Source organism: Sorex fumeus, unplaced genomic scaffold (genome assembly GCF_029834395.1).
Source record: "Sorex fumeus unplaced genomic scaffold, SorFum_2.1 ptg000047l, whole genome shotgun sequence".
In the NCBI taxonomy this organism is placed as follows: Eukaryota; Metazoa; Chordata; class Mammalia; order Eulipotyphla; family Soricidae; genus Sorex; species Sorex fumeus.
In genome coordinates, this window is record NW_026606104.1 from 45,182,909 (window position 1) to 45,324,909 (window position 142,001).

At 51.3% G+C, this 142,001-nt stretch overlaps 1 protein-coding gene across 5 annotated transcripts; it reads left to right on the plus strand.

Moving 5' to 3' along the window:
- The first annotated feature begins 3,461 nt into the window (after window positions 1-3,461).
- On the plus strand, window positions 3,462-80,731 carry PTPRU (protein tyrosine phosphatase receptor type U). Of its 5 annotated transcripts, none has more exons than XM_056123506.1 (32): window positions 3,462-3,619; window positions 16,739-16,870; window positions 20,380-20,651; window positions 21,151-21,232; window positions 21,318-21,433; window positions 21,814-21,988; window positions 22,518-22,811; window positions 32,463-32,771; window positions 43,017-43,126; window positions 43,380-43,581; window positions 43,906-44,008; window positions 45,022-45,295; window positions 46,147-46,183; window positions 46,859-46,997; window positions 50,134-50,163; window positions 52,312-52,469; window positions 61,066-61,256; window positions 62,016-62,091; window positions 62,371-62,447; window positions 64,042-64,059; window positions 68,524-68,560; window positions 69,041-69,138; window positions 69,217-69,333; window positions 69,876-70,030; window positions 70,820-70,955; window positions 72,102-72,251; window positions 73,531-73,704; window positions 75,563-75,703; window positions 77,701-77,826; window positions 77,899-78,056; window positions 79,387-79,522; window positions 79,641-80,731. In XM_056123506.1, the coding sequence occupies exons 1-32, from the start codon at window positions 3,547-3,549 to the stop codon at window positions 79,701-79,703; spliced, it is 4,359 nt and encodes a 1,452-aa protein (XP_055979481.1). In that variant the 5' UTR covers window positions 3,462-3,546; the 3' UTR covers window positions 79,704-80,731. The 5 variants fall into 5 exon arrangements, with proteins under 5 accessions (XP_055979481.1, XP_055979482.1, XP_055979483.1 ...); XM_056123507.1 differs by having other exon boundaries at window positions 77,905-78,056; XM_056123508.1 differs by having other exon boundaries at window positions 69,041-69,129.
- Window positions 80,732-142,001: the final 61,270 nt, after the last annotated feature.

Genomic DNA, 142,001 nt, shown 5'->3' on the forward strand with positions numbered 1-142,001 from the left:
GCTCCATTCGCTCTCAACGGAACGACCATCTCCGAATGCAACAGTTATGTGTACTTAGGTCGAGAAGTCAACATGACAAATGATCTGGCACCTGAGTTGCACAGGAGGAAGAGAGTGGCTTGGGACGCCTTCAAGAAATAGCTAAGAGGACAAAGAACTTCCGGCTCTGGGCACATCTCTTTGATTCCACTGGTCTTCCTGCATTAACATACGACTCAGAGACCTGGGCCCTATGAAAACAGGATGAGAACGCTATTCGGGTCTCCCAGAGAGGAATAGAAAGAGCTATGGTTGGAGTATCACACTTCACTCAAATGAGAGAAAGAATTCAGAATTCCGACTTTCGTCGACGATCGATAATCAGGGACGCTGTCTCATTTGCCAGGGCGTCGAAAATCAGATGGACTGGATACCTCATGAGATTTGGAGATGACCACTGGACGAGAGCCATTACCAACTGGATTCCACAGGATGTCAAAAGATCACGTGGCCGACCACCTATGAGATGGTCAGACTTCTTCATCAAGACCCTGAATGATCGGTTTGAGGCTCTTTGTGTTCCTAGAATGAGCAGACGCCATTGGGCAACACTCGCACGCGACAGAGATGAATGGAGACGTTACTGGTGCCTGCTTGAGCAAATCGATGAGTAACAGGATGTCAAGTGATCAAGTGACCTCAATTTCCTTAGCTGTATAATGGGAAACATAGTGGAGAAGATGAACAGAGCCCATGTGGATAAAGCATAGATAGTGCCAGGTATAACATAATAACAGACTAGTCTGTAATTGGTGCCCAAGGCTGGTACTGGGTGGAAGCAAAAATATGCTTAGTTTTTTTACCCAGAGGGAAGACGAGGACCTATGAGAATTTGGGTAGGGGACATCACATCATGGAAAGTAAAAACTTCCTAAAAGTTAGCGTGGCAAGGAGAAGTAGATGACTCTGTTGGCATAGTAGAAGACTTCAACATCTTTTGTAAGAAATGGACATGCCCTGGGACTTGACATGAAGAGATAGTACAGCAGGTAGGGCATGATTGCTGACCTGGGTTGATCCCATTTGGTCCCCCGAGCACTGCCAGAGTAAGCCTTGAGCATTGCTGGGTGTGGCCCAAAAAGGACATGCTCAGCAGGCAGAGAATCAAAGAACAGGGCTGAACTTGAGAACACAATTAAACAGCTGGACATTATGGACATTCATTGACTCATCCAGCAACAGCAAAATACATTCTGCTTCAGTTTATATGAGATACACAAGTCAGATCACATTCTAGGCCATGGAAGCAAATTTACTATTTTTTAAAATTAGTTTTTATTTGTTCTTGGGCAGCACATGGCAGTGCTGGGGTGCTACCACTGGCTCTGTGCTTAGGTGTTCACTGCCCAGCAGTACTGAGTGACCAGGTGATGCCAGGAAAGAACCCCAGACCTCCTGTTTGCAAAGCTGGAGCTCAGCCTGTTGAACTCTTTGATCCCATAAAATGCAAATAAATGTCTTCTGCCCCCGCGCCTGGGTGTTCCTTCCCGGGGCCCCTTGTAGGGGAGCGGGTTGAGCTTTCCTCCCAGCCCCGACCAGGGCTCCGGCAGCCGAAGACCTCCAGGACCAGCCACCACCATGCTGAGACCACTCTCCGCACACATGAAGGTACTGGCAGAGGGACAAAGCCACGCGGGTTCCGGGGCCGAGACCTCCAAGCCTACTCGGATTGGAGTCGAGCATCTTCCACCCAGATCCTCCAAATTCCAGTAGGCGGGGGTCACACTCACCACCTGGCCCCCTGGCGCCGTGTAATCCCATCAGTGGCCAAGACTCAGAGACTATAAAATCCAGATCCAGGAACCGCGCGGCCGCATTTGCGGCCGCGCCACATCTTATTAGAACTTTTTTTTATGACATCTTATTGTCTCATTCCTACTTTGGACAAACTTGCAGGCTATCGAATGTAGCCTGCGCACAGGGCAGAGTCTGGCAAACTCCCCGTGGCGTTCCCAATATGCCAAATACCAGTAACAATTATGGGTCTCATTCTCCTAAAGAGCCTTGAATATAATCTAGGGCTAGGATGAAAGAGACGTTACTGGGGCCTGCTCGAGGCAAATAAATGTAAAAGAATTTAATTCTTACAGTGTCAATAGCAGAGAGTTGAAAAACAAAAACTCCTTGAGTACTGGTAGATTAAATAACACATAGGTTAGAAAGAAATCCCAAGAGAAGTTAACAAATACTTTGAGAGCTCAGTGTCAAAAGTCTTGCAAGCATGAGGCCAATAGTTAGATTCCTGATGCCACCCACAGGTGCTGAGCAGGGTGCTGGTGACTGCTGTCTGGAACCCCTGGTACTAACTACAACAGGTTTTGCAGTCTCTGGTGCACTGCAGCCAGCTGTGTGCACACTACAGCTCAGGAGTGTGACCCCTGGTGACAAGTGTGCCAGAACTGCAACCAAGCGTGGCAAACCCTGGTCAGCATAACATCAACCATAACAACAACAAAACAACAGGGAAAACAAAAACTACAGCAAAAGGGTCAGAAGGGGAAACATAAAATTAAAAGACGAGCAAATTAAATCCAAAGAAAGCATAGGTGAAGAAACCACTTTATTTTTTAAATTTTTATTTATTTATTTTTGGCCTTTTGGGTCACACCTGGAAATGCACAGGGGTTACTCCTGGCTCTGGACTCAGGAATTACTCCTGGCAGTGCTCAGGGGACCATATGGGATGCTGGGAATCGAACACGGGACGGCTGCGTGCAAGGCAAACACCCTACCCTCTGTGCTATTGCTCCAGCCCCAAGAAACCACTTTAAAAGGTAGAGCAGAAACCAAGGACATTGTAATCAGCAGAGAAAAAAATGTACGAAACCGAAAGCTGGCCCTGTGAAAAGACAGTTTTATTGTTAATCAATAAGATGAATGAACCTCAAGAAGAGACTAAGGAGAGAGAGGACATGCCTAGTAGTGTCAGAAATGAAGGAGGGGGCATTACTACAGACCCCATGGACACTAAGAAGGTGATAGAGGGGCACACTGCTAATAATTTAAAACGCCAGCGTTTTCGAAGACCCAGCTCTCACAAACAGGTGATGTGTTCTGGGAGGTGATAGGGAAGTGCCTTTGGATGGGTGTAGGACAGGTAGACGGGATTCATGCACCGAATGGGACAGAGGCCTGGGTGTGGGTCTGTGTCCTGGGCAGTGCCGCCTCAAAAGCCAGGCACGGCAATGACCGCGCTCATCTGAGACTGTGGGTGCCTGGTCGGTGCAGAGGCCGTTGGGGCGCCCAGCTCGAGACTTGCAGGACGTGGGGCGGAAGTGGGGCGGGGCGCTCCGGGGCGCGGGGACCAGAGGACCACAGGTTGCCGGCGTGGCTGCCTGCAGGGGGCGCCGCAAGACCGCCGAACGCTCGGCCGGGCCTGACGTCAGCGCCCCGCTCGCTCGGGCTCCCGCTCCGGACTCGGCGCCAGTCCCGCTCAGCGCCGCTCGGCTCCGCTCCTGCTCGGGCTCCGGCGGGGCTCCGGCGGGGCGCGGGCGGCGGCGGCGCAGCATGGGCCGCGCTCAGGCGCTCGTGCTGGCGCTCACCTTCCAGCTCTGCGCGCCCGAGACCGAGACTCCGGCAGGTACGCGCGCCTCGGACCCAGCCCGCCCCGGCCCGTGGCGTAGCTCGCAAGAAAGTGGGACGGTCGGGTCCCCGGCCGCTCCGAGTTTGTGGCCCGTGTGTGGGAGTGTGTCGTGAGCCATCGGGGAACTGTGTTGTCTTCGAATGTTGTGTGTCCGCGAGTTTATGCGTGCCCTGGAAGGCGCCGTGTGTTGTGTGCGCACAGGCGTGTGTGGGAGAATGGTGTGTGACCCGGGGACCGAGTCCGCTTGTCTGCCCGCGAAGTAGGTTGTGCGTGCGAGCGTGTGTGTATGTGTGTGTGTGTGTGTGTGTGTGCGCGCGCGTGCGTGTGTGTGCGTGTGTGTGTGTGTGTGCGTGCGTGCATCTGACTTTGGTTATGTGCCGGGAGTTGTGGCTGCTAACGGGTTGCATTTGTTTGCGGCTTGTGTGCCACCCTGCTGTTCGGTGCGCATCTGGAAATGTGTTGTGTGTCTGTGTGGCGTGTGTGGCCGCCAGAGCTCTGTGCGTTCAGCCCGCGTGTGGAGCGGGGAACGCGTGTTAGGTGAGTGTGTGTGTATGTGAGTGTGTGTGTGTGTGTGCGTGTGTGCTAGTGCTAGTGCCGGCGTGGGACGTGGTCCGGACGCGTGTGGTGTGCACCGTGTGCATGCTGTGTAGGCGGGGGAGTGTCGGGGTCAGTGTGCGCCGCCCAGGGCGGCGTGTGTGCGAGCGTGTCGGGAGCTGGTGTGAGTGTGTGAGTGTGTCCTGATGTGCTGGCTGCGTGTCCAGGAATGTTGCGAGTGTTGTGTGCCGCGTCTGGGCTTTGGTTGCGTGTGTACCCGCGGCCCGGCCGGGCAGGATGCGTGTCCGCGAGTGTGTGTGTGTGTGTGTGTGTGTGTGGTGTGTGGTGTGTGTGATGTGTGTGTGTGTGTGTGTGTGTGGGCGCGTGCCGGGCCCGCGGGGGCCTGGCACTAGTTGTCCCCGGGCGGGCCGAGGCGGCCAGGAGGAACGGGCCGCGGCCGCCGCGACTCCGACATGTCGGGCGGTTTGTTGTTTCGCAAGTTGGGCGCGGGCGGGCGGCGGCGCCGGGGCTGCGGGGCGCCGGGTGGGGCGGGCCTGGCGTTCGGGCGCGGGACGGTGCCCCCAGCGCCCGGGGTTGCGGGGGGAGGGGTCTCCCGCGGCGCTCCCGGGCTCCGCTCGGCAACTTTGCGAGGCCTCCCGGCCGGGCGACACCGCGGTGTGTGTGCACGCGTGTGGGCATGTGTGTGTGCGCGCGGCTGCCTGTTGTGTGATCGCCCAGACCCTGGGTGCCCCGCAGCCTGATTGCGTGCGTGTGCGTATGCGTGTGTGTGTGTGTGTGTGTGTGTCTATGTGTGCGTGCGCGCGTCTGATGGTGTCTGTAGAGGCTGGGCTGTGTGTCGGTCTGTGCTGCGCACCGTGTGTCACTGTGTGTTTGCTTGTGCGTGTGCGTGCCCCTCCTCCCGCACCCAGATCTCCGGAGCCCACCCCGAGGCCAGGAATCCCAGACTGTGGCCCCCTCCAGCGGATTTGCCCCAGACTGAGAAGCCGTGCCTGTACTAGCTGGGGCCCCTTTGGGTGGGGAGGGTCCAGCTGAGTGCCCAGGAATAACGGGGAGTCACAGGGAGTCGCTGGGGTCGGGTTTGGGAGCCGAGTCCAGGGGCTGAGCTGCCAGACTTCCTAACCCCCCCACCTCCACCCTATCCAGGTCGCTGCCTGGTGGTGCCCTGGGACCTGGGTTGGGGATCAGGGGTGCCCCAGGGGGCACAGCTTTAGCTCTGAATCCGGGTGCCTTGAGAAATGCTCAAGACCAGCTCCCTCCCTGTTTGCCCCCACCACAACCCCGGCTCTGGCCCTGCAGTTTAGCAAACCCAAGGCAAGGCAGCATCAGAGGATGCTGCCATCTGCCCCACCCCCCCACCCCCCCAGAAGACCTGAGTTTTCAAGTGTCCAGGCTCCTGGGGCCGTCTGAAGTGTGGGAGAGTGAGGAGGGAGCCCTCAACCATCACCTCCATTTTCTTGGCCTCGGTTTTCTCATCTGTGACAGCGGTGTGTGGTGCTTAGCAGGTTGTAAGGAAGGTTCTGTCTGTGAGTGCTGTGGAGCAGAGGACCCGCCGGGGACAGTGGCCAGAGCCCCAAAGCTCTAATTTGAACTCAGGAGAGCCTCGGCTCATATTTTGTTTTTGCCACTTGCTGTCCTTGTGACCTTGGGCGAGTCTCATCACATCTAAAGTTCCTGGCTATTACTATTAGAGCTTAATGCAGAAGCCTTTAGTAGAGGGGTTCATTTAGCCCTGCCCTTGTTTAGGTAAAGTCAGCTCAGCTCCTAAATGTTCTTTAATGCCCCCCAAGCCTGCACGTGCACACGTGTGTGTGTGTGTATGTGTGTGTGTGTGTGTGTGTGTGTGTGTGTGCTGTTTGTTCCTCTGTGTTCTAGCTCATTGTGTCCTTTGTTTGCTGGAGTTGTGGACAGCAGGAATGAGGGAGAGGCTGCCCAGTGGTTTTCAGGTTGGGCAATAAAGGCTTGTCTGGGCAGCTGGCCTTCACCATGGGCTGGGGGAGGGGACTCAGTAGGAAGAGTGGAGAGTGGCCTCAGCCTTCTGCTCAGCCCCAAGCCGGGAAAATCCTGGGGAGGGGCCAGCCCACCAATACCTTGCCATGTTCTTGTCTGCTAAGCCTCTGCTTGTAGGACTGAGGAGCTAGAGTGGCAGTGAGTGCCCGGTGCTCCCCTCCTCCCTGCCTTCCTCCCTTTGCTCCTCCAAGCTGCTCCCACTCTCAGGGCCCTTCTCTGGACCCACCATCTGCCTGCTTCTCTCCATCAACCCCACCTTTCATTGCAAGGGGGCTCCAGCCTCTTCCCTCCAGCACTCCCCTCCCTACCCCATGCAAGGGTCCTTTCAAAACTCCCTCCCGATGGCCTCCAGCTGCAGGCCTTCCCATCCTCCCGTCTGAAATCAGCCAGCCTGCCCATTCATATGTTCTTTGCCCCTGGCACCAGGTTCTTTCTGCCTCTCACACCTATATTCCTCCCAACCCCCATGCCATGGCCCACCCTCTCCTCTCTGGGCTCCTACACAAGTTGTGCTTCTCTTTAGGACCCTGCTTTCTCCCTCCCCTCCCCCCGCCCCCCAAGCTCCTGTTTCTCCCTCAGGTGTTCTCCCCGTAGACATCGCATCGCCTCCCCCCTCCAGTCCCCCTTGGTTACTCCCTGTTGCGGCCGGGAAGGGAGGGCGGGGGTTCACCGCGTTGGAATGAACATCACTGCAGTTTGTTGCTCGGTCTCCCAGACAGGGAGGAGAGGGACTGAGTGTTCAGTTCGCCCCTGAATCCTTAGGCTGGGCACAGGACTCCCTGGAAACTGAAGGTGGGCAGGAAGCATCAAGTCCAGTGGGTCAAGGGCTGAGCAGGAGAGGCCAGAGGGGGGCGCACTGACTCCACTGAAAGTAGAGATGAAAGAAGCAGGTTTTCCCTCCAGGAATCTGGAAAATTCTGCCTAGTGGTGGTGTGTGTGGGGGAAAAGGCCACGTAGAGGCCTTTTCTGGGGGCTGTGGGTTGAGGAGGTTAAGTCCCCGCGGAGACTGAAAGCCCAGGTTTCGGCCCTTCCCCCCTCCCCCTCCCCCCAGAGCCAGCCCCACCGCCAGCCTTTTGTGCTGAGCCCCCAGCAGCTGGGAGAGGCGTCAGCAAGCCCCAACCGTTGGTCTGAGTGTTTGGGGAGGGCGGGAGTGGCAGACTCCCTCCCTGCGTCTGTCCCAGATCTGGGGGGGCCGGTCACAGTGTGAGCTAGCCCCTGCAGGTGGGTGCAGGAGGCTGAGATTTGCCGTAGATGTGATCCCGACATCTGAGCAGAGTTCCCTTTGTGTGTGTGTGTGTGTGTGTGTGTGTGTGTGTGTGTGTGTAGATTGGGGCACAGGACATTTGTGTGGCCTCTCAGGGTTCTGGCCACCCTACCTGCAGGATCTGGGTTTGGAGGAGGGAGGTGACTGGTGTTTGGCTTCCTGCCTGGAAAATCTGGTAGTGGGGGAGTCTTTGTCGCCAAGGCCCACGTTCTTGGGGTTGGTGTGTGGTGCTGTCTGGGGGGACAGACATTTCAGGACCTAATCCCAGGGTCTAGGGCATCAGGATATGCAAACCTAAGAGTGTGTCTGCATCCAGCGGGGGCTGAATGCAGATGTTTGGATGTGCAGTGCGGTGGTCATACATGGGGCTGCCTGGTAAATGTGGGGAGTTTCTGTATTCAGCAGTGGTCCCCAGGTGCCCAAATGCCCAAGTGTCTGTGCATCTGGGAGTGGGGTGTCCTTGGAGGTGTCTGTCTGTGGTTAGGTGTCCTGTTTCCAGGACAATGCTGTGGCATGAGCCCTGTGGGGTGTGTCCTGGAGGTCATACCCAACCATAGGCTGGAGACTGGGCCTATGCCGGGGACACCCCCTTTCCTGGGACTTGCCACCTGTCGCTCCTTTTGACCCCAAGACCAGGAGTCTCAGCAGGAGGCCCTGTGGCTCTGCTTCTCCATGAAGCCCGTCTAGAGCTGCGTAATCAGACAGAACTTTCCACTAGGCGGAAGCGCTCTCCCTTACAGTTTAACTCAGGGGCTGATGGCCAGTGGAGGCTGTTAAATTTAAATGCGACAGAATTCAGGATGAGGAAACCCTGGTTCCTCCTTTGCAGGAGGGTGTCAAGCCCTCCTGAGCGCCATGTTGCTCTGGGCCTTGTCTCAGGCACCGTGGGCATCATTTCCCTAAGGCAGAAGGTGCCTTGGGCTCTGTGGGGCCCTCCGGGGTGGACTTGGTTGCACAAGGTATCATTCAGCAGTGGCTGGACAAAGTTCTGTGGAGTCCGTGGCCCCTGCCCTGACCTGGATCTTTGCAGCAGCCCCCTCCTTCCTCCTCTCTCTCCTCTCCCAGCCCCCAGGCCTATAGCCTGGCCCTGTGCTCAGTGCTCTGCAGCACTCTGAGGACATCTCCCGCCCTAATGTGACAGGTGAGGCCACATGACACAGCCCTTACTTCTCATTTGTGCATCTTCTCCCCAGACCCCACTCCCCTTGCCTCCGCTTCCTTATGATCCAAGGTCAGTTGCCAGGCTTGTGCCAGGCCTAGAACCTGCCAGATGGGTGCTGGGCCCGCTGTTCTTCCTGCTGCTCCCCTCCTGGGGCCTGTTTATTTGCTCAGCACAACAGCCAGGCTCCCCCCACACTCACTGTGTGAGTGTCCCCCAGGCTGTGAGTCCCCCATTTCTGGGTCTTTGTCATCTCCTGTCCTCAGGGCAGGTGTCGGCTCACTGGGAACCCCTGGGAACTCAGCAGGGACTCCAGGGAGTGGGGGAGCCCTGGGGGGCAGTCATGGCGGGGGCCTGATATTCAGAGGGGCTGTGACCCCTGAGGCTGAGCACTCAGAAGAGGTGCCTGGTGACTCAGGGAGATGAATCCCAGGGATTGGACCCCAGACCCAAGTGGTGGCTGAGGCTTTGGAGATAAGAGCTGGGACAGGGAGGGGTGGGAGGGGAAGTTGGGAGCTGCCATTGTTGGGGTTTATTTGATGGCAAGATGACAGCTGGGGTGAGTGACAGCTGGAGGACCTGGGAGATGTGAGGAAGGTCCCCAGGGACAGCTGGGCATGAGAGGTCAAGCGTTGACAACTGAGCATTGAGGATAATCGCAGAAGGGAATAGAAAGAACCTGGAAGTGTGGTGCAGCTGTGGTCCAAGAGGGGACAGCTGGGAGGCATGAGGAGCCTGTGTTGGTGGGAAGGAGGGTCTCTGCAGAGTGGGCACGGTGTGTGCCTGCGAGTTCTACAGAGTGAGGTGCTGGAGAACCTGGGCCAGGGGACGGGGGTCGCTCCGGTGGCAGAGCACACCAGGCCTGGCACGTCACCTCCAGCTCCATCTGGCTCCTGAGCGAGAGCCTCCTGGTTCTAATCCTGGCTCTACCTCGACACTTGCTGGCAAACTGCCTGACCCATCTGGGTCCTTACTGCTCTTGTCTGTGAGATGGGGATAATGATGGAGCATATAGCACAGGCTGAGTGAATCTCTTCTTTTTATACACATGCATGAGAACAGATACCAGCATGTCGTGAGCACTGTATGAGCACTAATGTGTGTGCATGTATGTGCACGTGTGTGCATGCGTGTGGGTGCACCTGAGGTGCTCAGGAACATTGGATCTTGGCTCCTTGTGATGCTCACGCCCGGGAGAGGGGACTATAGAGAGGGTAGGAGAGACCACCCCCTCTCCCCTGTCCATCCCTGCCCTCCGCGCCCCCCCCCCTTCCCATGTACCAGGAGGGCCTAACAGCATGGGTCACCTTCCCTGCCCTCTCTTGTCCTGCCCCTCACAGCCCTGCCCTGGGCCGAGGCCAGAGGATGTGCTGTAATTGTCCAAAAGCCTTTCAGCAGAATGGAATTCATTGTTTGCTCGCCAGCACGCCGGGGCCCGGCTCTGATAGAAATACCTGTGCAGTGTTCTCAGTTCTGGCGGCGTGGCGGCATGGCAGTGGCTTCAGCCTGTGCCCTTGCAGAGTGGCTCGGGGTGGGGGCCAGAGGGGAGGGTATCACACAGCCCCCATCCCACGGGAGAGTCAGCCCTGCCCAACAGAGTCGCTGTGTGTCATGTCTCACTCACATCTTCGCCTTCTGCAAATAGCTGCGTTGCTTCTGGGCTGTGGGCGACTCTGGGCTTTTGGGGTTCCTGCTGCCAGACCAGCCACTGCATTGTGTCCTGTGCTCACGTAGACCCACACCACATGGCTGCCCTGGGGTTCTGCATTGCACTGGCCTGTGGCTCCCCGGGGAGGCTTGCCTGGTCCTCGTTCTCCACCCTGCAGTTCTACTCTATTTGTCTCTCTTCAGCATGTCCCTGCTGCCTGGGATTGGAGGCTCCTCCTGTTTGGGTCTTTCCTTGGTTTTGGGCTTCATCCTTGCTGAGGGCTTACTCCTGGCTCTGTGTTCAGGGATCACTCTTGGCGGTGTTCAGGGAACCATTTGTGGCCCCAGAGATGGCCCCGGGGTCTGTCACATACTGGGTAAGTGCTTTACCCTTTATACTACTTCTCCAGCCTTCCACCTGAATTTCTGGACAGAGTCCCTTATACTGCACCACCACAGGCACCGACATGTGTCTTTTTGTGGCCATATCGTACGTGTGCTCCACAGAGTAAGCACTCACCTTGCAGTCACCATTGCCAGGGGCTTGTGCTCTCTTGGGGGACTCGAGTTCAGCTCCTATAATGCATCCCTGCATGGTGTCAACGCAGCGTCTGTGTGTCCCCGTGTCTGAGTCTGGACAGCTCTCCATTAGTGCAGTGGGCATCTGCATTGCAGTGGGAGGGGGCTTCCTTGGTTTCTGGTCACAGCCTGGTGCCTCCCCACCATTATGCTAAACTCTAGTGCACTAGATCTGTTCTTTCTATGCCCTGCCCTTCCCTTTATACCGTGGCTGCCATCGCTGTGGCCTTCAGTGTGAGCTCAGAGGTGTCAGTGGGGGGCTTTCTCAGTCCCAGTCAAAACCTTCTCTCATGAGGTAGAACCATCTTCCATCTTCACTGCTTATACTTCTGCCCTGTACCACACACTCAAATCTGAGCTTCAGTGCAGCTAGGGGCCACTCTGTTGGAACCAGCTGGGTTTGGGCAGGGAGCACTTGGTGCACTATGTAGGATTGCTCTTTTGGGCTGCTCCCCGGGCTGCCTTCTTCACCGCTGGGTTCTTGGTGCTTTCTGGAGAGAGAGAGAGAGAGAGAAAGAGAGAGAGAGAGAGAGAGGTTGACTTAAAATCAGTGTTCCAGATGGTGGTCTTCACTGCATACCATGTTGTGCCAATTTGTACCCCACCCTCAAGTGTGCACCCCTCTGATTCTGGGGACCAGCTTTCCATACCCAACTGCTTCTCTGCATGGCACCACATCCTTCTCTTTCCTGCATCTCTGTGCTGTTTCAACGCCTACACTGGACTCATCCCTTTAATGAGAGTTTGGGGGGTGCCCACTTGGGCTGGCCCTGTGCTAGTATCTGGAGAGGGAGAAGAACTGGTCAGGCTTGAACTTACTGGCCCATTCCTCCATCTGCCTGCCCCGTGGCCCTGAGTCCTAGCGCTTCTCAGCAGCTCTGAGCCATGCCATGATGGATGGCACCAGCCTGTCCTGCCACACTGCACCTGTATCTGCGCACCCTGCCTGCCACGTGTTGTGAAACTACCTTAGCATGCCACACTGGGCCGCACAGTTCCTCTGATCTTTACTAGTCCTGATCTTTCCATGACGTGGGTTCCGAGCATGGTTCTCTCCCCTGTTCTCTCTGTGGAGGCCATCCGTCCTGCAGGGGTCTGTGTGCTCTGTCCACGGCACAGAGCCCCTCTGAGCCTCTAGCCTGAGCGTGGGGTCGGCCTTTCCCCATGCCTTCCCTTTAGACGGCCCATACGGCGGCACTGCTGCTAACACTAGCGTTTGCGGTGCATATTGATCAGGGAGCTGGGAAGGGGGTCTGGCCTGAGTTTTCTCTGCTGGAGTTGGCTTCCTTCCACCCACAATGGCCCTGGCAGGATGTTGGCGTCACTGGGTTCTGTGGTCACTCCGCTCATCTTTCTCACCCTGTGTCTAGCCATCAAATGATCTTCCAGGTTCAGTTATGCTGAGCTCTGAGTGACGTGAAGGTAAGCGATTACTGCCAGCTCTGCCCTTAATTAATAGCTTATCAATTATTTGGGGGCTCTGGAGAGTACCACTGGAAAGCTCTGGGCTGGGTCTGGATAAGTTAATCTGGGCAAGGAGAGTGATGAAGTACACAGATTCCATAATACTTTAGGTGTTTTGGCTATGCCTGGTGGTACTGAGGAACCACTTCTGGTGTGGTGCACAGGGGACCATAGGGTGCCAGGGATTGAACCCCAGCCTCTGGCCCACAGGAAGCCTTGAATCTGCTTGGTGTTGATTCGTGTCAGACTAGCTGGAGTGAATAGTGTAGTTCATATATACACAGGGCTTAGAGATGAGGGTCCACAGTCTAAGGGTAGTCACTGACCTCGGAAGAGCAGATGGATCAGAGGGACCCAAGTCTTTGGGGTGGAGAGCACAGGACAGGGCTGGGCAGGAGCGCCCAGGCTGGTTAGGGGGAGGGCAGGCAAGTGTTGGTTCCAGGGCTGTACTGTGAAGTGCAGAGTTGGGTGTTGCTCTGGCTGATGCCATAGGCCAGTGTTGTCACTGGGGTTATATTTGGGTTCCTGGGACCACAGTTGGTCTGTGTCTGGGTATGAGCCAAGTGTCTGGATCTGCAATCTGTTGGGAGAAGTTCTGTTTCCCAGGTGCCACCCTTGGGAACTGGATGTTCTGTTGACAAACCAAAGGGAACAGGAATCTCCTTGCAGACAGACTCTGTTTACCTCAGGTCTTGGGAAAACACTGGAGGCAGCTGGGGCTGCAGTTGGTACAGAGCAACTATCTCTGTCTGGTGGAGGGGAGCCGGGCGCCCACATGCACACCACGCCTGCATGTGCTCCATCCACAGTGGCACCTGCTGCCCTGCAATGCCAGGCTCCCTCTGCACACAGATGTGGACCAGCACACCTTTGGCCTCACTGCAGTCTGCCTGGAGAGCCACCCTCAGACCTCTCCCCCAGGAGAGCTCTCTGGTCTCCCATTACTCTTGCTCACAAGTGGAATCAATCCTGTACGGCTGCCTGGGTCTCCATGCTCGTAACTGAGGAAGCCAGTTCCTGGGAATCACCTGCCCAGGGTCACCTGTGCGGGATGACCTGGACTGTAGGAGTCTCTGTGGGGATTAGATCTAGTTCTCAAGTCTGGCGGGTGAGTGAGTACTCACGGGCTGTCACAGCGTGTGTGTGTGTGTGTGTGTGTGTGCGTGTGCGTACACACACACACACACACATACACACACGCGCGCGCGCACACTCACAGTGGAGAGGTGGAGATGCTCACAGCAGAGAGACCCCTTCCCACACTCTTGCCCCTTCTGCCCTTTGCTTGGCCCCTCATATCGCCCCATCCAGAGCCCAAGGGAGGTGGATAAACCATCCTCCTGCCTTCCCAAATTGTGGCTGACGGTTGCCTGAGCAACCGCCTTGCAGATTGGGGAGATTAGCTGAGGAATGTAGCTGGGCTGGTTTGTTCTGAGACTGGGGGAGCTTGTGGGGGTCCTGGGCTGTTTTAGGGTTGTTTTAGCTCATCCACTCAGGAGGAGAAGTGCCCAGAGGAAGGGCCTGCTCTTCTCCCTGTCTCTGGCCCCCACTGAGACTATTTCCCCAGAACTTTAGAGTGTGTGTGTGTGGGGGGGGGGGGGCGGAAGGTGGGGAAGGTGTGTGTTTGAACATTGTCATGTAGGGCATTTTGTGTGTGTGTGTGTGTGTGTGTGTGTTGTGTTGCGAATCTCTCTGGGTACAATTGGAGTGTGGGCTTGGAGCGGTCCCTCTGACTCGGCCCCTGGCTGATTGCTGCCCGCAGGACCCAGATGCTCCAACAAACCTTCTGGGGCCCCAGTTCAGCAAGGCCCAATTCTCATCTTGGCACTGGAGGCCTCGGAACCTGCCTCCCTCTTTGCAGCTTCTGCGCACTCCCCACCCCCACCGCCCGCCCCGGCCCAATCTGCACCCCAGATTGTCTTTGTCACAGCTTTCCCTCCTGGGCTGCAGGAGAGGCTGGCCCCATCTCTGCTGGCCTCAGCCATGTCCATTCTTGCAGTGTCTGCTCAGAGGCACCCCTTTCCTCTGCAGTGCCCCTACCCTGCTAGGCCCCCTTTATGGCCTGTCACCTGTCTGTCATTCACTCACTGTCCTCAGGCTGGGACTCCCAGAAGTGGGAACTTCAAGCATCCCCATCCCTCGAAGAGTCCCTCTAAGATTGCCTCAGCCTCAGTGCACACGGAGCAGGTGTGGCCAGATGAGCACCCAGTCTCACTCTGTGTCTGCTCTCCTGACACAGGCAGCTTCTGTCCCCACATCTGGGGCTGCACAGATGGCCTGGGAAAGCCACCTAATCTCTCCGAGGAATAGGAGTCATGATCCTAGGACCTACCTGCTGTCACCACTGAGGTTCCCGGGTTCAGGACACCCGGGATGTATGTGTGTGGCTGTGTCCACGCTCAGGCCTGTGTTAATGGACTCAGAAGCATTTCCTGGTGACTGTGTTCACATGGAGCTCAGTCTAATTTGCTTTTCTCCCAACTGGCAGTCTGTGTCAGGAAGTGATTTTCCAGGGGAATGGGGCCTTGGTTTTGGGGCTCTGGCTTCTGAGCCTAGAGAGGGTTGGAGTTTTCTCAGAGCCCAGGAGAGCTGGGGAGTGGGGAGCAGTAAGGGTGGGATGGGGAACCTGACCCTTTCATTGTTCTATCCTCTTTGGTTGGAGTGGAGCCTGGCCCAGAGACACAGGACTGGGGAGGGCCAAGGGCCAGGGAGAATGAGTCGGTGTGCCCAGAGGTCCTTCTAGAGGTGGGCAGGGGGCTTGCTCTGGCTGGCCTGAGTTTACTTACTCCGATGGTCATTCTAGTTGAAGTTGAATGCTCTGGTATCTTCTGGCTGTTTGGAGGGGCCACTCTGGCCAGGGGACAGTCAGCGGAGACACTGACTAAGGTTTATCTCTCTGGAGGGCCACTAACCCTGGTCAGTCATTTGGGACCGGTCAAAATAGAAGTTGTTTGGGCTCAGGTCCACAGGTCTGGCGGGGGGTCTCAGAGTATTTCTATGTCAGTGTGTGGAATTCTGGAGAGTATGAGCCTGGCTCAGGATGGCCAACCTCTTTTCAGGGCCAGAAACCTGGGGCAGTGGTCCTGTTAGTTGCTAAGGACGAGAGGACCTGAGACTTGGCCAGTGATTCAGATCCTGGGCTTCCCTTTCTGGACAGGGAGGCGTGGACTAAGAACCTTGCAAATAGACTCAATCCAGGCTGAGTGAAGCTCACCGTCTCCTTCTCCAGGAAGCCCTCCCTGACTGTAGCCTACTGGCCTTGTCCTCTGTGTTGTGGATGATTTTCCAGAGGAGACCCAGCTTTTCCTGGGAAGAAGAAGAATCCCTCTCCCAGAGGCCACACAGCCTGCCCATCTGGTGCAACTGCAGACCCCATCTCAACTCTTGTCACACTGATGGGGTCCAAGCAGAGGAATGGGACAAGCTCCTTAGTGCCTGGTGGCACTGGGTGTGTTTCCTTATTATACTTCATATGACCCTACAACGATTCAGTCTTCACATCTGCACTGAACCTTCTAGGAATGCTCCGTGGCTGTGCACGCACATGCCCTCTCCTGGGCGCGGCCCCTGCTCTTCTCCCCAGAGCCCCCCATTTTTCTTCCTTCCTCTTTTTGAGACTGGGGAGTCGCAGAGGCTTGCAGTGGTCTTCGCTGGGGAGAGATGTGGGCTGTGCATGTGCCGTGGGCTCACTTAGGTGCCCACTTAGGTCATGAGCTGGTGTTTCCTGAGGCTGCTCCTGGGCTGGGCATTGTGCTAGCTGGACTCCCACACTGGGCCCTCCATGACAATGGGGAAGGTGAGGTAAGAGAGGAGAAGCAACTTGCTCAGAAAAGGGAAAGGTCACAAGGCTGCAAATTGCAGAGTCAAGGTTCAACCCCAAGTCTGTCTCCTGTTGATCCCCATTCATTTATCTATCCTCGTATTCCGTAGACAAGTCCCGTCACCCCTCAGCCAGTCATCTCATCTGTGCAGTGGGGAGGAGGGCCAGTGGTTGGCCGTGCCCAGGACCCATGCCTGCTTCCTTGCTGTGTGCTCAGGTGTTTCCCTGGTCTCAGGTGCTTGGGACCAGTGCACTCTACAGTTGTGAAAGGATCAAAAATCACTGTTCTGTCATAGATAGCGAGCAGGTGGCCGAATACTCCCCAGCTCAGCAAGCTGAAGGAAGACACCCAGCTCCCTGGACCTTAGTTTCCTCATCTGTCAAAGGGGGCATTTCTAGCCCTAATCTTGATCTCATGATGTTGTTGTAATGCTTCAAAGGAGTAATGATAACTAGTTTGTGTTGAGGGTCTGTGCTGGGCAGTGGGGGCCTCGGGGAGCAGGAGTGTGGGGATGTCTGAGATTGGGAGGGGGACACTCTCTGGGGTGGGGGAGGGTCACTGGGGTCAGAGTGGTCAGCAGCCTGATGTTGGCCAGGACTAACCGGATCTTGCCCTCACAGCTGGCTGCACCTTTGAGGAGGCGAGTGACCCAGCAGTGCCCTGCGAGTACAGCCAGGCCCAGTACGACGACTTCCAGTGGGAGCAAGTGCGGATCCAGCCTGGGAGCCGCGCTCCTGCCGACCTGCCCCATGGTGAGCCGATTGCAATCCCTGCAACCCGATTGCAGGCATTCTGGGGAAGTCCCGCCCACACCTGTGTGACCTGGGCATTCTCCTTAACCTTTCTGGGTCTCCTCTGCTCTGGCCCGGGTCACACCGAGGAGGTGGACACGGCCCAGCTGGAGGCTCAGGCAGTTTTTTTTTCTTTTTGGGTCACACCCGGTGATACACAGGGGTTACTCCTGGCTCTGCACTCAGGAATTACTCCTGGTAGTGCTCGGGGACCATCTGGGATGCTGGGAATTGAACCCAGGTTGGCCGCATGCAAGGCAAATGTCCAACCCTCTGTTATCGCTACAGCCCTGGCTCAGGCAATTTTACCTGCATCTCCAAGTCATCGAAGGCCCTTTGAGGTGTTAGTCAGACTCCTTGTCATGGACTGTCATGACTCCTCCTCTTGTGGCTTAGCTCAGATCCACCCAGTCCATCCCCTTCCTGGTTGCTCCACAGGTCAGGGTGCTCTCTTTTCTCTGAATTCCATTGAGTCTGGGTCTCCAGAGGGCTTGAAGAGGCTGAGGAAGCAGTAAAGGTGGGGGCTTGAAGTGGGTGAAACCTTCTTCCTCCATGACCCTTCCCCCTCCCCCCCCCCACGTGCCTAGAAGTTCAGACACTTCTCAACATCTGACTTGCTTGGTCCCTATTTCAGGATGTGGCTCTTCTGGTATTAGGAGCACTGGACTGAGAGTCAGGAGACTATGTGAGTTCTAGTAGTGGTTTTCCATTCTGTCTAGGGCCTGTTAGCACTAGTTTCAGAATTATAAAAAATGGTTCAGGAAACGTTGACTTCCTCCTTTACAGCTGCGTGACTTTGGTCAAATCACTTAATTTTCTCTGAACTCCATTCCCTCCTCCCCTGCCCTTTTGGGGTGGGGAAGCACTTCACAGTGCTCAGGCTTTTCTCCTGGCTCTGCATTCAGGGGGTCATTCATGGCACTGCTCAGGGGACCATAACTGGCGCTGAGTATGGAATCTGAGTTGGCTGCGTGCAAGACAAGTGTCTTAAACAGACGCTGTACTCTCTCTCTGGCCCTGAGCTCCCATTTGTTTTAATGCAGTAAAATGGGGAGAACAATAATCTATGTCCTGCTCATAAAGTCCCAGGACAAGGATGGCATGTTTTGTTGCTCTTGCAAGAATATTGAGAGGACCCCATCACTACCCCTCCCCCTCTTCTCAGGGCATAGAATCAACTGGGAGTTATAAAAGGGATCAGGGACACGGAGCCCCTGCATCACTCTGATTCCAGACCCCCAGGCCCAGCCTCAGCCTTGTACATGGCTGCTGCGCATTTGTGAAGTAGCTGATTGAATTCACCTCTTTAAATGACGTTTTCCCCCCTTTTTTTCTAGGGGTGCTGGATTTGGGCTTGGGGCTTCACACATGCATAGCATGGATTTTGCTTCCGAGTTGGCCCCGATGCACCTCTTACCGGCTGACTGCCCTGTGTGTGCCTGCTTCTCTCTCTCACATACCAGAGACAAACCCAGGGAGAGGGGAGAGAAATTTTGCATTGAGGGGCTCTTATGCTGGGTCCGCACTACAGTGGGGAGTGCGTCTGGACGGACTCCCACTCCAGGTGCTGGGAGGAGTGGAGGAAGACTCAGTCAGAGATGAACATCAGAGACGCGAAAGAGCCATAGGGATGAGGGGTACAAGGGAGAGAGCAGGGAGGCAGGCAGAGGGAGAAGCCAGACAGGCAGAGGGAACAGAAGGAAGAAGCAAGAACAAAGTATCAGATTGAAAGGGGGAGAAAGACCAGCACAGCTGCTCACAGCAGAGGAGAGGAGGTTAAAGGAGGGGCCAAAGCGACTATGGGGGCAGAGATGCGCCCTTTCGGGTTGGAGACGGGGACTTGGAGGTGTCCTTCCCAGCATGCTCCGGGCCGGTCCAGGACCTGCTTCCTCGGGCTTCTGGCACACAGCGCAGAATGAGCTCCTTCAGCGGCACCCTCAGCTTTCCCAGAGCAGGGAACCTCAGCCTGGCGTTTTGGAAGCTGAATGAGCTTGTGTTGGCTGGCAGCCAAGCCCAGGAGGCGAGGATGCTGCTGGGGCATAATTCCCCAGTCAGGTCCTAGGTGCCCAGAGCCTCCTTCCCTCCTTCCTTCCCTGCCTCCCTCCCTCCTTCCTACACACACACACACACACACACACACACACACACACACACGTCCAGCAGCTCCCTCCCTACCCCACTTCTCTCTCTCTCTCTCTCTCTCTCTCTCTCTCTCTCTCTGAGGGAGGACTGTCTTTCTCTGTTTCTCCAGGTTGGAAATCAAGACAATTATATCCTGGAAATTTAGACTGGGGAATGGGGTTGGGGGTAGTATAAGCTCCCCTGCCCCTATTTTTTTTTTTTTTTTTGTATTTTGAGTCGTAGCCTGGTTACTCCTGGCTCTACACTCAGGAATCAGTCCTGGTGAGCTCAGGGGCCCTTATGGGAACCCAGGTCAGCCGCATGCAAGGCAAATGCCCTTCCCACTGTACTACAGCTCTGGCGCTTGAACCCATTCTTCAGTGTCTGTTCTACCCATCCAGGTAACTTGGTTCAGAGCCCATGGCCGGGGCACTGGAGGGTGGGTTTCAGGAGGAAGTCCTCTGGGGGCTTGTCCTGTGCTGACTCTTGAGTCCTCCCAGGACTGACTGGTCCCTGGCCTGAGGGCACCCAGCACCCAGGAAAGCTATAATCAGTAGGAGTGTGACCTGGATGCAGGTGGTGAAGACTCATAAAGATTTTGGATGCAGCCAGATCCTTGTGACTTTGCTGCTCCTTCTCTGGGGAGTGGGGTGGGGTGGGGGAAGAGACTTGCTCAAACTGGGGGCTTGAGTTCATAACCCCTGGCTCCCGGGGGCTCCAAGTGACTGGGAACCTTAGTTTTTTCTTTTCTTTTCTTTTCTTTTCTTTTCTTTTCTTTTTTTTTTTAATTAAAGGGGCTGGAGTGATAGCACAGTGGCTAGGGTGTTTGCCTTGCATGCGGCCGACTCGGGTTCGATTCCCAGCATCCCATATGGTCCCCTGAGCACCACCAGGAGTAATTCCTGAGTGCAGAGCCAGGAGTAACCCCTGTGCATTGCCAGGTGTGGCCCAAGGGGAAAAAAATTAAAAAGTTTTTATTGAATCACTGTGAGATACACAGTTGTTCATGATTGGGTTTCAGTCACATAGTGTTCCAACTCCTGACCCTTCACCAGTGCACATTTCCCACCACCAATGTCCCCAGTTTCTGCTCCCCCCTCCAAACAGCTGACCTCTATGGCAGGCTCTCTCTCTTTCTCTCCTTTTGGGCACTATAATTTGCAATCAGGCACTGAAAGATTACCATTCGTGTCTCTTTACCTCTGTTCAGCACTCAATTCTGTCCAGAGCGATCATTTTCAGCTGTCACTGGGGACCTTAGTTTTTGCTCCTGCTCCTTGTGTCCGCCTGACCCTGAAGCTCCCCACAGACCTCCCCAGAGTACCAACTTCTTCCTCCCATCTTTCCAGGCTCCTACTTGATGGTCAACGCTTCCCAGCATGCCGCAGGCCAGCGGGCCCATGTCATCTTCCAGAGCCTGAGTGAGAACGACACCCACTGTGTGCAGTTCAGCTACTTCCTGTACAGCCGGGATGGGCACAGCCCAGGCACTCTGGGCATCTACGTGCGTGTGAATGGGGGCCCTCTGGGCAGTGCCGTCTGGAATATGACTGGATCCCACGGTCGCCAGTGGCACCAGGCTGAGCTGGCTGTCAGCACCTTCTGGCCTAACGAGTATCAGGTGGGTCAGGTTTGCGTGTGGTCAGCCCGTGTGTTGGGGTAGATGCAGAAGGTCTGGGGCTGAGGTCAGAGTAAGCGAGGGGCTAAGGTTGGAATCAGTGTTCGGCAGCACGACTCCATCTGTCCTCATGGAGAGGGGTCAGTAATTGGGCGGTTTGGGGATATTCAGTGATGGTCAGTGTGGGTTCTGTCTCAGCGATCACTGTAAGAAGAGGCTCTGGGGAATTGGGACAGTGCTGACCTAGACACTTTGTCTGGAAAAGGAATCTTTGTTTTGGAGGGGGGTTGCTAACTGTCCAGGACTTGGATGAACCCTCTGTCCTGAAGGATGTTGCCTCTGGGTGCTGATACCCTGCCTCCTGGCAGTTACCCGTATTGGTGGGGGATGGGGGATCACACACTGGGCCCAGGCTGACCTCTGCTGGTTGGAGAAGGCTGAAAAGGGGCTCCTGTGGGGACCTCACCTGGCAGGGTTCCATGGGCTCCCACTGCTTCCCTAGGTGCTGTTTGAGGCCCTCATCTCCCCAGACCGCAGGGGCTACATGGGCCTCGATGACATCCTCCTCCTCAGCTACCCCTGCGGTGAGTCACAGCCACTGCGGCTCGGGGAGAGGGGTGCGGTGTCCCGGCAGGCATCCAGGGCTCACACGGGTGCTCCCTTCCGCAGCCAAAGCCCCCCATTTCTCTCGCCTGGGCGACGTGGAGGTGAACGCGGGCCAGAACGCCTCGTTTCAGTGCATGGCGGCGGGCAGGGCAGCAGAGGCAGAGCACTTTCTCCTGCAGGTGAGGGGCAGGCGGGCAACGATCGGGTAAGGGGGACAGATGTCGGGGGCACTGGGGTTGACCCTAGGGGGATTCTGTGTCCTTTTATCATCCTCCCACACTCGTGAACCCCAGCTCTCTCTAACAGAGCTTCCATCCGACCCAGGTCAGGGTGTGGCTTCATCCCATGCCCTCCATCAAAAGCAGAGCTTCCCAGGATATCTGTCACTCCCTTCCCCATCAACCCCAGCACTGCATATGGTCCGGCCAGAGACATCCTTGAACACACACCCGGGGCTAAGCTCTGAGCACCTCTGGGTGGGGTCTCAGAAACAAAAACCAAACCCAGAGCAGATTGGAACCCTCCCTCCCCGAATCCTGCCATCCCTCTCTCCGTGCAGCGGCAGAGTGGGGCACTGGTGCCTGCCGCCAGTGTGCGGCACATCAGCCACCGGCGTTTCCTGGCCACCTTTCCACTGGCTGCTGTGGATCGCACGGAGCAGGATCTGTATCGCTGCGTGTCCCAGGCCCCACGTGGCGCTGGTGTCTCCAACTTCGCTGAGCTCATCGTTAAGGGTCAGCAGGGAGAGGTTCAAAGGGGGCGGGGCCTGCACTGGAGGGGCGGGGCCAGGGAGGCCTGGTAAGGGGCGGAGTCTGATGGGGGCAGAGTGGGGGTAGGACCAATTGCATCTAATTGGTGGGTGTGTCTTTTAGGGGGCGGTGCCAGAATTTCATGGGCGGGAACTGATGGAGAGGGCGGGGTTTACAGTGGATCTTGGTGACCAGATTCTGGTGTGACCCAGAGGAAGTGGGGTGCAGTTGACTTGAGCAGGATAACTAGCAGGATACAGTCACTCACAGGAGGCCAGAGTTAGCGATTTAGAGAGTAATGAGAGGATCTAGGCTGAGGAGTGAAGTGGGCTGAATCAGCATCCCGCTGAGCCTGGGGATTTTGCTGGTGTGAAAAGTGGTCGTCGGGTTGAGTACTGGCTGGCTGCAAGAAGGGCCTCGAAGGGCAGTGGACTCTTGGGGATTTGGGTCTGGTGAGATGTGGAGTGAGGCCATTATCCCAAGGGCACATGGCAGTTCCACCTTCTCTTCACAGAGCCCCCCACCCCCATCGCGCCCCCACAGCTGCTGCGCGCTGGTCCCACCTACCTCATCATCCAGCTCAACACTAACTCCATCATTGGCGACGGGCCCATAGTGCGAAAGGAGATTGAGTACCGAATGTCCCGCGGCCCGTGGGCGGAGGTGCATGCGGTCAACCTGCAGACCTACAAACTGTGGCACCTTGACCCCGACACCGAGTATGAAATCAGTGTGCTGCTCACACGTCCTGGTGATGGAGGCACAGGTCGCCCCGGGCCACCCCTCATCAGCCGCACCAAGTGTGCAGGTGGGTGCCCTCTGGCCCTACTCCCTACTCTGGAGTCCTGGGTATGCGTTCAGGGCAGCCGAGGAGGAAAGGGGCACATTCCAAGGTAATGTATGACCTAGATTTGTGCTTCTAAGACTTAAAAAACGCAACTTTTCCTCAGCGTCTGTTATGGGAAAGAGGTAATCGTGGTAGCTAGTACTTTCTGCCTTACACTTAGGCATATGTTTGTATATAGGCACACTTACTGATTTAAAACTCACTTTGGGCTGGAGCAATAGTACAGCCTGTAGGGGATTTTCCTTGCACACAGCTGACCCAAGCTTGATCACTGGTATCCCATATGGTCCCTTGAGGTGGTCCGAAGGGGTGATCCCTGAGCATAGAGCCAGGAGCAAACCCTGGCAAGTCCATGTGACCCCAAAACCACACCAAAACAAAAACTTCACAATAATCTAGGTACTTGTCCTACCTACTTTACACATGAGATCATAGCTGTGGAGTGATTGGCTCAAGGTCACACTGCTAGGAAGCAGCAGAGCCCTTGACTCCCTGGCTCTAGGATCTGAGTTCTGGAGAACTATTTTATTGAGATAAAATAAGCAACTAAGTAAGCACCATAAAATAAGTGTTATTAAATATAGCTGGATTATTTTGTCTGGGCATTTCAGTCTGAGGTATCTGTATCAGAAGTGATGGTGAAGAAAACAATTTGGACTACTCAAAGGACTACTATCAGGTTGGCAGGTGGGGGTGACTATGCAGTGCCAGGGATTGAACCTGGAACTCCACCTGAAAAACATGTGCTCGATCTTTTCAAACTATTTCCCCGCTCTCAGTTTTAATTCTATGACTTCAGGGTGTTGTTAACATTTTGTTGTTGTTGTCTATTTTCTTTTTCAATGATAGGAATAGAATCCAGAGCTTGTTCATTTAATTTTGGTGAAGTCTAATTTTATTGATTTTTTTCTTTAATTATTTATACTTTTTGGGTCTTGTTTTGGTACCCCAGCTCTGCTCCCAGAAATCACTCCTGGTGGAAATCAGGGGACCAAAATGGGGTGCTGGGAATTGAACCCAAGTTGGCTGTGTGTAAGGCAAATGCTCTACCTTCTGTACTATTGTTTCTGTCCCAGTTATTTTTACTTTTTGATATCATATCTGAGAAATCATTACTTAACCCAGTAATGAAGACAAACATTTAAAAACATCTTTTTGTTTGATTTTTGGTCACCTATGGCTATGCTCAGGGGTTATTCCTGGCTCTGCACTCAGGAATCACTCCTGTTGGGTTCAGGGAACCATATGGGGTGCCAGGGATCAAACCTAGGTTGGCTGTGTGCAAGGCAAGTGCTTTACCCACTGTACTGTCATTCTGAACCCCAACTTCTATTTTTCTGGATTTTTATAGTATTAACTCTTAATATAAGGTCCTTGATCTCTTTGGAATTAATTTTGTGTATGAAGTGAAGTAGGGGTCCAATTTCGCTCTTTTGCCCATGGGTATCTAATTTTCCAGCAACGGTTTTTGAAATGACTGTTATTTTCCTATTGAATCTTGTTGTTGTTGTTCAGCATATCTGTGGAGATTCATTTAATCCAAGTTATTATATATAATGAATAGTTCATTCCTTTTTACTGGTGAGTAATATATATTACTTGCCGTGACTCTACCATAGTTAACCATCACCTGTGGAAGAACATTTGGACAGGGTCCAGTTATTGACTCTTAAAATTAAAGCATCTATGAACATTTGTGTACAGGTTTTTGCAGAAGTGCAAATTTAAATTTTTTTCTGGGATAAATCGCAAGGGTACAGTTGGTGGGTTGTGGATGGTAATTGCATACTTAGTTTTATCAGAGCTGCCAGAGTGCCTGTTTTATGTTCTCTCCAGTAATATGTGAGTGGTACAATTTTCTGCATCCTTGCCAGCATTTGGTGCTGGGCTCCCCCCATTCCCCCCTTTATCATCTTTGTCATTCTGAGAGGTATCATAGTCCATCCTGGTCTTAATGATTTTAGGTTTTGGGCCACACTGTCAGTTCCCAGGGCTATTTCTAACTTGATAATTGGGGGGGGGGTCACTCCTGATGGTACTCAGGGGAACCATGTACTACTAGGGATTGAACCCAGAGCTCCTTCATGCATTGCAGTCCCTAGAGCTATCTCCAGCCTAATTCGCATTTTCTTGCACTTCGTGGTGTTCAACATTTTTTTTTGTGCTATTTGTCATTTGGATAGCCTCTTTGGTGAATTTATTTGCCTATTTTCTAATGGGATTCATCACATTTATTTGCCTACTTTCTAATGGGATTATTCATTTTTTGCTGTTGAATTTGGAGAGTTCTTTGTGCTTAATGTGGGACTACTCATACATATCCAACAGGATAGTTTTAAATATTTTTCCCCTAGCCTTCCTTCCTTCCTTCTTCTTTCCTGAAATTTTGAGGGCAATTGCTTTTAATTTTGATGTGGGATAATTTATTAAAAATTTCTTGTTATGCTGTTTTTGGGGGTTTCAAGTTTAAGAATTTCTTGCCTGGCCCTAGATCCCAAAAGTTTTATCTTTTTTTCTTTTTTAGAAGTATTATAGCTTTATATTTTATATTTAAGTTCATGATGAATTTGAGTTATTATTTTTGGATAAGGTATGAATAAAGTATGATTAACTTTTCTGTTGCATTTTCTTTCTTATTTGCTAGTGTTTTTAAAAACCGACCCAGGGATCATCAAAAATACAGTTTAGTGCCAGACTTGAGACGGCCTTGCATGGTGGGGCAGAGTACTCCAGTGGGAATTCCCTTCTAACTAAGGCATCTCCCCCATCCCAGCAGGGTGCTTGACCTCTCTGAGCTTTAATTGCCTTGATTTGTGAAAAGGGAAGATAATCTTGGCCATAGAGGGGAAGTATGAAGCCTCAACAAATCTTTATGGAGTGAGTGCTTGTTATGTCTGAGGTTCTGTTGTAGCTGTAACAGACACAGGTGAGCAAGATGGGGGCCAAGGCCACTGGTGACTTCCTCATAACACACATTCTGGCGGAGCAGACAGTGAACCTAGTGAAGCAGGTAGCCGGTCACTGGATGATAAATGCAGTGACGAGTAAAGCAGGGAGGGAGATGGTGTGTGGAGGGCAGGAGGATTGTTATTTTAAAAAGGCTCCAGGGTCCTGTCATTGAGAAGGTGTCATTTGAGCAGAGAGCTGACAGAAGTGAGGGCTGTGTGGAACAGGAAGCTGGAGGAATTGCTGGGGGGAGGAACATTCCTGGCAGACCACACAGCAGGTCCAAAGGCCTGGAGGCTGAGGAGCTGCAGGGAGACCATGTGGCTGAGGTGGGTGGCAGGAGAGGAAGTGTCGGTCACTGGGGATGGGAGACAGAGTTGTTTTCTGGGGGTCATTGCTGATTTTGGAGAGCAAGAGGGACAGGACCTCCTTTGTTCAAAAAGATCTCCCTAACACTTCTGAGGAGACTCGACTTGGGGAGTAGGATAGCAAGGGGACAAGGGGGGAGCTATGTGAGGAGGCCTCTGCCATCTGGCTGAGAGAGGCTGGGGGCTTGGGGAGTGTTGGGAGCTGGGAGGGGGTGATGGAGGTGGGGAAAAGTGGCTAGATGCTGGGCTTATTGTCAAGGTAGACCTAACTGCATATGCTGATGGATTGATTCTGCGGTGAGAGAGGGAAATAGAAGTCAAGGATGGCTCCAAGGTGTTTCGCTTGAGCAGTTGGAAGGATGGAGTTGTCATTTACTGCGAAGGAACTGATTGCGGGAGGAGCGGCCGTGATGGGTGTCGTAGATCAGGAGTTGTGTGTTGGAAATGTTGACTTTGAGATGCCCATTAGGCGTTCAGGTGGAGATATCCATCAGGACGATGGATTTATGAGTGTGGAGTTCAGGGAAGAGGTTCATGCTGCGGATATAAATTTGAAAGTGTCAGCACAGACATGGTGTAGATGGTATTTAAAGCTACGAGACTGAATGAGATCTTTTATGCTGATGGTTCCCAGCTGGGGGTGTTTTCATCCCCCAGAAGACATTTGCCAGGCCTGGAGACATATTGTTTGTCACAAGTGAGGGTGGGGTGCTAATGGCATCTAAGGCCTGGAGGAAGCCAGGGGAGCTGTTAAAGATCCTGCAGTGCACAGGTAGCCCTCACAATGAAGGGTAAATATTAGGAGTGCCCTCTGATTTAGTTCTTATGTTTTACGGAATTAGTGGAGATTAAAAAAGAGAGGAATTGTGAGAGTTGAACGTGGGGTCCTCCAGCATTTGGGGTGAGCCACAAGCAATTGCTTGTAACTACGTTAATATGCAGGTGCTGTGATTTGTGTAAATTAAACCACATTCTAGTGTTGGTCACTGCTGGAATGCACCAGCACTAACGGGTTAAATGCATGATTAGATAATGTACCCATCACATGGCAAGCACTTTGTAATTATGATGTAATGGACTTTTCAGAACTGGTTTTGGTTGGGCATTTAAAAAAATATCAGAGTTAAAGGGTCCATAGGGAATCTCTATTCCATTCACTTTAGTATCCAGAGAAGGGAACTGATACCCAGAAAAGTTCACGAGGCGAGGCGAGAACACAGGGGTCATAGGGACAGGAGGTTATTGTTCCTGTAGCACAGATGAGTAAACTGAGATTTTGAGGTGTTTTTTGTATTGTCCACCATGTCCATGCAGAGTCAGAACCTATATTTGAGTGTCCTGATGTCCTGCTATCTAGCATTGGGTACAGCACTGATGACAATAACAATAATGGCAGTAGCAGCTGCCATCAGAGGCTGAGTGCCCACTCTGTGCCAGGCTCTGCTAAGCACTCTACATAGGCTCAGGCAGGATGGAAGCTTGGGCAGGAACCAGACAGACGGGACCCAAACAACTCATCCTGCCTCTCTTAATTACATGCTTCTCTTCTTTGGCATCACCACCCCCCTCCTTGATTAGCGCCTTGGCCAGTAGTTGTTTTGCTGGTGGCCAGCTGTGTTGTCATCTCTTCTATACCCATGGCACTCCCCTTCCACAATATTATTTACTGTAAAAACAATAATATCATGTCAGTAAAAGGCATTAAAAAAGTCATTCTAAATCTCACCATCCTAGTTCAACAGCTGTTTTGGTTTTTCTGTCTTCTTCAAATCTCTGCCCATATGCCTTCAGTACACATTTTCACTCTTGTCATTGGGTTGTAGAAAGCGTTCTGTATTCTGCTTCCTTTGCTGGGTGCAGTTCCATTTGTTATGCTGCTTATAATTATGTTTATTGGCTTTAGAAGTCCGCTGAGTATCTCCATATTGCTGGGCTGTTTATTTCCAGATCCCTATTATTATAAATTATATACATGGAGAAATTTAGAGCTAATCGTGTTTTTCCCTGAGATATTTCTTAGGATAGTTAGGAATTATATATATATAGTTCATATCATATATATTGCTTTTAAAAATGGTACTGAATTTCTGGGACTGGAGAGATAGTACAACTGCTAAAGCATTTACTTTGCATATGGCCTATGTGAGTTTGATCTCTGGTGCCCCATATGGTCGCCTGAGCACCACTAGGTAAGATCCCCAAGCACTGAAACAGGGATAAGCCCTGAGCCCCCATTTTTTTTTCTTTTTTGGGTCACATCCGGTGATACACGGGTTGCTTCTGGCTCATGCGCTCAGGAATTACTCCTGGCGGTGCTCAGGGGATCATATGGGATGCTGAGAATCGAACCTGTGTTGGCTGCATGCAAGGCAAACGCCCTACCCGCTCCAGCCCCTGAGCCCCCATTAAAAAAAAAATGGAACTGATTTCCTATCCTTCCTTCCTTCCTTCCTTCCTTCCTTCCTTCCTTCCTTCCTTCTTTCCTTCTCTCTTTCTCTTTCTTTGTAGTGTTCAGGGTCTATTTCTGCTTCTTTGTGTAGGAGTGATCCACGGTGGTATTTGGGGAGCCTTATTGGTGCTGGGGATTTGAACTGGGGTTGGCCACATGAAAAGCAAGTAGCTTATCTCCTAGATCAGTGGCTGATTTATACTGCTACTAGTATCATGTCTTTGTGTACATATTTCTAATTATCTACTACAGGACCCATCAGAATTAATCATCATCATCGCATGTAGCTCTTACACTTGCATTATAATCTTAATTTTTAAGTTGAAGAAACTGTCATTCAAAGGAGTTAAGTAAATTGCCTGAAGTACTTAGAGATGGAGCTTGGATTTGAACTTTGGGACACGGACCCTAATCTGTGGCCTTGCATTAGAAACAGTTGAATGTTTCAGGAATATTGCATCCTCATTAGCATCAATAGAATCAACACATTTTGGCAAATTAAACATATCTTGATAGCCTCCTCGTTTTAAAGTGCATTCTGACCCATGATATCTGAGTTGCCCTAAGCTTGTGGGGTCTTGAAGACCCCAAGTCCTATTTTATCAGTGTGCATTTCTGTGCATTCCAGATGGTTTTCGGAAACAAGAGAATCTCACGAATTCACACCCCTCAATCAACATATCAGTCTGAGTCAACAAACTGTTTGAGTTTGGGATCTGCCCAGATTAAATTGGGGGCGGGGGGGGGGGGGGTGAGGGGGTGGTTAGAGAAAACAGAGAAATGTGATAGTTTTCTTTCCAAATACCCCTCAATCTAGCGAGGTAGATGGAAACTAACACTGTTGTTGGAAAGTAAGACACTGAAGAATGAGGTTGGAAATTTCATCCTCCAAGTTAGAGGCTGCCTTGAAATGTTTTTTTTTTTTTTTAATCTTTGAGCAGGTGCCAGTGTTTTCAGATCTGGAGATTTCACATACAGTCTGAATCTCGGCTTCTCTTAAAAAATGGGAGGCTTTGGCAACGCTGAGCCTGTATTCCAGTGTGGCAAAGTCACCCACAGCTGCCCCTTGGGATGAGAATTTCCTGTCCTGTTTGCCATATCCTCACCCAGCCTACATCACCAGTGTGCATGGAACTTTCCAGGCCTTTCTCTAGAAGCATTAAGGAAATCTCTGTAGATTGAGAATGCAGAGAAAACCCAAGTGGGAAATGGGTTTGCAGCCAGCCAGCAGCCCTCAGGGTGAGCGAGCAGGGAGAGCCAGACCTTGAATACCCTTGTGGGGTGGAAATCAGGTTCTGTCTCCCTTGTGGGAAGAAAGGAACTCATTCGGCACCAAGTCAAGATGAGGGCTTTGCTCCTAGCAGCTGATAGATCTCTTTGGTGGCCCGCCATGTGACTGGAGACATGCCGCATGCCTGTGGCCCCGGGAAACAGGGCAGGTCCCTGGTGGAAATAGAAAGCTGTATTGGCCTTCACTAGGGACCAGCATCTAAACCTGTACACCTGAACTGAGAGCAGCCTGGTTGGTGCTTTTATTTGCAAGTCCTTGAGCAAATGAATCATAAAACAATGCTCAGTTCCTATTTACGCTTAAAGAGGCCAAAGAGTATTACTTTCTGTTCATTACAAGGTGTGTCCTGAGGTCTTCTGACTGTGGATGGTTTGCAGCTGCTCAAGGTACAGAACTTGAGGGTAATGAACTGTGTTTTGCAGAGTCAGGGTGTAAGAGAGAAAAGGATCATTAGTGATGATCCTTCCTCATAAAATGAGGGCCTTTCTCCTCATTTTAAGATGAGGAAATTGAGGCCTAGAGATTTGCTACAGATCCCACTGCTGGTCCATCACACACATTGTGTCCCAGCTTTGCTTCTGAGGACTTTGTTTCTTTAGAAAATGGGATGAAGGGTATATATATATATATATATATATATATATATATATATATATATAGAGAGAGAGAGAGAGAGAGAGAGAGTGTACAGGGGTGAGGTTTTTGCTTTGCATGTTGCTGTCCCCAGTTTGATCCTGATATCAAATATAGTTTCCCGAGCACTGCCAAGTGTGATCCCTGAGCATGGAGCCAGGAGTAAGCCCTGAATACTTCCCAGTGTGCCTCCCCCGACAAAGAAAACGGAAAAATGAAAGTGGGCTTACATGGCCATTAGGAGACTGTAAAACACAGCGGTATGTTTTTCTTCCTTGTCAGGGTAACTCTCTTTGTCCTGAGCTGTTGGTGCATTAAGAATGGATCAAGAGGGGCTGGAGTGATAGTACAGCAGGGAAGGCATTTGCCTTGCATGTTGCATGTTGCAATACTGGATTCAATCCTTGGTACTCCATGTCATCCCCTGAACACTAACTGTCAGGAGTGATCCCTGAGCACAGACCCAGGAGCACCACAGTTATGGCCTCCAAACCAAACAAACAAACAAGAACGGATGAGCATCAGTGCTAGAGAAATAGTACAGCAGGTAAAGCACTTGTCTTGCATGTGGCTGACCTGGGTTCAATCCTCAGTATCCCCTATGGGCTCCTAAGCACTGTCAGGAGTAATTCCTGAATGCAAAACCAGCAGTAATTCCTGAGCACTGCCAGATGTGACCCCTAACTGCAAAATAAAAATGAGGGTGAGGATTGAGCATGGTGCCCAAGGATTCAGCTCCCATTTGCCCTCAACAATTTGTGATCTTAAGAAACATCTCAACCTCATTTCTCTTGTCTGTAAAATGAGGAAGAGCTAAGATTACTAATGCTCTTTTCCCCTCTTGCATTGACTCTGGGAAATGCCATCTCATTCCTCATGATCCAGGGAGTCGAGGTTAAAAGCATGGAGTCCCAGCACCATCACCATCTGTATGACCATTGGCAAGTCACTCAGTATCACGATGCCTCCAGTTTCACATCTCTCTGTAAGGCTAGTAGTAATGCCTGTCTCACTAGATTAGAGGATTAAATGAGAGAATGCCTTTAATGCCTGGAGGAATGCCTGACAGATACATCCCCCCACCCAAAGTAAATAGTCATTGCATCTCTTGTTACGGTTCTTTATGTAACAGGGCATAGTCCCCTCTTTGCTTTGGCAGCCAGAGAACTCATCACTCATTTTGAACTTCATCTTTAGATCTACACAGGACCCAACGACATGCATTATTTAATGATTCGACTTTCATTTTCCCCATTATCCTGACTTTTTTTGGGGGGGGAAGGAGTTTGGGGGTCATACCCAGTGTTATTCAGAACTTACTCCTGGCTCTGTGCTCAGGGGTCACTCCTAATGGCTCTTAGGGGATTATCTGTGGGACTGGTGAAGGAACCTGGGTCAGCTGTTAATGAAAAGAATGTGCCTTAACTCCTGTACTATCTTTATGACCCTGATTTTTATGTATTATTCTATGTTTAAGAACAACTTTGAAATTAATTTAAAAAATTGGTTCATTCAGACTGGCTTGATAAATCATCTGTGATGATCTTGAATTGGAAAGTGAACCAGTTTATTGGTTTTAATGATATTAAAAGTCATTATTAACACTTGGAGGAACACTCCTGGTGGTACTTGTGGGATCCTGGGGTACCAGAACCTGTCATCCCATTTTGAAGTTGAGAAAAATGAGGCTCAGAGAGGTAACTCAGCTAATGGTTTGCCAGCTGAAAAAGACAGGCAGGATTCGGTCACAGCCCTCTCAGGGTCAAAGGCACAGATCTCACTCCCTGTTTTGTGGTCTGGGTGTTCTCCTGAGCTTTGGGAACGTAGTTGGGGTGATTTCAGTCGCGTACTGATGTTCTCTCTCCCATTCTTCTTCCTCTTCTCCCTTCACTTCCTTTACCGTCTCTCTTCTTCTGGTTTCCTAGAGCCCATGAGGGCCCCCAAAGGCCTAGCTTTCGCTGAGATCCAGGCCCGCCAGCTGACGCTGCAGTGGGAACCCCTGGGCTACAACGTGACCCGGTGCCACACCTATACTGTGTCCCTGTGCTACCACTACACCCTGGGTAACAGCCACAACCAGACCGTCCGGGAGTGCGTGCAGATGGAGCGGGGGGTCAATCGCCACACGATCAGGAACCTGCTGCCCTACCGCAGCGTCCATGTACGTCTCATCCTCACTAACCCCGAGGGTCGCAAGGAAGGCAAGGAAGTCACCTTCCAGACGGACGAGGATGGTAAGAATCTCTGCCTTGATTCCCATGCCCAGTGTACTGCCCACAGGCACCCCCATCTCTGGAACTGACATTTATATGGGGAGTTTCTTGCTTAAATTAAATCAACTGTGTAACAACAAAGTAATGATAGTTATCATTTATTTTCTAGAGGACTTTGAGTTAAAGTGATATAATTTCTTCTTTAAATGTTTGGAATAACTCAGCAGGGAATTACTTGGATTGGGATTTTCTCTCATCCAAGTACTAACCAGGTCCAACCCTGCATAACTTCCAAGATCAAATGAGATTGGGTACATTCAGTGTGGACCTAAAGTTTTCTTTGTGTTTATTAAATAACTGTTTTAATGATAAAAATAGATCTTGGACTATCCAGATTTTCTATTCTTTTGGGTGGGATCCACACCCAGAGTGCTCAGAGAATACTCTGAGTGTCATGCTCGGGGGTTGCCCTTGATGGTGTTTGGGAGTCCATGTGATGCCAGGGATCCAACCTGGGTTTCTCACTTGCAAAGGATGTGACCTAACTCTTTGAGACATATCTAAAAGGTAAAGGCCCTCCCGTTGATTGTCGATTTGCTCGAGCGGGCCCAGTAACGTCTCCATTGGAGACTTTGTTGTTACTGTGTCTGGCATATCGAATACTCTCGGTAGCTTGCCGGGCTCTCCGAGAGGGGCAGAGGAATCGAACTCGGGTCGGCCATGTTGGCCGCTTGTAAGGCGAACGCCCTACCCGCTGTGCTATCGCTCCAGCCCGAGACATATCTATGGCCCAGATTTTATGTTTTATAATTTTACTGGAGGGCTATTTTCTGGGATCCACCTAGAAGTGCTCAGGGGCTACTCCTGGCTTTGCGCTGAGGGGTCATTTCTGGTGGTGCTTCGTGTGCCAGTGATTGAAGCTAGGTTGGCCACATGCAAAGCGAGTGTCTTAAACGCTGTACCATCTTTCTAGCCTCCAACATTTTCTGTTTATCTCATCATTTCATTTCATCATCCTGTTATTCGTCGATTGCCTCGAGCAGGCCCCAGTAACGTCTCTTTCATCCTAACCCTGAGATTATATTCAAGGCTCTTTAGGAGAATGAGACCCATCATTGTTACTGGTATTTGGCATATTTGGTACGCCACGGGGAGTTTGCCAGACTCTGCCCTGTGGGCAGGCTACATTCGATAGCCTGCAAGTTTGTCCAAAGTAGGAATGAGATAGTAAGATGTCATAAAAGATGTCCTGAGAAGACATCTTTTATGCACATATATTTTTAAATATGTGCAAAGACAAAAGAAAGAACATTCACTAAACTACCACTTACAACAGCACCAAAATTGCTAAATATCTACAGTTTACAAAATACCTAATATCACATTCAAATGTTGATTATATAAGCCAATAGTGGGAGAAATGCTCAAATTCACTCAATGAGTATAATTTACAATAAAATATGAAATGAGGACAAAGAAGATTAACAATAAAAGAGACAGAATACTGAAAAAATTAGTGTTCATTTGTACCAAACATATAAACACATATATGCAAAGGCTTGAGGAACACATAATGTCTGAAAGAATAAACATTCACACACTAATGTTAACAGTAAATGAGAATGGGCATATTTAAATGCCATTTTTAAAAGCCCTTTTTGAAGCTGAATAAAATTTTCTACTGATTAAGTATGTTCTTCTTATAAGATATTTGATTAAGGAGTGAGAAATGCTAAACATGACAATCACTAGCAAATAGAAGGAAATCTTAAAATATAGCCAATAAATTTTTAGTATTTTCGCCTGTTCATTTCAGAATCCTCAAAGTTAACAAGGAACTTGAGGAAATTTATGTTCATTAATAATTGTATAAGACTACCACTAACAGATGTAAATATTCAAGAACTGTTAAATATATAATTTTTTTTACACACTATACACCAATAAAAAACAAAACAGAAGAGGATCATCTGTTTTCCTAAAATAAGGGAACTAAAACAGAAAAATGACCATTGGTAAATGCCAAGTACTACCAAAGAGGTAAAAATTAAAGACTGCTTAATACAATACTGGATTACCTCTATATAATATGTCAGACAAACATCCATCCCGACAGATCATGTGGCTGAATCATCTGTTTATCTAATTTGGGTATACTGTGTTTTTAAGAAATTAGTTTATTTACACTAAATTTTGAAATTTCTTGTCAAATATTGGGATAGTATTATCATAGTTAATATCTGTAGGATCTGTAGTGATAGCTCTTTTTTCCATTCAGGATACTGGTTATTTGTGTCATCCATTTTTCTTGTTCTCTCTTATGAAAGATAAATATGTTTTATTAATCTTTCCCAAAGAGTCAACTTTTGGCTTAGTGATTTTCTTTATTCTATACTTACTGTATTTCCTTAATTTCCTTTTTGTATACTTCCTTTGCATTTGATTGACGGTTCTTTTAACTTTTTGGAATGGAAGCTGAGATCATTGATTTTGAGACTTTCTTCATTTCTAATATATGCAGTTGAAGCTTCACATTTTCCCCTCTAAGTTCTGCTTTATTGCAGTCCTCAAGTTATTTGTGTTTTCTGTTCGTTGTCTCTCCCTGTGGACCACTCCTGGTGATGCTTGCTCTGGCTCTATGGGCCTGAAAGTTTCACTCTTGGGCTGACAATGTGTGTTGCTTAGGCCCAGTGGTGCTGCGGGACATCAGGGCTACACCTGAGAGTGATTGGGGGACCATTTGGTGCCAGGGACTGAACTTGGGCCTAGTGTGCTTCCTGCCCCTAGCCTGTGAGTTTTGATATGTTCTATCATCATTATTATTTGGTTAAAAGTATTTCCTAATTTTTTTTTATTAGTGAAACACCATGAGGTACAGTTATAGACTTGCAAATTTTTGTGCTTGGGTTTCAGTTATACAATGATCAAGTACCCATCCCTCCACCAGTGCCCATCCTCCACCACCACGGGTCCCAGCATCGCTCCCACCCCCATACCCCCCATTCCACCCTGCCTCTGTGGCAGGGCATTCCCCCTTGTTCTCTCTCTCTTCTTTTGGGTCCTGTGTTTTGCAAGAGAGACATTGAGTGGCAGTCATGTTTGGTCTATAGTCTACTTTCAGCATGCTTCTCCCACCCTGGGAGGATCCTCACAACCCCCTTTATTTGGTGCTCTCTTAAGTATTTCCTAATTTTTGATGTTTTTTCCTTTGACCCAAGAGTTATTTAGAATTATATTGCTAATTTCTAAGCTATTACCATTATCTCTTTATACTGATTTCTATTTTAATTTCACATTCTTCAAAGTACATACTTCATTTTAAGTATGAAATTTAATACTTATTTTATTGCCCAGCTTATACAATGTTGGCAAATGTTGTTTGTCTATTTGAAAAAAAAGTGTGCATTGTGTCATTGTGCTACTTAGGTCAAACTAAAACTTTTTAAGTGCTGACTACCTGTAAAGCTTTTTATATGTCCATGGTTTAATACCCAGGACAGCAGTAGCAATTCAGGGCAGAATTTCACCTGCCTCTGGGAGGTTCTTCTCTGGCTGGTTAAGCAAACAAATTAACATCAGATAATTCATAGGAAAAAAGAACAAACTTAATTACATATGGGTGTTTGCTCAATCAGTCCAAGAGAACCTCAGAGGCATATGGAATATTTTTCTCTATACCCCAGTTGTTTTGGTGACCTGAAATGGGATTTATCTAATTGGCTGGAGATTGCTTACTCCTGATAGGCTGCTCAGAGAGAGAGAGATCCTGGAATGCCTGATAATAGCTGACAAAGGATAATTTTTTTTTTTTTTACTATGTACATCCTTCTGAATCTCTATCTGCAGGGACCTGAGGGAAACCAATGTGATGAGACAGTCTTTAAAAATATTTAGATTAACAGGAAGAAAATATTGATGAAACTAGGTGTTTGGAAACAGTGACTTTTGCCTTGGTAATTGTTACTTAAGTACTCTGGTTTGAATTCTTTACATGTGGTTTGGAGCCATAGCCAGCTATGCTGAGTATGTGTGAATTGTTCACAGCGGTGCTTGGGGGAATGATGCCATCCTGGGGACCAGACCCAACCTTCCTACATTCAGACATGCACATTAGCTTCTCCCTGCCTTTTTTGTTTTCTGATCCATACCCGGGCCCAAAAAATGTGCTCAGGGATTTCTTCTAGATCTGTGCTCAGAGTTTGCTCCTGGTGGGACTTGGGGACCATATCTGGTGCTAGGGATTGAACCTGGGTAAGCTGTGCACAAGGCAAGCACCTTATTTGCTGTCCTATCGCTCGTAGCTCTTTTAGTTACCACTTCAACCGTGGTTTGGATTGTCTTGGTTAAACCTTGACTCACAGAGGCCTTTATTTGCTCTGGTTCTGTCTTTTGTGTTTTCATAAGGAAGGAAGATTTTAAGGTGCATGCAGTTTTCTAAGGAGCGTATTTTTCCTTTTCCCCTTCCCTTCACTGTTGTTGTCATGACCAGGGTGACACACACTTGACCGTGGCACTCACAGAAGGTTGCACATCAGGTTTTAGTGCTTGCACACTCGGCCGAGGTGCTCTCTGGGGGTCATTTTATAGTTGTGGAGATTCTGACTGTTTCAGCTGCAGGAGAGTATTGCTCACACGTGTATATGTGGTCACAGTACTAGTCACGGAGCTTGTACATCTCTAGTGGTGGCAGTAGTCACTAGGGATGACACATTTTTATAGGGGTCTGTCTCCCCAGGAGTAGTTGGGGGCTGGGAGCCAGTCCTAGTGGCACTTGACCTGGCAGTGTGGGTCTGACCATTGTGTGCTTGGGTTTTGTCATTGCAGGGCTCCCTGGATCTGTTTGTGCTCGGGAGCCAAAAGCACTATTATAGTGATGCTCAGGGGCCACTTGCGGTGACAGGCAGTAAACTCAAGGTTCACCACTCAGAGGTATCTTCTTGGTTCCAGCTACTTAAAAAAGAAAGTAGTAGTGCTTGCCCATACTGGACTGTGGTGCTCTGGAGACCATGCACTCCACTGTAAGCTGGGGGCCCCAGAGGGCAGAGACTGAGGGAGTCTGGTACCTGTGGACTGCACAGAGATCAAACTCTCAGTCTCACACTGGGAAGGCTAATTCTTTGCCACTGAGCTAAGGAAATCTTGGAAGCAAAACAGCTGCATATTGGGTGAATGCAGGTTAAATATTTAAAAGCCGAAGTGCTTGCCTAGGTCAGGACCCAGTTCAATCCCTGGCATCCCTGAGTACTGCTGAGTGTGGTTTTTGTGCCCCCCCGAGCACCCCTGGACCTGATTACTGAACTCTCTGACCCTGGTGGCTGAGAGTCACTGGGCCCCAGGCACTGGAACATTGCTTCGGAAACTCCCTATTTCTGACTCCCAAAATCTTTCAGGATAGGAAAAGTTGGACACTTTTCCTGTCATGGGTTACATTAGCACAGATTGCATGCTGAGTCCACACAACAGGGTAAGGTGTTTTTGTAAAACAAAATATAACCCTGGTCTTGTTGGCCAATCTCATTTAAATCTTGTTTGGCTCCCAGAGACCCAAGGCTTAGCTGGAGCTGTTCGTGTGCATTCAGTCTCTACTTTCGTCATGTTTTATGTGACTTTGTGGCCTCTGAGCTTTTGCAACTGCTCTCTCAGGTCTCTGCCCCCTGGAGGAAGCATGTGTCTGCATGCGTCGGGCAGGCAGCCAAATGAACTCAGAGAGTTCAGACATTTGAGCTGTGAGAGGGAGGTTTTCATGACCAGCTGGTAGTTGTTTTTTTTTTTTTCTGAGAGTAAGCTTTTCTAGATATTGTGATACTTACTGGGTTGAATCCCTATTGAATTGGAAAACTTCCAAACTGAAGAAAATTTAGAGTGCTTATAATCTATACACTTGTCTTATTATTGGTACCTATGACACATTAAGTTGAGAAGTAAGGTAGAGGAGAATCTTTTTTTTTTTTTTACCAGAGGCATACTTTTTTTTTTGAAACACCGGGGGGCTGGAGCGATAGCACAGCAGGTAGGCAGGTAGGGCGTCTGCCTTGCACTCAGCCAACATGGCCGACCCGAGTGAAACACCATGAGGTACAGTTGTACACTTACAAATTTTTGTGCTTGAGTTTCAGTTATACAATGATCGAGTACCCATCCCTCCACCAGTGCCCATTCTCCACCACCACTGATCCCAGTATCCCTCCCACCCCACATCCCCCCCATCCCACCCTGCATCTGTGGCAGGACATTCACTTTTGTTCTCTCTCTCCTTTTGGGTGCTGTGGTTTGCAAAAGAGGCATTGAGTGGCAATCATGTTCGGTCTATAGTCTACTTTCAGCATGCATCTCCCATCCTGGGAGGGTCCCCCCAACACCCTTTATTTGGTGCCCCTTCTCTCTCTGAGCTGCCTTTTGCCCTAGCATGTGCGGCTGGCCTCCAAGCCATGGAGTAAACCTCCTGGTACTTATCTCGGCTATTCTTGGGTGTTAGTCTTTAATTTTGTTACTGAGAAGAATCTTTATTAGCCCTGGGAACTCTTTTAATAAGATCAGACTTACTACCACATCCTAGAAAAGATCAGCCTTTATGTGGTCCACAGAACCGCTCTTTATTTTTTTGTTGTTTTGTTTCCAAATGTTATTCACAGAAACTGTCTTATGAAGTAATCCTTATGCCAAAGAGATATATCTTGGGGTAGCCAATTTTTTCCTTACACAGCCCTATGCTATAAGCATTTTCTATTCCTGTTTTACAGATGAGATCATATAGCAAATAGATGGGTAGCAGAGCTGCGTTTCACACCTGGATCTATGGTCTTTTCCTTTTAAACATTTCCCCATCTCTTGCCTTTTTTGTTGTTGCAGTGTCTGAGGTTGCACACTTGGTCATGTGCTCACACACCTGGTTGTGCTCCTTCCGTGAGTCACATGCTTGGTTGCAGTGTTTCCACACCCAGTTATGGTGTTTTCACTTTGGCTGTGGTATGCTCAGGGCTTGTGCCCTTATGGCAAATGGGGATCACCACAACAGCACTAAAGTTCCCATAGTGTTGACTATGTGGTACTGGGCCTCATATCTGCAGGATGGGAGGTGTTCTACCACTGAGGCCATTCCCTGGGTCCCAGAGTTGTCATTATTTTTTAAAAATTTTTATTAGTGAAACACCATGAGGTACAGTTGTAGGCTTACAAATTTTTGTGCTTGGGTTTCAGTTATACAATGATCAAGTACCTATCCCTCCACCAGTGCCCATTGGGTCGTACCTGGCACTTATCAGAGGCTATTCTTGCCTCAGTTCTCTGGAGTGACTCCTGGCAGTGTTCAGGGGATCAGATGGGATGCTGAGAAATAGCTGGAGTTGGCGCAGAGAAGGCAAGTGTCCTTAGCCTCGGTGCTATCTTTCAGGGCTCTGGAGTTGTAGTTTTTAATATCTTTGCTCCACTGCAGGCACAGGTCTAAAGTCTTTCTTCACGTTCTTGCAAACCCCAGGTTTGCAAACTCCCGGGGTGATGGTTTTTCTAATCTCCTCACATGCATACTTTACTGTTGTACAACTGGACTCTATTACCAAACTCAGCTCCCTCTTTGGTTTCCTCAAAACCCTCCTCATGGTGCAAAGTGCGTGGACCCTATCCTGCCCCGGTATCCTGAGGATTTGCTGTGGGTGGGGTTTCAGATAAGGATTGGAGGGATTTACCTTGAAGCATTCCAGATGCAGAGAAGGAACTTTCCCCCAACTCTTCTGCCCATCTTAGTTGGGTCCCTATCAATAAGACTTAGAAGAGACAGATCAACAAGGAGAAGTCTATCACAATATGCATCTTACACATATTTGGAAGTATTCAGTGATTAAAAAAAACTCAAAGGGGTTGTGAAACTTGAACTTAACTGAAGGACAAAAATCATGTATTTGGGGGCCCAAACCTGGTGGTGTTCAGGTCTTACTCCTTTTTTGTGTGTGTGCTCAGGGATCATTCCTGGCAGACTTGGGGGACCATATGGAATGCGGGGATCAAACCTGGGTCAGTTGAGTGCAAAGCAAGTGCCCTATCTGTTGTACTATATCTCCGGCCCAGGACAATACATTTATAGATAAGAAAGCAAAGCTAAAGGCTTTGCTCTTCTAAAGGCAGCAAATTGTGAAAATGCGAATATGGGGGACTACTACTGGTAGATGAAGGCTAGTGAGTGATGTTTGTTCTGTAGATTCCTCTGGGCCATGAAGGAGCTAGAAATGGCTCAGTGATGAAGTCAGTCCTTCCTGGTAGAGAGAGGTAAGTAGAACCTTCAAGGATTTATGTCTTGCTTTATAGGCAAATAGGCTCAGGCCCTACTTAAGTCCCTTTAATTCAGCTCAAAGTCATCCTCATGTGGAAGTGGCATGTTAGGCGATATCCCAATATCCTTCCTAAAGAACCTCATTCTGGACATAAGGCTGCATAAAACCCTTTAGGCCTCTTGTGCCTCCCTCTCTCCCTCCGAGACAGGTGGGGTTACTTGGCCTTCTTTCGCCCCTCTTTGCCCTGCTCCTTCCTCCTCCCTCCAGGAACTCCTCCTTGTTTATATTTTTCATTTTTAATAAAAATATTCGTATCATACTTATAGCAAGTATGCTTATTTATTTATTTTTTAATTTTTATTAGTGAGACATCATGAGGTACAGTTGTAGACTTATAAATTTTTGTGCTTGGGTTTCAATTATACAATGATCAAGTACCCATCCCTCCACCAGTGTCCATTTCCCACCACCACAGATCCCAGTATCCCTCCCACCCCCCATCCCCCCCATTCCACCCTCCCTCTGTGGCAGGGCATTCCCTTTTGTTCTCTCTCTCTTATTGGGCGTTGTGGTTTGCAAAAGAGGCAGTGGGTGACAATCATGTTTGGTCTATAGTCTACTTTCAGAGTATGCTTATTTTTAAGTCAGTATAATGAATTCTCGCGGACTGGACACATCAGAATGGCCCCTACAAGGAAGAAGAAATAACCTCACCAGCACCCCAAAGCCGATTCCCCCCACCCTTGCCCTCTCCCATTCATAGTCTCTCAAGAATAACTGTTAATCCTTACTTATAATGCCAGAGATGACTTTTTGCTTGGTTTGACCTTTATATCAATAAACTCAGTTTATTCTTTTTATGACTGACTTCTTTCAACTTCATGCTTGGGAGATTCCGCCACATTGTGTGTGCAGTTCTAGAGAATTTCTTCTCTCTGCTGAATAGTCCATTACGTGAATATACCACATTTATCATGTTTACTGTTGTTGGGCGTTTGGATTGCTTCATTTTTAACTATTTTAAGTTGTCCTACAAATAAAATACCTGAAGATTTTTTGGGGGTATCTATCTATCTATTTCTTATGGGTTTAAGCTTAGGAGTTGTTGGCTTGGTTTCAGGACACATGTTTGTAATAAGCAGATAATGTTCAGACACCTTCCCAAGTGTTTCTGTCAGTTTAATATCCACTAGCTGTCTGTGGACATTTCGCATACTTTGCATCCTTGCCAACACTTGCAATTGTCTTTTTCATGTGGTCATTTTGGTGGATGGTGGTGTTGCCATGGAAACTGTTAATTGTAATAGGAAGATCCTGCTGTCATTCACTGCCTTGCCTTAGGGTTTCAAGTTCCCCCATGGAGGTTTGTAAAGGTGTTTTCTAGAAGAATATTGTCTTGTGCCTGCTGTTTAGATGAAACTTTAAAACAAAATACAAGAGAAACAAAGCAAAATCATCTGAAAGGGTTCCCTCTAAAATGTTAACAGTGTTTACCTTTGGTGTTAGGATTGTAGGTATCATTAATTTTCTTTATGCTCACTTTAGTTTTCTGCATGGAACATATTGTTGGATAATTAGAAATATTTAGACAAGAAAACATCTCCGCCCATAATTTCGGTGTTGCAATGCAATTATTGTTTTTATTTCTCTGGCAATTGTCTATATTTTTTGAAAACCACTCAACTGGAACAAAACAGGAGTGTTCAGACATTCTTCCGTGCTGAAAATAAGCTTCACAGTAGCAAATGTGCCGGCTAAGCTTTCTGGAATCCTTCGAAAAATGGGCTGAATAATATGAAATAGCTGGAATTTGCCCCAGGGCCTTATGTATATATCATTTAATTTGGCTGGGGAAGGGTGATCATCCATCTCACAGATGAGGAAACAGAGTCTCAGAGTTAGAGGAGGCCAGAACACCTTGGGAAATACAGAGGCCGGAGTTTAAATCTGGGGTTTCCTGCTCCGGGCCACTTTTGCTGCCCTCTCCTCCTTTCCCTTGCAGTGCCTGGCGGGATCTCAGCGGAGTCCCTCACCTTCACACCCCTGGAGGACATGATCTTCCTCAAGTGGGAGGAGCCCCAGGAGCCCAATGGCCTTATCACTCAGTATGAGGTGGGTGGGGGCTCTGCCCAGGGGTCCCTGGTGGGAGGTGCTTGGGGCTGGGTGTTACCCAGTGTCCTCCATCTCTGACCAGCCTGACTCTGGAGGCAGAAGAAAGGCAGTGGTCCCCGGTGGCCTGGATCCTCACAGTCCCACAGAGCCTCTCCCCCTTTGTCCCGCCTGAGCCCCAGTCCACCAAAACCCTGATGGGGGCAAGCTGCCCTCTAGCCTCCTGTGCCTGCTGACCGGCTCACTCTGTCCTTAGATCAGCTACCAGAGCATCGAGTCGTCAGACCCAGCTGTGAATGTGCCGGGCCCTCGGCGGACCATCTCCAAGCTCCGCAACGAGACCTACCACGTTTTCTCCAACCTGCACCCTGGCACCACGTACCTGTTCTCTGTGCGGGCTCGTACCGGCAAAGGCTTCGGCCAGGCAGCACTCACCGAGATCACCACCAACATCTCTGGTGGGGAGTGCCCCTCACCTCTCCTGTCCCTTTGGAGATGGCCCAGAACCCCAGTGGGGGGAGAGGGAGGCCTCTGGGGGCGGTGGTAGAGGGTTCCTGCTGAGATAAATGTGCCTGTTGGCGACTGAGGTCAGGGGTCAGGGGTGTTTACATTAGAGGGGTCAGGGGATTGTCGTCAGTGGCATCTGGTCAGGGGTCAGAGAAGCCCAGTTTAGCAGGAAGCTAAAGGCTAAGAACGAAGGGGACCAGGTTTGAGGAGACTCAGCCTGGCTTTGCTGGCCCAGTGGCCAGTCTCTGTGCTGAAGTCCCTGTCCCCTTCTCCAGCCCCCAGCTTTGATTATGCTGACATGCCGTCACCCCTGGGCGAGTCGGAGGACACCATCACTGTGCTACTGAGGCCGGCACAGGGCCGCGGGGCCCCCATCAGGTGGGAAAGTGGGGACCAAGCTGTGGACTCTTGGGGCCTGTGGGCAAGGTCCTTCCTTGCCCCAGTGCACCCCTCCCCCCCCCAACACCGGGTGCCCTTCGCACAAACCTTTCCTCTCTAAGTGTCTGGAGGAAGGTTTGTCATGGGGACATGGCAGGGGAGGGAGCTGTGGGTGCTGGGGTCGCCTCCACAGGCTGTAAAAGAAACAGCTGGAGAGCAAGGCAGGCACACTTCTGCAGCCCCCACTCCGCACCAGGCTGGCAGCGTGTGTGTGTGGGGGGGGTCATGGACTAAGATGTGATGGGAAATATTGATATTTCAGCATCCACTTGTTTGTTCTGGGCTTTGTTCCATGGAGAAAAGATTTGGAAGAGTCACAGCTGAAGACTCTTGAGGGAAGCCATAGAAATAAATAGATACACACTTGCAAGGAACAGGGGCTCAGAGGGCCGTAGACCAGGGCCCCAAACTGGCAATGGCGGGGACTGCTGGCTGGGAATAGTGGCAGCCGCAGAGGTGGCAGGGCTTAGGGATGAAGGATGGGGTGTGTCCCTGGTGGCTTGCTCAGTGACTGTCTCCCCACATCCCACATCTGTTACAGGAATTCAGGACCCCCAGTACCTAGCACACAATTCCCGAATAAGAGAACGAATAACCAATCTTCTCTAACGCTTGTCCACTAAGAGTTAGGGGGTGTTGGGGTGGAGCCAGAGCTTCAGAGGTCCCCAGGTCCTGTGGCAGCCCCGGAAGGCTTGGGGAATCCGTGGGGTTCCAGGATGGATGAGTGGGTGTACACTGGCTCCCCTTGAGTCAGTAGCAGCGGGGACATGACAGCGCTGGCTACTAGCCTGCTCTCCTTCCTCACCTCTTCTGCAGGCCACACGCCTGGTATCACTCCTGCTTTACAGAGCATAGACCCAGGGAGGTTAAGTTACTCACCCTGTAGGGAGAGGCTGAGACGAGAGCAGCCTCCAGCTTTCCCTCTGCCTCCTGAGCTCCTGGCTCCTGTCCAGTGTGTACCAGGTGGTGGTGGAGGAGGAGCGGCCAAGGAGGCTGCGGCGGGAGCCGGGCGGCCAGGACTGCTTCCCGGTGCCACTGACCTTCGACGCGGCGCTGGCCCGGGGCCTCGTGCACTACTTCGGGGCCGAACTGGCGGCCAGCAGCCTGTCTGAGGCCATGCCCTTCACTGTGGGGGACAACCAGACCTACCGAGGCTTCTGGAACCCACCGCTGGAGCCCAGGAAGGCCTATCTCATCTACTTCCAGGCAACAAGCCACCTGAAAGGGGTGAGGGACTGGCGAGGAGGTCCGAGGGGTTGGGGGTTGGGGCAGGCTGGGACCACCTTGGTGATGGGCTCTGGAGGCTAGGTTCAGGCCCCGCCCCTGACCTGATGCTGACCACTCACAGAGCAGTGCTCTCCTGAATCCATGCCCCGGACACGCCCTCCTCTCAGAAGCCCCGCCCCTCCCTCTCTAGACTCCCAAGTGCTTCTTCAGTGTTTTATCCCCTCTTGGAATTTCCTTCCCAGCCTAGCCCTTTGCTGTCTCTGCCTCCCCGCCCTCCCTCCCCCCAAGGCTCTGGCCGTTGGTCTCAGGAGCCCAAAAAGGTCCGGACCTTGAGACCAGGAGCTCTTTCCCCGGAAGCCCCATGTCCTGCAGACTTTTCCCACCTGACTATCTCCTCCCTAACCAGACCTGGCCCTCCACCCTGTGGAAAGTGGGTAACCATCACCCACTTTCCTTTGCTCATCTCATTCTAAAAGTTTTTATTTAATTTTTTGCCATGCTGGGCATTGAACCGAAGTTTAATGCATGCAAGGTCTAGTGCACCTTTGCACAGAACCACATCCCTAACCCTCTCTGTTATTGAGAAAAACTATTTTTTTTTTTAAATTGAGGTCATGTTGGTTTACTAGAGTGCAAATGTTTATGTGTTTTGGAGCAGGGTGTTCCCACACCTCGCTCACCACCAAGATGCAGGACAGTGCCCTATTTCCAGGCACCTTCCCTTCTGGCTCCCCCAGCCCCTCCTGACAAGCTGGGTGCATTTAGTCACAGTCTCCACCTGCTTGAGGTCCCAGGGAAGGCTGGGCTGGGGCTTCCTTCAGCAGCACTGAGACCCTGATCTGTGTCTCCAGGAGACGAGGCTGAACTGCATCCGCATTGCCAGGAAAGGTGAGTCCTGCTGAGTCCTTCAATCCTGGGGGAGCAACTTCCTCCCTGGTGGGCCCTGGGCTGTGGGACAGAAGGTAGTTCTGCAGGTCTGAGTCAGGGGCCCAGTGAGGAAAAGACCCCTTTCCTCCCGCCCCTTCTCCCCTTGTGTGCGGCAGAGAGTGGGGTAACCATTCCCCATAGTAACCCAAGAGGGCTGTCATGGTTGGTCCTCCCTGCTGCTGGGCTGTGTATCCTCCCCTCTGTTGTGAGGACCCTATAGTGTTGGGATTGTCTGACCCAGGATGGGGAATGTGGGGGTCCCCATCCTGAGTTGGTCTGACCATGCCCTGGGTACATAGCTTTCCCGATCACCTCCTGGGAAGCCGGGAAGTGGGGAGGTGGATGGTGGGAGGGTCCTCATACTCCCCATCTACTGAGGGAGGGGAGGATTTGGGTAGTGGAGAGCAGAGGGAAGCTGTTCTCGGTAGGGAACAGTGCATGAGTGGCTATAGTAGCACACAGAGGTGAAGTAGGGGTGTGTGTGTGTGTGTGTGTGTGTGTGTGTGTGTGTGTGTGTGTGTGTGTGTGTGTGTGTGTGTGTGTGTGTGTGACCTGCTTTGTTCCTGGGATGGGGGAGGGTGTGAGGTAGTCCCTGATCGCTGATCCTTTGTCCTTTTGTCCTGTTCTGGTCTCCAGCTGCCTGCAAGGAGAGCAAGAGGCCCTTGGAGGTGTCCCAGAGATCGGAGGAGATGGGGCTCATCCTGGGCATCTGTGCCGGGGGCCTTGCCGTCCTCATCCTCCTCCTGGGTGCCATTATAATCATCATTCGCAAGGGGTGAGTGTGTGAGGCTGGGTCCAGCCCACCCATGCTTCTAGGTTTCTGCCCCTCAGGCCTGGTGGGTGTGTGGTGGGTAGCAATTGCCTGGTGAGTGTGTAAAGGCCTGCCAGCCTGGGCATTGGGCCCGTGCATGAGAGATCCTGCCCATGGAGCTGTCCCAGAGCCGTGTGACTGGAGCCCAGGTCTGGCTAGTGCCAAGGGCCACGTGCCTGGGACAGAGATGCTGGCATGCTGCCAGGGAGCTGTGCCAGGGGTGGCAGTGCCCTCCTGAGTCTGCCGGGCACCCCACACAGGGTGCCGAGGATCTGACTGCATCCAGCCCTTCCCACCTTCTGGTAGTGTCTGCCCTGATAGGTGTGCACAGCCCACTCCCCTCAGCCCCAGCACCTGGAGCCATGGATCTTCCTGGCCCTCACCCTTTCTTCCTTGGGCTCTGTGGGGCCTGGGACCCATTACGATGGGTCTGAGGAGGTCCCCTGGCCCCTGTTCCAGGCACGGCCTCCTTCCTGCCCCTCTGGCCCTACCTCAAAGTCCCCCTTTTGGGTGTGGGTTTCCCAGCGGCTGAGTCAAGATCTAGGGGTGGGGGCTGGAATCTAGAGCTGTGGAGGCGCTGAGCCCAAACTGAAGTTGTCAGGTAGTTTAAGGGCGGTTCAGGTCTTGGATTCCACAGCATTTTAAAGCAGCAGAATATGTCCTTCAAAGTCCAAATAAACCACCTCAGGGTGGCGGGGGCAGCTGGTGGCTGAGGCTCTGTTTGGAACTAGATAAGGGCTGCCACTCCGCACTCCCCCTACCCACCCCACCCCACCACACACACACACACACACACACACACACACACACACAGGATTCATTCCTTACAGGCAATTTGTTGATGAGTCCATAGGTCTGTCATCCAGGCAGCCCGAGGCAGAGCTCCCTACCCTCTCCCCACAGCTGCCAGACTGGGCACCCATGCAGGTTGGTCCAGCTACCCAGATCCAGAGGAACAGTCCAGCTGGCCTGGGGCTGAGCCATGCCTGAGGCCAGGCATGGACAAGACAGTCTGGGAGTAGGGCCCGCACATGGGGTGGGACAGTCAACTCTTTGAGTTTTTCTTTCTTGGTTCCTATGCTGCTTCCTAAGACAAAATATTTTAAACCAGTGTTTCCCAACTGGGGGCTCCTCCCCCCCCCCCCCCGCCCCCGGCTGCCCATCCCCAGGGCCAGGTTCAGGAGGCAGGACCTTCTGAGTCCCTTTCTCCTCCAACTCAGCAGGTGGAGGGAGCAGGGAAGACCCTCACTTTCTGCTGGGGCAGCCCTGGGATTTTTATTGACCATTGTCCTTGTTTAGAGGAGGAAAAGGAAGCTCGCAGAGGCGGAGCTCTGCATTGATTTCCTTCACTTATTGATTACTCAATTCAGTGGAATATTTATAGATGCACCTTGATGGGGCTGCCCTGGCTGGGAATCCAGCTTTCCCCTTCTGTAGCCTCTGGGCAGCCTGGCATTCAGGCAGCATTCGAGAGTGAGAGAAGAGTTAGGGCAGGGTGAGGGCCAGAGAGGGGGAAGGCAGGCTATAACAGTGGGGAACAGCGAGTGGCACCCCAGGGCAGTCCTCAGTAGAGTCCAGAGGCCCTCAGTGCCAGGCACAATCCTATGGCCTTGCATATGCACAGCAAGTTCTTTTCTTTTCTTTTTTTTTGTTTCAAAAGGCACAGCTTTCATTTTTTAATGTCAGAGTAGTATTCCATTGAGTGTATATGTGTAAAGCATACACATATGTTATAACTCTTTATCCAGTCAAGGAATTTATATAATAGTTTAAGGATAACCTATACATTATATAATTTTCATTAGCCAAGTATTCTTTTTTATTCTTTTTTTTTTTAATCACTGTGAGATAGACCCTCACAAAGTTGTTCATGATTAGCACAAGTTCTTTACCATGTGAATTGCAACCTGTCCCCCTTTTGGAGTCTTGTATCGGCGGGGAAGCAGAGAGCACCATTCCTTCAGTCATCCCTGCCCCCCACCTACCCAGGCCTCCCACTCTTCTCTCTTGCCTTTTATTCCCACATCTGCGGGGCGTCTGGTGGAGTCCATTCCTTGAGGTCTCTGCTGCTAGGCTGCTGGGGAGTATGGGTGGAGGTCCCTGAACGTGGTGGGGGTCTGGTCTTGGGACAGAAACTCCCGGACACTGACACCGATTCCCCCACAGAGAGTCTAGGAGACCAAGGCTCAAGACTGAGCTGCCTCCTGGATGAGGTCCCCCCTGCTCTGCACCCTCCGTACTGTGTCTGCAGTATTGGGGCTCTAGACTTTCCTGCTGTGGGTGCCCAGGAGGGACCCTGGCTCCTTCACTTACCCCCACTTGGGGTCATCTGAGGGAGGGGCTGCCCCCAGATTCCAGCAAGTCTCACTGGATCCTGCCCCACAGCAGGTGGGTGCGAAGGGCTGTCTCAGGGCAGAGGGACCTGCAGGGTGCAGGCACAGGGATGGGGTCTGCAGTCTGTATTTCTACAGTGCTTGTGTTTGTGTCTGAGCATGTGGATGTGTGTTTCTGTGGCGCCCGTGAAAGTGTCTGAGCGTGAGGGTGTATGTGTTTCCATGGCACCTAGAGTGTATCTGAGTGTGCGGGTGTGTGTATGTCAGTGTGTGCATGTCTGAGCATGTGAATGTGTGTTTCTGTGGCGCCTTTGAGTGTGTCTAAGTGTGGTGTGTGTATTTCTGTGACATCTGAGAGTGTGTCTGAGCATGAGGGTGTGTGTGGCACCTGTGAGCGTGTCTGAGTGCACGAGTGTGTGTTTCCGTGGTGCCTGTCAGTGTGTCATAGCATGCGGAAGTGTGTTTCCATGGCGCCTACAGTGTGTCTGGGTGTGTAGTGTGCTTTTTTCCTGGATGTGAGTATGTGCAGCTGTTTCCCCGGGCGTCTCTGCACCCCTCACCCCAGCAGCTGATTAGGGACCAGCTTCTGGTCCTCAGGGACTGAGCCGGGTAATCTTTGAGTCCAGGGATCCCCTTGGACTCTCCTGGCCTGGCCCGGCCTCTCCTTGCTGGCTGCAGGGGCCACAGCCCCAGCTGTCTGCCTGGGCCCTTGCTGGGGTCTGCAGGGGCATTGCATCCACACTGGCTTTTCTCTTTGCACGCTGCAGGAGGGACCACTATGCCTACTCCTACTACCCGTAAGTAGCCTGCCCCCCAACCCCCATCCCTGGCCAGACCTGCCTCTGTTCTGCCACCTTCCTGGGCTGTCTGCTCTGCCCAGGCTCCTCAGGTCCCCCCTTCCTGTGAGATTCTTCATCTCAGCTCTACCCCAGCCTCCTCCCAGGTCCTGAATATGCAGAATATGTGCACCCACTCGATGGGGGGATGGGATGCAGGCTCAGAGAGGGGCACAGGCAGTGCTGGAACTGGGTGGCAGCCTGACCTCTGATCCCACGACCTCCTGGAGTGACTCTGACTTCTGTGAGTCTGAAGCCTTTCAGAATATTCTGCAGACTTGAGCTGGCTTTCCTGCTTGCACACGGGCTCTCCCCTCTTCCTCCACTGCTTGCATTGGAGTGACACGAGGTTTCCAGCACCTGAGACCCCATCAGCTGTCAGGGCTCCTGCTGGGCTGCCATGAGAATCCTCCCGGAGGGGCCAGTGAATTATGAACCAGACACGGAATTTTCCAGAGTGTCCATGTTCACTCCTGCTCACCGCCCCTGAATTCATGACACCCCGTCCCCTTGAGTCAGTCCCCTTGGGTTCCCTTGTGCTGTTTCCTGCTGGGCCAGAGGCCTGGGGAATGACCTGTTCTCCCCTATGTAGCTGCGTCCGTGTCCCCTCGGAGAGCACCTATTGGGCCCCATTGTCCAGCCAGCTGAGCCTGTCCATGGTCCCCGCCTGTCCCCATGCTGTGCTGGTGTCACCTCTCCTCCTTCTTTCCCCTCGTCGTCCTCCTCCTCCTGGTTCCCTCCCTGCTCTCTACTTACCTCCCTTCTCTGCTGATGATCAGGGGTTCAGGCTCAGGCTTGGCCACGGAGGCTACCCCACATGCCCTCGGGACCTTTGGTGACTGTGGTGCAGACAGAGAAGACCGTGTCCCCTCTGTGCAGCTGCTCCCACAGTTCTCCAGGGTGCCCCCAGCAAGGACAGAGCCTGCGTCCTAGTGGCAGCACTGTCCTTTCCCAGGCCTGTGAGCACTTAGCCTCCTCTTCCTCCTCCTCCTCCTCCTCCTCTTCCTCCTCCTCTTCCTCCTCCTCCTCTCCCCTCCTCCTCTTCCTTTTTTTCCTTTCTCTTCCTCCTCTTCCTGTCTTCCTCCTCTACCTTCTTCCTCCTCCTCCCCTTCTTCCCTCTTCTTTCTCCTCCACTTCCTCTTCCTCCTCCTTCTCCTCCTCCTCCTCCTCCTCCTCCTCCTCCTCCTCCTCCTCCTCCTGCTTCCCTCCCCCCTCAAGTGATCAGTATCTCTGGTTCTTTCTCTGGTGCACCCTGCAGCCTACGTGCTGTATGTTGCATGGTGGTCCGCACTCCCTCACCGTCTCTCCCCATGATGGAGTTCTCAGCTCCTCTCAGGCTGGATGCCACTCCCATAGCCACCCCCCGCCCTCAGTGCCTTGTTGCTCTGACCTTCCATCTGGGAGCTGCGCCCCCATCTCCCTAGCCTGCATTTTGACAGCTGGTCTGCAGGGCTGGGCTGTTCAGGCCCCTTCCCGAGGGGCCCCTCCAGAAGCTCAGCTGCCTCTGAGTGGGGGTTGGCCTCTTGCCTCCTATGGGTGGGGGCTGTGACAGGCTCTGTGTGGCTCTCTGCCCATCTAGAGAGGCCTGGGCGGGACCATGCTGGGTGGTGCGGGTCAGAAGCAACCGCATTTGGGATTCACTTTGGGCCTGGCTGAGCTTTGTGCCCACCATGTGGTGGGGGGGGGGGTGCTGCTGTCCATCCTTGTTGGAGAGAGATTCCCAGGGACACTGGGAGAAAGAGGATGGATTTGGGGGCTGGGACTGGAGCTTGGACAGTCACCTTAGCTTGCAATGGGCAGGCTGCTGTGACATGCAGAGAGGCCCAGTGTGGGGTACACTAACAGCTCCTGACCCCCCAGGAACAGCTCTGTAGGAGCCAGATACCTCCCATGGTCCCTGGGGTGCTGGGGCCCTGCTGGCCCATGTCGGGGAGGCCACATTTCTTGGGTTCTGGTGAGGGGAAGATGGACACAGAGCCCTAGTCTAGAGTGCCACCCGATGGCTCCAGTGCCATCTGTCTCCCCAAGTCCCCAGTGCTGGTTTTCTCCCCTCACTTCTGGATGTGTCCTGCCCCGCTCAGACCCGTGTTTCTCACCCGCTGTTGGCAGGAAGCCAGTAAATATGACCAAGGCCACCGTCAACTACCGCCAGGAGAAGACACACATGATGAGTGCTGTGGACCGCAGCTTCACGGACCAGAGCACCCTGCAGGAGGATGAGCGGCTGGGCCTCTCCTTCATGGACACTCACGGCTATAGCCCACGCGGTGAGTGCCCCACCCCTCTGCCTCCTGCCCCCACCTTCGGAGGAGTTCTGTGACACTGAGGACAAACACCAACCCATCCGCCTCACTCCTGCTGGGCTCCAGTTCCAGCACTGGGAGCACAGAGCAGGCCCAGATGTTACCTTTGACCGTGCTGGGCCTAGGCTGGTTGCAGGCACTCGGGAGAGGGGAATGTTCTGGGATCAGAGAGTGTTGGAGCAGTCCCCCTTGCTTACTGTGTGTGAGAGTGGGGGCCCCATGACCTTCAGAGGGAAGGTTCTGGAGAGAGGCAGAGCTGGGCTTGCAGCTTAGATCCCCTTAGCTGTGTCACCTGGGGCAAGTCTCTTCACCTCCCTGGGTGTCTGATTACTCATGGATGCAGTGGGGACGCTTGTCATCTCTGATGGGAACTGCTGGGAAAATAAAGGAGACTGTGTGTGCAGAGCATTCGGCAACAGGGAGAGAATGAACCAGTGCTGCGTGCTAAATCGCTTCATCGCGCGTCTTCTTATTCTAGTGAGTGTTGTTCTGTACAGGAGTAAGTGTGTGATGCTTATGAGAGTTGTACAGTGATGATAATGCAGTAAACACTGTTGAACCTCACTGGAGGAATTAGAACGTCACCTGGGAGCTCTCTCTAAGCATATCCCTACCTCCCTCGAAGGCATAAGTATTCCCCTGATATTTGTGTAAGTAACAGTCTTCCTTTTTTTTCCCCCCTACTGTGTGCATATATCCCCAAATGGCGCTTTATATAACTTGGCTCATTTTTGAGCTTTAGAGAAATGAAATAACTTTTTTTTTTTTTTTTAGCTCAGCGTCATATCTCTAGTATTTATCCAGGTGGTGGTTCCGTAACTCATTTATTTTCTCTGATGTCTAGTTTTCCAGTGTGTGATTACATCACGATTTATTTCTCTATTCAGCCATCTAGGGACCTTTGATTTGCTTCTGGTTTTCTTGTTATTGCAAATGAAGCGGCTGGGAACATTCTGAAATGCGTCTCCAGATGCCCGTGTATGGGAATTCTAGTCGTGCTGCTGGATCTGCAGTCTCTGCTCGCCCTGCTTCCTCTGACAGCCACAGGGTTTCCCCTCTGGCTTTGGGAGTGCCTTTGCCCTAGTTCCCACCTGGTAGTCGAGTCCAAGAGCTGGTTGTGTTTTCCAGCAGCATCAAAGTCTCCCCGGCTGCTTCATTTATGCCTAACTGGTTTGTATGAAATGGCAATTCTCTGTCATCTTCATTTGCACGTCTCTGATTACTAATGAGGTCGGAGCATATTTTCAAATCGTTATTGGCCATTCAGGTTGCTCTCTTCAAAAAGTACCTGTTCTTTTGCCTAATTTTTGATTCGTTTTCTGTTGCTTTCTTACTGGTTTCTAGGAGTTCTTTGTGTATTGGGGGTGATAATCGTTTGTCACTTACGAATTGCAAATTGCTTTTTCCAATGTGTGGTTCATTGTTACAGATCTTTGGATTTGATTTGAGCAGATTTTTAAAAAAATTTTTGCCTTGTGTTTGTTTTGTTGCCACAGCCAGTGTTGCTCAGGGCAGGCTCAGGAAATTGTATAGGGTGCAGGGGATTGAAGTCGGGGCAACTGTGTGCACGGCAAGTTGTTCTATCTCTGCAGCCCCTGAATGAATAGTTTTTTTTTCTTTTCTTAATTTCACTGCAGTTCAGCTCATCAATATTTTCTTTTCTTTTTTGGCAATATCTGGCAGTGCTCAGGGCTTACTCCTGCTTCTGCACTCAGAGATCGCTCCTGGCAGAGCTTGGGAGACAGACCATATATGGTGCCAGGGATCAAACCCAGGTTGGCTGAATGCAAAGCAAGCACCCTTCCTGCTGTACTATCTCTCCAGCCCACATCAGTCTCTTTGTTTTTGACATCTATGTTTTATGTATCCTTAAATAATAATTCCTATGGAAGATCATAAAAATGTTCCCCGCTCCCTCTTTCCTCCCTTTGTTGATGTTGTTGCAATGTCCAGGAATTATGTATGTACTTCACCGTGGTGCTTGCTGGGGGTGAACACTTGGCTGTGGGGCCCAGTGGGATTCACACTTTGTTCACCGGAGTCCTTCCACATGTACTCACTGGGGGACACACACTGTCGTTGTGGTGCAGTGCTCCCTAAGGGCTGCCGGGGGACTCTCACAGGTGCTCTCCTGGTACTACTCTCCTGGCTGCTGTGTTAGCAGCTTTTTCTGTGGTACTTGCGCACAGCTACTGCAGTGCAGCCGGAAGTCACTATCAACATAGTGCCTTGTATATGCAGTGACACCAGGGACCAAACTTGTGGCTTCATGCTTGAAAATCATGTGCCTTAGCTGAGGAGCCATCTTCTCCCTGCAAAATCAATATATGTTTTCTGAAACACACCCGGATTTGCACAGGGGTTACTCCTGGCTCATGCACTCAGAAATTACTCCTGGTAGTGCTCAGGAGACCATATGGGATGCTGGAAATCGAACCTGGGTTGGCCATGTGCAAGGCAAACATCCTACTTGCTGTGCTATTGCTCCAGCCCCAAAACTGCTTTTACATTTTTATTCTTTTTCTTTTTAGGGGGGTGGGGAAGACCTGAGACTCAAACCCAGGGCCTCACACATGCAAAGCAAGTGGTCTACCACCAAGCCACATCTCCAGTACCTTGAACTTCATATTTAATCTTTATACATCTGTCATTGACTTTTGTGTGTGGTATGAATTAAGGGTTTTCTTTTATCTTTTCTAAGGAGAAAACCAACGATCCCAGGATCTTTTATTAGTCTGTATTTGTTCTCCACTGACTCAGTGTCACTCTTAACATGTGTCACATTTCCACATATGTGCAGATATTTTTTGGCTTCCTATTCTTTCATTAGCCAGTTCATACTAATTGTTATAGTTGTCAGAGTCTTGGTGTTTGAAACATGAAGCCTTCCCAGCTTTGCTCTGGTACAGGACATCTTGGCTGTATTTGTCCTCATTCTTTCTCTTACAAATATTATTATTATTTATTTATTTATTTTTTGGTTTTTGGCACTATACCTGGTGGTGCTCAGGTCTAACTCCTGGCTCTGGGCTCAGGGAACTACATGGGGAGTTGGAGACTGGAACCAAGTCAAGCATCCTACCCACTGTACTATCTCTCGAGTCCTGTCTCTTACAAATTTTAGAATCACCTTTTCAAGGTCCTTGGGAAAAAAATTTTGGGTGAATTTGTATTGAATCTATAATAAATTTGGGAAGAAATGACATCTTATAAAGTTGTTTATGCCCTGTGTTGAATGTTTTTTAATAATCTTCATCTTGAAATCTTAGATATCTTTTATTAGATAAACACTTAATATCCTTCTATTTTTTGATGTCTTTTGCAAATGGTGTATCTTTTGTTTTTGTGGTAAAGTATACATGCCATGAAATTTGCCATCTTAGTAATTTTATGTATTTGTGGTGCAGGGGATAGAACCCAGAGTTTTACACATGCAAGGCAAGTGTTCTAACTATGGGTTACCTGTCTAGCCCTTAACCATTTTATTATTCATTACTCATTCTGGAAGGGATCCCAGTTGGTTTTCTGGAAGCCTGGGCCCCCCCATTGGTGATTTTTGTTTAACTGGGTTGGGGGTTCAATTCAGGGACCCAAGGATGCGATACTGCTCAGGCTGTATGGGAACAGGAGTTTCCTGGGTCACGTTCAGAGCTCTGCAGGGGTGCACCTTGCATTGCTTAGGAACCAGGTGATGCCAGGAATCCAACCTGGATCTAGCATATCACTTCACTGTTGGACTCTTCCCTAGCCTCTGGCCTCTAACCATTTTAAAGTGTGCAATACACACACTCATAATATTGTGCAACCATCACTACTATAGCTCTGTTCATCCTGTAAAATGGGAAAATCTTTCTCCATTCAATAATAACTCTCAATAACCCTCTTCTCAGCCCCTGGCAATCCCCAACCTATTTTCTATCTCTTTAGTTTTCAACACTCTGAGTATCTCATCTAATAAAGGAGTGATGTTGTGTTTGTATTTTTTTTTGGTGACAGACTCATTTCATTTAGCATTATATTCTCAAATTTCATTTCTTTTTAAGGAAAGTATTCCATTGAAGGGCTGGAGCAATAGCACAGCGGTAGGACATGCTGGACACTTGGTTATTTCCATATTTTATCGAACATGTACTATAATGTACAGTTTCTCCAGATACTGAGTCTAGAAGTGTGGGGCTTTATGGTTCCTCCCAGACAGTGCTCTGGGGATTCTGGTGTCCAGAGATGTTCGACAAACTGTACTGGATGGTTCAGTTCTTGGTCCCAGAAGTTCAGAGATGCTCGGACCCAACTGTGCTGGGGCTCCCCGGACAATCCTTTGGGGATACTCAGCGGGGAATTGGTGCTGAAGGTATACCCTGGAATCACATAGGCAAAACCAACACCCCTCCCCCATAGATTGCTCCAGCCCTAGTTCTTATTTTCCTCTTTTGCCAGTTGTTTGCCTTAGTTATTTATATTCTACATATGAGTTAAACCATCTGGGAATTTCACTTACATATTTCACGAACATAATAGTTTCAAGTTTCATTTATTTTGTCCTCAAAGGCACAGTTCCATCTTTTTAAACAGCAGACTAGTATTCCATTGATTATGTACTTTGAAATTTTATTCATCCATCCATTCATTAATGAACATTTAGGTTGATCCTGTGTTTTTGCTACTGTGAATAATGCTGCTGTATCTTTCCAAATTAGTGTCTCATATCTTTTGGGTAAATGCTTAGAGTAGGGTTGGAGTGATAGCACAGCGGGTAGGGTGTTTGCCTTGCACGTGGCCAGCCTGGCCGACCCAGATTTGATTCCTCCACCCCTCTCGGAGAGCCCAGCAAGCTACCTAGAGTATCTCGCCCGCACGGCAAAGCCTGGCAAGCTACCTGTGATGTATTCGATATGCCAAACACGGTAACAAATGTCACAATGGAGATGTTACTGGGCCTGCTTGAGCAAATCGATGAACAATTGTAGGACAGTGACAGTGATCATTTCATTTACTATTTGTTTATTTTGGTGGCTAGACGCGGCAGTGGTCAGGGTGCTCAGGGGAACATATGTGATGCCAGGGATCAAACTAGGGCCAATAGCTTACAAGACTGTATCTCTCCAGCCCAAACTTAATAGTTTTTTTTTTTAAGTCACTTCTAGTAAGTTATATTTGTCTAGGAATTTGCATGTTTCACTTCCAGTTCATCAAAACATACTTACTCATTAAATTCTCTGTGATCTCCCTCATTAAACTTCCACCCTGGTCCTGCAGAGTTGCTGTTATCAACTTGTCATCTTACAGATGAGGATGTGGAAGAAGTCGCTTGTCTGGCTCAGAGAACCAGACAGTGGAGCAGCAGGTCTTTCTGAGTGAGCTATGCGTTGCTGGGTGCATGTACCCCTCTAGGTATTTTGTTTTTGTTTTGGGGGGCACATCTGATAGTGCTCAGGGCTTACTTCTGGCTCTCTGCTCAGGGATCATTCCTGGCAGGCTCAGGAGATCATATGGGGTGCTGGGTAATCGAACCCAGGTCCGCCATGTGCAGGGCAAAGGCCCTGTACTATCACTCCAGTCTTGTGCTAGGTCTTTCTTTTAGCTTTTGTGGCCCAGCTGCCAGTGCTCAGGGACTACTTCTGGCTCTGTGCTTTGGGGTTGCTCCAAGAACCATGGATCCAGCCAAGGATCCAGCCTGGGCCCCCTGCAAGCAAAACACTCACTCAGCCTGTTGTGCATTCTCTCAGGGCCCCCAACACCCTGCTGGGCCCTGAGCAATGATTAGAATTTTTTTCCAGGCATAGATAGAAAAGACAAGGCTTGGGACATGGCTGGGAAGAGCATGAGTAAAAGTGTGGAAGTGGGGGCAGGAGAGAAAACGGAGAGGTTTGATTGAAGGCTTGGTGTTGGGGGAGAGTGGAGTGGTGGTGTGGCTAGAGGCCTTCCTGCAGAGTCTTTGGAGAGATGCAGAGAGGCAGGCAATGGGGATTTGCCCTCCCAGACTAGCTGGGGGACAGACAGCTGAGGGAGTCAGGATCAGGCCGTGCAGATGGCAGGTGTCGTTTGGATGGCGAGGAGCTGGGGCTGCCAGAGTCCTAGGACTCCCCCGCATCTGAGTTCTTTGGACTTCGCAGAAGCTGTTCCCTGTGAAGTCTTAGTGCTTGTCTTGTGTGTTTGTCAAAGATGCTCTTTAGAACTCAAGGCCTGAACCAAGCTCTGATGGCACGCACAGGTCAGGGTTTGGACGGCATTCTGTCTACCCAGCGCTCTGGTTTTCTGGGGCATAAGGGGATTTCTCCCTGTCCCGGAAGCTGGTCATCATTCCAGCACCCCATCTGCAGGTGCTGCCCATGAGCTGGGCTTTGGGCGGAAGGCTTTATTTGCAAGCCGATAGCACAGCGGTAGGGCGTTTGTCTTGCACGCAGCCAACATGGCTGACCCGAGTTCGATTCCTCCGCCCCTCTCGGAGAGCCCGGCAAGCTACCGAGAGTATCTCGCCCACACGGCAGAGCCTGGCAAGCTCCCCGTGACGTATTCGATATGCCAGACACAGTAACAACAAAGTCTCCAATGGAGACGTTACTGGGCCCGCTCGAGCAAATCGATGAACAACGGGAGGGCCTTTACCTTTACCTTTACTGAGCATTTGCAACATCGTGGAAAGTCACAGTTTGAATTTTCACTGGGCGCATAAAAAAGGACATGCATGATTTCAAGAAAGTAAATAACACTCCCGAGGTCACCACAGAGCAGGGATTGGATCTGAGCCTGTCTCGAGGCGGCACATTGCCCGAGTTCTCTGGAGCCTGCCTTGGGGAGCTGAGGGAAGCTGTCTCAGGGAGAGACAGAGGCGAGACATTCCTGCTTCCATCTGCTCCGGGAGGCTGAAAACGCACAGCCATGTGCTGGGACCCTTGAGCGGTCTTACAGGGAACGGAAAAGGACTCCCATCATGCACGCCAGGATGGCACGGCAGCCTTTAAAGCAGAGTCCCTCTGGCCTTCTTTTTAATGAAATCCCATGTCGCCCTGTGGATTTTCTGCCATGCCTAGGATTTTCTGGAATCTAGTCCAATAGGCAAGTCGCCCTTTCTGCACCTCAGCTTCCTTCTCTGTGACACTGAGGGTTTGGGCTCTTGGACCATGAAGTGCTGGATGGAGCATGACAGTTGTCGAGCTGGAAGTGCTGGAAGTGTCACCAGGTCTCTGGAGCACACAGGAGGGCAGGCAGCACTGCCACGGCACTGGTGTTGGGGGCAGCCAGGCAGGACATGACGAGCTCCCTGGTTTCAAGAGACAAAGACGGAGTCTGGGGAAGGCGGGGCTGTCCATGTCCCTGTACAATCATTATCATTTAGTCATTTCTGACTTCCTCAAGGACAGGCACTGGGCTGAGACCTGAGGCTGAGGAAGTTCACCCACCCAGTGCTGGCGGCAGAGGGAGCCCAGATGTGCAGGCACAGGGTAGGGGGCCTTCAGTCCCTGGGAGTCTCCCCACAGCCCTGCTGGCAGAGAACAGCTGTGAGAGCCATGAGGGGCTGGCTTTGAAGAGACACCTGCCCCTTCCTCAGGCCAGGCCAGGAAGGGGCGGTCACTGGGTGTGGGTGCTTGTGGACTTGATGTGCTTTAGTTAAACCACAGTCAGACATGAGTCATGGGGGTACACACCAGCATCATCATGTCAGAACTATAAAGAAAGTCAAGGTGAGGGTGAAGGAAGATGAGAATGAGGGCAGTGGTGGATGGAAGTTACAGGAGCTCAAATGGGGCTTTGGATGAGGGCCAAGGTCAGAGGGGGCGAGGTCAGAGGTCGGAGTCAACATCCCTATGAAGCCCAGCCATGTGGGCTTCATGAGGGGTGGCCAAGAGGAGCCAATGTCTCACCCCAGCACCTGGACTGCACCTTGACTTTCTTTATAGTTCTGACATGTTGATGCTGGTGTGTCCCCCCATGGCTCATGTTTGACTCTGGTTTAACTAAAGCACATCTTGGGGCCTGGTCCTGAGGCCTCGGGGATGTTTCAGGGGAAATCGGGGAGTGGGTGGGTCTGGGGCGGGACCCAGTAACCCCACTTTCACTTGCCTGAGTGGCTGTGAAGGGTGCACAGCCCTCAGTGGAGGTGCTGGCCAGGGGGAAGCTCTCTGGGGGGGCAGGCGGAGGGTGCCCTCCTTCTGCAGAAGGAGGGTGGAAGCTGATTTGGGGGTTTGCTTTGCTTGACTGGGGTTCATTGCTGGGTGTTCTGGTGTTCCAGACTGTTCCCTTGAAGAGGAAGAGAAGGAAGGCTGTTATGGGTTCAGGTGGGGGTGCCTGCTGGGGAGCAGTGGGATGGGGTGAGCAGGACCAGGCCAGGAGGGTGCCGTGGTCACCTGACCCTCCTGTCACCATGCAGGAATGGTTTCGTGACATGCCTGTCACTGTGGGAGGGCAGGGCTGGTTCCCAGCCCCACAGGGTGACCCCGTTGGGCATCCAGGCTCCAGGGAGCTATACCTGCTCCTCCTGCTGCCCCCCTGCCCTCTCTGTCACTCGGGATCTCTCTGGAGCTGTGTGGGCAGGAACCCCTTTCCATTTCTCTGACCTCAGGTGACCAGCGCAGCGGTGGGGTCACTGAAGCCAGCAGCCTCCTAGGGGGCTCACCGAGGCGTCCCTGTGGCCGGAAGGGTTCCCCATACCACACCGGGCAGCTGCACCCCGCCGTGCGTGTGGCCGACCTTCTACAGCACATCAACCAGATGAAGACGGCAGAGGGTTACGGCTTCAAGCAGGAGTACGAGGTGCCCAGCTCCAGTCCCGGGAACCCCTCGCCAGAGCCTCGCCTGGTCCTCTTCACCGGGGACCCTGTTCAGCCCAGCCTGAGTTGGACCCTGGTCTCCCCACCCCCAATTCAACCTCACCCTTTTCATCTTGACCTTGACCATTCCAGTCACCGCCTGTCCTGCTTTCTCACTCTCATCCTAACTCTCCTTTGAATTATGACCTTGAATCCTCTTGCACTTCCACTGTGGACCCTGATCAAGGTTCTGTCCTGGGCTTCATAGGGATATTGACTCTGACCTCTGACCTCACCCCCTCTGACCCTGGCCCTCATCCAAAGCCCCATTTGAGTTCCTGCCCCTTCCGTCCGCCTCTGCCGCTGCCCTCATCTTCCTCTTCCTTCACCCTCGCCTTGACCTTCTTTATAGTTCTGACATGTTGATGCTGGTGTGTCCCCCCGTGGCTGATGTTTGACTGTGGTTTAACTAAAGCACATCTCAGGACTGGCATCAGCATGCTAAAGCTGGATTTTCTCCCTTGAAACCAGACTCTCCTAAAACATCTCTAATCCCTCACCTTTTGTCCCCTTTCCCCTCTTCTTCCTTTCCCCAGAACCGTTTGGTCTGTAAGTTGGCCCCAGGGTGATATCCGGGGGCTTTATGTGAGGCCCTGGGTTTGGCCCTGAGCCTACCCTTATTCCTCCCCCTGCTCCCTGTTGAGAGGAGACAGGTCTGAGGACCGGGCTTGCCCCCCTCGGACTGACACATTCCATCTGGCAGAGCTTCTTTGAAGGCTGGGATGCCACAAAGAAGAAGGACAAGCTCAAGGGCGGCCGGCAGGAGCCTGTCCCTGCCTGTGAGTGCTGGGAAAGGGCCCGGGAGTGGGGCCGCGCCTGGGGATAGGGGGTGAGGGCTCCTTTCCTAGGGCTGAGACTCGCCTGAGCTGCACGTGACTGGGTCCCCTGGACCCTCAGGCCAGACTCTCCTCTTGGGTTGTCCTACTTTTCAGGGCACCCAGAGCCCACTGCTTGGTCCTAGCTTCGCTGACTGTCCCCCAGGAAGCCTCTTCTGACCCAGCTCTCGGCTTGTGGCTCTGCCCCTGCTCACCACCTGGCTACCTGCTCTGTGTTTGCAGACGATCGGCACTGCGTGAAGCTGCACCCGATGCTCGGAGCCCCCGATGCCGACTACATTAATGCCAACTACATAGATGTGAGTGCTGTGCCCCTCAGCTCCATGCCTGCATGACCCCCCCTCACCTCCTGGCTTGCTCAGGGCACAGATGGGGAGCTTAGACAGCTGGGTTCTTCTGCAGAGAGCTCTCTGTGGGACAGCATAGGAGGACCGCTCCCTGCAGGCCAGAGTTGGCCTGGGAGCTGGAGGGGGAGTGGGCACAGGCCAGAGGCCTGGAGGTAAGGACCCTTTGGAGGGGCCCGGAGGTTGGAGGCGGGGCCATGAGAAACAGGACTGAAGGCAGGTGAAGGCCTGAGGATGCAGGCTGGGGAGTTTGGATTCTGTCCTCAGGGCCTCCAGGGAGCTGGCAAAGGTGTTTTGCTCATGGTTAGGGCTGGACTCGAAGAGTAACTAAGTCCAGGAAGGAGCTTAAGTGGCAGAAACATGCCCAGCACAAGCAAGACTCTGAGTTTGATCCCGGGCATTCTATGACCCTCTGCACTGCTGGGTGTGGCCCTGACTACCACAAGAGAAACAAGAACAATTTCTCGTGTTTACTGAGCATGTACTATGTGCTAAGCACTTTATATGAAATACTTTCTATAATCCCTCCGGTTCGGTACACAGCAGTTAGACTCATGACCCTGCTTCACAGGTGAGGACTTGGGTTCAGAGAGGCGAAGCTCCTCATCCTAGGTCACACAGCTCATGAGTGGTCAACAAGGCCTGCCCATCTCAGCCTCTCTGGGCTTCCACAGCCTCTGCCACTGACTGTGAGGTGCTTCTGCCATGCTCTGCCATGGGCGGGTCTGGCTGGGCCCGAGGGAGGGGAGGGCAGGAAGTGGGGGTCCTGAATGTGGGTGTGAAGGGGCTGTGGGTATCTGCCCAAGCGCAGAGGAGGAGGAAGAGGAGGATTGGGTCATCAACCGTGTGCTGGACCTGGTGAGCTGGGCCCGGGGGGACATCAGTGCACATGGTCTGCTTTCTGGAACTGCCTTTATCTAGTGGGGGAGACACATAAGCCCCAGAGTAGGTTGGGGAGCACCGGCCAGGTAAGAACAGCGCTTTTCCCAGAGTGCCATGCAAGTCAGTGATGCCCAGGGCCAGGGCCAGCCTTGCAGGCCGCAGGCAGGCGGGTGGGTGGGAGAGGTGGGGCGGAAGAGAAGGGGCATCCAGGAAGGCGGCTGCAGGGGCCTGGCCCTGCGAGGGGGAGGAGGCGCGTGTCTAGGGAGTCGGGGACTCGGGCTTTTGAGATCACCTTTCCTCTCCCGCTTCTTTGCCCCCTCCTGGAACCGGACCTGTGGCCTGTTCCCAGAGTTCCTGCCTTCTCCCTCAAAACCCCCCATCCTCTCCTTTGGCCGGGCAGGACCAGTCCTGACCTCTCAGACCTGGGAAGCTTTGGTGAAGGGGGCCTTTCCGGTCTCTGCAGGGTCCTGGTCAGCATCTCCTTGGGCCCCCCACAGAGACACGCCCCTTGTCCCTCTTGGGCCCCGAGTGGTGCATAGTCTCCGCTTGGCCCCCCCGGCTCCTGTCCCCGATCCTGGCCTCTCCTGTGCTCCATTCCCCTCCATCTGCCTCTGGCCTAATTTCTGTCTCTTTTGCTTTGTACTGTTCCCTCACTGGAATCATTAAGATTCGGATAAACCGTGAAGTAAGTATCTCTCCCCCCACCTCCTCCTCCTGTCTGTCTCACCAGCTGTACCTCAGACTCGCGAGTCTTGGGCTGTCTCTCTCTCTCTCTCTCTCTCTCTCTCTCTCTCTCTCTCTCTCTCCCCTTTCTTCCTTCCCTCCCTCTCTCTCTTCCCCCTCCTTCCCCCTCTCTCTCCCCTCTCCCTCCCTCGACCCTCTCCTTTTCTCTCTCCCTTTCTCTCTCCCCCCCCCCTCTCCTTCTCCCTCCCTCTCTGTCTTGGTCGCCTTCCCTGGTACCCCGAATACCAGCTGTCCAGCTCAGCTGCCTGGCCAGGGACCGTCCAGGGCCGAAGACTGGTCCTGTCCTGTTGTAAGCTCATTCTTCTGTTGCCCTGCCAGGGACTTCAGTAATGGGAGTACTTCCTGGGTGCTGTTCTGACCTGGCCCCCACCTTCTATCCCAACTTTGCCCCCAGCCCCCCTCCCCCGTTCCTGCGTCCTCTTTAACCAGTCCGTCTTCAGGAGGGGGGCATGGCTGGGGCAGGGGAAGCTGCCTTGGGGCCTGTCTCTGCTTAGGGGGGGGGGGGGTCAGGATCTTTAAGGGCACACAGATGGCTCTGCCCACATTCCTGAAAACTAGTCCCCTTGTGTTCAAATCCCTTTGTGATCAGTTTGCTTGAACCTCAGTTACAATCACTGTGCCTTCAATATAGCCCTCATTTTAAATTTCTTTCCTTTTCCTTTCTTTCTTTGTTTTCTTTTCCTTTTTTATAGGGGTGGGGAGCAGGGTGGTACTTCTGTTCTGAAGAATTATGTGTTGTTGTTGTTGTTGTTGGGGATAGGGGCTGGGGTGGGTGCTCCTGAGTGCTGCTCAGGAAACCTGGGGTTCCTGGGGTTCGCCCCCCCGCCCTACCCCAGTGGTTCTTGGTCAGCTGAGCAGGTGATTCAGTGCTGCTCAGGCCCTGCAGGGCAGAGAATACCCATGTTACCCCAGTGCTGCTTGGGGGCCCACACGGTGCCTGAAATCAGACCCAGGTCGGGTGCATGCCAAGCATCTGCCCTAACTCCTGTACTGCCCCCCCCCCCGCCCTTCTTTCAATTTTTTTGAGGGGGGAGGTTCCTTAGCAGTGCTCAGGGGAGTTGGGAGAATTACCCAAATTTTTGGTCCACAGGACCAGGCAGTTCAACATGAGGGTCTGAGGATGTGGTCTGGGGTCAAGCAGGACCACCTGTGCTGCTCAGAGGCCATGAGGGCCACGCCAGACGTTGCTGGGGAGGTACACCCAGGGCTGGGCATCCAGCAGGACGTGTGCCCCTGAACCCTCTCCTGGAACCTCAGCCTTCCTTTTTGTTTACTTTGAAGTTTAGTTTAAAGGTTATATCAGTTTACATCACTGTAGGTTCCAGGTACACTGTTTCTCACTTCAGGAATTGTATTTTGACTTTTCAAGAATTCAGGCAAACAAACAACCCTTTATTCATCGAGCATTCCACTGATTTTATTTATAATGTATATTATTTTCATAGTACTTGGTGGCTAATGGGGTTGTTGGCCATCTGGTGGATAGCTTTCCCATTAAATTTAATTTTTTTTCTTAGACTTCTTATTTTCTTGGACCGGAGAGAGTGCACACTTTGCATGCAGGACACTCAGGTTTAGTCCCCAGCACCGCATAGTCCCCCCAGCACTACTTGGAGCAGTGCCCAGACAGCCTGCCTGGGAGTGGCCCCTGAGCCACACCAGATAGAAGCCACTGGCCAACAGTCATTCTTTCCTGAATTTTGTGGTGACTTTGAGACTTTGAGACTTTCAGGCAGTGCAGCAATGCCTGCCACAGGAATTGAAAGGCCCTGGTGTCACAGCTGCCAGAAATGCCGTTTTCCCATCATGCTCCTGGACACTCCCTCTTTTTTGGTAGCCCTTAGGCAGTGGGTAAAGCTCTAACATTTCAGGGTGTGCCAGTCAGTACCCTGGTCCCGAGGCACCGGATGCGGGTCTGTGCTTTACCTCTCCGCCTCCCTATGCCAGAATCCCACCCGCTTGTTTTGTGGTTGTCAGAATTAAAAATGCTCTTAGAAAATGTGGCTTCAAGTCCCTTTAAATGCAAGTGGGCAGGCATGCTCCTGGCTGAGCTCTTACTCCAGGCCGTGCACCTTCCACTCATCAATCCATTCACCTTTCTCACCCTCTGGGCCCACAGGGCTGGGGCAGTTCTGCCAGTTGCTCACATCTGCACCTTTTCTAATGGCAGGATCCTGAGTCCCGACTCCTGGGGGTAGTTTTTGTTGTGGTGGTTGCCAGACCAGCCACCGGGGTGCCAGGGATCAAACCCAGGGCCTTGCTCATGCAAGGTACCTCCCCAGAGTTGCATCCCTATCTTCAGCCCTGGGGTCTCGCCAGGCCACTAACACTAATGGTGATCTCTCCTTCCCCATTGAACTCCGGAGGTATGCAGGGTTTGTCTGGGAGCAGGTCCAGGGACATGTGGGGTCCTGCCGTGGACGGCTGAACTGATGTGGTTCAGATACCCCGTCTCTGTGTCCTCTGTGGCATGGTAACACTCACAGGCAGTTCGAAAGCGGGCAGAGACTGCAGCTTAAGCTGCACTGGGCAGCTCTGTGCTCTGTCCACTGACTGGCACTTGGTGCTGACACAGTGCCGGGCAAGGAGGACAGAGGGTTAGGAATGGGGAGAACCTCTTGCCTTTACATGGATCTACCTGGGGTGGGGAGAGTATCCTGTTCCCAGCATGCCCCATGTGGGACTGGAAGGGCAGCTAATGGCAGCATGTCCAGGGGTCCTGGCCTCTACCCCCGCTCCCCTTGGCCTCAGGATCTAGTGGCTGCTGAGACAGCAGGACCCTGGCCCCCAATGTGGCCTCTGAGGCCTGTTGACGGGCCTGCATGTAGGTGGAGTCCTTTTTGGCTCACGTTCAGTCTCTTCGTCATGCTGTGGAGGACAGTGGTGGGCAGAGGGGCCGAGAGACCACAAGGTGTGTCTTGAAGCTGGGCGTTGGTATCGCCAGGGAGCTGGTTGGACACACCAACCGGGACCTCAACTCAGACCTTCCACCTTTTCTCCCTTTGTTCCTTTTTGTGCTAGGGGTGGGACCCCCCTAGGGTTTCACACATGCTACCCCTGACTCTGGAGTCTGCCTTCTGATAAGATCCCCTGGGGAATTGCGTGTCCAGAGAAGGCTGAAACATGCCTTCTCAGTGCTCAGAGGCACAGGCCTGCCTCTTGGTGACCCTGGTCAGCTTGATTCTGAGATTCCAGTGACCCACGGTGCTCTGAGGAGTTCTTCTGCCACACTGTTGGGTTTGGGTCTTTAGGACCTCTTGGACCTTGGGGGCGGGGGGAGAAGTGAGAGCAACTGTGGGGGAGGTATGGCCCCAGAGTCAGGCTTCTGACGGTGGGCTGTGTTGGCTCTGCATCGCAGCGGCCACGTGAACTCACTGTCCCAAGCTGGACAGCTAGTACAGCAGGTAGGATGCTTAGTACAGCAGGTAGGATGCTTGCTTTGTAAGTGGCTGACCTGAGTTCTATCCCCTGTGCCTCATGTACCCACCGAACCTACCAGGAACGATCCCTGAGCACAACTGGGCATGGCCCCCAAACCAACCAAGCAGCCTAACAGACAGAAAGTTCCTCCTTACACTGCAGATGTGGGTTGGAGACTCAGAGAAGGAGATTTGCTGTAGGGCGGCTAGATGGCCGGGGCTGTGCGGAGCTGCAGTGTTGCTGGCAGCTGGGCCCTACGTTGAGCCTAGCCTGCTGCCCTGGGCTCATGTGGGCTCGGGCAGAAAGGGAGGCCGTGTGGGCACATGGGCAGTTGGCCCCCGGGAGTGGTCGTCTGACTGATGTTTTACCTTAGCCTGAGACTCTGGAGGTGGAGGTAGAAGTAGCTTTGAGGGGAGATCATTCAGGTAAAGTGCTTAGCACAGTATGTGACCCAGATGGAGTTTGAAAACATTGATGATGATGATGATGATTGATCAGAACTTTAAGAAACATTTTCTCTGAGGGCCACGTGTAAACTGTTTTAACCTGTGTTGGTTCATTATTCCTACCTGAAACCTTCTTCCGGCCCCCCAGCTCTGGGGGAGTGAGGTCGCGGGGAGTCACTGGTTCTAGGATGGACTGTGAAAGCTGTCCGGCAACAGATGGGGGCATGGGCATGGCGATGGCCTCTGGGGCACTGGGGGACAGGCGGGCTCCCCTGCATTTTGTCTTTACACAAGGGTAGGCTATATGCCACATATCATTAGCCCCAGCAACTGGGGGTGCTCCGGGCCCCTATAGTAGTATCCTCTGGCCCTGGGGTCCAGGACAAAGGGTCTACAAGCTAACATGGTGCCCCAGGGTGTAGCCCCTGTACTTGGGGCCCTGGGTTGGGAGTCTTGGGGGGGGCATCGTGTACAGCTTCAGAGAGAGGACATAGAGACCCAAGGGACTGAGGCCTTAACGTCCGTCTCCTCTCCTCCAGGGCTACCACAGGTCCAACCACTTCATAGCCACTCAAGGTACCTGGCACCTCTGCCCCGTGGCCCTCCTATGCCTGCCAATCTGCTTGACTCCTATCTGCCTGTATGTCCGTCTGTCAGCCTGTCTGTCTGCCGTCAGCACCCCCTCCCCACCCCTCTGCTTCATGTTTGCATCTCCATCCATTGGTACCTCCCCTTGCTATCTCTCCCTCCCTACGGTGGCACATGGGGAAGGGCTCAAAGGCTCGGTCCTGTGGGCCGGGTGCCACCTGGTCTCTCCGGCTATGTCTACTCCCTTACCTCTTGCCGTCCCTCTTGGATACTTGGGCCATGGACACTGCCCCCCTGAGCCCACTCGGGGATGCCCTTCCTGACACTTCCCATCCCCAGGACCTTCCAGACACTGGGGGGTGGGGGCAGGGGCTGGGGTGCAGGGAAGCCCCACAACCCTACGGGGTAGGGCGGTGGTGCTGGGCCTGGGCTTGGCAGCCCAGGGTAGAGGCCTTGCCTGCCCCACAGGGCCCAAGCCTGAGATGGTCTACGACTTCTGGCGCATGGTATGGCAGGAGCACTGTCCCAGCATTGTCATGATCACCAAGCTGGTCGAGGTGGGCAGGGTAAGCGGGGTTGGGCGAGGGGGCCCGGCGGGCCTGGGGCCGGGAGGAACTCCTGAGCCTGCACTCTGACGACTCCAGGTGAAGTGCTCACGGTACTGGCCTGAGGATTCAGACATGTACGGGGACATCAAGATCACGCTGCTGAAGACGGAGACGCTGGCCGAGTACGTGGTGCGCACCTTTGCGCTGGAGCGGGTGAGTCTCTGCTGGCATCATCCCCTGGCCCAAGAGCCCAAGAGCTGCACTCCCCAGCAAGGCGCTGGGAAGGCTGGACAGGCCCCGGCTACTCCAGGAGCGAATGGAAATGACAACGATGACAAGGATGATGCCGGCTGCCCATGACAGGCTTGGTCAGGCCTTGTGCCACTGCCGCCCCAAAGACTGTAGGATTGGGGACTCTTCCCTTGCCCCCCGATACAGATCAGAAAGTGGGGCTCTGTGGGGTTCTGCCATCGCACGAGGGGCCGAGTCCTGTCCAGGCTTCTATTCGGTCCTCTGCAGAATGCTCAGCACAGGGCATTCTCCCAGCAGGGTGGCAGGAGGGCAGGATGTGCAGGACGTGGCCTCCCTCGGGGCTGACTCCTGCCGTCTCGGGCCCTCTGACTCCTGCTCTGCTCCCTTCGGCAATGCGACACGAATCCCTGCCTTGGTTGCGGGTTACGGGTCAGCTCCGCGCACATGGCGTGTGTCTCGCAGGCTGGCGGCCACCCTCACCAGGGCTTCCCCTATCTCTCCAGAGAGGCTACTCCGCCAGGCACGAGGTGCGCCAGTTCCACTTCACGGCGTGGCCGGAGCACGGCGTGCCCTACCACGCCACGGGGCTGCTGGCCTTCATCCGGCGTGTGAAGGCCTCCACCCCGCCCGATGCGGGACCCATTGTCATCCACTGCAGGTGGGCAGCGGAGCTGGGTAGGGGGGCCCTCGGGATGCCTCTCTTTGACCTGTGACTGGGGGATGGGGGTTTTGTAAGACCAAGGCCAAGGCCCTGTAGTGACTGAGATCCTGAGGGGAGAGGCCAGGCCATGCCCCGGGCTGCGAGGATTAGCTGCCCTTTCAAGCCATTTGGTCCGTGAGCGCTCATCCTTCTGTGGGTGTAGGGGGACTGTCTGTGCCCTGGGGAGTGGATGGGGACCCAGTGGCTCTGTGTCCTTGCCAACAGTTTGGAATCTTGGCTGCATTGTTTGCTCCCATCCTCTCTCTGCATCACGGCTCGGTTGGGTGCTGAGCCTGGGGGTCTGAAAGACGGACCCACACAGCCCAGCTCTCAGGGAGGCAGCCGCAGACAGGTGTTTCTGAGAAATGTCTCCCAGTTGTTCCTGGAAGCTCAGAGGTGTGGCCTCTGCTGGCAGAGGGGTGGGTCCGGCTGTGGGTGAGCAGGTGTGAGCCTATGGGCTGTGAAGGATGCTGGAGGCCTGGGATTGAGTGCGGTAGGATTCTTCCTGTGGTCCCTCTCCTCCAGGGAAGCTTCTTGTGTTCTCAGCCTTCCCCGCCCCCTCCTCTGGGCACCCCCAGCCCAGTTCTCACATTTCACCAGAATTCTTGCAGCACTTTCCCTGCTGCTAACTTCTTCCCGCTGCTGGGGCAAAGTTTCACTGTGGGGTGGTGGGCACAGCCAGGCACTCCGGGGGCCCCTTCTATTCCCCTTCTGATGCATGGGGTCGACCTCTCCTCTATCCCATAGTGCGGGCACGGGCCGAACAGGCTGCTACATCGTCTTGGACGTGATGCTGGACATGGCCGAATGTGAGGGCGTCGTGGACATTTACAACTGTGTGAAGACCCTCTGCTCCCGGCGGGTCAACATGATACAGACAGAGGTAGGGGTGTGGCTCTATCCCCACATGCCACTTCAGGACTGGGGGCAGGGCCTCCCTTAGACTTCCGGGCCTCTGCATCCCTGAACTCAGGGTCCAGAGACCCAGTGTCATTTGTTTCTGCTGGGTGAGGCACAGCGGTAGGACATTTACCTTGCGCAGAGCCAGCCCGGCCGAACCGAGCTGGGTTCGATTCCTCACCCCTCTTGGAGAGCCTGGCAAACTACCAAGAATATCTCGCCTGCACGGCCACCCATGCCAAACACAGTAACAACAAGTCTCAAAATGGAGACATTACTGGGCCGGCTCGAGCAAATCGATGAACAACGGGAGGACAGTGTTTGTTGGACAGTTTCGTTGGGTGAGGTCACCCAGTGATGGCCTGGGACACAGGCCATGCCTCCTGTGTCTGCACCCTCACTCTGGGATCCCAGGCTGTCCCTTCTTCAGGGCGTCTCATAGGGTGGCCACCTGGACAAACTGGAGTTGGGAACAGTTTGTGAAGGTTGTTTCAAGAAGGGTTTGTCTGAATGCAGTGTCCAACATATGGCTTGGACACCAGCTTAGAGCATCCCAGCACCTGAGAGCACCCCACTACTTCAGAGCACCGTAGAATGTCAGAGCACCCCCATTATCTCAGAGAAACTCAGCACCACAGAGCAGCCTGATAACTCAGCACCCCACTTTCTCAGAGCACCCCCACTACCTCAGAGTACGCTCATACCTCAGAGTATCCTACTAGCTCATGGCATCCCATGAGCCCATAGATGGTAGGCTGCCTCAGAGCACTCCTACCACTGCAGAGTACCCCAGCCCCTTAGAGCCCTGTAGTACCTCATGGCATCCTCACTGCCTTAGAGCACTCTCCCATGTCAGAGTGCCCCACTACTTCAGAGCATCACGACATGTCAGAGATCTCCGCCGCATCAGAACCCCACTAATTCATAGCACCCCAATACCTCAGAGCACTTCCATTACCTCAGAACACCACAAAACCTCAGAGTACCCCCATCTCAGAGCACTAAACTACCTAATAGCGCCTCTACTACCTCAGAATACCTCAGCACCTCAGAGCACCCCTACCTCAGCTTGCTTTCCAACTCTGGTTTCTAGTTCCTTGTGACTTCTTCATGTTCTCCCCCATCCCAGGAGCAGTACATCTTTATCCACGATGCAATCCTGGAGGCCTGCCTGTGTGGTGAGACCACCATCCCTGTCAGTGAATTCAAGGCCACCTATAAGGAGATGATCCGCATTGATCCTCAGAGTAATTCCTCCCAGCTGCGGGAGGAATTCCAGGTGGGGCTCGAGTCTGTGCATGCGCGCTCGCATGTGTGTGAGTGTGTGTGTGTGTGTGTGTGTGTGTGTGTGTGTGTACAGATGTGTGAGTGTGGATTGTGAGCGAGAGTATACATGTATTGGTTCTTTTTGCTGTTGAATCATGGAGGCCTAAGCAGGAGCTGAGCTATTCTGAAAGACTTAGAGATGGTGGGTGTTGCATCCAAGCCTTTGAGAGCTCAGAATTCAAAGTCATATAGAACTGGTTCAAAATCCGGCTTAGGTAAGAGCTGTGAGTAGTCTTGAACAAGTCTTTTCCCCCTCTCCCAACCTCGGTTTTCTTATCTAGAAACTCTTGCAGTGTTCGTATCATTAGGATTCTTTTGGTTGAAAGTAACAAAAATCCAGCTCAGTGGCTCATATAGCTGAAAAGTCAAAGGATGGCACAGCTTCGTTATGGCCTGACCCAGGGGCTCAAATGGCGATATGACAAAGTAGCCTATTTTGGTTTCTGTTACCCTGCTTTTAGCTTGATTTTCAGGCCCAGGTTTACATCCTCTCTATTGCCAAGACTCCAGGAAAAGACATTTCCTTCCCACAATCTCATCTTCCTACCTTCTTTCCTTCCATCAGGCCAAAGACTTGGAGACTTGATGGGCCCAACCCATGTGTGGGAGTGTGGCCCAGCTCCCGTGTCACCTGGCTACTCTGGGCAAAAGCCGTTTCTGCCAAAGTTGGAGTCTGGTCATTGTGGGACAGAGGCCCCAAAGTGCCCTCCATTCCGGGTTCCTTCAGAGAAGCTGCTTGAGGCCAGCCCAAAGCCATATCACAGGAAACGTGGCCTGTGATTCCTAGATTCTGGGATCATGAGAGGGTTGGGATTCCTGAAAGGGATTCCCAAGAACCTGAGGAAGTCCTGACACCAGGAGTCAGGATGAATGTAAGAGAGTGGAGGAGATGGACCGGGACCCTGGCCTGCTCTGGAGTGCTGACTCCGTCAGACACACATTCTGCCGTGCATTGTGCAGGGCCTGTAACTCGCACTGTGGAGCCCATGGGTGTCAGTTTTCCTGCTTACCGCGAGCCTCACTGTGTCTTTGCGTATTGAGCCCCGCATGTCCGCCAGGCTCAGTGTGTGATGCAGGTCCTGGAGGCGGGGCACAGGGTTCCTGCCTTTCTGCTTCTCTCTTGGACCCCGGTTTCTTCCTTCAGAAATTGGGATTAACCACCCGGCCTGGCTGATGGCGGGTGTGGATACACAGCTGGTGCTGACGTGTCCACTCCTGTCACACTCCTACAGACGCTGAACTCAGTCACGCCACCGCTGGATGTGGAGGAGTGCAGCATTGCCCTGCTGCCGCGGAACCGGGACAAGAACCGCAGCATGGATGTGCTGCCGCCCGACCGCTGCCTGCCCTTCCTCGTTTCCACTGACGGTGACCCCAACAACTACATCAACGCCGCGCTGACCGACGTGAGGGCTCGGGGCTGGATTGGGCTCTGGGGAGGGTCCATGTACCATAGGAACAGAGCTCAGGGCTCTGGCTAGGGGACCCTCTGCCTGCCCTGGGAGCTGGGCTCCGGGGTCACCCTCCTACTCCTGGTTGTCTTCCGTCTTGGACATACAGGCCTGGGTTCCCCCTCAGGTGTAACCTGTGACTTGAGTGAGTGTCAGGGTGGCAGAGTTCAGGCAGGGCTGCCTCCAGGGCTGTCTTCAGGCAGGGCTGTCTTCAGCATTGGATTCAGGGCATCCCGGGACTGGAGGAGTGACGTGAAGACTTGGGGAAGCTCAGCATGGGGGAGCCTGAGGCTTGATGTCTGGACCTGGAAGAGCTTTTCCTGGGGTGACAGTCCCACAGCCCACTGCAGGATTTGGGCTGGAATGGTGCTGTCTTGCCCTGGCCCCTGGCTGTGCTCCCTGTCCTGCCCGGACCACGTTCCTGGGTGTGCACACCTGGTTCAGTGCTGGGCTCACAGCTGGACTCACAGGTGAGATTGCTTCCAGCAGCTGTGGTGTTCCTGCACGTGGAACTTGCAGCCCCAAGTTCACAAGGCAGGTGCTTGGCAGTGCTGTACCATCGCCTGGGCCCTAGCCCTGGGCACTGGACCCAGCTATGTAGAGCCTGGTGACTCATAAGCCAGAAAGGCCAGGCGCCGGGGAGGGGCACAGCACTGGAGGTCTGGGAAGGACTACAGGGTTGACTTGGGGTACAGTCCTGCAGGCTGTGGGCAGCCCCTTTTGGCAGGACAAGTCAGGAGGGGGTGTAGTTGGGTCAGTGCCTGTCACTGATGTTCCCTAGGCTGGGGTCTCAGACCCTTCATGAAGTTGGAAGGAACTTTATAGAGCTTTATTTAGTCATGAGCATTCATTAACTGCATACCATGTGCGGCATCCCCAGTCTCTGCTCCCCTGAACCTTGCACCAGTGGGGATACCGATACGCAATGGCGAGTGCTATTTTGGGAACAGCCAGTAAACTAATCTAAAAAGGAATGTCAGTCATTTCTACGGAAAAGCAATGTATTGCATGCGGGCTGTGTGTGTGTGTGTGTGTAGCTATTTTAGATGATGTAACAAGGAAGACATCGGTGAAGAGGTTTCTGTTAAGCAAAGGCAGAAGGAAGTGAGAAAGGGTGTGAGCATGTGGAGGGAGAGTCTGTTCTAGGCGGCAGGAACAGCAGATGCCAAGCTCCGTGGCAGGGCGCAAGCTTGGTCCCAAGCTCCCTTCACCACACATTGCTCTTTAGTTCCCAGGGGACACCAGCTTCTGTGCTAGAGACTTGGTTGGGGGAGCGCTCCGCTTGATGTTGGACTGGCATCTGAAAAGGGACTTGGTGCAACCTGGCCCTGTGGACCCAACTGGAGCAGGCAGGGCCAGAAGCCAGCCTGTGTCAGGGCCCTGTGGTGGACTGTAGAGCTGCCTGCTGAGCCTTCGCTGCAATCAACCCAGGGCACTGAGCTGCTCCCTGCGGGAGGACAGATGTGGGCGGGGCCTGGTCATGGGGGCGGGGCTTGATACTGGGGCGGGGCCTAGTTCTGGGGGCTGGCTCCTGGGCCTGGGGCGGGGCCTGATCCTGGGGGCGGGGCCTGGGGCGGACACTGAACCGCTGCTATTTGGTCTCACAGAACCTCGCCTTCCCTGCAGGACAGCTGAGGGAAGGACTTGGTCCTGGGGGCGGAGCCCGCCCTGAGGACAGGTCCTGTGGCATGCTCAGTGAGCTGCAGCCTCCCATGCTGAGTTTCACTTTCCCTGTAGGAGAGAGCCTGGGGCCCGGCTAGGGGCAGGGGGGTGGGCACAGTGAGCTGTCCCCTGAGGTCCGTTTGTTCTGCAGAGCTACACCCGGAGCGCAGCCTTCATCGTGACACTGCACCCACTGCAGAGCACCACGCCTGACTTCTGGCGCCTGGTCTACGACTACGGGTGCACGTCCATCGTCATGCTCAACCAGCTGCACCAGTCCAACTCGGCCTGGGTGAGGACCACTGCCCATGCATTTAAGAGCACATTTCAGGAGTTCTGGTGGGGTCTGGATCTTTTGCTGATTGACTGTATATGGGGCTCCCTCCAGAGTCTCATCAGTTTCCTCCTCTGTGAGAGGAGGTTGTCAGATTAGAGGAAAAGAGCTGCTTTTTTTGGTACAGCTCCTACATGCCCAGGACTCACCTTTGCACTTGGATTTTCAAGTGTGAGAAGGCTCAGACTTTTCCAGCGTCACCTGGCTGTACCCCACTCTGGGCTGTCTCCTGACAGATGGAAGGGTTATGTTTTCGCTTTTTCAGTCTCTTGACTAAACTGTTCATCACAGGGATCTTTGAAACAGTCAAGTTCCAGCCTCCTTGCTTTGTGACTGGTCTAGGGAAAGTTAATTGACCTCATGGGGCCAGTCTCGGTTTCCTTTCTGTGGCGCAGGGACCCTTCCAGCTCCTGTCCACATGAGGTTCTTTTCAGACCTGGGTCAGCACCCGGCTGCTGGCATGGAGCTGTGCTCAGTACATGGAGGGGTCAGTTCGTGGGTCAGTATGTGGACGGGTCAGTACACGGAAGGATCAGTACTTAGAAGGGTCAATACATAGAAGGATCAGTACATGAAATGTCAGCATGTGGAGGGGTCAGCTGCCAGGCTTCTCACTGGCCTGTGGTCTGGCCTAGCACAGCCTGGACGCTCTTGAGCAGGACTAGAGCTCCCGGAAATGCTGGTGCTCAGCCTCCTGGCCAGCATGAGCCTGGTCCTGGGGTCTGTGCTGCCTCTCCAGCTCCCTGGCAGCTGTAAAGTGCCCCTTGTGGCCCCTGGAGACTGTAACGAGCCTTGGTGCGTCTGGCACCTGGTGTCAGTGATCTCAGTCTGTGGGTCAGGGGTTCCTGGGCAGGAGCCCTCTCCCCTCAGAGGGGTGGGACCCAGGGGAGGCTTCTTTACTGCCACCCACTCACTCCTCCACTGGACCACCTCTCCCAGGAGCCGCTTCCTGGACTAGGGGCTGTGGGGGGGCCACTGGGCACAGGCAGGACTTAGGGTCCCTCCCAGGCCTTGGGGCCTAGAGGGAACAGGTGTAAAACCAGAGGTGGAAATACAGGGGAGAGCTAACATAGGCCCACAGAGGAACCCGGGGAAGAGTGGATCAGGGCGGACTTCTCAGAGGTAGTGTCTTAGCTGAGATGTATGGGAGAGTCGGCATTACGTAGGTGAAGAAGTGGGCACGGAGGAGAGTGGGGGCAGCATAGGCAGAGATGTGCATTGAGGAGGTTTCAGACCCTGGACACTAGGGGTTGGGGGTGTTCTCTGGCGGGGGGCGGGGGACTCAGAGAGGGAGCTGGGTGGGGTGTGGCTTTTACTGGGAGGAGCTTGGAAACCATTTCACCCAGGGAGAAACTGAACCACAAGTCTGGATGCATGCATGTGCGGGGGACACATTCTGTGCCTCCTCTGTCTCCCCACTGTCCAGTCTGTGGACCAGAGAAAGGGTGCATGTGGAGTCCTACTCCTTACAGTTGGGATGTGGAACTGTGTCTCAGAATGTGGCTGGGCGACCAGGGCAGGGGTGGAGTGTGTGAGTGGGTGTATGTGGTGGGCAGGGGTGTGTGTGGCGGGCAGGGGTGGAGTGTGTGAGTAAGCATGTGTGGTGGGCAGGGGGCAGTGTGTGACTCTGTGTGTGGTGGGGAGTATGCAAGTGGGCGTGCGTGGTGGGCAGGCGTAGAATATACGAGCAGGATCATGTGGTGGGCAGGGGGAATGTGTGAGTGGGCACGTGTGGTGGCTAGGGAGCCTAGTGGGCAGCGCACCACTGACAGGAGTAACTTGGCACACTGCAGTGTGGGGTGGAGCCCATTGGGCACGTATGCTGGGCAGCCTGGTATGTGAGCAGGGTGACTCAGGAGGTGGGTCTGGGCTGTGTGGGGACACCAGGGCAGATATAGAGGTTCGAGCTGGCCCTGCACGCCTCAGCTCTGCTCTCTTCCCTGGCTTGCGTCCAGCCATGCCCGCAGTACTGGCCAGAGCCAGGCCGGCATCAGTACGGCCTTATGGAGGTGGAGTTCGTGTCAGGCACGGCGGATGAGGACTTGGTGGCCCGTGTGTTCCGGGTGCAGAATATCTCTCGGGTAAGTGATGTGGGAGCCTGGAGGTGGTGGCTGGGTTACCTCTGGTGGCCCTGGTACTCACTATGCCCCCAGCTGCAGGAGGGCCACCTGCTGGTGCGGCACTTCCAGTTCCTGCGCTGGTCTGCGTACCGGGACACGCCGGACTCCAAGAAGGCCTTCCTGCACCTGCTGGCTGAGGTGGACAAGTGGCAGGCGGAGAGCGGGGACGGCCGCACCGTGGTGCACTGCCTGTGAGTGTGGCGGGGGCCAGGCGGGAAGGCAGAGGGCTGGCCCAGAGTCCAGGCGTCCCGGGGAACTGGCCCTGCCTCTTCTGGAGGAACCGTTAGTTCCCAGACGTCACCCCCACCCTGAGCCTCCGTGACGTGATGCCATGCCAGGAGGCAGCCCTAGGTCTTTGTTTCCCCCCAGTCCCACAGGGATCTTCTGTTTTTGGGGAGGAGAGTTCAGCACAGAGCCAGGGGCCACTCCTGGCTCTGGAGGGGGCCCTGGGAGTGCTCAGGGACCATATGTGTTTGGGATATTTGAACGATGGCTGGTCCCAGGCCAGGCAGCACCTTCCCCTTTGTCCTGTTTCTCTGGCTCCAACTTCTTCAGATTTTGTTGTTCTGGTCTTGCTTCATGCATTCATGCTTGCAACTTTTCTTTTGTCCACACACTCCCTTTGGAAGCGCATGTCTTCACGCATGTCTGGGTGTGGCCATGCTGACTGCTTTATACTTGCCACAATTACTGTCCTTTTCAGCCGAGCATACCGGGTGCAATAATAGATGAGAGCTGATGGGACTGGAGTGATAGCACAGCGGGTAGGGCGTTTGCCTTGCACATGGCCGACCTAAGTTCGATTCCCAGCATCCCATATGGTCCCCTGAGCACCGCCAGGGGTGATTCCTGAGTGCAGAGCCAGGAATAACCCCTGTGCATTGCCAGGTGTGACCCAAAAAGGAAAAAAAAACAGATGAGAGCTGAGGCAGCCAGTCCCCGAGGGGTGTGGGGTCCTGGTGGGAGAGCCCCCCTTGAGAGGGAGCTGAGAACCTCATGCATCCCCCTACTTACCAAAAGGAGCCTCAGGGAATGGGGTCGGGGGAGCTGGATGGGGGAGAGGAGGGAGTGTCCTGCTGAGAGGCTGCAGGTCTGACCTCCCGTGTTCTTGCTCTTGGCTCTGCTCCCGTACCTTCTTCTGGGACTGTCTTAGTCCCAGCCTCGCCCTTGGAGTGTGTTGGGCCTCTAGGCTTGTGAATCCGCCTGTTCCCCTCTGGGCTCTGAGTGTCTAGAGGCCATAGGCGTCTTAGCATCCGACTACACCTGCTTCGCCTTGAACTCCTGCTACTGGCCTCTGGCTCCCTGTCCCGTCCCTTGTCCCCTGGGCCATCCTCTCCCTGCTGACTCTATGACTCCGTGTCCCTTCCTTCTGGACCCCCCTCATCCCGCCCCTTGCCTCCCACCTGGCATGTCCAGGGTGCCTGGCCTCTCTGCCCTCTCCCCGCTCCTGCTTTTTGCCTCCACCTTCGAGAGCACCCGACTCTTCCCCAGCTCCACCCCAGCCTTTTGTGTCTCCTTCAGAAACGGGGGCGGTCGCAGTGGCACCTTCTGCACCTGCGCCACCGTGCTCGAGATGATTCGCTGCCACAACCTGGTGGACGTTTTCTTTGCTGCCAAAATGCTGCGGAATTACAAGCCCAATATGGTGGAGACCCTGGTGAGGACCCCCTGTCACAGCCGCCACCAGTTCCCGACCCAGACCTCCCAGACCCCCATCTCCCATCCCCCCCACGACGGCGTGCCCTCCCTTGGTGACTCTCTCTTCTCCTCCCCAGGATCAGTACCACTTCTGCTATGACGTGGCCCTGGAGTTCCTGGAGGGGCTGGAGTCCAGATAGCGGGAGCCTGTGGCCTGGGGCACCCAACACGCTCAGGGCCAGGCCCACCAGCACTTCAGTTGAGGACAGCCTGTGTCCCACCCGATTCACCATGCCCCCACAGGGAGAGCCCTGGAGTGGGCCAGCTCTGTGCCCCTGCCACGGGGTGGGGGGCAGGCTGAGGGCTGAGAGAAAGCTTAGCCCTGCGTCCACTGGGTCCTGAAGAGGCCAGGCACTGCCCTGCGGTGTGGCTTGGGCTCATACCTGCCGGTGCTGGGGGACCCGGTCTGGCACCTTCACTCCATCCTGGCCTTGGCCCAGTTGAGGGCCAGGAGGAAGCTGCTTGCCAGCTCAGCTGCCTCCGGACGTAAGCAGAGAGGACAGTGGGGCTTGGTGTCCAGGAATCCCAGCAGCCCAGCCCCTGGGGCTGTGAGGAAATGGACTCTGCCCTGCTTTGCAGTGGGCACAGGAGAGTTCTGCCAGGGGGCCCAAAACCCCCTCTGTTCCTGCCGCCTTGCTGCCGTGGGCTCCCTGTGTCCCTCTCCGACTCCCTGCCATGTGCTCTGGCTTCCTGCTGGGCCCTGCCCTGCCCTGCCCTGCCCTGCCCCATGGGGCCACTTCCTGCGGAATGGAATCACCCCAGCCCCTTCTGCCTCTTGTTATCTCCCCACTGGCCAGCCGCTCAGTCTGTGCAGGTGACAATCTTCAAATCTGAATGACAGTCCCCGGGGTTGAGGTCCCTGGGGCTCCCGGGCGCACTGCCCACTGGGAGGCTCTGCTGGACAGGGGTGCTCACCACCTGTAGACTTGGGAGGATGAGCGATGCTTTTTTTTTGGGGTGGGGGAAGGAATTTATTTTTCATTATATTTTGATGGGTGAATGGGAAGGTCTCTTTAAAATGGGGCAGGCCACACCCCCATTCCGTGCCTCAATTTCCCCATCTGTAAACTGTAGATATGACTACTGACCTACCTCGCAGGGGGCTGTGGGGAGGCGAACGCTGACGTTTGTAAAGTGCTTTGTAAATAAATGTGCTCTCTGAATGCCACAGAGTGGCCCGTGTGTGTCTGCCCTTGGCCAGGGCCTGCTCGCTGCCCGCTGGGTGCCATCAGGCCAGTGGTTGAGGCTTTTCTCTCCATGCAGAAATTCGTGGCAGAGATAGTTCAGGGACTCAGACATACATAGTTCCTGATGCACTTCTTGAGACAGTGGGTTTGGCCCCCCGCAGGGCCTCTGTCCGTCCTTGAGGGCTGGGAGTCTGGTCAGCCTTCAGAAGGTACAGCAGGTGACTGTCCTGCTTTGGTGTCAGGCTGGGAGGCCCCTCCAGCTGCGAGGTCCTGGATGAGTCAGTCGCCCTACCCTGAGCTCCTTGTCCCATCTATTAAGCGGGGGTGATCACAGTCATGATTAAATGCCAGGAGGTGCCAGGGGCCTGGAAGGACTGAATTTAAAGAGACGAGATGGAGGGGCACCCTCTGGAGGATGGTCATGCAGCCCCACACAGCCCAGCTGCCTGGGTACAGTGGAGAGGATGGACTCAGTAGTAGACATCCAAATCCCTCCTGCTTCTCTCTCAACGTGGCCGTGGCGGGGGAGGGGGAAGAATAGTTCCCATGACTCGGCCTCACTTCTGCAGGTGAAAGCCGGTTCTCTGATGTGTCAGTTCTGTTCATACGCTGGCTGGGCCTGTGTCCTATGTGCCCCATCGGCTTAAAGATACGACCCACTCTAAAACCCTCACTGTTGAACAATCTGTAGTCTGAATCATGTATATGTGTGTTGGGTCCAGAGATGTGGCTCAGCGGCAAAGGACATGCCTTTCTGTAGGCACAAGACGTAGTCTTGATGCCCAGCACTTCCAGAAGGAATTCATAAAGAAAATCAGAAGACTGATGATGCCACTAAGCTAGGGCACAGACCTGCACTCATCCACTGATCTCTAAGCCTTAGCTGATGGGTCCCATGTCTCTGCCCTTGCTACTGGCTAGAGTGCACTGAATATGCTTGTCCCTCACAGTGTGGCACCAGAGGGTCCTGGCCCCTGGACCTCACGGGGCCCTGCAGAGGTTGCTTTTGTGCTCTGGGAACTCTGTACTGAAACCGGTCTGACTGATTGAAAGACTGGAAGGCACGTGAGAAGAGTCAGTGCAAGGCATGAACAGCAAACACCAGCGGGCAGACCTGCAGGAGGCCACACTAGCCACCTAGCCTGACCGCCACTGCAGGGTGACCACAGTACAGGAGACACTGATCACAACTCCTGGGACTTGGAAGAGGAGCTCTTGTTTGTTGGTTTTGGCCTCCTAAACAGTTTCATAGGTTTCTGGGCTCCCCCAACTGCACCTGCCTCAGCTCTGTGGGCCACACGGTTCCATGCTACCTGGGTCTAGAGGGGCTGGGGGCTCCCAGGGCTTTCCCCAGGGGTGCTCGGGGCAGGGCCACAGACACTCAGGTAGCTGCTCCCTGCCCAGAGCCACAGCGATGACATGGTACCACTAGACTTGAATTTGAGGCTCTGCAGGCTGACTCCAAGGTCAAGGTCAGGGCCTGGGGCTAAAGGAATAGTACAGCAAGTAGGGCTCTTGCCCTGCATGCAGCTGACCCTGGTTTGATCCTTGGTACCCTGTAGGAGTGTCAGGAGTCCTGTCAGGAGTGATCCCTGAGCCCCAAAGTTAGGTTGCACTGTTCCAGAGCTGTGGGGGATGGGTAAGTTGAAGCTATACCTTGACTTCCCATGCTGGAAGTATAGGGAGGTGTGTGTGTGTGTTTGTGTGTGTGTGTGTGTGTGTGTGTGTGTGTGTGTGTGCATACACATGCGCATGTGTATGTGGCCTGTAGCCAAGACTGTGGGGGCACAGGAAGATAAATGGCCTGTCTGCTCTGCTGGAACACTGGCCCTGCAGTGCGGGGTGGACATATGTTCACCCAGATTCCTGCAAACAGGATTTCAACCCACCACATAGGTCCGGCTGCTGCCTAGTCCTTCCATGGGCTAAGTGAGTTTTTCGGGTGTAGTAGATCGAGCTGGAGGAGTCCCTGGGGCAGCTCTGACTCTCCCATAGCACCAGGGTCCCTCTTGGACCTGTCCTGGCCCAGTGGCTGCTGAGAGTTTGCAGCCCTGACAAAGACTGGGGCCTGACTGTGCCCCGCTACTGGGATCACTGGGGCCCCCAGCTGCCCTGGAGAGGGGACAAGACCCAGGACAGTACTGTTGCCAGGGCAGAGCCTACTTAGAGACACGTGGGAGGTAGCCAGGAGCACTGATATCCTTGGTCCTTGGTCTGAGCCTCTTCCTCTTGAGGACACTGAGGCTGGTGTCCATAGTTAGGAGCCTCTGACACCTCATCTGAGAACTGGGAGGGGGATCCCTGGGCTCTGGCCAGTACCTGACCCCTGCCAGGCACCGAGTAACTGAATGAATGAAAGGTGCAGAGTCAGGATGCAAACTCTTCCTCCAAAGCTATTATTAGCATTAGTCCTTCAGACGGTCACCTGGATGCCGACTCTAGTCCTGATGTGGCGAGGTCGAGTCCACTGTGGGTTCTGCCACCGTTGTACTATGGGCCTTGAGCAAATGCCTGTCCTCACTGGCCTCATCTCTTCACCTGTCCAGTGCCAGAAGTCCAGAGCTGCTCTACAGGGCCCATTCCCAGCAGGATGCCGTGGCTTGAACACTCCTGGGCTGATGCTGACGCTGGTGTCAGGCCATTGGCAGAAACACAGCTTCTGAGCATGGTGCAATGTGGCCTTTGATCTAGAGGATCTGAGTGCTCTACTTCCACTCCTAGCAAACCCTTGCATTAAACCAGCAAGTCTTTGTATTAAATCCTTGATTGTCCCTCATCTTTCCAGCAATCCTGAGGTAGGTATTATGCAGAATTTTGGAGATACAAGGAAACAGGCACAGAGAACTCAAGAAAACTGCTTCAGATCACACATCTAGGAAAGAATAACGATTGGATCCAGCCCATCGCTTGCTCTTGGTATCATCACAGACATACTGGTTGGTACAGTGCTGGTCCACACTAGCTGTGGGTGATCTGTCTGTAAGTCTGTCTGCCCTCTCAGCCCTTGCTCAGGCCAGGTCCCCATGCAGAGGTGTGAGCTATGGGGCTCAGACTAGGTGCTTGGCACCAGCAACCCTGCTGGAAATGCCGCTGATGGAATGTTCTCATGTCTGCTGTTGGTGGTGGGAGAAAACTCAAGACAGCAGGAGACTGAGAGCCCTCCTTAAGAAAAATGAAACACATTCCAATCCACCTGCTGCTTACTCCCAGGGATGGGCAGAAGGAGGCAGCCCATTCGGGAGTTTCAGCTTCTGTTCATTGAGTGACATGGTGTTCCTGAGCTGTTTGGTGTCCTCTTCTGGAAGATGGTATGGACAGTTCTCTCCCCAAACTTCCAGTCCACGCTTGCCCCTGACAGAGCAGCCCAGGTGGCTCCAGCCTTGTTCCCAGACAGATCCCTTGCTCTCTTCCATGTCTGCTTCTCTCTCTCCGTGTCTGTTATAAGTGTTTGTCTCTGTTCTCTGGCTGCACCTTCTTTGCCTTGCTCTGCAATTCTAGAGCTGCACCTGGAACCGTTCTTTCGCCATCTGGTACTGTTAGGTTTTGCCAGTAGAGGGCGTTAGAGAGACACTACGAGGTACTGGTGCTGGACCCTGGAAGGTCCTCCAGGTCTGGTTCACCTTCCTCCTTTCCCACCCCCACCCTGATGAATTACCAAAAAATAAAAAACTCTATATCTATATCCATATCCATATCCATATCTATATGATATCTATCTATCTATATCTATCTATCTATCTATCTATCTATCTATCTATCTATCTATCTACCAGGGAGTCAGCACAGGAGCTCACTGGCCCTTGCTGACCTGTGTTAGCCCTCTCAGGCCTCACGGCTTCTGCAGTGTTGTCCTGCACCTCCTGGTAAGTTTCTTAGCCTCCGTGACTGCATATTGCAGTCATCACAGTCATGGGAGAGGTCTGCAGCTCAGCCATGAATAAGGAATTTCTCAGCTCTCAGTTCTTCTTCCTCCTCCTCCTTCTCCTCCTCCTCCTCCTTCTCCTCTAGATTTGAGCCCACACACTGGCTCTACTGAAAGTTTACTGCTGGCTCTGTGTGCAAAGATAACTCCTGGTGGTGCTTGGGGATCACACACAGTCAGGGATCAAACCAGAGTTGTCCTTGTGCAAGGCTTATACCTTACCTGTTGTAATATCACTCAGGCCCTTCCCTAATTCCTTTGTTATTTACTTTCTGTTACTTTAGACAAAGCAACTTCTATTTTTTGGTGGGGGTGGGGTGTGGCAGTGGCTACTTCCCTGTGCTGTTTTGCATTCAGGGTCCCTTAGAGTCCTTTTTGACCCCTATTAGTAACTAACTGCCTTTTGCTCCTGAACAGTTCTTTATACTAACATGCATATTCAAATGATGGGTTAATGATGGGCCAGAGTGATAGTACAGAGGGTAATGAGACTGTCTTGCATGTAGCCAACCTGGGTTCGATCCCTGGCATCCCACTGCCATGCATGACTTCTGAATGCAGAGCCAGGAGTAACCCCAGCGTATCGCAAGGTGTCACCCCAAAACAAAAACATACAAAAATGATGGACTATGAGCTCTTTGTCCTGACTGGATTCTGATCAGTGTAGGCTTGGGAGCAGACATGATTCCAGGGGAGAGCCCCTCAGAGGAGGGATTATTGATAGGTTCCCGTATGCCCTTAGACCTGAGCATTGGCTGAACTCCTTGCCAGTGGGACTTGGGATGCTGGTATTGGCCTTGTTACTGTAGGCGCCATTTGTGATGAGTTTCAGTACAGCACTAACTAGTGTTAGAGCCCCAGTGACTACTGCACTGGACCATCAGTGATTGTGACTGCAAGGACGGCATGTGGAGTGGACTCCTGACAGCACGGGAGGACCTCCTGGAATGAAAATTATAAGTTTGGCCAGTTGGGTTTGCTTTGTTTTCACCCAGGGAGAGGGGGTAAATTGTCAGCTAAAATAATGACTTGAGAAACACAGAGCTTCTCTGAGTACCTTTAAAAGAACCCATTTCATGCAGTTCCAGGGATGATATTGCTGAAAATCGAACATAAAATGTAATTGTATGGTGGCAGACATCAAGTGTCAGCTACCTGCACAGCATTGCCAAGTAAACACATGCGAGCATTTGGGGATGAATTAGGAAATAAAAAACAGAATCTTGAAACTTGGAGTAGCTAGACAGGTTGGGCTCAGATGCTGTGGCGTCGCTTTAAGCTTCTCTTTTCCAGTGGAGGCAACTTGATTATTTCGGATCTGTATAGACTGGGTTTCCTTTACTGGAAACCTGTGACAACCTTTCATAGGGCCGATGCCTTGAAAGGACATGGACACTCTCCAGATCAGCTTTTTGCACTTGTTGCCATTAACTTCATAATAAATATCAAATCATAGCATTCTCCAAGGGATAGGGAAGACTTCACTGTGGCGTTATGATGCAGGCAGAGATATTTTGTACACAAGAAGAACAAGATTTTTGACAAGGGCAAGATTTGTCATAATATTGAGATAGGTGAGAGTTGATTTTTTGGGAGAAAGATATTTGTCACAATGAATTCATGGGTGTGAATTTTGGATTTTATGCTATTTTGTATAGAACTCACAATAAAAAAATTCAAGGACTCCATCCACACATGGTGCAAGGAGATGAACACGCTTTCCCAAAGAAGACATATGGATGGCCACATAGACATGTAAAATAGGTGCTTCTGATCACTCAGAGAAATGCCAATAAAAACAACATTGAGATATTATTTCCAGTCAGTGAAAATGTTACATATTAAAAAGTCCAGAAATAGCCAGTGCTGGTGGGGTTATGGTGATAAAGAAGCCTCTTTCACTGTTGGCAGAAATGTTGTCTGGTTTAGACACTATGGAAAGCAATATGTAGATTACTCAAAAAAATTAGAACTATAACTCCCATATCACTCTGGCATCTATCCCTAAAATTCCAAACATCAATTTGAAAGGATATATGCATATTCATCACAGTGCTTAGTACAATAGCCAAGATATGGAAACAATGCAAATGTCCAATTCTGGATGAGTGGATTAAGGAATTGTAGTATATATACACAATGGAATACTATGCAGCTCTAAAAAGAACAAAATCATGCAAGTTGTTGTGACATGGTTGGAACTAGAGAATATCATCTGCATAAAGTCAGTAGGAATGAAAGGGAGAGATACAGAATGATATCTCTCATATGTGAAAACTACAGATATACAGAAAGGTAGCAACAGAGGGCCAAAGGCAATATAATGAGAGAACTGATCCACTGAGTTTGATATGGGCAGGTTGAAAGGGAGAGTCACAGGGGTCCTTGAGGGAGGGTGGGGTGAACCCTGGTGATGGGTGAATGTTGACATTATGTATGTAGAAAACCATCATTAACAATATTGTAAATAGGGCCGGAGCGATAGTATAGTGGGTAGGGCAGAAGCTAAGTATTGTGTTCAATAATCAAAGACAAGATGAAAGTACTTTCCATGAAGGCAGCAGGGATATTCCAGCAGTTGGAATACCATAACTTGTGGGAAGTGTAGGGGGAATTAATTGGTCAGAGTGTTCCTAGGAAGGAAAGAGATGGACAGTCTTCCTGAGTATTGCTTGATCTATATAATTGAAAAGTGAACCAATTGGCCTTTGGGATTGGTGGCCAAAATATGAGTTGAGTTACCACATGGCCAACTATAGCCTCTCATCAGTTTTCAGACCTGAACCCATTCACAGGTTAGAACCTCTTGGCTGAAGAGGACAGGCCCTTGAAGAAGCTTCCTGAGGTAGTGCTCTAGGTAGGTACCACAACTCTCCTTTCAAACCTCACCAAAGTACCTGTGACTGAGCCAATACTACAGTGGGTAGGGTATTTTTCTTGCATGTGGCCAACCCAGGTTCAATCCCTGGCATCCTATAAGGTCCCCTGAACACTACCAGGAGTAATTCCTGAGTCAGAGGCAGGAGTAATTCCCTGAGCATTACTGGGTATGACCCCACACACACACACGTGCACACACCCCAAAAAAGTATCTGTTACTTCATGAGAGAGAACACACTAGGAGAAAGTGCAGTCAGACCATTGTCGCTTACTGGAACTGACTCTGAATTTATAATTTCTGGGAATGCAAAATGCCATAGTGACCCCCTTGTTAAAGTGATGGTTTAGGTGGCAAGGTAGAAGCAGAAAGGCACTTTTCTTCCAGATTCTGGTTCTCTTCTATGTTTCATAAAAAAACTATTATTAAATTATTGGATCCGTCACCCAAGTGTGTTGAGTTGGTTATTACCCCAGTCCCGCAAAGCGTCACTGGAGTAGACATAGTTGGCAGCTGGAACAGTCCCAGACTTTGGGTTTCTGATGCATGAAGTGAGGGAAGAAAGGACTACATCTAAGTTCATGAAACTTGTGCTCTATTCCAGTAAATTGAAAGCATGTCTCTTTCCCTGTGGTATCAGTATCTGATGAATGCCAGGCTATACAGAGGGCTTGTTCTTTTTTATTGTGGTTTTGGAAATTCACTTTGTTATTTTTAGGGTTTTTTCATTGAATCATCATGAGATAGTTACAAAGCTGTTCATGATCCAAGTTCAGTTATACAATGTTCCAACACCCATTCTTCCACCAGTGTATTTCCCCAAGGGGGTGATTCTTATACCACTCTCATTTCAGTTGGTTGTCTGTCCTGGGACAGACAAAAATTGAGTGGATTTTGGAGACAGATTAAATTACCGAATGCCTCACTGGGTGGAGACTCCAGTTGATGTTCCAATTATAGTGCACTGACTATATATACTGTGGATAGCAACTAGTATAGAGCACCTTAATACAACATTTATTATATAGTCATTTACTACAAGTTCCCCCCCCCAGAAAAGTTTATAAAAACACCCAAAACAGCTCATTTTTACCTTACAGGATCCAACATTATACATTCACTGTCTTATCTCATGCTAACTCAATTCTCTTTCTCTTTCTCTCTCTTTACCATTCTGTAGTCCTCTGATAATGCAGTCATTTTGGAAAACTTCACACTGGTGCACTATATTGCTGACAAGCTTATTGCATCTGATAAACAGGCGATAGCAAGTATGATATATGTGAATGAGACAGTCAGAAATAAATCCTATAAAACTGCAGAGGCCCACTATCTCAGTGAACTTTCTGAGAGTTTGATGATAAGGAATGTGTTGAAAGGTGAAAGTCAAGTTTCTGCATCTCATATCCTCTACCTCAAAAGAGACATAGCACTTAGATTTTTTTTAAAATTTTGCTTTTTGGGTCACACCTATCGATGCACAGGGGTTACTCCTGGCTCTGCACTCAGGAATTACCCCTGGCCATGCTCAGGGAACCATATGGGATGCTGGTAATTGAACCCAGGTCAGCTGTGTGCAAGGCAAATGCCCTACCCGCTGTGCTATCGCTCCAGCCTCATTTTTTTTTAATTTTGGAAGAGATAAAATCACATTTGACAAGACTTACAATTTTCAGTGTTGTTATAGGAAAAGGATGTTTTACAACAAGTAAATTGTTAAGCACAAGTCCTAGCACTTGATCCTTATAATCAATAGATCCAGTGACTCTCAAAGACTTCAGAGCAAATAAGGATGCTGCCAAGGGTTTCAGGCAAGTCTTAAAGGAGCTGTAGGATTTGAGAGTACTTGATTTCTTCTTATATAGATAGCACTTTTTCTTCTGGGAAACAGCTTTAGCCCCACCAGAACTTAGGAGAGACCAGGTTCCTAACTATGAGATACTAGGTGATCATGCAGTTAGAGGTTCCGTTTAGGTTTCCTCAACACGTCTAGCCATAGATTATACTGTGCAGGAGCAATATATCATCAAATGGTATGAGTCCAGGCTCGGGAATGTCTGGAAAGTAGAAGTAGGTTATATCAGTCAGAGATTCAGACTCTTCCCTCCCTGCCTCTATTTCCTCGAGTATGCCTATGACTTCATGGAGAGTTTGTAAAGGCTGGTTGACTGAAGAATGCAAACGCAAGAATTTCCTGCTTTCACCTGTATTACAGCTTTTCCCCATTAGGGGTAAGCCTGAAGGACATTGGTGAAGGAAATATTTCTCAGTAGGTAGCACTTTCATAGTATATTTGGCCTTCAATTTTGGAATAGAGATGGCCAGAAATTTGGCCTTACTGATTTATGAGCAGTAATATTTATCAATATTAATGATAGCTTGGTTGAAGGGCTTAGAAAATTAGTGACCAGGAGAGATAGTACAATGGGTAGGGCTATTTGCCTTGCATGTAGTTGACCTGGATTCGGTCCCCAGCACCCCAAATGCCCCCTGAGCACTGCCAGGAGTTACCCCTGAGTACAGAGCCAGGAGTAAGCTCTAGTACTGCTGGGCTTAGCCCTATACTGACATTGCCCCACCCACCCACCCCAACCTCTCCCCCAAAAGGTGCCTGATTGGAAAATTGATCACAGGAATTCTGGGGAAGAGGTACATTCTCTTCATCTTGGGCATAGCCTGTGGAGATCTGTCCATATGAATGCAAGGTACACTGAAGGAATTGCACTTGAGTGGAGGTGTCCAATGACCAGGTGAGCGGAGTGCCCTTCTTTGTGGTTACCAATAAACTCTTCACCCAGCTATTCCCATGTGTGTCCGATGGGCCCTTGAATAAGGTGCCCATAGTGGCAAGGAGGGATGTCAGCCATGGTTCCAAACACATGAACTTCCCCTTGAGGGCTGCCTTGAACAGTGCCATACTGGATGCTCAACCTTCTAACGGAAACAACCAAAATGAGCCTACACTTCCTGGGTGAACCAGCCGTTTACTGCATGGCAGGTTGATTTTATTGTACCCCTTTCATCATGTAGGGGTTAATATTCTCCTGGAAGCAAATCATCTTCTGGCTATGGATTTTCTGTGTCTGCCTGTAATGTTTCTGTTTTAACCACCATTCATGTATTTATAGAATACCTCATGGACCATCATATTATTCTACTCAGAATTGCCTCTTCTCAAAGAAGTTATTTCACAATAAAGGAAGTATAGCAGTGTGCTCATTGCCATAATCCATCACTTGGAAGTGAATGGCCTAACTGAATTATGGCCGAGTGAAAGATCAGTAGGACTCTAGTTGGGAGATAAACCCTGAAAGAATACAATGGATGCTCTGATTCAGACACCACTGTCTGGTGTAGATCTCCTCATTATTAGAATACTTGGGTCTGTTAATCCAAGAATGAAAATGGGAGTGATTTTATGTCAGTCTAATCAAAAGATAGAAAGGTTTAATCAGGAAACAGAAAGAACATAAAATTATCTAAGGGGGAATTAAGGGGACTCTGAAGAATATCAGAGATTGAAGGACAGTTGGCTGCAGGAGTAGGGTGGAGACTTATAAGGGAAGGAGGTTTCTCTCTGTCACTGGTGTTTGGACTATTGTAGAAGGTATAGTTGCAGGACACTGGATGGAGAAGCAGCTCACTGGACAGGTCAGGGCCAGTGGGTTGGGAATTGCCTGCTGGGGTCTTGGTGAAATTCAAAGAAAGCCGGGAGTTGTTTTTGAATTTGCTGGGCACTCACTGCCAAAACATTTCTCCTGAGTGGGGGACATTCTTTGGGGTGTTGCCATGGGAAGAGGCTTGGGAATGAGTTCGGCTCTCATCCATCTCACCTTCCAGAGGCCAGTGGTGGAGGTGCTGCTGACATCACAAGGGCTGTCTCACACAGTAATGCAGGAGCAAGAAATGACAAAGACCCCTGAAGTCAGGTGTAATGTCCAATGTCCTGTCGGGTCTATTGACTGATAAGGATGAACATTATCACGCTTAAGAGAGAAAAAAATTCCCAGGAGTAGGTTCTCAAGGGTGGTCTGGGAGCCGAGAAGTTGTAAGGGCAGCAGGAACAGACTCCTCTCCCCGATAGACTGTTCACCCAACAGAGAACTTTCTCAATTTGACCTCTGCTGCTGTGTGTATCTTTGTTCCCAAAGGAACATGCAAGGGAATGCAGTCCTGGTCCTAAGGATTCCACTTCCCAGGTTGTCTGCTAGCCACCTGAGGGCATGTGTCACTGAACTAACATGGAAGCCAGAAAAGGGTGATACTACTGGGTGGAATGGGCGCTCCTGATGCCGACGGGCACCTGGCTGCGACTGCACCATGAGGGCGTGAGGAATTACACCAGAGACTCTGGGACGTCTCTGGGGTTCCTTTTAGCACATCCATGGCCATGTAAAGGTTAGCAGGAACCTATAGCAACTCGACAGCAGTCATTGGGGACAAATACCATTTAAGAATGAAGTTTTGACTTTTTCTGGTTACAATAACTAAATCTGTTAGCTGACATTCTTTTTAAGGGTGGGGATATGTGGAATGGGTAGTGAAAGAAAGAAGATGCAAATATGTTATCACTTTGTATTAAATTGCCTAGTGATGCCTACACATACCTTTGTTTATTTTGTTCAGGAATTACTACCTCTATTTTAACCATTTTCTGCTCTTTTCTTCTCAGGACTACTTATATACAAGTTACTAGAAGGTAACTTTCATCTTTTTGTTTTGTTTTGTTTTGGGGCCACACCCAACTATGCTCAGGGGATAACTCCTGGCTCTCTGCACTCAGGAGTTACTCCTGGCGGTAGTTGGGGGACAAGGAGGCATATGGGATGTGGAGATTCTATCCCCAGTCATCCTGCATGCAAGGCAAACACCCTACCCACTGTACTATCTCTCTGGCCCCATCATCTTTTTTTTGTTGTTGTTGGTTTCTGGGACACATCTGATGATATTCAGGGCTTACTCCTGGCTCTGTGCTCAAAGATTACTCTTGGCAAGCTCAGGAGACCATCTGGGGTGGCAGAGATAGAAATATGTTTGGCTGTGTGCAAGGTAAGCACCTTACCCATGGTACTTTCTTTCCAGCCTTCTATTAGGATTTCGTTGGTAGGAGCCAAGGATGCTGCTCAACATCTATAAACATCTATAGAGCAGTTCCCCACAACAAAGAATCCTACTAAGATGGCAATAGCGCTGAGATGGAGAAATCCGGAGCAAATGAGTCTAGAAATGAAGAGCTAGAGAGGAGTAGTGACCTGCACAGGGTCATGAAAGCTGAGCTTCAGTCCCAGGTGGGGTCTTCTCATGCTTCATCCTCACCTGGTTTTCTCCCTGCTGCAGGGATAGGAGAGGAGGCAGGAAGCTAGTGGGGCTGCTCCGAGGAATCCTGCACCTGCCAGCTAGCTGGCACTCCCCTTTCACTACCCTGCCTTGCCAAGCCCCAGCTCGTTCCCAATGCAACCATCTGCTTTCTGCACTTTGGTGCAGAGCAGCTGGGAAGCTGCTGGGGGAAGTGCACCCCATGCGGGGCTGGCAGTGCTGCTGTGGAGTGAGCTGGCTCTAGTCTTGCTCCTGCTTCCCAACTTCCTCCCCACCTGCCCCTTCAAGGACTTTTCAAGTCCTCCACCCCTGTCCAGCCCTCTGCCACCCTCCTCTCCTTCACTTCCAGCAGGCAACTGACTTCTAAAAGCAATGTCTTCTCTCCTCCTTCCAGCCAACCAACTCAAAAACAGCTTCCCGCTCCTGGGAGGAGACCAGTTTGTCTTCAGCTTCTGCCCCTTACTCTTTTTTTTTTCTGCCTCTGTGGGCTTTTCTGCGTAGTATTTCTCTGTTTCTCTATCTCTGTCTCTGTCTCTCTGTCTCTCATGTCTCTGCTCCAACTCCACCACTGCATGCTTCCCTGCATCAAGGCTGCTGAGATTGGTCCCGTAATTAAATCTAAAATAAATTCTTTCCGTGAAATTCTCTGACCCTTTAAGCCACTTTTCTTTCTTCCCCTGCCTTATTCACCACACAGTTCCACTCCCCTGCCCCTTGGCTACTAACCTCCCACTCTGCAGCAAGCCGGCTCAAATGTCAGCTTTTCTCAGGAGCCAGAGCAGATGCAGTCAAGGTTGCACCTAATCTCTGCTTGACTTTCTGAGTTCTCTGGCATCTATGCATGATGGTTCTGGGCAAGCCCACAGATCCCCACCTCAAATGCCTTCATTTCTTTTCCTCCTTCTCTGGGACCCAGAGAACTTGTATTGCCTGTGTGCCGGTACACCTAGAAATACAAGGGCAGGAGGAGTTAGTACCCTGAGAACCCTTGGGCAAAAGCCGAGCAGCTCCATCCCCTTAAGGAGGTTTCTCTTATGGCCCCAGGTGGGAGCCCCCTAGGACTGAGCCCCAGTGCCTAGAGCTGCCCCCACCCTCTCGGTCTTCCTCCTCCCAGTTCCATCGCTCCATTTATTCTTTTGGGCTCCTTGGGGTCACCTTTCTTTTCTTGCCTCCAGAGCCCTCATCTTCAGTCCCTCCTCCTGTTCTCTGGGATTTATCTGATGTTTCAGAGGAGCTGCCTGGAGACTACTTCCGGCATATATACATGTATATGTGTTTATATGTGTGTGTGTGTGTGTGTGTGTGTGCGTGTGTGTGTGTGTGTGTGTGTGTGTGTGTGTGTATAGTAGTCTGCTATTCTGCTATTCCAGGAACTCAGGCAACCAGGGCCTCTGTGAAGTACTGAGGGACATGGAAGACATGGTCTCCACCCCTCTGAGCTATCTCCTCAGCTCCTCTCTGTATATTATTACACCTTCTGAGGCAGAGATTCTGTCTCTGCCCAAAGAGCGTGGGCCCATGCTATGTCTCTGCACTTGCCGCAGCAACCCATACACACCAAGGGCCCAAGTGGCGTTTACTGAGCCAGTGAGGAAGTAAGTTGAATAAACACGGAGATTAATGTCCCAGGCGCCATACTGGGTGGCAGGCCCTATGAGCCCATGTGTCCTCTAGAGTGACCCTCTGCTTCACTTCTGGGCCTGTACCTGTTGCCCTCCCCAGATCTGGATGTCCATCATGGTCTTGGTGCCTGTCATCGCCCCAGAAGTCCGAGACAGGGAAGTGAGGGTCTGGTGGTGGCTGAGTAGAGTGACAGGAAGGAAGAGAAATGCTATTGCAGTCTGTCACAGTTCCAGCAAATGTCGCATGGAGGCTGCACTTGTCCCCACTGTGCCCAGGCCCTGTTCAGAAGCTCGGGGACCCCCTCCTGTGGCTTCCATGTGTGCAGTTTCCACAGAGCCACTCACTCAGCCTGAGGTCTGTCTCTGCTCCCAGCAAGAGGAAAGAAAATTATCCGTGAAGTGAAGCAGCTGCATTGATGTTGCAGATGGACAGAACATCTCTAGGAGGTGAGGGGTCAGTGGGTACCCTGAGAACCTCCAGGTGGTGAGGGGGTACAGGGGATACCCTGAGTAATCCAGGAGTTGGGGGTGGGTGGTTGCTGGTGGTCACTCTCAGCATCTCCAGAAGCCATGTGGTGATGGGGGTTGGGTGGTGGTGAGAGGGTGGTCTGAGAACCTTCAGGAGGTGGGCGGGGGTGGGTGGCAGAGGAGGGCTCTGACTCACATAGACACTGAACTGAGAATTAGGGTTCCTGGGGTGTGGTGCTGGCTTTGCCGCTTAGCCACTCATGTACTAGGTGATCTCCCCTCCTTGCCCCCTGCCCTGGACTTCAGTTTCTTTTCTTACAAAATTACACTATTGATCTTGAGTTTTTTTCGCGTGGAAAAAAGTCACTCTGAGGAGCCAGAGCAATAGTACAGCTGGTAGGGTATTTGCCTTGTCTGCGACTGATTCTGGTTCAATCCCTGGTACCCTATATTGTCCCCTAATCACTGCCAGGAGTGATTTCTGAGCGTGGATCCAGGAGTAAGCCCTGAGCATCGCAGGTGTGTCCTCCAAACAAAACAAAATCACTATGAGCCTTAGTTTCCCCAATGAAGGGGAATAATCCCCAATTATTTATTGTGATTTTTCATACCATGTGAAAGTAACTCCAGGGATAGTGGGATTAATCATTCATATAGCACTCACTTGCAGCTATGGGTTGCCTGAGATTTTTTTTTATCTGAGTTGCTGGAAGGAATCGGGAGGGGTGGGGACCCTCTCTGGGTTTATGGAGGCTCTGGATTTTCTTCCTATAAAATGCATGTCTCTGAAGCTATAGACCACTGCTGTCTCAGCAGGTGACAAGAAATGTCAGGTCTCAGGTTGTCTGCTCTAAAGGACCTTGGTGGTGCTGAGCTGTGGGCATAGAACTGAGGGTGGGGACGGTAGAAAGAGGTGTATTATAAAAATGGTGAAGGGAAGGAAAGAAGAAGGAAGAGGATGCCACTGTTGAGGAGATATTATCTTCATCTTATGCAATAAAATGCTAACAGAAAAGTGTGAGCTTTAGAATCAGAAAAACCTTAGGTCAAAGGTTGACTCTGCCGTTCAGCACATGAAGGACTTTTGGTTCATGATTCAGTTGCTCCTAATCTCAGTTTTCACATCTTTAGAATGGGGTTAAGGATGGTGCCTTTTTTCAGGGATGATCTTGGCAAATGCTTACACTATGCCTGGGCTAGAGTAAAGTCTCCAAATGTAGGTGATAAGGTGGCAACAGAAGAAGTTGCTTCCCAATGAGGTTGTGGGGGTGGGGGAGGGAGGTACTTCAGAATATACACCAGAGACTGGATGCAGCAGGACAAGAAGACTTGTCCATACAGAGGGGTCCAGTGGGTCTCTCCCAGTTGAGAGAAGCCCGAAGAGGCAAAGAAATTCAGATCACACCAGCAATGCAATGCACCTAACATTTTCATTGTGACGATAAAAGAGATTATTCTTTCTTTTGGGTACAGATGCTGGGGATCAAATTCAGGGCCTCACACTGGCCAGACATGCTATCACTAGATTCATCCCCAACTCCTCCAAATTATTCTTTCTATTCTTTTTTTAGAGGGGCCTCACCCATTGGTGTTGGGGATTCCAAGTCCATTCCCAGCAATGCTCAGGTGTGGGCCTGGCTCAGTGATAGGGCCTGGTGGTGCTTGGGGGTCTCCAGGATATACTCTGCTGCACTGGGGCCCGTGGTGCTAGCCATTGACCTCAAGACCTCATCTAGGCTAGGAGTGAAGTGAGCTCAACCACTTGAGCTATCTTCCCAGGCCCCAGGAATCATTCTTCTTGTGTGTGCATGGAGGGAGTCCAGAGCAGTTTTCAGTATCTATTTCCATCAACTGGGTTGTATGGGCCTGATGGTTCGGTACTGGACCCAGAGGTGCTGGGCTTCTTGGGACTGATGGCACTGGGGGACATCAGGGTCACACCAGTACTTAGAGGACCTTGAAATGCTAGGGATAGCCTTTTGATAGCCTTTTGGACTGTTTCTCTAGCCTCCAGAAATAATTTGTTGTTTGTTTGTTTGTTTGACTGTGCTCAAGGGCTACTCTTGGCTTGGTGCTGCGAGGTTGGTTCTGGTGGTGCTCAGGAGACCATGTGGATCAAGGGCTGAACCAAGACTCCCTGCACACAAACCATTAGGCACAATAATTTCTGCCCCCCCAGGCAAGAAATTATATTTGTACAGAACAGAGACAAATCTATAAATGTGACTGAAGACCACAAAAGCCCCCAAATTCACCAAGAAGCACAGAAATTATTCTTAAATAACAGCAATTTTACATTATTGAGGACAATAGTTCTAGCTAGTAGTAGCTAGCATGGTTAAATAATAGGAATCTGAAGGCAGATTTCAGGTAGTAGATCAATAAGGAAGAAATGTCCATGAAGAATCACAATTAAACAACTATTATGTGTACAGACAATGGATGAGACACTAGAGATGCAAAGCAGCTGGGATAACATCCTGCACATCTCACAGCGGGTTAGTAATGAAGCCAAGGTTGGGAAACAACACAGACACTTTACTAAGATTTCCAGGAAAGATTTGGGAATAGAGTCGCTGAAATTGTAGATAGAGACAGCGAGAGCTCAGGGACCTTTTTTTCTCTTTCTTTCTTTCTTTCTTTCTTTCTTTCTTTCTTTCTTTCTTTCTTATTGAATCACTGTGCAGCAGATCCTAACAAAGCTGTTCATGATTAGATTTCAGTCATACAGCATTCCAACACTCAGGGAACTTACCAGTTCTGACAACTGCACAGGAAGTAGAGCCGAGAACCACATCTGCAAGGGCAGAAATCTGGATGTGCCCAGCTGTGGGCTGTTTAGCTCCCTGGGATATGGAATCCTCATAGGCTTTTCCCTCAACCTCCACTAAGTCAGGCACTGCCAGTGCCATGTACTAGATCTTTCTCTTTGCAGCCCTTCCTGGGTGGGTCTGGAGAGATGGGTGGGGAAGAAAGAGCCCAGAATGCATGCAGTTTGAACTGGGAGAAATTTCCAGATAATTGTTTGTCTTAGTTTTCCTCTCTTGAATAACTGAGTTATGAGATGCCAGTTATTTCGATATGAGAGACGTATCATCACAGGGAATCTATTACACCCCTAGTCAGTCAGTTGCACATACACAGACACACACACACACACACACACACACACACACACACACACAGAGAAGGCCCTTGGGGTTATTTTTCTCCTTCAAGAACACAAAATGGTTATTAGGAAGCAGAAAAAAAAGCCTCCACACTCAAGAAGATCTTCACTCAGAACTTGTGAATGCCACACATAATAAATGTTTTAATCTTGATCCCCCAGCTTGCCACCCTACCCTCCGGCCCTACCTCATTTTGAGGAATATGAATTGGTGGGAAAATAATAAGAAATATTCGCTCACTGGCTCACAGGGGTGCCCGGATTCTGGGGGTTATTCTTTGAACCTGCCTTTTTCATCTCCTTCTGAGAAATGGAGACAGAATAAAACTTTATTATCATTCTTTTTTTTTGCTTTTTGGGTCACACCTAGCAATGCTCAGGGGTTACTCCTGGCTCTGCACTCAGGAATTATTCCTGGAAGTGCTCAGGGGACCATATGGGATGCTGGGAATCAAACCTGGGTCAGCTGCGTGCAAGGCAAATGCCCTACCAGCTGTGCTATTGCTCCAGCCCCAGAATAAAACTTTTTTTTTTCCTGCCTAAAACAGGGCCTCAAAGTTTCTTTTTATTTTTTATTTTTATTAGTGAACCACCATGAGATACAGTTGTAGGCTTACAAGGTTTTGTGCTTGGGTTTCAGTTATACAATGACCGAGTACCCATCCCACCACCAGTGCCCATTCTCCACCCCCACCAATCCCAGTATCCCTCCCACTCCCCCATCCCCCATCCCACCCTGCCTCTGTGGCAAGGCACTCCCTTTTGTTCTCTCCTTTTGGGTGCTGTGGTTTGCAGAAGAGGCATTGGGTGGCAATCATGTTATTGCCACCCAGAATAAAACTTTAAAGTCTGAGCTCACCTATTGAAATGGCGTGCTCCTTTTCAGCACCACGGACAGACAGCAACCTTTTTTAAAAATATTTATTTATTTATTTATTTAATGAATCACAGTGAGGTACAGTTACAGACTTATGAACTTTCGTGCTTACATTTCAGTCATACAATGATCGAGTACCCACCCTTCACCAATGCCTATTCTCCACCACCAATGATTCCGTTATCCCTCCCAACATCCCCATCCCATCCCCCCCCCCCCCCCCACCTCGCCTCTGTGGCAGGGCATTCCCTTTTGCTCTATCTCTTTCGTTATGGGTGTTATGGTTTGCAATAGAGGTATTGAATGGCCATCATTTGGTCTGTAGTCTACTTTCAGCACATATCTCCCATCCTGAGTGGGCCCTCCAAGTACCCCATACTTAGTGGTCCCTTCTCTCTCTGGGCTGCCTTTCCCCCCAGGATGTAAGGCCAGCTTCCAAGCCGTGGAGCAATCCTTCTGGTATTCATCTCTACTATTCTTGGGTGTAAATCTCCCATTCTGTTACTTTATATTCCACAAATGAGTGCAATCTTTCTATGTCTCAGACAGCAACCTTTGAACATGATTGTAGTCTTAGAAGTTTAGGTAGGAGAAACTGGACTTCTGATTAATAGGGTGAGGATACAGGGACAGTAGCACTGCACTGTAGCACTGTCCTCCCGTTGTTCATCGATTTTCTTGAGTGGGCACCAGTAACATCTCCATTGTGAGACATGTTATTACTGTTTTTGTCATATTGAATACGTCATGAGTAGCTTGCCAGGCTTTGCCGTGTGGGCGGAATACTCCCGGTAGCTTGCCAGGCTCTCCAAGATGGGCAGAGGAACGGAATCCAGGTTGGCCACATGCAAGGCAAATGCCCTACCCACTATGCTATTGCTCCGGCCCAGGGACAGTAAGTTTACCAAAAAGTTTCCATCAGAATCTGACCCCAAGTTCATAGATTCTTTGACTTCTCTAACATTTCAAATCCATGCACATTTGATATTTCAAGTCCATGTTCTCTGATGTATTCATGGTTGTTTAAATACAAAATACAAAATAATGGACATCTCCATGTTGAGGAGTAAACCTGATGAGGAAGGATGATTCCCCTATGCCTGTCCACTGGACTTATTGGAGTTTTATAGTGATAGCACGGTAACATTTTTTCCCTCTCTCTCTCTCTCTCTCTCTCTCTCTCTTTCTCTGTGTGTGTGTGTGTGTGTGTGTGTGTGTGTGTGTGTGTATTTTCAATCCCTGTCACCCATTTCCTCCCCTGCTATCACCCTCACACCTCACACAAGAACTACACACCCCACCCACACATTCAGTGGAAACCTTTGAGCCCCTGATTCACCCTTGGTGTTCTTTGAGTTGTATCCTTTCTTCCCGGAAGAAGGCAGATCTCCCCAGCCCGCTTCCTCTACTCCTGCCTGTGGGTGCTGACACACACTACCCTCTGAGGCGCAGCCCACCCACCTCAGACCATAGCAGTGATTCTGTTATTTTCAGCAAATAAATCAAGGGCTGATCCCCTTTGACTGAGTTCACTCTTCTTTTTTTCTCTTTTGGCTTTTTGGGTCACACCTGGAAATGCACAGGGGTTACTCCTGGCTCTGCACTCAGAAATTACTCCTGGTGGTGCTCAGGGGACCATATGGGATGCCGAGGATTGAATCTGGGTCTGCAGCATACAAGGCAAACACCCTACCCGCTATACTATCGCTCTGGCCCCCTGAGTTCACTCTTGAATTTTTCCTCCTGCTATGAATTCCTCAGCACGCTCCACATCGTGCAAAATGAGAGGGCATCCTGAAGCCTGACTGACCGGCCACAGCTGATGCTGTAAAGAGTTGACCTTTTCAGGAATTTCCCCCCTCACTCTCTAGTATAATTGTGGCTCAGTTCGAATCAGCCTCCAGCAGCAACGGCGGTTTTTTGTGAGCCAATGTCTCCAGCACGCAGCCTGCATGATAAACTTCCTCCTGCTATTCCAATGTGGGACTGGGCACTCTGGGTTCTTGGCAGTGGACAGCGGAAGGGCAGCTGGTCCTGTAAGCATCACACTGACCCTGAGCCTGGGGGTGAGAGCAGCAGGTTCTCACAGTGACTGCTACCCTGTCCCACTAACTCAGTTATGGGAACCTCTTCTGTGAGGGCTTTAGGACTGGCTGGGCACCACCAGGAAGGCTCCTTCACTTTCCTTTGGCCTGTCTGGTTCCTCAACTTTTTGGGGGCTCAGTTAAAATGTTTCCTTCAGAAGAACCTCCCGGAAGCCTGCAAACCACACCTTCATTCTCTCTCCTGTTTCTATCTCTCCTTCATTCTCTGGGAAACTGCTGGCTCCATGGTGGGTCCATTCCTGCCTAACTCCTCCCCAGACTATACAGCAGGGCCCATGCTTTGCCTCATGCAAATATTAAACGAGTCACTTCTGTCAGGGGTTGTTCCATGTCCCACTCTCACACACACTGAACTTCTACTTCTTGAAAGTATTGAAATAAAGTTCTAGAGCCAGAAGGGCACCACTGCTGCCTGGGTGCCATGCTGGCAAAGTCTGGTGACTTGACATGCCTGTGGATGATCTGCTTTACTCGACATGGCACGTCTTGTCAGCCAGTTCTCACACAGCAGCCAACTCTGACATCTGTGCTTATTTCCTGTTCTTATGCATTATCTATTTTCCCTCTTCCTTCTTCCTTCTTCTTTGTCCTTTAAAAGTTTTCTGCGCAGCACCCCATTTTTGCAGTCCTATATACTCTTGGGAATGGAGATTGCCTACTTCATGAAGTGTTAAATGAAGTTTGTATCACATAAATAGCTTCTTTAATCATTTTTTAATAAAGGCATGGACTTAGACAAGTCTAAATTAATCTGTCTATTCCCAGCCTCTAGGCTCTGCCTGGCGAGGAGCAAGGAGTCAATAAATATTTGTTGAAATAGTGAAAGTAAGTCTGTGCTGGAGACAGGACTTCTGTGAAGTTGTTTGCTTTGTAACAGAGGACAAAGCCTGCAGCCACAGGAATGAAGCTCTGACAGCAGAATTTCAGGGCCCAGAAACCCTGGTGCAGAAGCTTCCTCTCCTGCTCAGAGCCCGCAGGAGGAAGGGCAGGTGGAATTTTCCATTCGTGGCTTTCCGGAGCAAAAGCAATCCCATGCTCTCCGGAAAGCATCGGTGTGTCAAGGAAACAAATCTATTTCCCTCTGGCTTTCTGGTGGGAGGCGCACGCTCCGTCCTGCCAGGCTTCCTGCCCTACTTCTGCCTGACAGAGGTTCCTGATGTCCTCGTGAATAGGAAGCCCATGGCCTGGCTGCTTCCATCTTTGACCCCACAGCCTCCTCCCCCGACCTGCCCTCCCAGATTTTCTCTTCCTCACAGTTCTAGACTCTGGAAGACTAAGATGAAGGTGTTGGAAGATGTGATTTCTTTGGTTTATTATTTTTTTGTGGGGGGTACATTCATCAGTGCTTGGGGGCTACTTCTGGCTCAGTGCTTGAGGGGGCCGTGTTAATGCTCAGGGAACTGTGCAGTGCCAGCGATTGAACTCAAAATGTCTTGTAGAAAGCGTTCCCTGGGGATAAAGCCCTCTCTCTGGCCCCAGATTTGGTTTCTGTGAGGTCATTTTCTTGACCCGTAGAAGGTCACTTTCTTGCTGGGTCTTAATACTGTCCCTCCTCTATGTGCACTCACATCTCTTCCAATCCCTCAGAGTGGGTTAGGACCACCCCAGTAGCCTCATCCACTCTGTTTCCCCTTTACCAGCACTACCTGTCAGTTCAGCCACATTCTGAGGTGCTGGGGGCTTGGGCTTCAATACGTGTGGAGGGACTTACATTCAGGATGTCAAAGATGGCAGACTGAAGCATATGATGCGTTAGGGCACATCAGAGCTGAAACTGCATGAAATAAAGGGAAGCAAGAATAGAGAGAAAGGCATGTGCAAAGGCCCTGAGATCAGAAGGGGTGCAACTGGCATGCAGGTGCTGCAGGAGGTTGGGGCAGGAGCTCCGTGGCTGCAGAGAGGAGAGGGGCAGATGTTAGATGAGGCGTGGTTGATGAACGCACAGGAAACTGGTGAATCAGTGCATATCCCCACCTCTATAAACACCTGGCTCAGTGCCTGTGCTGTGCAGATGGGGAAACTGTGACCTGGCAGGGGAAGGGCCTTCTCAGGATTCACAGGGTATGAGTGAATATTGGATCTCTTTAGCACACTTCTCTGGGGAAAGTGGAGGCTACACAGTCCTCTGCACCTGTGCTCATCCTGCTCTATTTCCTGCCTGTTCCAGCTGTGCTGTCTTCTGCTCCTGGGCTGCCCCAGGTTCCTTTCTGCCACAGGGCCTTTGCACACACAGTCCTCATCAGGAAAGCTCCTTTCCTTTCCTTTGACCCAACTAGTTCCTGATCCTTCTGGGGGCTCAGTTTAAAAGTTCCCTTCAGAAAAACCTCTGGGAAGCCTCCAAACCAAGTCTTCATTCTCTTCTCATGTTTCTATTACTCCTTGACTCCTCAGAAAGCTTCTGGCTTTATGGTGTGTCTGTTCCTGCCTAACTCCTCCCCAGACTCTGGGCTCTTTGAGGATAGGGACAGAGTGTGGGAGACGGGGATGGGGAGGGCAGGAATAAACAATGTGGAAGGTTTCATCCCTTGAATGAGACAGACTCAGGGCGAGGGGCTCCCAGGAGGTCCCTGCCAGCCCCCGAGTCTGCTGTGGTGCTCTGGAAACTGTCACCATGATGACTCTGTCGCAGCCCCCCTGCCTCTTATCTGGCCTATATTCCTCTCCCTTCCACTCAGCACTTCCTCAGGAAGATCATAACATTTTTACATCACCAGGGCCTGGAGACGCCCACAGATCGATGTTCCCCTGAAACATCAGGCAGAAGCACCCCTCCCTGTGTGTTCCAGAAAATCCCACCCAGAGGAAAGTCATTTGGTTCTTTGCACATTGGATAGGATATGTTCCTTAGTGGTTCTCCTTTCTGGTGCCCCCCCCACCCCCACCCATGAGGTTCTCCCTGGCAGGCATAGGAGCCTAGAAGCTCCACCTGTGCGTCCGAAGGCCCACCTCTCTCCGTAGAAGCACAGAGAAGCTCTTAACACCATGTGTTGAGCAAATGTGTTCTCCGACTGGCCTGGAGGACTGCAGGTTTCTGCTGAGCCCTTCCTTCCTCTCATGTGGCCTTGCCTTCAACCTTGGATAGTCCAAGGCATCCATCTTCTCTTGTTCACCATCCAACTCTCCGCTGCAAGTTCAGAGCCATGGAGAATGCCTTAGGCATTTCTCACAGGAACCCTGGGACTCTGGGGGACTAGTTTTGGCTGGATCCCTCCAGCCTTCATTGTCTTCCTGCCTCCAATCAGAAGCCCACGTGTAGATTCTGGCTTCTCTGAATTGCCTTCCAAGTCCTCCCAACTCTCCTCTCCCGGACTCTAGTGGAGCAGGGGGTTGCCGTGTGTTCCTCAGGACCTTCGCTTCTCTCTCAGGAACAGGCTCTGCTATGTGACCAGTGGACATGTGGAAGGGGTCATGAGCTGTAAGAACTGAGTTTGGGCTCATCTGCAGTCGTCTCCCCTCAAAGGAGCAGAAAGCTTATCTGAAAGGTGCCGACAGAGAGATGCAGAGCGAAGAGAAGGAGAAAGAGACAGAGTTCCAGGAGGACAGTGAGCCCTGCTCCAGCTGTCCCTGAAGTGAGTTTCATGCCCCGAACGATCCAGGCAGAGCTTTTGCTTGATCTTTCTGGATTCTGCCAAGGGCTGGGGTTGACCTGCAGCCTTCACCTGCAGTACTGCCAGACGTAGTTCTAGTGGCCTCTGCATGCAGTTGGCAGTGTCCCTGTTAAAGTAAAAGAGGTTCAGCCTAAAACAGGTACTGAGCTAGGAGCAGAACCAAAATCCAGAAGAAGGAAACGTGGAGGGGAAGAGGGAGAAAGCAGAGCTGAGTGATGGGCAGCGAGCACTGAAGGATGGGACTAGCAGTCCTGTGTCTGCCTGCCCCACTGGAGCTGAGGGTCTGTGCCCACTGTCCTGATTCCGGGTGTTCCAAGTGGCCCAGGGAACAGTGAGGTAAGGCAAAGTTGTTTACTTTATAAAGCTCTTTACTTCCATGTTACAAAGATACTGAGGCCCAAAGAGGAGAGTTGACTTATTTCCTAAGGTCACACAGCTAATTAGGGATGGGGTTAGGATCCTCTCTCTCTCTCTCTCTCTCTCTCTCTCTCTCTCTCTCTCTCTCTCTCTATCTATCTATCTATCTCTGTCTCTTTCTCTTTCTTTCTTTCTCTATTCCTTTCTTTCCTTCTTTTTAAATTAAATCACCATGCGCTACAATTACAAAACTTTCATGTTTGAGTTACAATGATCGAACACCAGTTCCTCTACCAGTGTACATTTTCCACCACCAATGTCCCCAGTATCCCTTCCTCCTCCTTCCTTCCTTCCTTCCTTCCTTCCTTCCTTCCTTCCTTCCTTCCTTCCTTCCTGAAACTTTATTTAAACACCGTGATTTACAATGTTGTTCATAATACAGTTGTTTCAGGTATTCAATGTTCCAACACCAATTCCAGCACCAGTGTAAGCTTCCCTCTACCAAAGTCCCAAGTTCCCCACTAACTCCCTGAGGCCTGCCCCCTTAACAGGCACGGGATAGTTTACTTTATATCGCTAGTTACAACTTACATCTCACAATGATGTTGCTAAAGTCATTGCCTGAAGATTTACTGAGCTGGAAGGTCTAGTGGAGCCTTCTGTGTTATTATTTTCACTCACTGAGCTTCTGTGTTTATTTTTCACTCACTGGGCTTCTGTGCAACTTTCCCATCTAATTCGCTGTGCTCTTATTGGGCTCTCAGTACTGTGAGATTTGGAAATGGTGTATGGCTGTGCACTCAGGGGGCTGTGGGAACTGGGAAGACCCAGCAGGCGTCTCTCTGAGAACAGTTGTGGAGCTGAGCGGTCTCTAAGGCAGAGGAAGTCAGGTGTAGGTAGGGTACTGAGTAGGTAGGGTAGGTAGGGCAGGAACTCATCCCACCCCCATCTTGAGAAAGATCCAGAGATCTCAGCCAGGAGAACAAGCTTACCCAGGATGCTCAGCTGCAGCTCCTGGGATCTTCTTTCCTATAATCAATATTTTATCTCTTAATTTTCTCTAAAAAAATTGCTGTCCCTCCCACCCATTTTCTTGCTGGTGTTGTTAAGTGGCAAAGACTTTGGGTTTCACAAAAGCCTGGGTGTGATGTGCACAGTTGTACTTCTTGTGTGTGTGTGTGTGTGTGTGTGTGTGTGTGTGTGTGTGTGTGTGGTAGCTAGTAGGGAATCAAACTCAGGTCCTCAAATGCAAGGTATGTGCTCTGCCCCTGAGTCACATCCCTGGCCCCTCATAAACCTTCCAGCTGTAGTGCATTTCGGCATTGCTCTCCTTTGGTTGCGGGCCTTGCAAACGTGCTCATCAGTGTTGTGCTTTTAGCTGACACATCACTAGTTAGAGGTCTTGTGCTTGCCAGGGGTCACTGTGGTGCTCACACATTCAGGGGCTTCACTTTCTGGTGCTCATACTTGTTCCTGTGGTGCTTACACATATCCAATGTGACTCTGAGGATCACAGCAGGGCTTCCAGGTTCAAATAGCAGAGCTGCTGAGATTGTGCTCACTGCATGTGGGGCACCAGGGATTTGAACTTGTGACCACATGCTTGCAAGGCAACTGCTCTAAGCCACTGTGCTATTTCCTGGACTCAGAGGCAAGGTTTGAACCAGGGTCTATCCAACTCTAAACCCCAAGCTCTTCAGAGATCCCTCTAAACCACTAGGGTTAGATATGGTGAGAATAACAATCTCAGAATTAGTTCTTATTCGGATAAAAGAGAAAGTTGAAGCACCTCCCCGGAACCCCTTGACACTGTGTTAAGATCATAGATTCTGAAGACCTCTTGGGGGCATTCCTCAATCTCTGGCTGCACCTTCTTCATTTTGAGGGATGACCCCCACCCCACACACACACCAGATACTCACAACAGGCACCCCTAGGTGTGTCACTTGACACAGGTATTATTTCCCGCTGAGGCCAATAAAGACCCTGCAGGCTCACAGCTTTCCTCACTCCCTTAACTACCTAGAAAAATAAAAATTGGGGGTATTATATTGCCCAGAATTAGGGTTTTTACCAGAAATAACGTTTCTATCAGAGTCCTCTCTGTATGGTGGGGTAAACATCTGATAATAGAGACCTGGCTCTTGTTACATGAGCACCACCCCCATCCTGCGTACCCCTTTCTTGTCTTTGAAGGCCCATCACCCTGTGCCCTTCCTGAGCTCAGGATGTGATGATGGGTGGGAGTAAATTTGATTGCTTTCGTCTAATCTGATGTCAGTGCTGCTCTGCCAGCCACAGAAGAATCCTGAGGGATGGGGGTTAAGATTCACTGGCCCCTCCATAGTGTCCTTAGTGGCCCCTTTCTACCCCACATGTTACTCATCCCCTTCATCAACATCATCCTGTGAGACCGTCCCATCCCACAGAGAAACTATGTGTGGTTGGCTCCCACACCGTCACCTCTCCTGGGCCCTGCTCCCTGCTGACTGCACTGCTTCCCTGGGTGTCTGATAGACCTACACACACACACACACACACACACACACACACACACACATGCACGCACCTTTGTTGAGATGTGATTGATGTAGAACACCGTGTAAGTCTATGTTAGGCTCAAGTGCAATGGTCTGATATACATAAATATTGTAAAATGGTGACCACAGTCAGGTTAGCTAAGATATTCGTCATGTCAAAGAATTACAGTGGTATATGTGTGCATGGGGTGTGTGTGCGAAAATTGAAGCTTTACTCTGTGGGGCCCCGGGAGGACTCAGATATAGCCTTCGTTCCTGCCTGGCAAACATGAGTCCAATGAGGCTGTGAGTTTCAAGACCCGGTCTGACTCCCCATGCCCAATCCTGGCAGCTCTGCTGTTTGGGATTTCCCACACCACCACAAAGCAACCAACTGTGTGTCACTCTGGGAGAGTCCCTCACTCTAGTACTAGTGCATGACCCCCGGTCATGTTCAACACAGAACAGCAATGGGGGAAGGGCGCAAAAGGATGCTCTTAGCCATGTCCACGTCCCCAGTGCAGTTTGCTTAGCTATTGTCAGCACACTGTCCATTAGCGCCCAGAAACTCACTGCCCAGCATCTCCCACTCCCAACCCCCAGTCCTCAGCAGCCACTACTCTGCTCCCGTTTCTTGCCTTCTTTGTTTCTTCCTTCTTGATTCCACCTGTAAGTGAGACCATATAGTCCTTGTCTCTCCCTGACTTATTCCACTTCACCAAACGCCTTCAAAATCCATCCATATTGTTGCAAGTGGCGGGATGTGCTCCTTTTTATTCACATAGCTCAGCAATATTTCATTAACACACCTCACATTTTCCTTATCCATTCATCTGTCAGAGAACACTTAGGCTGTTTGCATGTCGAGGTGGTTGTGAGTAATGCTGCAATGAGCACAGAGTGCAGATAACTCTTCTAGATAGAGATTTCATTTCCTTCAGATAAATACCCTGGGGTGTGTGTGTGTGTGTGTGTGTGTGTGTGTGTGTGTGTGTGTGTGTGCTGGGCCTCTAGGGGGCCTGATTTTACACCTCCGTGGCTTCCGTAGTGACCGCCCCAACCTTTGCTTCATGAACAGTGTGCAAGAATCCCCTTTCTCCGAATCTTCTCTGCTCGGACCCTTGCCCTCCTCCCATTTCAGACCCACCTCACGCCCACCCACTCTTACTGGCCTCTCACTGCTTAGTCCTCTCCAGACCGAGACTCAGGTATGATCTCACACCTCAGACCCCATCCAGGAGCGGGGGGTGCAAGGCGTCCAGATGGCCTGCTGAGCCCTTGTTTCACTGGCACTGAGTGTAGACTCGTGGGGATAACGTAGGTCACAGGTGGACTGCTTTAGGCCCTTCTGGGTTTCTTTTTCATTTTTCTGCTTTGCTAAAAATTTTATTTAGAACACATTTGCAGAAAGGTTGCAAAAAATGATGTAGAGTGACTCTGAGAATATGCCCACACATGGCCACCATCTACTTAACCTCCCATGCGACCATGATCCAGAGACACACAAATGAATCTCAAACCCGAAAAACTTGCTGCAGAGATGGCTCTGGACCTTGCAATAGGCAATTTTTGCCGGGCCATTCCAGTTGGGGGAAGGTGCTGTCCATCCACCTGCCCTCTAGGAGTCCTGGCGGCCGCCATCTTCTAGAACTCAGCAAAAAGCTCCAGGTATAAGTGGCAGTGGTGGGAAATGTCAGACCTCATGGGACAGGGGAGGAATTGATCCTTCTCCTTTCCCCTACCCTGATGGGACTTGGAGAATATGCTCACACAGAGCCACTGTCTACTTAAGCTCCCACGCGGCCATGAACCAGAGACACACAGATGAATCTTGGACTCGAGCAAGTTGCTGCAGGGATCTTTTCAGACCCTAATTATTAAAATTTTAGAATTCCTAGAGCGTGTGTCTGCTCTCATGGTCATGCAACATCGTATTGTATCCATAACAAGCACTACAAAACACATTATCTACATTGCCTTTTCAGCAGGTATGAGTGGCCGTGGGACTAGGCTCAAATATCGAAGGTAACCAAAGTAGAGAAAGAGAGTATTGTGCAAATTGTCTGCCACACAGGCAAGGGTAGTTGTGGAATGGGGTGGGGGATACTGGGGAATTTGGTGGTGGAAAACGCGCATTGGTGAAGGGATGGGTGTTTGATGATTGTATGAATAAAGCACAAACATGAAAGCTCAAACATGTACCTCACCGTGAATCAATAAAAAGGGGGGAAATGATGTAGAGTCTCCATAAAACTTACATCTCATTTCCCCTATTATTATTTATTTATTTAGGTCTTTTGGGGTGGGGGCAGGGGATGCCACATCTGGCTGTGCTCAGGGCTTACTCCTGGCTCATGGATCACTCCTGGCAGACTTGGGGGACCATATGGGGTGCCATTGATCAAATCCTGGTTGCTGTTGTATTATCCCTTGAGCCGTTATTATTAAAATGATTCCATTATTGTTACTGTGTCTGGCATATCGAATACTCTCGGTAGCTTGCCGGGCTCTCCGAGAGGGGTGGAGGAATCGAACCTGTGTCGGCCATGTTGGCTGCGTGCAAGGCAGACGCCCTACCCGCTGTGCTATCACTCCAGCCCATTATTATTTTAAAAAACTGCTAATTTTTTTAAAGGAAAAAAGAACAATGGGAAAAAAATACCCCAAACCCACATATTGGCCTTGTCACGAATTATCAGATCTGGCACATGAGGTACGGAATGGGCCTGGCCATGAGGGGACTGGGCCTATCACCACCCCAGCCACCACACAACCACACACACACACACACACACACACACACACACACACACCCCATACTTGTGTGGTCATATCTTGCTGCCTGCTTTACACCAACATATTCCCTGATTCATGCCCTGGGTTAGAAACCAGGGCATTAAAGGTTCCCAACTGTGGAGAGAGAGAATCTTAGAATCATGTCTTAGTTGAGAGAACCTGAGGACATGCTCATTGACTCATCAACACTGTCTCAGTGTCCCTGTGGGTAGTGCTCCATGTGGGGTGCTGTGACAATTCTGCATTTATCAGGGTGGGGACAGAGAATCTTGAAGCAGAAGGGGTATTAGCTGTAGTGGAACAAGTCCCTCAAATCTAATGCCTGCCCAAGTGTCCTGTCTCTCATCTGATGCCTGCAAAGAGGGTTTCTTGTCCAGCCCTGGGGACATACAAGGAACCTGGGTGCCAGCATAATGCCCAAAAACTGCTGTAGGAAAGAAGGCACCACGTCACCTCTTCTTGCTGGAAGAAGTGAGCATGTGTGCGTGTGTGTATATTTGCATGAAAGTGTGTGTGAGCATGTGTGAATGTGTGTGTGTGTGTGTGTGTGTGTGTGTGTGCATAGTGTCTAAGCTGCTGTTTATTTCTTAGCTCTGCTCTGCTGGAGGGAAGGCAGAAGTTAGAGAGGAAAATCTGTCCCATGTCAGGAGATGAGCTTCAAATTGCTGAGTGACCTGGAATTGATTCATTAGCTCCTCAAAGGCACCATGTCCTGACCTTCTTACTTTCATTCTAAATCCCCCGTATCCATCCAGGCAATATCCCTCACAGGGAAACTTGCAAGGAAGCGTCCTCCCAGCCCCTGCAGGAGACAGGGCTTCTGATGCCATCTCCCAGGTGGCAACTTTGAGGTTGTATGGGGTCCTGCCCTCTCCTGATGTGGCCTAGAGCCCTTGGGGCTCAGTGGTCCTGGGAGACACAGAGAGCCTGGCTTCTGCTGCCAGCTGGGAGACACCTCCTGGGACTCATGTCTCCGTTTGACAGTGGAGGAAGGGAATGATCTTCAGAGGAACCTGCCCAGATGCACAGTGCATAGAAAAGTGTGAAACTTGTCGGGAGGACGGGGCCCAGGCAGGGAGGACCATGGGAGCTCTGGGGTGGGCTCCAGGCTCAGGGAGACCCTGCAGAGGAGAAGGGGCTGGGGGATTGGCAGCAGACAGAAATGTTAGGGAGAGGAAGTTCTGAAGGGCTCAGGCATCTTTTCTGTGCCTGAGTCCCCCAATAAATCCGCCATAGGTGTCAGCAAGAAAGCAGATTTATTCCTGAGCTCGCGGGTTCTTGAGAATTGTGTGAAAGGTCTGCATACAAAACTCAGAGAAGTTAGAGTTTATTGTACAGTTCAAGTTGTTGGGTCTGGGTCCCTTGGAATGTCCAGGTCTCTCCTTTCACCCGTGCCTGACATCATGGTCCTTATTGGTGATGCCTGATCCAGAGCATAGCGTCAAACATCCTGTCTCAGACATCTGCTCTCCTCCAGTGCAGGCTGGCCTGGTCTTGTCAGCACACCATTCTCGGTCCAGTGTACACTTTCCTAGTCTAAAATCTGCAGCTGGGACCCTGTTACCTGTGCCCCTTGCTGGTCTTGCTGCTCTGTAATCTATCACTGTGCCTCAGGGGATGGCTTCTGTATGAAGCAGGCAGGCAGGTAGACAGGGAAGGGGCCCCTCCATGGCAATGAATTCCTGGGTAGCAATACAACCACTAGCTCCACTGCTGCAAAAACCCACCATGTGGACCCAGGAAATAAGGCCTAGTAAGACCTTTACCTGGTGCCAGCACAGACCAGAGAAGGCTGGATCTCCCTCTGAGAGAAGCTCCAGCAGGAACAAAGGCCAGGAAAGGAATTTCAAAGTAGACCATCAACTACTCCCAAGTCTTCCTCTTGGCAACCATCCCAGAATGGGACTCTCACCCAGGTAGAAAGCGCTACGTGGGTCAGCTTGGGAGAAACCCTATAAAAACCAACGTGAGCAAAGAAAGTGAGCGCGTGTGCCCAAGCCCGTGTGCTGCCTGTGCCCATGTGTTGTTGCTGAGCATATGTGGTGCCCGAGCACACATGGTGCCTGAGCACATATGTCATCCACCTCTCTCCTCTTGAGATGTGCACTTTTATACCTTCATATCTAATTCTGGCTTATATTTAATGTGTTCCGGGGATTCCTTTCTACTCTGGAGAACCCATTTTATCTTGAGCACTTTATTCTCTCTCTCTCTCTCTCTCTCTCTCTCTCTCTCTCTCTCTCTCTCTCTCTCCCCTCCCTCCTCAAAACTTCCAAATAAAATCTGTTCTACTCCCCTACTCATCTTCTCCTGAAATTCTTCTCTGAAAGAAAAGACTCAGGTAAGGTCTCGATCTGACTCTCCTTCCCTGGCTCACAGTTCTAGATTGCCCCAGCCGTTCGTTCCTGGTGGCAGAGGGAATAGGGAGAAAGAGGCAGATTCCCTTCTCTCCACCTTTCTCTTCCCCACTTTACATTAGGCAGTCACCTGGGACCCCATTGGCATCCCTTAGTCTCCGGCCCTGGCTAAGTGAGATTCCCACACTCCCACCATCTGTCTGGGTGTGGGTGAGGAGGCAAAGAGGAAGTTCTCTAGCTGGCAGTTTCCTTTTATTTCCTACTATCTCCCACCCCATTCCCTATTTTGACTGGATGCCTTTTTGGCGGGCCTCAACCCCACTGTACAATAATGAGGCAGAGACCCGAGGGAAGGACTGTCCGGGATTGAAGGACAAGGTTTGAGGCTGAGCCTTGGTCCAGTCCCCAGGAGCAGGGGCTCTGAGGATGAACTGGGCCAGGCAGGGGCCTGAAGCACAGAAGGGCCCTGTAGGTTTGTTCCTATGCAGTGAACCACAGTGAGATGCCTAGCTTTGCATAGCCCAGGACACAGTGCCCCCTACCTCCCAGGGATTGGAACAGCAGGTCCTGAGGACACTGTGCCCCATTTTACCTGGGAGCAAACAGGCTCTCAGGGATGAAATGAGGCTCTTAGGCTGGCACAACTTGGGAGAGGCAGATACCCATCTGCCCCCTCTGGTCTCAGCCCATCGGGGGCTCCCCTGGGGAAGGCATGAGACTGGTGAGTGTGTGCAACCGCTAGGTTCTCCCCAGCTCTCAATCCCCCGACATGGGCTGGCCAGTGTTCTCTTATTTAAATTACAATGGACAGTTCGCATCCTCAGGGCTGGACACAGAGAAATGGTCTTGACGACCTGGATGGACAGGAAAGAGGTGCTGTTGGGGGGAGGGGAGAGAGGAAGTTTGGTTCCTGGAGGCTGGGATAAAGGGAAAGAGATGAGGACCCAGGTACCCTGGGCCATGGGGTCCCAGCCCAGATCCCCACTACCAAATCCTGGGGACCAAGGCCATTAGCCTCTCCAGTCCAGTTCCCTCTGGAAGCTCGGTCCTGCAGGGTTTCTGGTGCGTTGCTGCATTTTCTCTGATGCTAACTCCCAGTCCCTTCCATTCTCCCACTCAGGCAAGCTCTCCCTCCCCTCCCCCGCCAGCCTGTGGGGTGGGAGAAATCATTCCCCTAATAGAAACCCCAAGGTCAGGATAGTGCCCTGGGCAAAACAGTTTAGGTCTTTTAGAATATAGAGGGCACGCAAATGTTTGCCCATGGGCATGCAAATGTGAGTCCAGGTAAAAATAGAATAAATGAGGGCATGTGCCCCAGGAAAGGATACGGAAAAAAAACTGATAGGGTCTTTTAGAGGTAGAGGAACCATGGGTGAGCCTCTGCTCTTAATGTCCCTATTGAATTTTGATGTGCTTACGCACTGTCCTTAATGTCCCTGTCAATTAAGCAATGTTGGGAGCCAGGGTCGTGGAGCGTATTATATGGAACAAATAGTGAGCCTGTGAGCTCACTGATGGTTGTCCAGAGACCCTAAAGCTTGGGCAGTCCTTTGTGTGTTTGTCCGTCTCTGTGACCAACCCCCTACAGCTGGACAGAGGTCGAAGTGTCCATCTGAATGGCTTTATTGTGGTAAATTGCCACTAGGCAGTTATACTGAGCCTCCCCCCCTGCCCTGGCTGCCCTGTTTATCCTCTCCGGAGAAACACCACTGCCCCCAGAATTCTGCCCCCTCCCCGACGCTGGGTTGTCTGTCCTGCTCTCCCCCCATGGCGTCTTCATGTGAGAGATGTGCAGTGAGCCTCACTGAAGAGTAGGCCCAGCATGGTCCTCTGGGGGAGAAACAGAGGACCCTGGTCCCAGAGGACTTTCTTTTCTGGGGTGGGGAGGACTAGAGGGACAAATGGGGGTGGGAAGGGGGAGGAGCAGGAGGAAAAAGGGGGGAGGGGGGAGGAGCAGGAGGAAAAAGGGGGACCAAGGTGACTTCACCAATGCTGTCAATGATGCTTGAGGGTCAGTCAATGGGAAGGCATGTGATGGTGGGAAAGAGCTTTGCTGGTGATCTGTGGGGGTCCCCAGGGAACTTAGGTGAAGTGGGGAGGAGAGAGGTGGCAGTTTTGAGAAGGAAACCTACCGCGTTCTCTCTGTCACCCCTGGAAGTGCTTAGGGAAATCCAGGACTGATAAAGTCTTTTTGAAGCTCCTAGGGCATAGACTTCAAAGTTTGGCCAGTCCTACAAGGTGGCCATTAAGCTGCACCTGATGTCCACTTGTTCTGCACGGTGTGGGAGTTGATCCTTATTGATCTAGGCAGACAGGCAGATAGGGAAGGGCCCTTCCCCAGGCGATGGCAGTAAATTTCTTGGGAAGTAATAGCTCTGATGTTGCAAAGGCCAACCTTGCAGAAAACAGGAAGCAAGGCCTAATAAGACCCTCACCTGGTGCCAGCAACGGACCCTGAGGAGATTGGACCCCTCCCCATGAAGGAAATTCCTTGAATACCCTTGGACTTCTTCCTTAATCCAATTAACTTTAGTGATACAGCCCAGAGAAGACTTCAGAACATTCCAGATCAAGACATCCTGAGAAGATACTCTATAAAAGCCACCTTGAACAAAGGAGGGGTGTGCATATGCTGCCCAAGCCCATGTGCTGCTTGTTCTACGTGGCTGAGCACATCTGGTGCCTGAGCATGTGTCTCCTGCATCTCCCCTCTTGAGATGTGGACTTTCATGCTTTCATGTCTAAAGCTGGGATGTGTGTAGGGGTTCTCCCTGCTCTTGGAGAAGCCCGGGTTCTCTCCTAAGCGCGTTACTCTCCACACTCTCCCACTCTCTCTCCCTCCTTCCCTTCAAAACCTCCAAGTAAAAACTGTATAATTTCACCGCTCGTCTACTCCTGAAATTCCTTTCTGCAAGGTGAGACAAGAACCCTGTAGCCCTGGGTCCCCTGGTGGCAGAGGCAGCTCAGGAGAAAGTGACTGTCTTTCTCCTCCCCACTCCACACGAGTCATCACTACCACCCAATTTCTCAGGGAGTCATGGACCCAGGCTGAAGCAAGGAATTGTTCTTTGTAGGTAAGGACAGTCAGGATCAGACCTTACCCAGGCCTTTGGGCGGGGGGGTGGGGGGATGGGGGGGTGAGGTGCCCCTATCCCCACCCCTTTCTGTAAACTTCCAAATAAAACCTGTAATACTGCACTGCTCATCTTCTCCTGAAATTCTTTTTTCAGGCAAAGGCGACGGGCCTGAAAGGCTGGGTCAGGTCTAGGACCGACTCTCCTTTCCAGTAAGGAGCAGGGCTCACAGCTGGCTCTTACCAGCCCAGATTTCCCCAGCTGCTTCCCGGGGTGACAGAGATGGATCGAGGGAAACTGCAGATTCCCTCCATTCACCCTCCCTCCAGGTTCTCGAGGCTGCCTCCTCCCTCCTCCCCACTTCACTTTGCCCCACTGGCACTGTGTGAAAGCACACATTCGGGGAACATGTGCTCAGGCACCATGGACCTGAGCAATGCACACACCGGGCCGTGAGGCCTGGGCACAGGCAGTGCAGTGTGTGTCTCCTCTGTTCTAAGTCGGCTTTTATGTTTTTTTTTTTTTTCTCAAGATGCCCCACATGGGGCTTTCTACCAAGGTAAGAATTGATGGGGATTGGATGCCAGGGGGGTAGAGTTGGGAGTCACTGTCACTGTCCTCCCGTTGTTCATCGATTTGCTCAAGCGGGCCCAGTAACATCTCCATTGGAGACTTTGTTGTTACTGTGCTTGGCATATCAAATAAGTCACGGGTAACTTGCCAGGCTCTGCCGTGTGGGCGAGATACTCTCAGTAGCTTGCCGGGCTCTCCGAGAGGGGCGGAGGAATCGAACTCGGGTCGGCCATGTTGGCTGTGTGCAAGGCAAACGCCCTACCGCTGTGCTATCGCTCCAGCCCTTGTTGGGAGTAGTTGATAATTTATTTCCTGGCCTTTGTTCCTGCTGGGGCTTCTCTGGGAGGAGTGGGTGTCTAACCCTCTCTGGGCCTGCAGTGGCACCAGATAAAGGTTTCTGTGTCCATAGGTGGGTCCTGGCAGCCTTAGGGCTAGTTGGTTTTTTATTATTTCCCTAGAACTCATTGGAGGGGGTGGTGCCTGCCTGCTGTACTGGCAGCAAGTGGGCAGGAGGGAAAATGTTGGATTCACATTCTCAAAGTCACCATCTTGCCCGTAGGGTTATATGAAGTGAGTTTTCTGGAGGGAAGCACATTTTCAGGAAGGCTGGTTGCAGACTGGCCAGTTAATTCCCTCTCAGCCTGGCCCTGAGGCCCTCTCATCAGCCCAAGAGGGCCCAATGGTCCTTATCTTGAGGTTTGCTGGAAGAATAAGATAAGGGCCTGTCTCTGCCCAGAAGGACTTTTAATTTCCCATTCAGCTCTTAATTTCTTTTGGGTAGATTTCAGCATTGATGAACAGGACATCAGATGAGATTGCCGAGATAAGTGGAGATAACACACAGGACATGACTGAGATGAGGCAGAGGGACCAGAACAGGGACAGACCTGGTCAGCTAGAAGGAGGCATGAGCACTGGCTCAAAACAGAAAACTGGGGGTGTGGTGAGGGTGCTGTGTACAAGTGAGGATGATGGTGGACCCCTGTCTGAGTGTGACCCATGCCGAGGGATTTCTGAGACACAGGATTTTCAGGGTTAAAATTGTGACTGTCTCCAGTAAAGTGAGAGGAGTTGTTCATCCTCATAGAGACACGCGTCCTGGCCAGGAGTGGGGTGGGGGACACCGGGGGGCAGGTTCGCAAGAGTCCTCAGGAACAGTGGGGCTGGGCAGAGGGAGGTACATGTGCTTCAGGTGCTTTATAACGCTCATCCACTGGACCCCCTTTCAGGGGCAGTGGGGCTGGTCTCTGGGGAGAGGGTCACACACACTCTGTGCTGTGGTGGAGCCAGAGTCTTTGGCTGACTGAGCCTCTGCACTGCTTGCCTGTGCCCCTCCGAACCTGCCCATGTGCCTCGGGCCCCTACAACTAGCCCTGCCCCTTGCTCCCTGCCTGCACCCCTCACTACCTGCCCTTGCAGCCAAGACTTCTCTGCCAGCCCTGTGGCCACTTTTGCCCCATCTCTCATTCATTTGCAATCCGTGGGCGTCTACTTAGGAGAAACCTGAGGTCCAGAGCTCTCAGGGACTGGAGGTGGCCTGGCCTGAGTGCAGAGGCAGGACCTGAACTCAGCTCAGAGGAATGCTCACGGGCTCATGCTGGGGGTATTGCCAGCAGCTGAGGCCTAGGACTGGGCCTAGCGGCAGGGCGCGGCTGTTGTGCCTTGAATAGGAGAAGGACTGAGGGCAGAGACAGCGTGATGTGGGGGTGCCATGCCAGGGAATTGCACCCTGGGGCTCGCTGTGCTCCTGGAGGCAGCCCATTCCAACCAGCAGACACCCCTGCCCACCCCTGAGCTAGTAGAGACACTTCTGGAACTCATGCACAGACACAGAGGCCTGGGAAGGGGCTGGTGCCCCCACCCCCACCCCCTGCTCTTTTTTTTTTTTTATTAGTGAAACACCATGAGGTACAGTTGTAGATTTACAATTTTTTGTGCTTGGGTTTCGATTATACAATGATCAGATACCCATCCCTCCACCAGTGCGCATTTTCCACCACCATGGATAATATCCCCCCCATTCCCCCATCCCCCCCTGCCTCTGTGGCAGGACAATCCCCTGCGTTCTCTCTCTCCTTTTGCCACCCCCTGCTCTTAAGTGGAGATAGAGCCACTCTCCAGTTGCAATTGGGGGTTAGTTTTTTTTATTATTCATTTAAAGATGGTGGATTTGGGGGTCCAGATGATGTGGGCAGGCAGACAGATAGGGAAGGCCGCCTCTCAAGGCAATGGCAGTAAATTTCCTGAGAAGTACTAGCCCTGAAGTTGTGAAAGCCAACCTTTTTGGAAAACAGGAACTAAGGCCTGGTAAGACCCTCACCAACAACCCAGAGAAGCTCTAGCAGAAACAAAAGGTCAGGAAAGGAATTTCAAAGAAGAACATCACCACTCCCAACCCTACCCCCCTTGGCAACCTCCTTAGCAACGGACTTTTACCTAGATAGAAACCCCACATGGGGGCAGGTTAGAAAAATCCCTATAAAAGCCACCTTGAACAAAGGACGGGCACATAAGCTGCTAGAGCCCATATGCTACTTATGCCCACGTGGCTGAGCACATGTGGCGCCCAAGTACATGTGTCGCCCGCATCTCCCCTCTTGAGATGTGGACTTTCATGCTTTTGTGTCTAATGCTGGGATGTGTGTAGGGGCTCTCTCTGCCCTTGGAGAAGCCTGGGTTCTCTCTTGAGCATGTTACTCTCCACTCTCTCCCACTTTCTCGTCCTCTCCTTCAAAATCCCCAAATAAAATCTGTTTCACTTCACTGCTTGTCTACTCCTGAAATACTTTTCTGCAAGGTGAGACAAGAACTCACACCCTGAGTCCTGGGTGGCAGAGGAGGGTCTGGAGAAAGTGACCGTCTTTCTCCTCCCAGCTTCACATAAGCCACCTGTGGGGCCCACCGACATCACAGAGAGATCCAGAGCTCAATAGGCTGAAGCAAGTGCTTTGCATGCAGGAGCCCAGGTTTGATTCCCCGGTACCATCCAGTCCCCCAAGCACTGCCAATCTCAGCAGCATGCCTGTAGGAGCCCCTGAACACTGCCAGGTGTTACCCTCAAAGCTGGCAAGCAAACAAACGAATGAAAGAAGATAGATATCCAGGATGGCGCTGAATGATTCCTTTTCTGGAAAGTATGAGGCCTATGGCAGGAGGAAGCTGGTGGAGAGGACAGGAACCCTGATGGGGCAGCCCATGACGACATGTGCGGGTGGTTCCAGTGTTAAGTGGCCACAAGCCTGAGCTCAGCCTCCAGTTGAGATGCACCTGGACAGAACAGATTTTCAAGGTTTTATTCACACATACTGAAACTCACTCATACAACCCTCCTTCCCTTCAGCGCTGAGGGTTCACAAGCTAGGACCCTGAGCACTGTGCCGACTCTCTTCCTACGCATTTTACTTCCAAGGCAAATGGAATGTTTGTCACGTCCTTAACTTTTCCATCTAGGTGAAGAAGAGGTACAGAGGCAAATCAAGCAGCTAATCGGCTAATCCTGCCTATCCTTTGTGAGTTACAAATTAAGCCTGGTTTCAAACTATGTCATAGGCAGAGGTTAGTCAAACATCTATATATCTTGAGGCAGTGACCTGCTTATCTGTGGTTTGGTATTGGAATCTGCATGTCACTGTCCTTGGGGTTTTTCCTCACTTAATTTTTAAACTCACCACCTTTAGGCACAAAATGGAGTCTAGTTTCAAAATGGGGCCCCAGTGGTCCTGTTACCTTTCCCTAGGAGGGCCTTGCTTGCAGCCTCGGCTCAGCTGGCGTCGGGGTTGTGGGTATCAGAGTGATGTAGGCAGGCAGATAGGGTAGGCCACTTCCCAAGGCAATGGCAGTAAATCTTCTGGGAAGCAATAGCCTTGACCTCATGAAGAACTAACTGGCACCAGTCCACTAGTCTGTAACAGACCTTGCAGAGGCTGAATGCCTACAGGAATGACAGCAGAAGAAATAAAGACCAACTAAGAACAAGAGAGAGATTAACCAGAAACTCCAAAGCTGTTCCTTTGATACCTGACCAACCCCCTACAACAGAAGCTCCTGTAGAAACAAAAGTCAGGAAAAGAATTTCAAAGAAGACCATCACCACACCCAACCCCCTTGGTGACCTCCCTAGCAACGAGTTTTACCTAGGTAGAAACCCCACATGGGGGTAGGTTGGAGAAACCCTATAAAGGCCACCTGGAACAAAGGAAGCACTCGCATATGCTGCCTGAGCACATGTGTCACCCGCATCTCCTCTCTTGAGATGTACTTTCATGTTTTCACGTTTAATGTTGGGATGTGTGTAGGGGCTCTCTCTCCACCCTTGGAGAAGCCCAGGCTCTCTTTTGATTAGGTTACTCTCTCTCACTTTCTCTCCCTCCTTCCCTTCAAAACCCCCAAATAAAAACTATAATTTCACTGCTCATCTACTCCTGAAATTCCTTTCTGCAAGGTGAGACAAGAACCCAGTAATCCTGGGTCCCTGGTGGCAGAGGCGGATGGGGAGAAAGTGACCATCTTTCTCCTCCCTGCTTCACATAAGTCACCCGTGGGGCCCACTGACATCAAGAGGGTGAGCACTGCTTGCACAGCCAGCTCCATCCTGGCAACGAGGCTGAAAGGATGCTGAGTGGGGGAGCAGGGGTGGCTACGGGACCCCAGAGGGAGGAGGGGGGCCACTGTGGACTGCAGCAGGGGAAGGGTGCTGGACAAAGGGGGAGACACTCCAAGAAGACGTGGTGGTCCCTGAGCACCAGGAAAGGGTGGTGCCTGAGGGTGGGCTGGGTCTGGGCTGGAGGGAGGATGAGGGACACCGGGGTCCATGCTTTGGACTACAGCATCACCTGGGGGCTTCCCGGTGAGCCCCACTCTGCTCTAGAACTTCTAGTTCTCTCTCCTCTTGCTGATCCTGCTTCTCTCTCTCCCCCAAAGATGCCCTGTGCCTTCCTACTGGCAGCCTATTCCTGACGCATCCTTCACTTTCTGGAATGTTCCTCTCTCCCTCTACAAACCCATATCCTGACACCTCTAGTTATCAGAATCAGAATTTTTTTTGTGCGTGTGGCAAGGATCAAACCTGGGACCTCACACACATGTTCTATGCCTGAGTTACATCCCTGGCCCTTAGCAGAGGCAAACCTCAGGTCCTGATTTGAAAGGATTCTTAGATCCCTTTTTTTTGGTGGGGGTGGGGAGGAGGGGTGGTGTGGTGTGGGGGAATCTTTAGCCTCCTCCAAAGTCCAGATCCCACGTGACTCTGCCCGGTTGCACATTGCCCCCATCTCCTCTGCTCTGGGAATCTTGTAAAGCTGTTCACTCCTGCTCTTTCTCTTCCTCTTCCTTAGCTGGAACCATTGTTGTTGGATTTTTTTTTTCTTTTACATGTTATTTTTATTTATTTATTTATTTAAAATTTTTTATTAGTGAAACATCATGAGGTACAGTTGTAGACTTACAAATTTTTGTGCTTGGGTTTCAGTTATACAATGATCGAGTACGATTCTCAAAAAATCAGAAATTGAGCTCCTATTTGACCCAGCAATACCACTCCTGGGAATATATCCCAGAGAGGCCAAAAATTATAGTCGAAGTGACATCTGCGCTGTTTGTTCATTGCAGCACTCTTTACAATAGCCAGAATCTGGAAAAAACCTGAGTGCCTGAGAACAGATGACTGGTTAAAAAAACTTCAGTACATTTACACAATGGAGCACTATGTAGCGGTTAGAAAAGATGAAGTCATGAAATTTACATATAAGTGGTACTACATGGAAAGTATCATGCTAAGCGAAATGAGTCAGAAAGAGAGGGATAGACATAGAAAGATTGCATTCATCTGGGGAACATAAAGTAACAAAATAGGAGACTAACACGCAAGAATGGCCAAGATAAGTACCAGGAGGTTTGCTCCATGGCTTGGAGGCCAGCCACACATGCTAGGGGAAAAGGGAGCTCAGATAGTGAAGGGAGCACCAAATAAAGGGTGTTGGGTGGAGCCATTGTTGTTTTAATCCACGTAGTTTCGCCTTTGTTTTCCTCCAGTTGCCCATCCCCTGGCCTGGCTTCTAGTGTGTGTGTACATCCACATTGGAAAGTATCTTGCAAAGATAATGCTCTCATTTAGGCGGCAGGGGAGGAGGAACTCTCTCTCTCTTCTCTCTCTCTCTCTCTCTCTCTCTCTCTCTCTCTCTCTCTGTGAGTGAGTGGTTGCAAATCAACACAGAGAATGAAAATTGCAACCACAGAATAGGTTAGCAGCAAGTGGTCCAGGAAGTCCTGCAGCCCATGAGATGCTGGGATTAAAGGCATTGGAAGACTCAGATCTCAAAGACAGGAAAGACAGGGGGTCTGGCTCATGGGGACCCTCCCTGCTTCCATGGTCCTCCCCAGCTCATGTTTTCTGTATCACCTCTAGACCTCCTGAGGGTCATAGCCCTAGAGTGTGTACATCTGTGTGCATCTATGTTTGTCTTTGGTGCATCTGTGTGTATCTGTGTGCTTCTCTGTGTGTCTTTGTGTGTATCTGTGTGTGCATGTGTGTATATCTGTGTGTTTGTCTGTCTTTGTATGTTCCTGTGAGTATCTATATGTGTCTATGTGTATCTGTGTATTTTTGTGTGTAATTGTGTGTCTGTGTGTATGTCTAGGAATATCTGTATGTGTGTCTAGGAACCTTCAGAATCCCTGGTCTGGATGGGGAGGCAGACACAGGCACAGACAGATCTTGTGTGTGGTGCTGAACCCGCCCTACCCACCTAGGTCCCCTGCCAGTGCACACCTAGCACCTACATGAGACTGTTATGTCCCTGGTCATAGCAGCCTTTTGTGCTGCAGAAGAGCTGCCTGTGCTCAGGGGTGGACACATCACTGTTCCCAGGGGCAGACTTGTCACTCTTGCTCATCCTAGTCTGTGTGCCTGTTGAAACTGGTAATAACCCCGGGCCACTTCCGGGGACACTGGACTGCAGGTTCTAGAGCTTGGCTGGTGAACCATCCCCAGCCAACCTGTTCTCTAGTGTCCGTGTGGCACCCTATGATGGCCATCTGTGAGTCCCAGGGGATCCACAAATCTTGCTCCTTCCTGACTTCCCTTAATCTCATCTGCCCGTTATAACTCCCCTCTGTCCGCTGCTGGCCGGGGCATCTGCCTCCCTCTGGGATGGAGGGAGCTAATTAACCATGAGGGCTCTGGCTTAATCAGCATGGCGCTGGGGAAGATGGGCAAGAGGGAGCAGAGTTTGGGGATGTAAATTATGCGCTTCTAGCGCTTCATCACCCTCAGTTACTGGCCCATCTTTATTCATTCTGGCAAATTAAATTAGCACTGTCTTTCCAATCTTATTTTCCAGGAGGAATGAAACAAAAGCAGCGGAGACAGAACTGGCTGTCCAGGAGGCTCTGAGCACATTGGGAGCCCCCTTCCCTTCAGGCCTCCCTGGCCTAGAGGTCCCATGAAGGCACCTCTCCTGGGGCTGGAGTCTGAGGCTTGGATGGAGTCAGATATTTGCCTCTTCCTTACACCTGATATGAGTGGGGTGGCCATCCTGCATCCAGCAGGGTGTTCGACACCTCAGTTGTCCCATCTATAAGTGGGGCCAATTTCTAGCACTGACCTGAGTGGGTTCTGGATTCTGAGTGGTGGCTAGTCTCAGCCCTGAAAGAGGGCCTGTGACTCTACCCTGTGACTTCACCCTGGCACTTGCAGGGATGAGAGAGAAGGGAGAGAAGGCTGTTGGAGGGTTATTTTTAGATTCTAGTCCTGGATGAGCTCTGCGCTGCTGCCAGTCCTGGGATCAGGGGGACACTCCTCTCCACTCTGTCCTGCACACTTGCCTGTGATCCTGTTAAATGTACTTGCTCCTGGGCTGGAAGTCACTTTGATGATTTCCTCGGAGTGTGAGTGCAGATCAAGGTGGTCTGGAAGCAGAGTTCAGAGCTCACTACTTTAACCACAGTGTTCTTCTCCTGTTTGTCTATCCCCACCCCCTTCCCATGCCAGGGTGCCTGTGAGGCTTCCCTTCTCCTTGGCAGGCAGACTCTCAGGCTGGGTAACTCCTGGTGACTTCTGGGTTGCAAAAATGTCCTGCAGGATGATCTAGCTCTTTTCTTCCTCCTGGATTCAGCTCACAACAGCCTGATGCTTGTGTGGGCTCCTGAAGGAAGGCAAACCTGGAGAGGTGCCACCTACAGCACATGCAGGACACAGACGGGAACAGCCCTCCTGCCTGGGATCTTTCAGGCTACTTGTTACTGCAGCTCAGGCCTGCCCAAGCTGACTAATACAGATGCCTTGGAGTAGCCAGTGAAAACCACGGCTCTTGTCTTTAGGAAGACAGCCTTTGTGTAGACACTCGGGTCCCCTGTGTCTCCTCCAGAGCTAGGAGTGATTGGCCCCATCATTGCCAATTTCACTCTCGGTGGCCTGATTTGTGACAACGGGGGTAACCTCATCTGCTATCCCTGTTCCTGTTCCCACACTCATTCCTTGGCCTTGGGGACTCCAAGCTCTCCCCTCATCTTCATGCAGAACAAGTCAGCTCTCTGCTTCTGCTCCCACTGCAAGGCTCCAGACCAAATCAGAGGCCAGGAGAAGAGAAGGCCTTGCCTGAGCCCCCTCCCAGGATGTCCTGGGGACACTCTAGCTCCCAGAAACGTGTGCATATGTTTGTCATATCAATTTAGGCTGAATTGCAGGTTTTTGTCTCCCTGGTCTCACCATCTGTTCAATATTGCAGGTGAAAGACCCAGTTCCTGTTCTTGGGGGTCAGAGGAAGGTGTCCAGGTGTCCTGATATGTGCCACTGAGAGATATTCACAGTCAGAGGCTGAACCTGTTGAGACCCACAGCCCTGATGGGACCTGTGTCATGCTGTGGCCAGGAATGGAGTCTCCAGCCAAAGCTTCTCCAGCTCTGACTGTGCCTGGCAGATTCTGCTTCCCTGTCTCAGAGAGAGAGCAAACTTTTCCAACCCGTCTACCTTCACCCCATGCTCTGCTTCTCTGATAACAACTGGCCCAGCACATAGCAACGGAGATGAGCTGGTCTCCTGGGTAGTTTGGTGTGCCACCCTCACCTCCTGTGGGGTGGGGGCTTGTACCAGTCGTTGGATACCTCAGTTTCCCATTCATCAAAAGTTATGGTCACCACATCCTACAATCCAGCCAAATGTGGCAGGGCGTGAGGTTCTGTGTGGGGCCACCGCCCCTGTCCCTCAGCTCATGCCCTGGCCTCTGCCAAGAGGACTCCTGCTTGACCCTTTCTCTCTCCCATATTTTCTTTTTTTAAATTTTAACACTGTGATTTACCAACTTGTTCACAATACAGTTGTTTCAGGTATTAAATGCCCCGCCACCAATCCCACCACCGGTGTGCCCTTCCCTCCTCCAATGATCCCAGTTCCCCACCCATCACCCCAGCTGGTCCCCTTGAAGCACAAACATTTACTTCATATTGCTTGACACAACACAAAGGCAAATGGAATTATCAAAACTTGGATCAATGAAAATCAATTTGTAAAGGGTTGCTTCTTTCAATAGTGTCACTACAGTTATTGTCTGAGGATTTACTGAGCTAGTCGAGCCTTCTGTGTTATTGTTTAGGCTCACTAAGCTTGATGATCTTCCATACAACTTTCCCGTCAGATCTGCTGTGATCACACTGGGCTGACAGTACTATGAAATTTGGAGGTGTCATGGTTGTGAGGTCTGGGAGCTGTAGGTCTGGAAGGATTTGGTGGCTTGGCAGGTTGATGAGGTTCAGAGTGAAGCTGGGCTGTTTCTATGTTGGAGGGTGTTGGGTATGAGTGTGGGCTGCTGTGCCTTCAGGCAGAAAGGGAAATCTATCCGCCCCCATTCTGAGAAGACCCCAGAATTGCCATCCTGAATCAGTCTACCTGGAAAGATTTGGTGGCATCACATTCTTTTCAACACTGGTTGTGGAGCTGGGTTGTTTCTCTGCTGGCAAGATAGCGGTTCTATCTCTTACAGTCTAATATCCCTTGTACCTATGATCTCAGCTTAAATGCCATCAAATCTCTCCCAAGCCAATGAGACCTCTTCCTTCTCAGGACCCCTAACTCCTGCTGACTTCACTGCCTCACTTTCCCAGTGTTCGTGGATTTCCTCCTGTTTCATCAGCATCCACTGGGAAGTCTCATCAACCCTCGATGGGGGCTCTGAGATCCTTGCTCCACATCGGTGGACACTGAGGCTTAGTGGGGTCTGGTCCCCACCGTCACATAGCCAGTGAGGGGTGTCAATGTCTGGGCTTCTTGTTTTTCTTGTAGAGAAGGCCTTATTTTTCTTGTAGGGAAGGGCTGTATCTGGCCCATAGTGGGTGCCCAACAGGTGCTGGCCAAGGGCATGGGGGCTGTGCCCAGCTGCAGTCCTTGGGGGCTCAGAAGTCAGCAAGGAGAAACGATATCCTTTGAGACAAAGGATCAAAGAGGGGTTCAGGCGGGGAAGAGGACATGAGGGCATCCAACACCCAGCCCGTCAAACCCTCCTCTCCCCGTCTCCTTTTTCTCTGTAATAATTCCCCTCCCTGTTTCTCCCTCTGTCCACTTTGCTGTTTCTGTGTCTCAGTGTGCATCTCAGCCACCCTCCGAGCCTCCCCATGCTGCACTCTCTTCATCTCTCTGTAGACATTCACTCTTCTGGAGCTCCCAGTCTATTTGGGTATTTGTGTCCTTGACTCTCTCTGGGCCATCCTCATTTTTTGTTTTTCCTTCCTTGTGCCAACTGCTTTCTCCTCTTTTCCGTCTCTCTCTATTTCCTCATCCCCACATCAGAGAATTCTCTACCTCACCTTTTGCGTGTTTCTCTTTTCTTGTGAGTGTGTGTGTGTGTCTCTTTGTGTATGTGTGACTGGTGTCTGTACATTCAAAGGTTATCTCAACATCGCTGTCTCTGCTTCTCAACGCATCAGTGATTTTTTTTTCCCTCTCTTGTGCTCTCTCCCATTTCATATTGGCTGCAGGTCCTATCTCGGAGATCTGAAATATTTCTACCTGAGCATCCCAAGATCCAAGAAAAAAAAATAAATGAGTTTTCTGGTCAGAAAATCCTTGGTGAAAGACTAGGTTGCAAATGCAAGGAGAACCCAGAGTCACTTTATTTAAAGTAGCAGGAAAAGCACAGACCCAGAGCCAGAGAACCCAAAGTAGCCTCCTGCTTCTTGTAGTTCCTGTGCGGCCTTGGGCGAGTCACTCACCCCCTTTCATCTGGGTTCCTTATTAGTAAAATGCTGGTAAGGTTAAACAAGCTAATGGCAGTGGAGCTGGAAGTGTAGTAGAGGGCTGGAATAAATAGTAAGACTGGGCGCAGGGGGAGAGTTCAGGCCCTCCAGGCCTCCTTGCAACCATAAGACTGCAAGTCTGATCCCAGAGCCATTATGTGGGCCAAGCAACATCTGGGCAGCTCTGCTCTCTGTGACCCTGAGGACAGCAAGGGATTCCCAGCTGCAGTCAGGTGTGTGTGAGCACCACAAGTGGGGTGTGACCCCTGTGAGCAATGTGGCTAAGGCATGTTCAGGAAGTGAGCCCAAGTGAGAGTGTGTGAGAGCGTCGTGGCAGCAACTGTGAGCACCACAGCCCACTCCCTGGGCAGCTCAGGTAAGGGCTCTGGCTGTCTCCCTGCAGTCCAGGGCATGCAGGTCTGTTTCTGGGTGCAGAGCGAGAGGCAGAGAAGAAATGGTGCAGAATTTCCAAGGTGTGGAGACACCCACAGAGGGCTCAGTGGGCGCCCCACCTCCCATGCCACCCCCCACCTCACAGGAATGTGAGTTATGCCCCGCGCCCTCTGTCCTGCAGTGGCTTGTTCAGCTCAGTAGATTAAATAGCACGGGGCACTGGTGTCCCGGGCAGATCTGCCCTAGAAAGAACTCTGTGGGCGGGGCTGGTGGCAGGCACTGGATCTGTGGGGTTTCTGTGTCCTGGATCCCTGTGTCCCTAAGTCCCATGTCCCTGGGTTCCCGTGTACCTGGGATTCAGTGTTCTAAGTTCTCATGTACCCGAGTTCCCATATCCCTGGGTTCCCATGTCCCTGAGTTCCCGTTTTCTTGACTTCCTATGTTCCTGGGTTCCCATGTCCCTGGTTCCTGTGTCCCTTGACTCATGTGTCTCTGAGTTTCTGTGTCTCCATGTTAACATGTTGTCATGTTTCCATGCCCCTTGTGCTGCTCTGTCCTTGGGGCTCCCTCACCTTTGGGGTTGCTGTTACCTGAACACCAGGGGAAACAGGGCTCTGACCTCCTGACCCCTCAGCACATAGAGGAATGTGTTGTGTTGTGTTGTGTTGTGTGTGTGTGTGTGTGTGTGTGTGTGTGTAGGGTCAACAGAGCTGGGTGGTTAGGTCACGTGGCACATCCAAGTGCCCTGCATGGTCTGGCTTTGTCCCTAGTAACCCCCTCCCACCTCTGTCCTCTAGGACTATCCCATTCAGCTTCTCTGCCTACAACTCACTCCTTCCACCCTCACCTTGAGACCCCTCCTCTGGGATCTGTGGCCATCGGCACCACATGGAGAGCCTGAGGGATGACAGGTGGTCACAGTCATTTCCTTGAGCTGCCTGGCCCCCCAGGAGAGAAGAGAGTGACCATGCGGGAAGTCACCACCTCCTGCAGGCACACAGGTGGCCCCCGCTATTGTGTCCAGGACATTGTGAGTGGGGGCGTCCCTCTGACACCTGTGGCCAGAATGGGGTCCTGCCCTCAGGATGATGTCTCTGTGGTTCTCCTCTACCACTGTCCCCAGTCCCAGGGTCAGCCACAGCACTCTTGTGAGAAATTTCCAAGGGAAGCAGAATTCTGGCCATGTTCAGGGACCTGAGCTTTGTCTCTGACACTTATGCACTCCTGCCCTGTGAATGTGGGGTACTCCACTCCCTCCCAATGGGGGCAGACAGCGGGTAGGGCATTTGTTTTGCATGAAGCCCATCTGGATTTGATGCTTGGCATCCCACATGGTCTCCTGAGCACTGCCAGGAATAATTGCTGAGTTCAGAGCCAGGGGTAACCCCGAGCATTGCTGGGTAGACCACTCCCGCCCCCAAATACCCAAAACAACCAAAATCCAAACCAAAACAAAGCAAAAACCAAATCAAAACCAAAACAACAAAAAAAGCCTCAAAGTCTTTCTTTCCAGACTTAGACAATGAAACACAGCCCTGATCTTGTGGATAAGGTAACAAGGCTCCAGAGGATCCAAATGCCTCTCCCTGAGCTGGGGGGCAGGAGCTCCTGTTTGCCAGACACATACCATGTTCCTTGCTAAAGGACCAGGGTGGTTCTGAGGACTTCCCTGTGTATGAAAGGTCACCTGGAGAAAGAATGGGGTAGGGGGAGCGGGATAGAGTGAAGCCAGGGCAGAAAGGAGATTCTATAATAGGCGGAAGCACCCAGGCAAAGATGAGAATTGCCGATTGATTCTCCCGCTTCCCGCCCTGTCTCACTGTCTCTGTCATCACGCAAACACACGTGCATGTACTTGCACACACAGGCAGACCTCCCTGGTTCCCCAAATGGCTCTGGGCCTGGCCTCCTCTGGCTGCAGCACCGGGCTGGCTGGGCTGCAGCTGTGTGACCCACCCTGACCCCAGCCCAGTCCCTGAGCAGGTCAGAGAGCAGCAGGGCTGTCTCGGTGGAACCTGGAGGGAAGTTTAGTTTTCAAAGCTGAGGCATGTGGGATATTTGATTTCAAAATGTTTTCTTATTCCTTTCCAATGGCTCCCTCCTCCCTCCCTGGACCTGAAGGCCCCTCATAGGGAGCAGTTGTCAGACTCCTCCGGGGCCCACGGCCCAGCCTCAGGCAACTCATGAGACAGTGACCCACACTTACCTGGCCGCCCTTTTCCCTGCCAGCTAGCAAACTAGGCCCGGGGTTGTGAAGCCAGTGGGGAGGCCCTTGGGGATTGGGCTACACAAGAAGACGTACCCCTGCCACGGTCACTTGGAGTGTGGGGGTGACTGTTCTGGGGTGGCCGGCCCTCCTGAGGATGGGCGACAGGCAGCCCACAGGCTGGCCTCTGCCTTCCCTGGGCCAGCCAGCTCCCAGAGGACTTTCTTCCCAGAGAACTGGCCCTTGCCTCTGTACCTGTGGGTGAGCTCAGCACCGATGGGAGGCCCTGGTACTAGGGGTCTTGGCTCCTCCAAGAGCAGACAGGACTGGGGGTTGTTTGAGGGATGAGTGAGGTCCCCGACCCTAGATGTGGCCTTGGGGAGGTTCAAGGGAAAGTGGGGAGGGGACGAATGGGGGACAGTCCTCATCCTGTGTGCATCTCAGCTTCCCCTGAGCCTCTGTCCAGGCTCTCCGGGGTTGGAAGGGGGTGCGGGGTGATCCATGAAAAACCCAGGATCTGGAGGATCATGATGAGGACATAAGGGTCAGTTTAATCTATTTATTTAGACTAGTTCTGGCACACCCATGAACTTCTGTGACCGTGGGCAAGCTGCTGGGTTTCTTTGTGTCTCAGTTTCCTCCTGTGGAAAGTGGGGAGAGCTGCTCCTCTAGATAGGCTTGCAGTGACCAGCAAACTAGTCCCTGTGAATGGAGCTCGGAGAGATGGGGCAGGGCTGGGGCTGAAGCAAGAGCCTGGCGTGCAGGAGCCTGGGTTTGAGCCTGGCACCAGCCGAGAAAAAAGGACACCAACATAAACACAAAAACAAGAAAACCCACAGGAGTCTGGGGTTAAAACAATGCCTCATCTCCCCACCCCGTAACTTTCTTTTTGTGGCACCGGGCACACACGAGAGGCCTATCCTGCTGAGAGACACAACTCCAACCCTGGCTCTAATTTTTCTCTTTCTTACTTTCTTTTTAATGGTAGCAAAGTGCATCGGGCATGCTGTTCACTGCATGCCATTCAGCATGTTAAGTGTCTAGTGGAGTTGGATTGACAGTTTTTTTTTTCCCTAAATTGAATCACCATGAGATACACAGTTACAAAGTTGTTCATGATTGGGTTTCAGTCATAGAATGTTCCAATACTGTTTTCTCACCAGTGCACATTTCCCACATCCAGTGTGCCCCAGTTTCCCTCTGGCCCAGTCTGCCTCTATGGCAGATACCTCTCTCTCTCTCTTTCTCTCTCTCTCTCTCTCTCTCTCTCTCTCTCACACACACACACACACACACACACACTCACTCACTCTCTGTCTGTCTCTTTCTTTCACTCTGTCTCTGTCTCTGTCTCTGTCCTTTTGGGCATTATGGTTTGCAGTGCAGGTACTAGAAGGGATTAACACAGTCTTAATGTTTAGCCACTGCAACATCCATCTCCAGAGCTGTTCCCTACTGGCCAAACCAACTCTCTCCACATTAAACATCTCTGCATACCCCTGCTCTGGCAGCCTCCTCACTTTTTTTTTGTTCATTTGTTTTGGGGCCACACCTGGCAGCATTCAAGGCTTACTTCTGGCTCTATGCTCAGGGATCATTCCTGGTTCTGCTCGGGGCACCATCTGAGGTGCATGGAACAAAGCTGGGTCGGTCATGTGGAAGTCCCCTACCCATTGTACTATCGCTCCAGCCCGCTCACTCTCTGTCTGGACAACTTTGGCTCCTTGGATTCGCTCCTCTAAGCAGAGCCTGTTTGTCTCTCAGGAGCTGGTTTGCTGCCTCGTGTGTCTCCCAGCCCACTGTGCCCGCACTCATCTGAATTCCCTTCCTGCCAGGGTTGAGCAGTGGCGCCCTGTGGAGAGCTGACATTTCCTGCGCCTGTGGGGCTGGCCCTTGGCCGCTTGCGTGTGGACACTGTGGTGAATTCTGCGGCCATGAGGTGAGGCACACATAGCATGCTCAGACCTACGTGCGAAACGCCAGGGAGGGAACAAGCTCATCTTTCTCATGTTGCAGTGTAGGGCCTGAGCAGGCAAGCCCCTCACCATCTGGAGGGAGAGACTCAGTGCTCCTGGCACAGGCGTGAGGCTGCTGCATTAGGGGGCTGCAGAGGTCAGGAACGGAGGGGCGGGGGTAGAGGAGAAGCTGTAGTGGGGAGGCCGCTGAGGCTGCTGGCTGCTGGGCACATCTTGACCAAAACCCCACACCTTCCTGCCTTCCAATGGGCCTGGGAACAAGGAAGGACCTCGGGGTCCACTTGCCCTTCCAACAGCCTGCAGGTGGAGGACCATCCCTCAGGGAAGTAGTGTACTGAAGCCACCCTCAGACAGGACCCTGGGAAGGTCCGACCCTGGAAGAGTTAAGGGAACAGGGCACCCCAAGGGGTCATCTTCACCCCCACACTTCCAGTGTGCACCAACCAAGGCCACCTACGGGGCTTGGGAACCAGCAGGGATACATCTATACATCTGGCATGTCTTAGGCTCCCCAGACAACCTGCATGCCAGTCCTGAACTCCAGAGCTCTCCTGGACCCTCCTTTTGGGTTCTATGGATGTGTCCTCACTTAGCCGGAGAGATAGGCACTGCCCAGGAGTGGCGTGAGTGTGTGTGTGTGTGTGTGTGTGTGTGTGTACAAAGATTAGCCCTCTGACCATGATCTGCCCCTTCCGTAGGTCAGCTGAGGAGCTTTGCAAAAATCACCATGTTCACTTAACAGAGAATCTCACACAGTCTCCTGGTGCCCAGAGAATTCTGAGGAGTTTTGGAATCTGCCGGTGATGGTGGAGCCAGACCAAATACGTTCCCTTTATGATAAATCACAGGCTCTGAGGTCTCAGGAACGGAAACCCATATCAAGGTCACCCACACACCTGGGTCCTGCCTGAGTATGTGTGAGTGGGGAGGAAGCTCAGTCCCCAGGGCCGGAGCTGGAGCTTGGTTCTGCCTGCAGTTTGCTCGCAGGTACCAGGCCGGGTCAGGGCTGAGTGACAGTGAGGAGGCCCAGAGTGGCTCATTAGCCTCTGGGGCACTGCGTGTAGGAGGCTGTGCGGGGGTCTTCCGTCCAGAGCTGTCACAGGCCTGTCAGCCAGCATCCCAGAGCTCATCCTTCCATTTCTCATCTCACCCAGAGCTCAGAGCCCAAGTTGCTTTTCAGGCTGCTTTTGTGTCTGGCCCATACACTGCTCTCCTGTCCACCCCCTTCACATTTTTCTTTGGTCTGTCTTTGTCTGGGGTTGGGGGGGCACCCTGGTGAGGGGGGTGCAGACCCTCCAGGCTCCCACTGCCTCTTCTCCAGCTGCCAAGCTCCATGCTGGCCGCAAGGGGCACAAAGGGCCCGGCGCTATTTATTTCCTGCTAAAAGAGACAGCCCGAGGGGCCCACTGGGAGATGGAAGCAGATTTATGGGGTGATGATTAACAGCAAGCCACAGGTTAGAGAAACACTGGACAGGGAGAGGGAGGAGGAGAAGGAGGAGGGGAGAAAGGATAGCAGCCGGAGCTGAGCTCTGAGCTCCCAGGATGTCCAGGGCGGGTGGGGACAAGGACTGTGTGTCCCCAGGTTCGGTCCAGAGAAAGTAAGAAGGACCCAGCTCCTCTGGCCCCTACTGCTGTGTGGTTCCAGGCACCTCCTTCCCCTCTCTGGTTCAAGGTTGAATGCACAGACAAGCCCAGGCGAAGAGCAAGATCCTAGGCACCAGCTGGGCTGGAACTTGGGATTTTGTGCTCTTGTGTCCTGTGGCCACTTAGCAGGATTATTTGGCTCTGTGAGAACTGGGGTAACGACAGTACAGAGATGAGGATGGTGAGAGCAAACCCCAGGGCTTCTTGGCTCTTGGCCGCCCTTAGAAAGAGCCCATTTTTTTTCTAAGTACCAGGCTTTTTGATAAACAATATGGATCCTCCCCCAAAAACTGGGAACAGAGTTTCCATATGACCCAGCAATTCCAATTCTTGGGAATAGACCCCCAAGAGCCATCGGTATTCTTGTGTTAATAGCAGCATTAGTCACAAGGGTCAGAATCTGGAAACAATATAAGTGCCTGGGATCAGATGAGTGGATAAAGAAGCTATGCATATCGGCACAATGGAATACTATGCAGCTATTACGAAAGATGAAGTCATGTAATTTTAAGGCATGAATGGATCTGGATTGTATCCTGCTGAATGAAATTGAGTCAGAAGGAGAGGGACAGACAGAGAATGATCTCACTTTGATATGCGGGATATAAGGAAACATAGTGAAGGAATAACTAATGCCCAGGAACAATAGGAACAAAGAGCAGGAGAACGAGTTCTTATGAACATGTTCGCCACTCAATGCCTCTTTGGCTGATCACAGCGCCCAGGAGGAGAGAGAGAACAGGGGGGAATGCCCTGCCACAGTGGCAGGGGGGGATGGGGGGATGGGAGGATGGGGGGAGGGATATTATCCTGGTGGTGGAAAATGGGCACTGGTGGAGGGATGGGTATTTGATCGTGGTATGATCGAGATCCAAGCACAAAAATTTGTAAATCTACAACTGTACCTCATGTTGTTTCACTAATAAAAAAGAAAAAAAACTCAAAAAAAAGTGTCAAACTTCTTGTGTAATAAAAACAAAATTAAACAACATAAAACCAAAAAAAAAAAAAAGAGGGTGCTAGCCACTGGGGAGGGAGATAGACCAGGGAAGGGACCGCTCTTTAGAGGGAAGTAGTCAGAGGGAAGTAGTCGCTCTGGACAAGGACTGGGGACTGAAAGGAGGGAAAGTGACTGGCATAGTACCCTCTCAGTAACAGTGCTGCAAGCCACAAAACCTAAAAGGAAAAAGGGAAAGAAAAATGTGCCTGACAGAGGCAGGCTGGGAAGGAGCAGGAGAGAAACTGGGAACACTGGTGGAGGAAAGTGGACATTGATGAAGGGATTAGTATAGGAACATTTTACAGCTGAAACCCAATCATAAATAACTTTGTAACTCGGTAATTCATGGGGATTCAATACAAAAAAAATAAGAAGAAAGAAATGTCCATTTGCTCCCAGCCTTCCTCTTGGACCTGTAACTGCTCTGTTCTTATCATGCAGAGGAGGTAGAGTACCCCAGTACGTTGGGGGTGCCTCTGAGCGCAGCCTGACAGCGGGCTGGTTCCTGCTAACTGGTCTTAGCTGTGACAGCGGGCTGGTTCCTGCTAACTGGTCTTAGCTGTGGTCTCTCGAAGCTGGACCCTGCTCTGGTGGGATGGTGCTTCCAGAGGTGTTGATTCTTTGATGCCTTGAAGAGGCGATTTCTGGTCAGAGTTCTTTGCTCCTGGAAAAGTATCCCATGGCTAGCAGATCATTTCTGGTACTCAGCTTCCACTTAAAATGGTGATGCCATCCCATCTTCTTCTCAAGCCTGGCTGGTCCAGAGTTGGTGGTGGAACTGGCTCCGGGATTTGTTATTATTTATTTTCCATACAACCCTCTGAACATGGGAAAAATATCCACAGGTGAGGCAAGGCAGGGCATGGCTTACAATCCTGCACTAGTGCGACTGTCCCCTGGGGAACGAGAAGGACATAGCTCTTCCTGGCATTACCAGGTGCAGCCTATGAACACTGTCCTCCCCTTGTTCATCAATTTGCTCGAGCGGGCCCAGTAACGTCTCCATTGTGAGACTTCTTGTTACTGTGTTTGGCATATTGAATACTTGCGGTAGCTTGCCAGGCTCTCTGAGAGGGGCGGAGGAATCGAACCCGGCTCAGCTGGGCTGGCTGCGTGCAGGGCAAACGCCCTACCGCTGTGCTATCACTCCAGCCCATGAAGTGAGGTGAAATCCTGGAGACTTACATGTCCCCTTACCAGACCTGGGGGGGGGGGGCAGCAGTCAAAGCTGGCATATGATCCAGGCTGATAAGTATTGTCCAATTTCAAGTTCATCTTCCCGTGCTCTAAATTCATCATTCCATTATTCCCCCCATTCCTCTCTCTTTTTCCCTTTATATATTTTGTTTTTGGCATCAGTGATCTAATCCAGGGAAAGTGCTCTGCCCCTGAGCTTCATTCCTCTCTCAGATGCCCATACCCCATGTGCTGGGGGCTAGTCCCAGCTGTGGTTGGTGGGCCATGCAGTGTTGGGATCCTGCCTTCTGAGCCATCTCCCCCTGTCTCCCCTGTTTTCTGCCAGGCATACACAGCCACCCCAGAATCCCCACTTGACTCTCTGGCCCAGGAAGGGCTAAAAGTTGAAGTCCCTAGACCTTTCTCTACCCTTCCACAAGTGGGAAACTGAGAGAGAAAGAGAGAGAGAGAGACAGAGACAGAGACAAAGAGACAGAGACAGACAGAGACAGGCAGAGACAGACATAGAGAGACACAACAGAAAGAGAGAGAGAGAGAAAAATGTCTGGCATAGAGGCAGACTGGGGGTAGGGGGGTGAGGGGAGGAGAGATGGGGGACAGAAACTGGGGACATTGGTGATGGGAAATGCTCACTAGTGAAGAAACAGGTGTTGAACATTGTATGACTGAAGCCCCAAACATGAACAACTTTGTAACTACGTATCTCACTGTGGTTCAATAAAAAACAAAGCACTGTAGCACTGTCCTTCTGTTGTTCATCGATTTGTTCGAGCAGGCCCAGTAATGTCTCCATTGTGAGACTTGTTGTTACTGTGTTTGGCATATCAAAGTCAAGGGTAGCTTGCCAGGCTTTGCCACGTGGGCGAGATACTCTCGGTAGCTTGCCGGGCTCTCCGAGAGGGGCGGAGGAATCGAACCTGGGTTGGTCGGGTCTGCTGTGTGCAAGGCAAAAGCCCTACCCACTGTGCCATTGTTCCAGTTAAAAAACAAAAGGTAAAGGTAAAGGTAAAGACAAAAAAGAAAGAAAAAAAAGACAAAGAAAAACAAGTGCCATTGTCTTTAAGGCTGAGATTGCCGAGAAAAATGCTGCAGTGAAGGGAAAACAGCAGCTTCGCTGAGCTTCTGCACACAGCTGCCAGGGCCACACAACTGCTCTGAATTTGACTGGGAGTGGTGAGAGGCCCCAACTAAAAGCAAAACCTTGACAGAGGAGGAGTGCTTCCCAGCAGGGGCCGTCACTGATTGGATGACATGGTGGGCAGTTTGCTGGGTTCCAGGAGCTGTCTGTGGAGTCAGGTGGTCACTCCAACTCCGCTGCCCTCCAGTGATTCTTTCCACTGGAGCAAATCAACACGGGCCCCAGCAGATGGGCCGCGACGGCGCGCTTGGCCCAGGCTGTGTTCTCCTACACTTGTGTCAGAACCCCCAGAAGCAGTTTTCTTTGACTTGGCAGAGCCATCCATGTGCCTGCCCTGTGCCAGTGCCTGGCTCTGGCACAGAATGTCGCCTTGGCCGCCTCGACCTGCCACGACCCACCTGGATCCTCTTCCACCCAACTCAGGCTGGTCCTGAGGCTGCCAGCTTGGAGTGGGAACCTAGGAAGTCTTGGCAGTTACTCCAGGCACAGTGCCCTGTGCCTTTGGGCTGCCAGCATCACATACCCACCCCCTGAGATGATCTGGCAGGGAGGGATGCTCTCTGGTCAGTGTCTGCGGCAGACTCACAGGGACAGCAGCAGCCTGAGTAGGACCTCTGCCCAGAGCCCTAAACCCATCCTGTGTAGTGCTCCCCAGTGGGGCCAGGACCAAGGGCGGCACTTTGATGCTTTTTGGGAAGGGAGCACTGCACTCCAGATGGAAGGAGGAGACTTCAAATCCTAGTTTCAAATATCACTGGCTGTGTGCCCTTACCAAATTCCCTACCCTTTCTGTGCCCACGTGCCTCAGGCTACTTTGAGGGTGGTCCTTGCTCAGCAGCCCTGTGTGAAGGGTCCCTTCCTTGTCTCTGTCATGACTCAGGAGGCACTACTGATAACCTCACTCTTATATGGGGACACTGGGCAAGAGGGGGATTGGTACCTCCCCAGGGCTTGAGCCAGGGAGTGGGAGGGACTGGTCCTGAGCGCAGGCAGCAGGTGGGGCCAGAGGGTCCAGAATCTCTGATCTTATATGGTGGGCTCTAGACTGAGCTCTGGGCCATTGTGTCCCCACAGTGATTGCTGTGACACACTGGAAGCACCAGGACCTTTTAGACGCATGTCCCCGCCTCCTTCCATGACTTCAGCATCCTTGGGCTGCAGTGAGGAGTATGCATTTTAGCAGACATAACTTCTGGGTGGTTTGTGAGCACCTCAAAGACAGGCTCTAAGAGTGCATGGCACTGGTGTTTCCTTTTCGGGCCGTTGAAGTGGGAAAACCGGCGTCCTGGGCTCCGGACGAGCTGCAGCAGCTCGTGAAGCTCACCCCCGGGGCTGTGTCTCAGTTTCCTCATCTCAGTGTGGGTGCAGAGAAGCACAAAATTGACAGTACGCTTCTGAGTAGTTCACCGACTTTACGATGCCTCTGAAAGTGATGCTTGTCTCTAGTGGAAAACACCAAAACTATAAAGAAGAGAGAGAGGGGGGCGGTGATCACAGCTCTGCTCCTCGGGGCGGGCACTGCATGCGTTCCTGCAGATGTCAAATTCCCCTTTGTGTCTATTACGATAAATTAAGTCAAATTTCTGTTACAGCAGTGCACAAAAATGACTCCACATTTTTACCACATTTGGAGGCTTTGTTTGGATGGTCTGATTTTAACCAGATACTTCTATTTTCCAGGTGAGGAGAGGTGAGACCCAGAGTGGTTCATGAACATCGCCAAGGCCACATAGCCAGGGAGAGGCAGAGCTAAGGTCTGAGTAAAGGCTATAGTGACACCTTCTATTTATTTAGTTGTAGTTTTTTTGTTTGTTTGTTTTTGGGCCACACTGTTGGTGCTAGGGCTTATTGCTCACTCTATGCTCAAGTGATGTATTCGATATGCCAAACACAGTAACAACAAGTTTCACAATGTTACTGGGTCCACTCGAGCAAATTGATGAACAATGGGAGGACAGTGACAGCGACGCTCAAGGATCATTTTTGGTGGGCTTGGGGGAACATATGGAATGCCGGAGATCAGACCCTGGTTTGCTGTGTGCAAGACAAGAAACCTGTTCTCTGTAGTCTCTTTCTGGTCCCATATAGTGAGTTTCTCTAAAATGTACACTCACTGCATACCACATTGATGTCCGTCAACATCATCTTTTATTCTGACTTACTGTGAAATAAACAGCAGATAGCAAACACAAACGCCTCCCCTATCCAAGTTCTCATTTCTTTGCAAGTCAATGACATAAGAGCCCTGTGAAGTTGGGATGATTATCACCATCCTATAGCAGAGGGGACTGAGGCTCACAGAGGTTCTCTCACCAATTATGACAGATTAAGTGAAGCTCTAAATGCAAAAGAAAATTACTGTAGAAAAATGTCACACTTGATAAAGGGTGTTTGGAGGGCCCGCTTGGGATGGGAGATGCATGCTGAAAGTAGACTATAGACTGAACATGATGGCTACTTAATACCTGCATTGCAAACTACAATACCCTAAAGGAGAGAGTAAAAGGGAATGCACCTGCCAAAGAGGTGGGGGGGTGGGCGGATGGGGGGAGGTGGGAGGGATACTGGGAACATTGGTGGTGGAGAATGGACACTGGTGGAGGGATGGGTACTAGATCATTGCATTACTGAAATGTAAGCATGAAAGTTTGTAAGTCTGTAACTGTACCTTATGGTGATTCATTTAAAAAATTTAAAAAAAATAATAAAAGAAGAAAACACAGTTGTGAAAAAAAGGGAAAAAATAATAAACTAGACTGAACTAAACATGATCTTTGGCTTAGAAAAAAAATGTCACACTTGATACAAGATAAACACAAGGGGTATCAGAGATCTAAACTCAAACTGGCAATGAAACTTGAAACAGGAGAAAATCCTTTTGATTTGGGTTTAGGTTAAATGTTCTTCCATAAAACCCTGAGGCATGCTCCATGAAGTAAAATAGTTGATAAAAGAGTTCTCATTCAGGTGAAAAAAATTTGTTATAAAAAAATTTGTTACTCTTAGGAGCAAGGAAAGAAAAACCATAGACTGGAAGAAAGTATCTAAAACCACCAGGAGACTCATATCCAGAACATATAAAGAATTCTTCCCAACTCAGCTGTAAAGAACTTGGACAGATACCAAAGAGGGAATATGGGTGAAATATAAGCACTTGTAAAGCTGTTCCATTTATTAGTCATTGGGGAAATACATATTAAGGGCACAATGCGATAGTATATAGAGCATATATACTGCATATACCTATTACAGGGCTAAAATTAAGATACTGACAATGACAAGTGCTGACAAGGATGTGGATCAACTCATACATTTGTTGGTGGGGGTGCAAAAATGGCATAGCCACTCTTGAAAATACATCGGTAGCCTTCTGTAACATTAAACACGCAGTTCTCATAGGATCAAACAATTCCACTCTTGTACATGAATGCTTACAGCAGCTCTATTCATAATCATAAAAGTTTACAACAACTCAGATGCTTTCTATTCAAATGTTTGTTCAACCAGACAAACAGATATTAACATATCCAAATAATGGAATATTCCTCAACACTAAAAAGAAATGCACTGTTTATACATACAACTACTTAGACAAATCTCAAAGGCACATGATGATGCGTGAAAAAGCCAGTTTCAAAACATGAATTACTGTATGCCGGCTTTTATATGGCATTTAAGAAAAGACATAACTATAACACTGGAGAATAGATCACTAGTGTTTGAGCTGGAAAGCAGGTGGTATTAAGAAGTGATAGTAAGAGAACTTGACTGGGGTTGTGGGATTGTGCTGTGTCCTGATGGGGTGCTGGGTGAGGGGGTGGTCAAGAAACTGCACAATTTAATCCATAGGCTTTAATTCACATAAATGCATATAAAAACCCCAAATTTACTTTATAGTATAAAGGACCATGAGAAATAAAATCAACATTTGATGAGCTCTTAGCTAGGGGGGCCACAGCTAGGCCTGGAGCACATAACCTGAGCCCAGGCTTGTAATCAAGGTTCTGTCTCCTCCAGGCCAAGGTCTGATGGCTTCCGTTCTGGGACTTTCTTCTGGGAGTAGCAGCCTCAAGCGAGGTGGAGGCCTGGAAATCACTGTCAGCAGGATGAAGGTGGAGTCTTGGCAACTCCCCTTATTTTCCGAGTGACTATGGAAACCGCTATTTTAACACAGAGCCCGGGTCATTTCAACAAACGTCAGTGGCTGTGTATGCTTGCCAGGAAGGCCCCTGAGCCCGGGGCCAGCTCCTCTGGGCTAGCAGCCTGGTCCACACAGCCCCGGCTTCCTCCTGGAGGCATCCAGAGCTGCCTTTAAAACTCTTCTGCTGGTTGGAAGGAGAAACTGACCCAGACTTTGGAGGACAGTTTGACTGCAGGCATTAAGAACTTAAAAGATGCACTCATCTGTTGGCTGAGAAATTTGATTCTCCTTGGTGGGTTCATCACACGAAAGCAATTAAGACTGGCCCAGTTGTGGTGGCGTGGATTTCGTCATGCCATGCCTTGGAAATAAACTCTTCCCTGTTAGGGCTGAGCCCTGCCCGAGGACAGCACCCGCAGTTCTAGGGGGCACGCCCGCGGTGGGCCTTCCGTTCAAATAGCAGGAGAAGAAGCCAAGGAGGGAGATGGTATACAGCTCTATATTGTGAGATGGGAAGGACAGGTTTCAAAGCAGTATGTATTACAGGGCACCCTCTTTGTTTGAAAAAATAAAAGGAGTAAGAGGTGTTTATTCTCAGGAAAAAGTCAATCAAGGGGAAGCTGGAGCAATAGCACAGCGGGTAGGGCATTTGCCTTGCATGTGGCTGATCCGGGTTTGATTCCTAGCATC

What these genes read in the sequence shown, in the direction of transcription:
- PTPRU (XM_056123506.1), top strand. Translation starts at nt 3,547, where the DNA reads ATGGGCCGCGCTCAGGCGCTCGTGCTGGCGCTCACCTTCCAGCTCTGC. An exon ending in TCCTGCCGACCTGCCCCATG is followed by an intron (nt 16,871 to 20,379) that starts GTGAGCCGATTG and finishes CCATCTTTCCAG; the next exon opens with GCTCCTACTTGATGGTCAAC. An exon ending in AGCTGCGGGAGGAATTCCAG is followed by an intron (nt 72,252 to 73,530) that starts GTGGGGCTCGAG and finishes ACACTCCTACAG; the next exon opens with ACGCTGAACTCAGTCACGCC.